This window comes from Vanellus vanellus, assembly GCF_965231255.1.
Source record: "Vanellus vanellus genome assembly, chromosome: 1".
Classification (NCBI taxonomy): Eukaryota; Metazoa; Chordata; class Aves; order Charadriiformes; family Charadriidae; genus Vanellus; species Vanellus vanellus.
In genome coordinates, this window is record NC_138905.1 from 24485181 (window position 1) to 24629359 (window position 144179).

The following is a 144179-nucleotide window of genomic DNA, read 5'->3' on the forward strand; positions in this document are numbered from 1 at the left end:
TGATGTGACAACAGCTCCTGTGGCTTCCTATGTACATTACAGTCACAAGCATTATGTCTACTCTCTAGAGACAGGTTCATACTGATTCAGTTTTACATCACGTCCTTACATTGGGGTAATCTAATGCTACATTTACTTATTTACTGTTGATCTCACACGTTGCTGCCCCAAGTTACAGCTAACAGTTCCCTGGTGAGGGAACCCGCCGCATTTTCAGTGAAACAACCTACAGAACACAGCATGGAAGCGAGACACGAGACGTCTGAAGTGCACGCGTTCCATTTGTCACGTATTTTCTGACACTGTTTATAGCTCTGCCGTTCTTCCAGAAAAATCCTCTAACTCATTTTGTCACGGTTACAGAGCATTCTCAAGCTGGTTCAGCTGACCCTTCCACCGTTCAGTAAAACAGCACCTTACATGGATGAGGCTGGAGTATACGGAGATGATGACCAGTAGCTATTAACAGGTTCCACAATAAGTATAAGCTACAATAACAGACAGCAACAGGGAATTCCTCCTGTCTGGAAAAACTCTGTTGGTGTAAAGTTAGGAAAAAAAATAATGTATGCAAAGAGCACAGCTGGACTAGAGAAATAAAATGGATCCCATGCAGCTCCAACCAAACCCAAACTGCCTTGAACTATGCAGCCGCAGAGGCTACTTGCAGATGACCTCTTCTATCATGCTCAGCCTCTGGAAGGTGTTTTGAGTGTGCAGATCATGACCTCAAGCTGAGGAACCTTATTACAGGAGAATAACAAACACTCCTTCTGGGTAACGAAAATAGAGAGGAGAACACTATGGCTCTTGTTGGCCAAAACCAGCTATGACCACCTCCTGTAGATTTTTTTCATGTGATTAACGGAGTGAACACTGTCTCAAAGTACGAGAAATTTTTGAAGGCTTTGTGAACAAACTGCTTCACAAATTGCAGGCCGGAACAAGTGTCTTGGACCCAAAGAAAGTCAAAAACCATGCTCATATTTTGAAGCATTTTTCACCTCAGGGACAGAACATCAGCTTTGGGGAATTTACAAACCTGCTAGGTGAAACAGTCAAATTCATTTCCAGAAAAGTGTTTTGTGCAAGAGTGGTTCGATTTGTCAGATTTGGTAGTTCTCTCTGCTGACAGAGAAAATGTCAGGTGCGGTAGCACAAATCAAACTACCTTAAGTAATGTTTGCATGCATGTAGCGAGAACAAAAGGGTTTTGTTATCACCCCGGGCTGTCTGACATACAACTGCCACAGCAGAGCCGAGCACGCTGGTTAGTGCTGAGAGCGTGAGGCAGAAGCAGTTGTATAAAAGACTGAAAGTCACATTTCCAGTCCTGTTTGTGCCATAAATCCTCCAAGGACTTTTGCGATTTTGTGAATATCAATTACCCATCTCTGCCCACGCATTCAAGTAATTTCGAGCTCGTACTTCTGCCAACAGCTGAAAGAGCCCTGCTGCTTTGGCCAGCACTGAAAGACCACTTCTTGTCCTCTGAAGACACGCCATATACGTTGCTCCGCTAAGCAACAAATCTGCTTTGCCTTTGTTCAGAGCCTGCTATTGTTATTCTGAAAAAGCCAAGGCAGTTTTCTAAAAGCTGAACTAATCTCTCCACTTCGTGCAAGAGATTAAATCAGTACAGAAAACAGTAAAAAAACCTGAATCCCTCAAAATTTCTACATCACATCGTGCAATGCTACTGTGAATAGGCTGTATCATTTGATGAAGTACAATGACGTGAATGGAACTTAATTCCAGCTTAAAACTCCATACAGACAGAATTGTTTTATAAGTTTGCGTTTTTATTTTTCTTCTTCACTCTTTTTCCCCCTAGTAATTTAAATAGTTGTGCTTCTTTTAACTTGCGGCATCTGTTAAAACATGGCAAAAATCAATTTTGCTAAAATAATACAAATCACATGTGAAAAGGAAGCAGGAGAAAGAACTATTAAGATCTAACCTCCCTTTTCTTGTTTTACTGCCATATGCATTGTAGCAGCTTAATACCCCGCTCTTCTCTGCAACAGGGAGACAAAAATAGCAAAAACTATGAAGTGGAAAACTCTGCAAACAAAACTTCAAAAGGATAACAATACTTGAGGAATGCAGGACTCAAGTTGTTTATCCAGCCAGCAAAATAAATGGGTTTTTTTGCTCGTCCAAGTGCTTTAAGGTTGTATCCTCATCATTTTTCGAACACAGAGTCTAAGAACTTACAAATATGGACAAAATACTTCCGCAAGGGAAGCAGTGAGTTTTCCTAGACCAGTGAGATTTTTCTGAACTAAATCTTTGCTGCACAGCAAACTCTGAGATGTTGTTAGATGATTTTTAAGGAAGCCCTCCCGCTACCTTCCAAGCTCCTTTCTTTTGTTGAGATTTAAAAATATCTTACACTATTTCTAAATTAGTCACACTTGAAGCAATCACCAGGGGTTTCCTTGCAGGTCTCTCTGAATTGGTTCCTTGACGGAAATGTTGACTTTATGCACTGTGAAAAGATTGGAGAAACTGACAAATTTGTCAAGCCTGAACTGGAATGTGAAGACAGATGGTTTGACGCAGTAAATCATGTAAAAGCTATTTCCAAGGAGCCTTTGACAAGCTGTCAGGACATTGGTTGGACAAGCACCGGGTAGCGCTACTCAGGAGTGAAACAGTGACAATGGTGAGGAAACCTATGTCATTTCAGCTCTGTATGCCACTTCTGGAGAACTAGTTGTCATATGATAGAAAACATCCTTCTTGTCAGATTGATTTTATGTGCTGGGGCTCTGCAAGCTGGCCGCTTAAAAGGTGCACTTTCACAAAATGTAACTTCAGGCACAGAAGCCTAAACTACACAGGTTCCTCCTTTCATAGCCGGTGGTGAGAGACAGGCTCTTCCACAGACTCCTTCAGAGATCCCAGGTGATCGCAGGCAGGTAGCACAACTGTCAGCCGCTCCTCCCAGTTTTGCATCATATTCAAACTCACTGAGGGTGCGCTCTGTCCCGTTGTCCGGGCGATTAACAAAGAGGTACTGCCCCCAGTATCTACTCCTGGGGCACACCACTAGCAACTGTCCTCCATCAGGACTTTGTCCTGATGACTGCAACCCTTTGAGCTCAGCTCTTCAGCCAGTCTTTAGTCTACTTCACTACACACTTATCTAGCCTGTACTTAATTAGCTTGTCTTTGGAGAAAAGCTGTTATAAGAAACAGAGTGAATAGCCTTACTAAGTTGAGATAAACTTTTCTCCCCTCATGCCCCAAGCCAGTCACCTGTCACAACTTAAAGGGTTATCCAGTCTGAGGGTATGTAGAGATTGCGACCGTGGGTTCTTAGGATTCCAGAACAGACAAGGACATGGAGGCTTTGTCTTCTAAATTTTTCTACTTTATTACAGATTACCACAAGTACCACAAAAATAACCACTAGCCAGTATACCTGTGATTAATAAAGAAAAAAAAAAAGATATCAAGCTATTAAAAATTATTATCAGCAATCGGTAATACAGTATCAATCAATGGTATGGCACCAATCAATAGGAGTAACAATTGATAATAGCAGCAGTCAATAGTATAGCAACAATTAATTGTATAGCAACAATCAATATAGTAGCAACAGCCAATAACAGCAACAACCAAGTAGGTATATACTATTACTGGGTACCAGAAACAAAATTAGTGAAGTAAACATCAACCATATAACATTCATGATCATATGCTTATGAAAGATTACTTATATGGATATATAATAGGACAAGGGGTAATGGATTCAAGCTGGAACACAAGAGGTTCCACTTAAATTTGAGAAGAAACTTCTCCTCAGTGAGGGTGACAGAGCACTGGCACAGGCTGCCCAGGGAGGTTGTGGAGTCTCCTTCTCTGGAGACATTCAAAACTCGCCTGGACGCCTTCCTGTGCAACCTCATCTAGGTGTTCCTGCTCCGACAGGGGGATTGGACTAGATGATCTTTTGAGGTCCCTTCCAATCCCTAGCATACTGTGATACTGTGATACTGTGTGATAATACCTGTATCAAACAAATTAGACAGATTTCAGAAGGGTGCAAACCACCCCAGAGGGGGAACCAACCAACCCAGAGGGGGAAGAAAAAACTGAACTGACCCCAGAAGTGTGGGCCTAGAGGGGGACCAACAGAATGACAGATGGAGTCTCACTGCAAAGATGATCCACATCACAGAGCCTGCAGTCAGCCAGGCAGCCCCAGTGAGAGTCCAAGATCTTGCAGAAAGTTCGTGTGGAAAATTCAACCTGTTTAGGAAAGGAAAACTATGTGCAGCATGGGAAGTTTGCAAAGAGAGGCTCCATTTTGGGTAAACATTAACTCATTTTTATATCACGGAGACCATAAGAGGGCATTGGACAACACCACTTTGAGCAGCCAATAGGTGCAATTAATTTTTATTTTTCACTGGGAACAGCCAACAGATAATTATGTTTTCTATTCAGATCACTTTTTATTTTTCCAGACTGTTTTCCTGTTCCTACCATTAGAACAGCCATTGGCAGTTACTGATTCTTACTTTCTGAGGATATTTCCCCTTTTTGTGGAAAATTTTGAACAATTTTCAGTAGTACTTAAAAAGAGTATCATTATTACTACATTGATTTAAAGGAAAAGCATTATGTCAGCCTCACAGCCCCACCTGATGAGCTCTGATGTTTCACAAGACCTACCGATAGCTGACATCCTTCGGCTTTTATAATAGCCTTATAAAATTTTAAGGTCTGCTGTAGGAATACTTCTCCTTAGTTGTCAATAAACCTAAGACCTAATTGTTAGTCTCCCCTTTGTTGGAACTCTTAATCATCCTAGTTTATGCCCTAAAGGAGATGGTATAGATTTACAGTAAGTTATAGATTTCTGGACAGATATTAATATGTTAAAATGCATCTTTTACTGGTTTTACAGCCTTCTTTTTTCTTGTCCTGTTCCTTTTCTATCTTGTTTTCCATTTCAGTTCTTCATATTGCCTTTCTCTGTTTTTGGTGGGTTTTTTTATGTATACATGCCTATGAAAAATAATTCATATAAGGATTGTTCATGACTTTCCATAAATATCCAATAATTTCTGGAATGTCACTTTATATAGAGTCCACACCAACTCTCAGATGGTTACATGCAACACCTGTTGATATCAGCGGAAGCTATGCTCTGTCATATGTTATCATTTGAGGCGCGACTAGTAAAAATTCCACCTGATAAAAATTTCCAGAAAATCTGATTCCTGACATCTGTATTAGATAGGAAGAATTTTAATATTCTGAACAGTGCGTGATACTTTGTTTTGCAAGCCCATCATGTAGGAATCTCTCTATATTTCAGTGATCATTAAGTTTAGAGTGAGATTATGGTAATAAACAGACAACCAATTAATCAATGTCTTACTATTATCTTGCCTACAAACTTCATGATTGTCATCTCTGCATCTTCCCACTTGTGAGATGTGCCAAACTGCAGTACCACTGTCCTAAGAAAACTCTGTATAAAGTCCTCTCCATAGAGGCCAGAGGTACTGATCCACAGAATATAGAAACCCTCATCTCCTTGTTTTCTTCTTCTGATCCCAAGGGTTTCACGAAACTGCTGTGAAGAAGGGTAGATGAGAAAAAAGGCAGAGTTAATAGGTAGTGATGGCATTTTCAGAGTTTGAGATGTACAAAGTAATTATCTTTAATCACTACTGCAGCCCTTTTTTGCCTTTTTTTTTTTTTAAATTATCTCTGTTTGTGATTTCTACTATCATTTAGCCAAATACACTAGCTGCGGGATATTTGAATCCACTGGAATGGTTATTGGATATTTCCCCAATGAAAGTAATGACCTACACTGTTCATTATGATCCCTTTTTTTTTTTTTTTTTAAATCGTGTCCACCACAGTTGATGCCTTCTGGCTTTTTCTCACACATGGAGACCGGCTTCTATCAGACCAACGGGAAAATGGACAGATGAGTCACTAAGAAATTGGACTGCTGACCTTGGCAACACTTAATTTGCTGCTGTGCTAAAACTACCTCTCATCAGGCTGACCTTATTACCTCGCTGGCCTTCTCTTGTCTTCTACTGGTTTAAAGCACTTACTGTCAGCTGCTGTTGTTCTCTCCAGAACAATGTGGAATTAGTTCCTGGTAAAGCTCCTACTTGCTGCAGTAATAAACCTAATAAATAAGAATAAAATTTGCCCACCCTGAGAGATATTTAGAGCTGGATGTCAATATAAATGATAAATTATCTTTGTAAATGCGTAGCAATATCTGTCGAATATCACATAAGTCAGACTAAGCTATAAAATACACATTTTGTATATTATTTGTTTAAATTAAAAGCTGTGAGGCAGGCTGAGAGTAACAGAATGATGAAAGCTGACAAATGCGTGCAGAACTTCAAATTTCTGATGATTCTATTCAGTTCTTAAAGAGTGTTGATGGGATATGGATTCTCTGAAAAAGCAATGTGGATAAAGGTTTCTGTGTTGGTGTGGCAAGGTTTTGACAGCAGGGAGTTGCAGCCCGTGGTCAGGGGCTGTCCTCTGCTGGACACAGTCAGTTCCTGATGGCTCTGGAGCCATCGCAGGCCAAAGCTGAGCCCATCAGTGAAGCTGGTGTTGCCTCTGTGAAATTGTATTTAAGAAAGGGCAGAAAACTCCAGGGACAAGAGGAAGGAACATGGAGAGAATGAGGGAACAGAGATAAGAGGAGGAAATCAGAGGGAAACAGCAAGAGAACATTGAGGTCAGAAGGGCAGGAGGTGCTCCATGGCAGAGCAGACATTCCCAAAGGGACACAGCCCGTGCAAGAGCCGTGCCACCGTGGAGTAAAAAAGCAAAGAAGGAGCAACAAAAAGAAACCACTATGTCCTGACTGCACACGCCACCACTCCTCTGCCATTGCCATTCCCTGCTGCGCCAAAGGCACGCAGCATAACCTGCGGCCATAACGAGGTGGGAAGAGAGGTGTCTGATGTGAAGTCAAGCCTGGTGAAAGGAATGGTGTGTTTTTCCTGAATGTTTTAATGCTTTTTTCTTGTTGTTTTTTTTTTGTTGTTGTTGTTTGTTTGTTTGTTTGTTTGTTTCTTAATATCTGGAAGAGTAATTAAATATTTATATTGATTTGCAATAAGTTAATTTCCCCAAGTTGAGTCTATTGTGCCTGCCACACTAATTGGTACGTGACCTCCTTGTCTTTCGCTCCACCCGTGAGCTGTCTCGCTCCTGTTCTGTTTTCTCCCATCATGCTGGGAATGGGGAGAGCAAGAAAGCTACTGGGTGGGTGCTTGGCTGCCAGCCATGACAAACCCACCACAGACTGTTTTGGTAATTATCTTTTTGATAATTTTTGGTAATTATCTTTTTGCTGACCCCTTCAGTAGTCCCTACTCTTAAAAAAGAAACAAACCTTGTTTAGAAGAATCCACGTGTCTAAGCCACTGAGAAGCTAAAACTCCTGCAATCCTCACTGTTGTAAATACTTCAGAGACAGCTTCACGTTTGAGAAGACATATTCAGATACGTAGTGTTTGATCAATTGTAATGTTGTCTTGTGAACAGAATCACACAAAAGATTCACATGAAACTACCAAAGAAATACTCATATTCACCAAGGTTGAGACAAATGTGATCTGCATGACTCTTCCTAAAGTGTCTTCTTGGAAAAACGTCCTGTTTTCTTAGTGTGGCACAAGGATTTTGAGGCAATTCGGCAAGAGAAGGGTTAAAGAACAAAACCCCAAGCTCTACACATCTGATAAGCAGAGACCTGCTGGAGCTTGTGGGCCATAGACCTTGGTAAAAGGTTAAGAGGTTGCAGGAAGGCGCCACCTGATGAATAGGTCTTAAGTGGGACACTCACCTACGGAGGTGATAGCAATGGGCTGTGAAAAGTGCCAGGAAACCCCCTAACAACGGCCTTCTGATGTTATCTTTAGCCAATTAGAAGTAGTGGGGTTAGTTGTACATGTTTGAAAGAACCAACCAGATTGTGATGCGATCTCCATATAACCCCTGAAAGTTTTAGAATAAACGACTTTCTGCTTGCATCAAGCTGCGTCCCGTCTCTCAATCGCGGCATCTTAGGAAATGCCATCTTGGACATCCTCTCTACAGCTATAAATAATATCAACATTAATAATCGTATGACAATAAACTGACCTTCTCCTCTAAGAAAAGACTATTTGTATTAGCAAGAGTTGCAAGCTCCAAATTTGGTGTACTATTATGCTCCTTCATGCTTGACTGCTTTCTTAAAGATGCAGAAATCAGTATCAGGAACCCTTGTCTATATTCAGTGCAAATGCAGCATCCAACTGCAATTTTTCAAAATAATTAGATGCTTGGTTGAGCACCTAGTTTTAGTCAATTCGGTTGGACGCACATGTAATTATGATATATCAGAAAACACTGTTTACAATGTTTATTCCTTTTTGCTACTAATCAAATTATGAAATAATTTTTAAAATTTATTTTTGAAACTAGTTAGCTATTCTTCTTAGATTTTTATGAGTTATCTAAAAGACAACAATTAAAACAATAACATTAAAACACACAAACCACAAAACAGAACAACACTGTCAACATACAAAAAAAGAACAAAGAACTAATGCGGCATGAAAATGTGGCAATGAACAATCATGCAAGATTGTGTAAAATAAAACTAAATGATAGCTTTTAAGCACATATTAACCACATCCAATCAAATACAATGAACAAATACTAAGCCACAAAAAAGCAACAAATTGTAAATATTCATTTCCCTGTCTGCACATGAACAGACTTCCACCAGTGGCTAGTGATTGCTTTGGGTTCATGCAAACAGCTTAGAATAACGCTGTTTAACTGAGAAAAATAGAGCTTTAAGAAGTTTCATACCAAATCTTACAGAACAGAGTTAAAATGACCTTTAGAACGTATCTTATCTATTCATCTACTCTGAGACAGATCAGCTACTTAAACTAAATATTTTATTAACCTGGTCCAAAAAAATCCATTCAGTAATACAGATTTCAGGAAAATTATTCCATGCCTCAACATTTTATTTTTTTTTTGTCAGAAAGTCTGTCCTATTGTCTAACATGAATAATTCATTTCAGAATTTAAGGTTATTACTACTTCTCCTATCTACCATGGACACACAGAAACAATTATTTGTTCACTGTTTCTATTTTTTATACCCCACATGACTCCACATGAGAAAAACATACCCTTGACTTTAGGCTAGATAACCCCAGGTCTTCCCATCCATCTTTGGAAGTCATGTTTCCTAAGACTTTCACCATTCTTGCTGATGTCCTTCAGCACCTCTCCAACTGACCTATGTTTTTCTTCAATTTTTATGACAGAAACTGAACACGTTACTTCAGCTTATCAGAGCTCTGGAACAGAAAGGTTATTTTATGTATCTTACAGGTTATTTATGTCATTTGTTCTTCTTCAGAACAGAATGACATGGCTGACTCATAATCAGCTTGAGATTCATTCCTTTCATCTCTAAAGAACTGCCATGTAGTCCATTGTTTACCCTTATGTATTTATGCAGTTGATGATTTTTGCTTCAGTGCAGTATCTTTTGCTTGTCCTTGTTGACTGCATCTTATTTTTTTAAATTATTTTCTTCAATTTGACAAAATGCTTTTTTAGTACAGCAAAGAATTGACATCTTCAGTATCTGATATTATTTAAGAGTCTTTCTTCAGATTACCATGCTTCCCAGGTGTGCTACATTTTAGAGACTGAGTTAACAACTCCGTTGTCAAGGTTGTCAGCATATTTTCATAATTCTGGAGGTCCTGAATATCCGTTCTGACACTTTTATGGAAATTGAGCTCATGTAGTACCTCTCAAGCTCAGCAGTCTGTTAAATAAGGTGTTAACACAGCTGAAGAATCCTTATTTCTGCAAAATTCTATGTGGCTTTAAGTCCCATTGAAATCCACAAGAACGTAAGACATCGAGTACCACACAGGTGCACTCAAAATAATGTGGCCAGTAATGAATGAAATCACAAGCACTCTTGAGTTGAGCAAACTCTAGAAGTAAAGATGAGTGCAAAAACATTAAACTGTTAAATCAGATGCTATCACAGAGGTCAGAAGTTTTTCCTGCACTTCCCCCTTATTCAGTTGCTGAGGGACACTTTTTCATTTCAGTCATGGTCAAAAAAAACAAATCATAGAATCATAGAATGGTTTAGGTTGGAAGGGACCTTAAAGAATATCGAGTTCCAACCCCCCTGTTGTGGGCAGGGACACTTTCCACTAGACCAGGCTGCTCAAAGCCCCATCCAGCCTGGCCTTGAACACTTACAGTGCCTCACCGCCCTCATATTTTGCCTCATTTTGAATATTTTGGCTGTTTCCAAATGTAAAAAAAAAAAAAAAAAGTTTGTTCACCATGTTTTGGAAAATTCTGTTTCTGTTTTTCTGTAATACTGAAGCTTCAAAAAATAATCATTCAGCCTAAGAAAATAAACAGATGAAAACGTTTGGAAGATTAAAGTCAAACATCTTCAAAGTCCTAAAAGTTTTAAAATAAGGTGGTCTGTCATTCAAGGTAGAACAACTTCTGCTCAGTTTTTCACAGAACACTGAAACTAAAGAGGTTAAGAGCACTGGATGCCCAACGCTTTAGCTTCAGGGTACCCAAAGACACTTAAGGCCCTTTGAATTAAAACCTGAATTAAGGATCTCTTAGAAAACATTTGGGATATCTCAGGATAGGAGGTGAATAGTGATAAAGTCATTCCATTTAAGCCACAGGTCTTCGCCTTCCTTTATTTACCTAGTTTTGATTTTCATTTAATTTTCCTTCTACTTTCATCTTACTGAAAGACAAAAGAAATATATAATTTAAAAAAAAATACATTGATGCAAAGCCAAAGTGAGAAATAAATGTAAAAAAGCAGGAGAAAAACAGAGAGAGATGTAGTTTGAATAATCCCACTACAGTCCGTGAAGATAGAATTATCAGAATTGAGACCTAAGAGCCAAAGATTTTTCAAGAAAATGAACAAACATTTTTTGTACTTTTAGGGCATTTGATATATACCAAAAAGTCTGGGGTTTCTTAAATTCTAATTCATTTTATGTGTTGACGTTTCCTCCAGGCTGGAGAATGCAATGATGTCTAGCAAACTGTGACCATTATCACACTAGTGAAAGCAAAGTAACTTAATAGGAATAGACTTCCCAGTAACATCTCTTCCCAAGTCTCCTCTTACTTCCTGGTGTATTTTTTGATTTCACAGTAAGTATCTCACTACATTATAAATTAACTCCAGTTCTAATTGTCTCAGTGTATTTTGACTGTAAACTTAGCAGAGTGGAGACCAGCTTTTTTGTTCATCATCGGATTGTTAAACACAAAAGGATTCCAGTTCACTATGGCATCTATAGATTTCCACAGGGAGGACAATGATGCCTGTGATAATAACCATAGTTAGACTTTCATTCCTGAAACTGAAGAACTTGAATTTTCCAAATAAACTGGGTCATAAAGAATTCTATTAAAAAATTAAAAAAAAAACCAAACCACTCAGGTTTTAGTGTATATCATAGAGAAGCAATTGCTTCAGTTAATGAAAATAACAGAGCAAGAAACACTACTATTTTACAAGTAATACTTAAATAGCTCTTATAGAAATAGTTCTATTTATTTGTGTTCACACAATTGCACCCTTTAATAAGCTCTTTTAATGACTTCCTTGAGAATATATGCCTAGGTTCCTGTCTGCTGTTGTCTACAACAGAAGCACACTTACCAAAATTCACATGCAACGAACTGGCATACAAACAAATGCTTCGACATTAAGTATGAGCACTTAAAAGATTAAACACTTCCTTGATGCCATTTTGTTTTTAATTACCTTGTACCTCTGAATGTAGTACTTTTCTTGCAGAAATATCTTAAGATATTCCTGGTTTTCTTCCTGTGTTTGCAACAAAAGAAAAGATCCAGTGCTTCTGAAGCATTGGGGTTTCTTTTCGTTATCTTACTCCCAGGATATGTGTTGCACTAACACATCAACTCCTTGGGAAATGATATAAATTAGATTTATTTTTGCAGTAGCCTTTGTAGCCAGTATAAGCTTATAAGCATCAGTGCAGGAAGCACAAACTTCTATAGCTAGTCAGACAGCTGAGGAACAATATTTCAACATTTTTAGGGCTAAGTAGTATTTCATTGAAAATATAGAAAAAATACTATGCAAAGAGATAATAAATATCCATTGTTGTTCATTTCCACAGAAGGCTTTTGAGTAGAAAATAAAACACTATTGCTAGGCAAATTAGCTAAGAACACAATCACAGAGCAAGCATATTAATGAGTATATTAAATTTAGAAAAGAAAAATATCTCATTTTAAACAAAGAAGCAGACTTAATACTGGCAAACACAAATCTAATCTACAGCATCTGTGATGACTCAATGAAAGGGAAACCCTTGAAACCAATGGAAGGACTAACATTGACTTCAAACAGCTTTGGGTCAGGTTCCAAAATTTACACTGATTGTAGTAACTCTTTATATTCTACTATTAATGCTCAAAACCACAGTAAGTTTTGAAGTAGCCAGTAGGCACAAGAGCTATTCCTTTGTGAGAGACTCCACGTATCATACACCACCTTCTTTTACAAGCAAACTAGGAGATTTTCAGACGCATTTTAGAGTTGCTGAACCACAGAATTGCCACTAGCAGAGATGTCTCCAGAATCACAATAGTGGAGACCTTCTTCACGCTTCTGCCTACATTCAGTCTCTTGCTTTTCCCTGGATCCTCTCCCATTTCTTTTCCTTACCCCCTAACTATAGCAGAAAATTGTCTCCTGCCCAGAATGACTCTTTCTTCACCCACTATTCCATTAGTGAGTTATTTAAAGCTGGCTGCTTCTGGTCAGGGAGCCAGTCAAGAATCTGCTCCGTGAGTGAGCTACTGAAATACCAGCAACAGTCTCTGAAAGTGTTCCACTGCTATCACGTAACTTGTACAACTATAATCTATACACCTCGGTCTAATAAAAGGTTTATCCACCTCTGAAAATCTTGCTTGTGGTTTATCCACCTCTGAAAAACTTGCTTCTTAAATTATCATAGTGTACCCATTAAATACCTATTAAATGTATGTTCTATCTATTTTTACATTCACATATCCATGTAAGTGAGCTTTAATTACATAGAACACTAATACAATACAAATAACTAAGAATTACTCGTTTCAGTACTTCATATATATTTATTTCAAAAGACTCTAATTCTGGCCTCTGCATTTCAGGTTTGCCAGCAGTGGTAACAAAACCCCATGGATGTGACTCTCCTTTACAGAAGGTAAATCATTTAGGGCACAGCAGTTTTTAGTGAGAAGCACGCTAAATTCATATGATTTCTTATTGACTCATTGCATATGAACTATGTTTATAAAGATGCAATTAGTCAAAATGCATTCTTGGAAATCATCTAGAAATTATTAAACATTTATAGTGTAATCATTTCAGTAATTTTAATTAATCTGGATTTTTAACTTCTATTAGCCTATCAACTCTAACATGCAACACATCATTTCAGATGTACTGCAAATCATCTCTGCCCCACAACTGATTGAATTTGGCCCCTATCCATAGGACTATTAAAAAATCAAGTGCTGTCATCAAAGCAAAGTTAAGGGAGTAGAAAAGGGCTGCCTTCAGCTGTGGAGGTATTTGGAAATCATTTTACAATAGCTCTCAAATGAAATGAAAGCTGATCCTTTTTGAGAGCTGCATTATTTACAATCTGAGTATACACTTCACATTTAACATTGGACCTGCAGCCTATGAAATGTCTCATGCTGAACTTAGACATACCAAGACAGCTGCTAATGGAAAAAGCTATTATTCCTATAGGACAATTCTCTTGCTATTGTTTACTAAGATATTGGAGGAAAACAAGGTCGAACAGATAGAATTTTCAGTACTGCTTATAGACTTGACTGCCATTACAATGTGTGTTTTTCGGCACACGTTTGAAAATTTTCCCCAGTATTTTCAAATGACTCCAAAATTTAAAAAACACATGAGCTTGAGGCTTGTTTCCCAAATACATATTTAGCTTCCTGCCTCATTAAGAGAAGGAGCTCCTGTGACTAGGTATGGATTTAATGTATACAGCTTCTATTTCTGAAAGCTTTGATTTAATGTCTTACGTTACATATATTTTTGATGCACAGAGGGAAGTTTAGGTCTTGCTGAAGTGAATGGAAAGTTTTCATTATGTTCAGTGAGATCAGAATTCCGGTTGTATTTGGAGCTTTCAAGAATTCCTAAACTGGTTAGGAGCACGGGCATCAATTACCCGTGGACCCTCTTTGCAACCTCCCATTACAAAACACAAATTCAAGAAATAAGGCTACCACGTTGTTATTTATTTATGAGCTTTCATTTAGTAGTGAAAGCTTTAAATGTGGTTTATTGAAAGTCATGCAGCACACCAATGTCAAGATCAGAATTCTGGTTTGGGGGGATTTTGTGGTGTTTTTTTTTTTTCCTCTCTGCAGAGGTATTATTTTATACTATGATACTGTCATGGTTTCAGCTGGGATAGAGTTGACTTTCTCACTAGCGGCTGGTGTAGTGCTGTGTTTTGGATTTGGGATGAGAATGGTGTTGGCAGCACTCTGGTGGCTTTGATTGTTGCTCAAGGCCTTTTCTGCTCCTCACACCGCCCCACCAGCGAGTAGGCCGTGGGTGTACAAAAAGTTGGGAGGGGACACAGCCAGGACAGCTGACCCCAACTCACCAAAGGAATATTCCATACCATATGACGTCATGCTCAATGTATAAAGCACGGGGAAGAAGAAGGAAGGGGAAGACATTCAGAGTGATGGTGTTTGTCTTCCCAAGTGCGTGATGGAGCCCTGCTTTCCTGGAGATGGCTGAACACTTGCCTGCCGATGGGAAGTGGTGAATTGATTCCTTTTTTGCTTTGCTTGTGTGTGCAGCTTTTTTTCTACCTATAAAACTGTCTTTATCTCAATCCACAAGTTTTCCTTATTTTTCCAATTCTTTTCCCCCTCCCCAGTGGGATGGGCCAAGCAGCTGCACGGTCTGGGGCTGAACCACAACAGATACATGTAAATTGCAGCACGTTTCAAGATTACGGGAAGTAGCATGAGAATATAAAGTAAATATTTACTGGAACATTAAAAATCACCTTCTCATGTAATGTAATTCAATATATTGTTCATCTAATTTCTCCTATTGACTGTAATATTCTATTGGCAGAAACTGGATAATTTCTTGAAGAAAAATAAATAACTCAAGAGAAGGCTGACTATTATTAAAAAAAAAATGTATTAGAAATTAAAGAAAACCAGATTTCAGGCTAAATTTATGACAGACCCAACAACTGTTCTGTCAACACATAAAACTGGGATCTAGCTTCTTTTATCAAAATTCTGCTTATATACAGCTTCGCCTTCATTTTTCTTTTCATTTTATACAGGACAGCACATAAAAACCACAAATTTCTCTAGGTTTGTGTTGACTTCATAAAATAATTTAATAGTGAATTTAGAAAAGGTAGCTGGGAACAGAAGCAGCAAAAGATGAGAGAAGTAAGATGAGAAGATCAAGTAACCATTTAAATTACTCAGGAGTGCAACTTGCTGTTTCCAAATGATTTCAATTTAATTCATCTATAATGTATAAGTTTTCCACGATTTTTGTAATTGCTAAGCAGATCTTTTACAGACATGAAAAAAAAGAAACAGAACAGAAAAGAGAAACCCATCAGTGGGTTAAAGCAGAATTCCCCACTTTGCACTCTTTCCACATTTTCCAGAGTGTTTTTGACACTCTGTTAAGAGACTCTAAAAATGTTTCATTCCTGATTATACCATTCACCACTTCATCAACTTTTTTTTGCTAATAAATTTTTAATTGTGATCAAAACTGCTGTTTTCAAAGTGTAGATTTAAAAATAGAGGTTCTAAGAGAGGACTTACTATATTCCACCAGAAATGCTCACTAGACAGAACTTTAGTCTAAAAATACAGTTGATTTCTCCAAACCTTTTGATAGAAACAAAGGACGTGGGCAAGTGACACTAAGTTACGCCTATCTACTCTGCTGTAGCTGGCCCTTCAGATGGCCAGATCATTAGTCCTCCAGGTAACAATTCCCAGCTCCATCTTAGCTCAGACTGTGGACTGTTTTTATTGTGCCTGTATAACAAGGTCTTAGTCATGTTTTTGCTTATAAATAAGCATGCTACATTAATGCCCAATAGATGGTATAGGATTAAAATTTATTGAAAACAGTGATGATCCGACAAACATGTTACAGAAAAGGCTGTCAACAATGAAAATGACTACAAAACGTAAATGTCAGTGAATCCCCCTCCAGAGGCTTCCTGGACACAGATGGGGTTAAGTTCCTGGTTTTTAATTTAATTTGAATTCAAAGTGTAACTAAAACACTTCAGAGACTTAACTATAACAGTTCCAAAATAGAGGGAGGGTTGTGAAAGAAAAGATATAAAGGTAAAGAAAGGAAAAAATTATTTCCAGTGGGACTTTTTTAAAGTCAACAAGTGATGAGAAACAAGAAAAAGAAAGCTGTCCCAGATATCCAGGATGGCAGAGATAAGAAATGGGAAAGAGTGAATGCCGGCTGGCAGAATACCTATCTCGGAGGCACTGGAGAGAGAAAGCTGAAATCTCCAAAGGAAGAAGCCTTGCTGTTGTGATGTTGAGCCATGTATACCACAATTTTGAATTGGCAAGCAACGCAAAGAGGATCTTGGCATGTGTCAACTTGCAGCATCCAAACATCAGCAAGCCTGAGTGACCCTGGGCCTCTGACAATGAGGCTTTTCAAAGCCTGGCCCCATGCCTTCTGCCATTTGAACACCACCACCAGCAAGCAGCCAGGCTTTTTTCCCCTGTATTTTTTAACCCTCTGCAGGTGACAGCTTCTAAGTGTGCATGAACTGGGTTGCAGCATGCACATTTTAGAATGATAGAATCATCTACGCTAGAACAGGCCTTTTACGATCATCGAGTCCAACCATCAACTTAACACTGACACCACCACTAAACCACATCCCTAAGCACCACGTCTACCCGTCCAGGGATGGTGATTCCCCCACTTCCCTGGGCAGCCTGTTCCAGTGCTTGACAACCCTTTCATTGGAGAAGTGTTTCCTAATACCCAATCCAAACCTTTTACCGGCCACCCAACATCAGCCCGGTCCCCGAGGGCACTGGGAACCCCCTGCCCTGAGGGCTGGGACACTGGCGCCGCCTCGGACCTTCCGTAACCCGCCGGCAGCCCGAGCGGAGGCGGGGGAAGGCCGGCAGGAGGCCGCCCTCAGGGCCGGCACAGCGAGCCTGCACCGACATGGCCGCTACTGGGCCTCGCCGCCCCACCGCGGGGCATAGGACAGGGCCGATGGGCCCCAGCCGATGGGCCACTTATTTTTCCTCCGCCCTCCCTCTGCTGCTACCGTCGTCCCCCCCCCCCCGGTCAGCTCCCGCCCCGGTCGGCCCCCCGCCCAGCCTCTGCCCGCCCAGCCGCTGAGGGCAGCGCCTTCCCGCCCCCGCACAGCGCACGCTCGCACCCTCCCCGGGCGGGCCAACGCCCCCGCGGACGGGAGGGGTGGCTGCCGCCGCTGGTACGCATGCGCGGTCCGCCCGGGCATGCTCAGTGGGCGGCGGGCGCGCGGTGCGGGCGGAAGTGAGGGTCGGCGGTTGCCGCGGCGGGTGTTCTCCGCCCGGAACAGGTACCGGCGGGCCTGTGGGGCGTCCTCCGCTACCTGTGCTGGAGCAAGGCGTGGCGGGGTGCTCTGCCACCTCGGCAGGGCTGAGGGGAGCGGGCGGGCAGGGCGGTCCGGCTGTGGAAGAAGGGTCTCTCGTAGCCCGGAGGCTCCGCCGCCTCGACTGGCCGCGGGGCCGAGCCCGTGCCGTTGCCTTGTGCCGCTCTGGCGCTTTGCGAGGCTTTGCTTTCCACTGTGAGACCTGCAGTTACCTTTCCTCCCTGAGCTGCCCTGCACACTCACTGTCTCTGCTGTGTCCCCGCTTTCACAAGCACAGTGCTTTACGGGTTAGAACTCCTTCCCTCTCCCCTTCCCTCTCCCCTTCCCTCTCCCCTTCCCTCTCCCCTTCCCTCTCCCCTTCCCTCTCCCCTTCCCTCTCCCCTTCCCTCTCCCCTTCCCTCTCCCCTTCCCTCTCCCCTTCCCTCTCCCCTTCCCTCTCCCCTTCCCTCTCCCCTTCCCTCTCCCCTTCCCTCTCCCCTTCCCTCTCCCCTTCCCTCTCCCCTTCCCTCTCCCCTTCCCTCTCCCCTTCCCTCTCCCCTTCCCTCTCCCCTTCCCTCTCCCCTTCCCTCTCCCCTTCCCTCTCCCCTTCCCTCTCCCCTTCCCTCTCCCCTTCCCTCTCCCCTTCCCTCTCCCCTTCCCTCTCCCCTTCCCTCTCCCCTTCCCTCTCCCCTTCCCTCTCCCCTTCCCTCTCCCCTTCCCTCTCCCCTTCCCTCTCCCCTTCCCTCTCCCCTTCCCTCTCCCCTTCCCTCTCCCCTTCCCTCTCCCCTTCCCTCTCCCCTTCCCTCTCCCCTTCCCTCTCCCCTTCCCTCTCCCCTTCCCTCTCCCCTTCCCTCTCCCCTTCCCTCTCCCCTTCCCTCTCCCCTTCCCTCTCCCCTTCCCTCTCCCCTTCCCTCTCCCCTTCCCTCTCCCCTTCCCTCTCCCCTTCCCTCTCCCCTTCCCTCTCCCCTTCCCTCTCCCCTTCCCTCTCCCCTTCCCTCTCCCCTTCCCTCTCCCCTTCCCCATAGACACTGACTGTACTGAAAAGAAATTTTTGCTGTTAATGCACCTAAGCTCTTGGTTTTAAAGAATTTATCTGCAACTGCTGGATGTGGCTCTTTGAAAGGATTGGAGTTCACATCCTGAAAAGATCTGCTTTCTAGCCCTGTCTTCCTGTGGTCTGTTTTGCAGCGGGTGGCTGCTTTCTAGAGCTGAAATGTTGTTGAGATAAATGGTATTGTTAAGAATCCATTTTCCTCAGGTAACATTTGATTGGAGCCTCTTTTGCACAATACCAGATTAGTAAATTTTAATCTGAAATTAATAAAGGAGATTTTGTTGGTTTGTTTTTTTTTTTTTTTCTGAGAATTCTAGTTGTATTTTAGTGAAAGTAAGTACCAGACATCTTATTAAGAGGCTAGGACTTACTTTCAGAAGATAAGTGCCTGAAGACCTGTAGCAGCAGCAAGCTGAAGCCTTGCAACTAAGGGAAAAATATGTGCACACTGCTGACTTGGTTTTTCCTTCTGTTTTAGTTAGGTGACACGGTGTTTTCTCCTCCTGAGAATTCTCAAGGAAATCACAATTTACAAGATTAGATTTACAAAAATTCCAGACTACAGACCTTGTTCTTCATGAATGGTTCTCTTGATTTCATGAAGACTGCTGCATAACAAAAGATTTCTCTCGTGACTCATTGCAGATTGAGTTTATGGTAATTCTGCACAGTCGTCTTTGTTTGGTGGTGTAAACATTCATTTTTATGAGAAAATTTCACAGCGAGTATATAGTATATGGCTATGTCTGCGTGTGTGCACATTTGAAGTGAAGCATTACTTATTTAATAGTTGCTTTAACTTTTGCACGATTAGCTCAAATGTTGCACTGACTAGTATTTGTGTTTACAGGGGCTTCAGAAATCTACCGTTTTGACTGACCACCTCAATAAGATGCTGATGCTCTTAGCTATTCCTTCATTCTTCATGAAACTTTGGTGAGGTTTCCTCCAGAGGTCCACACAATCATGTGTTTTATTCTCTGATTTGGAGAATGAGTTTATGTATCTCTCTGCAAGTATTGTCTGTGTTGATAGATAAGGAATCTTCTCATGCCTCTGACAGCTATGGCTTCCTTTTCCCAAAATGACTTTAATCCCCTTTATGTGATTTTCATATATCCCTAAAGTTGTAGAGAAGGGAGTCATCTTTACAATTTACCTCTCACTTCTTGTGTTTTCTTTGCTTTTCTGCTCCAAATCTAATCTCTCATTAGTTAATGAAGAAAAGTTGTGTTCTAGAGGAGGCTCCAGAGGGATAGTCCATTTGTTGTAGCGATGGCTATAATCAAAATCTTTGGCTTAAGCAAAGGCTCAAATGTTGGGTGGATCTAAGTAATCCAGGCAAAGAGGTGTTGATTACTTTCTATCCTGTGCACTGGACTGATGTACTATGATGATAAACCATAACAGAAGAACAGATCCAACTTTGAGTTCCTTCTCTGTGAAGTTAATTCTGGAGTCAAGATGGAGAATATTAATATGCTTATTTTTCAGTCTTGGCTTTTTTAGGATTAAGGGCTTGCAGTTTTTACAATGGAGTTGTGTTGTCTATAACATTTCATTTATATTCTGAATTTTTGGGGTTATGAACTAAAAGTGGTAAAGCTTGTCTTACCTCTTATAATTCAGGGTGCTCAGTTTGTTGTTTGTTTCTTTTTTTTTTTTCTTCTTCTTTTAAATATGTCTTGATGAATTTTTACTGAAGGAAATAGCACAATTGTAGTATTTCAGAGAACTAGCCATGGAAGACAAATATGATGGATTTATTAATCAAATAAAGGTAATGGGAAAAAGTCTTGTGTTATGATCTCTGTCCTCTTCCAGAAAATGCTCATTTCTCTTGATCTGGGAGGAAAAAACCCAAGACATTAACTCTGACTGTCATTATCCTATTTTCCTTATATTACTTGTTCCTCATGTCCTCAAATATATGAGGTCTGTGGGACGTCATTCTGTTAGTAGTGAAATCATTCTGATTTCTTCTGATTTGTTGTCATTTATGAAAGTTCAGTTGATCTTCACTGAATCCTAGAGATTCTCCTTGCTCAAAAGAATTCAGGAAGTTGTATGTTCAGTATGTACACGGAACGATTCTTGGTTCTATCAGGAGATTGACTTGATCCATCTGTTGTGGCTAATAAGACGTTTTGCACTGCTAGAATGTTCCCTGGGGCTTTAGACTATTATAATGCATGTTGGTACCTTTAGTTTAACATTGACAGTGTATGAGAACATTTTTGTATTCAGAGCTTACTACCTACAGCTTTTTGTACTGAAATCTTTTAGAAACTTTGTACTGCTTTACTGCGTTAATTGCCATACAAAATTTGGCTATTTCATGTTGCTGGGAGAAGAGAAACAGTGATGAATTGTCTTGATGATAAGAACAAATTTGCCTTGCTTTTCCTATGTGGCTTATTTTTCTTTTGTTCCTGTCTTTCAGTCATGTTACGCTGGTGTTCACGTCAACAGTTCTGTATTTTTTGTGGCTGTGTGGTGTTAACTTCACTTGCAATTGCAGCTTGTGTTTTCTTAATGATTTTCAGTGTATACTGAAAGGTGATAGAACTAATCTGAGTGTTTAAATTCTGGTGTTTTTTCAAACATCATTAAAGATTTATTTTTTAATTGTAATGAAAGTTTAGAAAGCCTACAGAAAGAAGGTGTAAGGCTTTCACAAAAAGACTTAAATGGTCAGGTTCTTCCTACCCCCCTATTTTGCAGTGCAAAGCTCAAAAATTACAGTCTTTAAACCTCTTGTAGAGCCCCTGTCTGATCCTATAAGTTCATAACCCTTTGGGTGTATACTTTGTCTTAAACACTAAAGTTACCAGGCTCTCAGAGCTTATATCTGGGGTCAGCTGCACCTAAAAGGAAATGTTAATTATTTTGCTTTCTGTATGAAGTGATGAAAAGTCTGTGAGCCTGAAAGCTTTTTTTGTTTCTTGTGCGTGCACCCCAGACTATACCTAGCTGCCTAATTCGGGTCTATGGGTGTTAAAACTCTCAAGCTGCTAGTGAGCAGGATGAGGTAAAGTTCTTCAGATATATTATAGGAATTTTTCTCTTGCTTCTGGACCTAGAAATAGAGACATTCTGTGACTGCAGTGTTTTGATGGAATGATGTCCTCATTCCAGGAAAAAAATAATTCTAAAATTACTGCTTATTTCTGTTGAAGGTTAACCCTTAGTCAAAGCCATTTCTACTAGGCAATTGTTTTCTGGTGCACTGTGCTTTAAGATGGTTTTTATGCTTTTGGAATACATATTAATATTCCGTATGCAATTAAGACAGAACTAGTGGTTTGAAGTAGATTGTTCCACTGCGAGAAATTTAAGGTCTAGGAAATTAGCCGGTAGAAAACAGGATAGGGCAGAGCAGCACATAAAAGTTCAGCCCATAGTTATCCTCAGTGTTATATTTCACTTGCTTAAGCAAGTGTTATATATCGCTTCAGGGTGTTACTTCTGGGTTCTTGTACAGTGTACATCCTTTCATATAATTCTTTGCTTCTTAAAATTACTAAGTTTTTTTGGTCACTCTCTCTCCATATTTTTGTCACTTTCACCTTATTGGAAGGCAAAACGTGTTTGTAATTCACTGCCTCCTTCCTTCTACTGTGTGTGTGTTGTGCATCCCTCCTGTTCCAGGACCTCCTATGATGCTGTCTGCTTTTCTTGCAGCTGTTTTTTTTTTTTTTTTTAATCACCCATCTTTATGAATAGCTCTGTTTACACCATTTACAGGCTTCTTGAGCAGCAGACTCAAGTTGGAATGATTCTTGTTAATGTTATGCAGTCAACCTTTGAGAACACAAAGATACTTGACAGACTTATTTTCACTTGGTTGCTATTCAGGAGAGCTGTGAGCACCAAGGGCAGCACTAAAGATATCTTCATGTAGATTTGGGAAGCTAGTGCTGTATCAGTTTGGTTTTGAAAATTTACTTTTATAGCTCTTAGAGCTGGATACTCACGTGTCTGTTTTTTACTTGCAGAGAACAACTATCTGGGAACTTTAGTGGTTTAGCAATTAAAATACCCAACCTTAGTTTTATATGTACAGAAATTTAGGATCTGAAAAGAAAAAAACAACCAACAACTTGTTTTCTATTTGAATGTTATTTACATAAATGTCCTAAATTGTAGGAGTATACAATAAGAAAATAATATGGACAGGTCCCATTGCATCAGCTTATGCATGGCTCCGTTTTAGAAATTTTCCTTTATAACCTTGAAGGCACATGTGGAATGTTTGTCCCACTGAAATAAATGGCAAAGGCTCTTTTTAAATGAAAGCAAGGGAGTTGCAGAACTTGAGGGTAATCACCAGAGAGAGATGAGTTTTTAAAGCTCAGTTCCTTTCTTTCTTTTGTTTTAACAATGATGTTTGAATTGTAACAATGCATCTTGCTGTTAGACATCTTTGGGGGGGGGGAACAGAAAAGTCTATTTAATTGCTCAAGTATCGTAACAGAGAGAAACATAAAAGAAAAAAAGTTTTAATCCATTATGTTGTACATCTCCCTAGCTCATTATAGCGTTGCTGGATGAAGATCAATATTGCTGATTAACTTTGAAGTTGACAGTTTCTGGGTGGAATAGATCAGCTTCTCAGCCTGATAGAATATAGGGTGAAGTCAATACTTTCAACTGAAAAGCTTTGTAAGACTTCTAGTTGCTCTTTTCACAAGAGGCTTGAAATCATAGTATGCTAATGAGAATGCCGTTCTGGTTCATGTTGAAAACATACAGATAAAGATGTAATTTTTAGCATCAGTTAGTGATATTTTATAGAAACTCTTAACTCCTAATATTTCACTAGTTAAAGCAGTCAACAGAGACAGAAGAGCATCCACATCTCTGCACCAGGTTTTTGCCTCGCCTTCAGCTCAAGCAGAAATTTAAACCTGTCTGTTGTTATACCTCCCAGTTCTGTGCTGCGGTGCATTGACCTCGGCTGGCCCCCGAGTGCCCCTCAAGCTGCTCTATCACTCCCTCTCCTTAACAGGACAGGGAGGGAAAATACAATGAAAAGCTCGTGGGTTGAGATAGGGACAGGGAGATCACTCATCAGTTACCATCATGGGCAAAAGAGACTCAAACTTGGGGAAATTAATTGAATTTATTGCTAATCAAGTCAGAGTAGGATCATGACTGATGAGGTGGAGGTTGTTAATTTGTAACTATAACTAATTCTTGTCCAGTTAGCTGTCCCTATATAATTTCTGCTTGTGTCCTATGTAATAAACTTTGAGTTGTCTCTTCTTAGTAGTCAAGTTCTTAAATTTATTCATCAGTATTTGGTAAGTGATGTCTGTTGTTCAAACTGTACGGCATTTTGAGTAATGATGCCTCCTGGAGCCTCTGTGACTTCTGAATGTTATAAGGCCTCCTTATTTTATGCACACTGGGGAGGAAGTTAGAGAAGCAAGTTGCTTGTTGACTTATGTTGTAAAGCAGGGGAATATATATTGTAAGCGGGGAAGATGCATGGCAGTGTGGCCTTGTTATGCTCTCCTGTTACTGAGTCTCCTGAGTTCTTGGGGCTGCTTAGTATTTTGGAGTGCCTTAGGACTGGTTTTCAAATTCTAAGCTACAAATTGAAGTAAGACCTTCAAGTCAGGCGCTAATATTTTTCTTATTTGAGATATGGTATTTGTCAGACTCACTAGAATGTATTTTGCTTTTAAATGCATGTTTTATTGCCTAGATATAATAGCTTGAGAAACCAGAGGTTATTTTGCTATTATGGCTTTTTTAACTCTTAAATGTTAAGAAAAAATGCTGATACTGCTAGTGAAAGGTTAACTAGTCTTCTAAGAACTGCAGATTTAAAATTAATGTATATTATGGACAACTTTTCACTTCTGTACATGACAACGTAAAAGCTGCAGTCTGGGACAAACGACAAGAGAGAAGCGTGAAAATTGGAAGTTAGGAGCAAAAAAAATCCATTGATCCTGCTTATAGTCATTTTGGCTGAGGTACACTTGAAAAGTATTTTATTTTATAAAATTCTCCTTAGTGAATGTGAATTCTTTTATCGGTTATTCAAGAATACCTGTACTGGGGAGTTTCTGGGAAAATGGGGAAGGAGGAAGGATGGAGTTATTCAGAACTAGAGAAATAGTCATGAGCAGTAAGTGAAATCGGGTATCTTTGGATACTGGAGCGACATTAAAGTGAAATTTTGATTTTTCTGAAGAACCTGGTATTTTTTTTAAAGAATGTCTTTAATATTGCTGGGTGTCTGCACCTATATGAATTGACGTAGTTTTTAATTTATGATTCAGTGGTGTTTCCGTTTGGCAATGGCTTCCCATTTCCATTTAATTGTAAATGAACGTTTTCTAAGATTTCAGTCTGTCTAGCGCTCAAAAAGCACTTCCTAACTGAAATGAAAGTGTACTTCAAGTTTTATTTAGTAGAATACCAAGTTTTTGTGTCCATCTTAAAGTATAGGAAATACATTATTTATTTTTGTTCTTCACTGCCATATAAAGATTGCTAAAACTGTCTGAAATTAAGACTGTGGCTATAATACTGCCAGCTAGGTTTTCAGAAAATAGAAAGCATTTTATGCTTAGCTTATTAAAATTTACTGAAACCAGAAGATTGATAATGCTGTGACTTTTCTGTAGATACCAGCTTTAACTAAATATTGTACAGCAAAAACCCAGATACCCCAAGAAGAACGAGATGACAATGTAATGAGAAAATATAGCAATAACTACTTATTGCTACATCACTTTCTTATATTTCTCATATGTGTAACTTCACTATAATAAACTAATCTTCTTCTCCCCCATTCTCATTATAACAGTGATGTCACCAAGAATTTATTTCATTGACTTTTAGCACAGTGAGAATAAACAATAGAGAAATCATACATTTCTTAGCCTTTTTCCAGTGCTTAGCATTTGTAGATGCCCACTTTATTATTTTATTATTATTTCTTTACTTGATACATCAATCAAAATTTTTTAATATGTAAGTATTTTTTGTTCATTTTAAGTTAAAATGACAGACATTTTCATTTGCTGTCAAATTGTCTTAGAGGGAAACAGGCGAATATAGAGACTGTTTATCTGTGACCTATGTTGGGGAAAGTAATTCAAAGTCTCTGCTTGGTTTTTAATGTGCATTTTTGTACATAAAATATTCACATTGTTTGCATTACCCTTTGCATTCATATATAAGATAGTGTTAGTCTGTATTTGAACAAGATGAGTAGCTTCAGGTCTCTGTTTATCGTTTTTGTTTAGATAAAGCAGCTATGCCTGTTCAATTGCTGAAGATCATTAAAGGAAAATCTGAGACTCCACTACCAAGCCATTTGCAGAAGGAGGATTTGAAACATTTGCAAGAAGGCTTTGATCATACCAACAAATATTTTCAGGTAACTTTTTAATAAAAGAATTTTGGCTTACTTTGAAATAGCTCCTGGTATATTTATAGGGACCTCCATATTCCAGCTCAGTTGGTGACTTGCTGCAGATCTGTTTCTTTGTGTGCCTCTGTTGTATATCTTTAAGCAATGCAAAATTGTGACCCTGTTGAACTTTGTTGCATGTTGCTGTTGGCTTCATTGATCCACAGGTCTGCCCCTTCCTCTTAACACTGTCAAATTTATGTGAGGTTTTCTTAGTTTCTAAATTGTGGGCACATTTAAAAACAAATTAATATGCTAAAGACTGTGCCGAAAATAAAGGGATTGAGGGAGGTTAAGTAGTATTTTGTTTTCTAAAAAATAGTAGTAAGTACCACCATCCTATTAAAGACCAGATTTCAGAGTAATGACTTCTAAAGCAGTTTTCCTGTCTGAAGCAATGCAGTTTTATGAATCCAGTTTTATGAAAAGAGGACTCTGTAGCAACTACCTGCATCAAGATACAGTTAGATTTTTTATCATTACCAAGTGTACATTTACATTTTACAGCAGTCCCAAATATATTTCAGGTCGCAAGTACAATCCTAGTGTACTAGTGAAATGTTGAAATATTTTTTTCATCCCTAAAACAATTATATTCTGTAAAATGCAAAATGCAGTGTCAATTCTTGAGGATTTTCTTTTTTAACCTGTTAAACTTTTTTTGTGAATGGTTCTGAAAATCCTTTTAATAATCCCTGACACTTAGGTGGCAGGAAGTCAACATCATCCCAGGCTTGCCTTCAGTCTGTAACCAAAAAAAAAAAAAAGTAAGCTAATTCTGTAGAAGATCTTAGGTGGCTTGAATCCATAAAAATGGCACAAAAATTTAAAAAATATGAGCTGAACTGGCCTAATGATTTTTCCATATCCAAAAATCATTTTTGCTTCCCCAGCTGTATAATCCCAGTTCCAGCTGTAGTGCTTATCTGATCCTGTGATTGAGTCCATTCATGAGAAATAAACTGGCAGAAAACTATCCATATTGATGGAGAGAGGGTGGTTTTCTGCTGCTCTCGCTCTCTGGATTGGTTCATTATGGTGTCAAAGAGATGCCAGGAGTAGTGCAATTAGGTAAAGTGAAGGAGCAAAACTGCCCTTTTTGGAAGCAGGCAACAGTAGAGTGTGACAGAAAGTGATTTGATTGAGAATGATCCAACCTCCCTTAGGTCTTGTAAAGGAACAAATGGAAACATCAATAACCAATGCTGCTATTAAACAGGATTTTTATTCCTCAGGGTGTAGTTTTCTGTCCCCATTCACCAGCAGGGGCATACAGGCTTTCCTGCTTTTTAGAGCTATGTCTGCTCGCACCCCTGACGTGGAAGAACAGGGATTCTTGTTCACAATAGAAATGTTGAAGCAGATAAAAACAAATTATAGATTAGAAAATGTTTCTGCCCAAATAAATGTTTCCATTAGAAAAGCAGAGCAATTATTAGCAGACTATGATTTAAAGCATACGTGCAGTGTTATAGCTGGTTGCTGAAAGAGAACGTGTATAGACTCTGTTTCTCACACTTCATGCTGTTGCTGACATAGATTGGTAGGTGACTAAAACAGCTTGGCTTAAAAACAGTGCAACTGGAGAGCTGATAAAGCCGGTGCTAAAGTACCATTAAACACGTAGGAAAATCCAGTTCTGCAGGCTGAGCTTGAAGCAAACCTTAGAATGCGCTGATGTTAGGTTATCTTAGTGGTGGCACAACGTAGGGATCAGGTCCTGTTTGAGGAGGGAGGAAAGGGAGAGGGGGATTTTTATGAATTGTATTCTGGGGAAAAGCAACAAACATCCAGAATGCTTCTGTCGGTTTGCGTGCCTCAGTCCTTTAATTCTTCAGAAACTTTTTTGCTTTCTGATAGCCCTCTGAACAATACAAATTTTAATTTAAATTTGTGGGAACACAGCACAAGCAACGTCCATACATCCTCAGTCATGATGTCCATTAACTGAATCTGATGCCTTCTCCTGTTAATTCAGTATCCTCTGGATTTTGCTGTGGCAAAGCTGAACCAAACCTGAAAATTAGCTGCCAAATCAGCTGTTGAACCAGACTGAGGAACGAGGCTGTGGCCTCTTCTGAAAAGAAGGAGACAGATTTACTAGAGGAACGGCACCTAGTCAGTTTGAGAGTGAGTCTAGTGGCCTGTGGAATGGGGGTTTGGAAGAAATTTGTCTATGGGCTCAATAAGCAGCACAGGATTTGTGGGGGAAGCGTGAATTTTGCTAAAGTAGGTTTTTTTGAAGTTCGGAGCCCAAGAGTTTCAGGCTTGTTGAGAAAGCAGTGGGTATATTTCTGCTGAGGAAGACAACTAGAGCGTAGGTGTTTGGGATAAAAATGACAGTGGTGGGGCCAGACTATTATAGCGAAGGATGTAGTCCCAGAATTTGAAAAGTCATTGGAAGATACCAGGATGTAAAAAGTAAAAATGGTTAGAAGGCAGTCCCTACCTCATCAATGTATTCTGCTTTTAAGTAGCATACTTGTGTGGATTGAAATTTCTTTAGTAAGAAAAAAAAATACATGTAAATACAGAGTGCTCCTGAGGTGACTTTGTTTCATTAAAAAGAATTTATTACAAGAAAACAAGAACAATTATATATAATACTTGAAATTTTAAATAAAGTTGCAATTTTGAAAACAAGTGGGAAACCTTTCTGTAAGCATTCATAGACAAATCTCAGAAAATTATTGTGCAGATGCTGATTGTTAAAATAAGTATTTGATACTTAAGTCTCCTTACAAAACTCAGTCTTCTGTGAAAAGTAGGAACTTACCTCTTCATACAGTCATAGATTTTTGACCTTCATTTTGGTCTTAAATGAAGCATTACTACTGTCTCAAAAGTAATAAAGCAATATGGTACATCTATTCAACGTGGCTGGTTTTTTAGTGTAATAAAATTATAATATAGTCTGGGTTGGAAAAGGATGATTTGTGGAGTCTTAGTATTTCTTTATAAAATAGATAATAAAATAAATTTTTTATTTTTATTTGGATTCCTCCTCAGTTAACATGTAGGATTGATTTTACTCTGCAAAGCTTCTATAGTAACAATTCACTGCTGTGTATTTTATACTAACTTGGTTTAAGAAGTGTTTACTAACTTTTAAGTCAAGCTTCTCACTGAATATGTTTACTGTAAAATCATTATGATTTACCTAACTATCCTCCTAATGTTGCGTTTGTGCATTTGTGAACAGATTGCCCCTGTTGTCCCTTTACAAGACACCTTTATTTCCTGTGCTACTTGTGTAGTTCTCTTAAACACTTTATAGAGTCTGTTTTCAAATTTTTCTATTTTTCTTTATTGAACCAATTTCTGTGTTTTTATCGTTGAGAAGGATTCAGTGCTTTACCTGCCATACTGTGGAAGAATACATTTGACTGACATTTTTGCTACTGTTGAAGGAGAACCTTTTTGATGAGATACCATTTTTCTAACAAAACACATTTGTTCCAAAGATATGTTAACATCATTGAAGTTGCTGGTCCATGATTCTTCATTGTAACTTCAACGTCACTATAAAGAGACTATTTCTAGATAATTAATGGAACCTTTGCATCTTTTAGAGCATTTGTGTTATCAACAAATTAGTACGTCACTACAGGTTCGAAACTTTGTAATGCTGTTCTCCCAGCTGTACAGGTTTTTTTTATTTTTCACAGAAGATTATTTATCTTCATATACATCTGTTATCTCTCTGTGATTTTGTTTTGATATTTATGTTGTAATCCTTTGCCAATGTTTTTGAGAAATTCCTGTATCTTTTAAGATTTTTATCACCCTACCTTTTTAGCTGCCTTTCAGGTTTTGTGCTAAAACTGTAGCCTTTGTGCTATTATTGTAAATAGTAAAAGGTACTTCCATAGCTACTATTTCATTATTTAGTCTAAGCTTATCATCTAGTCAGTAGTATCTAATTACTACTGACTTGTAATATTTCCTTTGTTATATCCCAAGAATATTGCTCTTCAATGCTGTCTTTAGCAATTTTTATTTTGTTTTTGTTTTAAGAATTCAGATGGTAATTTGCGCTCATCAATTCTACAATTTTTTAGTTTACAGATGTTTCTGCCATTTTCAGTGTTTCTGTAACTTAGAGGCATATGGTCTTAGTTCCCAATATAATTTTTCTTTTTTATTTTTTAGGGAACAATTATTCTTTCCTACCCATTAACAAAACTTGGAGATGGGACAGACTTTTTCAAGGTTGTTCTTCAAGGTACTACATTTAAACATATATTTTAAATTTATTTTGTTGAACTTCTTGACACTTTTTTTAACATTATGCTATTACATCACTAGTACGTGCTTTTTTAGTGTTCAGTAAAATGTTATATTTAAAGTACTTTCTAAAAGCATTCATTCTCTACAAAAATACATTATTTTAAACTTATGCCAGGTAAGTTAATGGAAACAATATAGTCTTTATATTTCAGTAGACTTCTTATTGCAGAATCTTTTAAATTACTGTCCTGGAAATGCATTAGCTATTTGTGCAGGTATTAGTGTATTTTTAAACTGCTTATCATAAAGGAGGACTAAGAAAAACACACACTAATAATATACATAGTATATACTATGTAAGTGCACATTTGGTATAGGTCAGTATGTTTAAGAGCAAAGTATTTGTATTTCATTCTGGTTTAATCTAAGCAGTTGAAAAATGGAATTTCACCCTACTACCCAGGTATTTGGATATCAGTAGACACAATAACACATTGAAAGATTTAAGTTGTACATCATGTAATAAATGATACTAAAAAATATGTCCCTTTTAAGTCCAAAGCTCATCACCCCCTCCAGCCAGGAAGGAGGAGGATGTCATTTGTCAGGAGTCTGTGTTGTATTCAAGGAACTGCCCATTTCTTTCCATTCCCTTCTCAGCTCCTTCCTTGCACTGGTTAGAGAATCATTACTTGCTCTCTCTAGCCTTCCTCTTTCTACAAATTCTGTGACTGTGACCGAACAGCAAGCTGGGGTTGCAGATCCTCCCTGGTGATACTGCTTGTGACTGGTGTTAGCAGAGGTGAATGAAGCTGATGGGACCTGAGTCAGTTTCCCTGCTGGCTTTACGGTCCATAAAGAGGGATGCAAAACTTCCTTGAGTCTTGCTAAGTTCATGTGGCTGTTCAGGATGGCTGAGAGTTTCTACACATTCTTCACAGCCTCAATAAATTGCACATGTAATTATTAGCATTCATTCTGAAACAGTAAAAGTTTGGGTTTTTTTTGAAAAATGTAATTTCTGCTTCAGTCCTCCTGAAAGGCTACTTATTGGTAGGTCTATGTCTTAGAATATCTCAGTTTATATAATTCTACCATATGATCTGCGTTAATATAAAAAATCAAATGTGACTGGGTATTTCCTCTCTAATTCTGTACACTAAATTGTCCCAGTGGCAATCTTTGTCATTTCTGTTTAATGTATACCGATGTACAACATGTGCAATCTTTAAATGGTCCTCTTAAGAAGAATATTCTGCTTGATATACCTATAGTTAGCACATAAAAGCAGTTGTATAGCTATTTGAAAGGATTTTCTGTTTGTAGATTAATTGGAATAAAACATGTTAGACTCTGTAGATTAACTTATTTTATAAATGTCTTCCCATTGCTGTTTTGTTTTGGAAAAGGTATGGTGATTGGAATCGCTTATACTTTTTTTTTCTTCTAGATTTGGATAACTCATGTTCACGGATCAACAGCATCAATATTTTAATATATGGAAAAATGGCAGAGGATTGTGCAAAAGTTATACGTCATGGGGTAAAATATATGTATATATATTTTCTTATTTTAGGAATTTTTTCCACAGGTGTACGTTGACTTCTTGTCATTGTATAGCTGTCACCAAAATTAGAAATAGTCTATGCAGTCAGTTCAAATCTATAAATATAACTAGGAAAAAAAAAAGTATTTGCTTATGTAAATTTTTTCTAACAATAATATTGAAATAAAGCAATTCTTTTTGTCAGTGCTGTTTACCTAAAGGATCATGAATATGGATGATAGAGAAGTCATCCATTCATGTTCATAATTTGGATGTCTATTGCCTTTTGATAGAAAAGAAGGCTCAGGGGAGACCTTATCATCATGTTCCAGTATTTAAAGGGTGGCAACAAAGAAGATGGGCACTCCCTTTTTACAAGCAGTCACATGAAAAAGATGGGTTAATGGGTACAAGTTACTCCTGGGGAGATTCCAATTGGACAAAAGAGGAAAATTTTTCACAATGAGAACAATCTGCCATTGGAATAATCTCTGCAGGGAAGTGGTGGATTCCCCAACATCTCCTATGAGAAGAGGCTGAAAGAGTCGGGGCTGTTCAGCCTGGAGAAGAGAAGGCTCCGAGGAGATCTTATTGCGGCCTTCCAGTACCTAAAGGGGGCCTACAGGAGAGCTGGGGAAGGACTTTTTACTAGGGCACGTATTGACAGGACAAGGGGGAATGGCTTTAAACTGGAAGAGGGTGGGTTTAAATTGAACATTAGGAAGAAGTTTTTCACTTTGAGGGTGGTAAGGCACTGGAACAGGTTGCCCAGGGAAGTTGTGAAGGCCCCATCCCTGGAGGTGTTCAAGGCCAGGCTGGATGGGACCTTGGGCAACCTGGTCTAGTGGGAGGTGTCCCTGCCCATGTCAGGGTGGTTGGAACTGGATGATCTTCAAGGTCCTTTCCAACCTAAACCATTCTATGATTCTATGATTAGACACTTGAAGATTCAGCTGGACAGGGTGCTCTGCCATCTTGTCTAGAGTATGCTTCTGCTCAGAAAGGTTGGACCGAATGATCCTGTGTTGCAACTTTGCAACTAAAGAAGGAAAACAAGCTGAAAACAATTACTTCAACTTACTATTTATTAGATTGGATATCAGTTTGCTGATATTTCAATATTTTGTTGTTGTTGTTTTGGGGTTTTGGTTTGGTGTTTTTTGTTTTTTTTTTTTTGTTGTTTTTTGTTTTTTCTTAGAGAGAAAGATCGCTTCGAGAGTGATCTTGCTGTTTCTGGGTAGTAGCTTGCACCCTGAATTGTATCAGCTTCAGAGCTGCACGCATCACTCCATGAGATACATGGGACCAAAGCTGCTAATCTCAAGAATTACACATATTATTACAGCTGAGGTGTTTATATAATGTGTAGTGACCTATATTATAGTTTTTATATAATTATGTGCTTATAAATATTCAGACACTAAAAAGTTGAATCTCTGTTTTCAACATTTTTAATCTGACTAAATTAATACAGATTTGATGAATATGTGTAGATTAGAGAGAAGGAACTGGGTGTTTAATTATTGCTTTTATCATGTAGACAATCCTCAAACAGCAGGTGACATGCACTGGATGCCTCTTCAAATAAGTAAAAAAAAAAAAATCTTGCCCAAGAAAAAGTTTAGTGTTTCTCTTTTTTCAACAAAGATGTAATTGTTTTGGGGATTTTTATCACTTTTCAAATTTTATTTGAAGTTAGTAAAGAGGTTTGGAATTTACTGAACATGTAAGACAGACTGACGTGACAGTGAAATTTATCTCTGTAAAAAGCAAGACTTAAAAAAAATACATTAATGAAATACTATTAAAAAATACTATTAATGAATAGTTGAAGAAATTCATTTGATGTTATAGTTGTGACCTAGTGCAAACCTCCCATGGGAATGAAAGATGCTGGCACATATCTTTATAGACCCTCCTCTCGCTTTGTCACTTGCCTTATTTTCAGTCACATAATTTGTTTTATTTAATATTAAATATTAATAATAAATAATCCTAATAATGAATATAAAAAAAATACTAAAATGCTTATTTTTAATGAATCTGTAAAATACTTCAGAAGTCTTGCTTAGCGATTTGATTCCTTGTACTTTGAGGATTTTTTTCTGGCATCACTTACCATATGGCTTTCATCAGCCAGCGGTCAAGCTTGTGTCATGAACTGAATGGGTTCTCTATTTACATCTACTGTCTTTTCCAACCAGCATAGGTTATTGTGAAGGAAAAGTCTGTAACACCTTGAGATTGTGAATGAAGGACTTCACAGATAAAATTCTTTCAAATGAATTTAGCCATGAGGAATAAAAAATACCTAGAACCTTTTAGTAGAACCTATTGAGAGATTGTGCTATTAATTTGAGCTTGAAATTGGTGCATGGCACTTTTCAACCCTTTGATATGTGTGAGCTTGAGGGAACAACACGGAGCTTGGGCTGGGTGGTAAGGTGTACAGGTCAGAGTATTCAATTTTACATTGTATTCTGCAGTGAATCAAGGCCTTGTTTTAATGTTTTTCATATGCCATGCTAAAGAGAGAAACATGCCTTGAAGATCAGCAAAATCACTTCAGTCTGTTTAGGGCAGAAAAATCTTTTACAACTGTCAGATATATACAAAATAAGAAGTGACAGTCTTTGTATAAATTTCACAATTCCACAGAATTTTGACGGTAAATCCAGGGTGGGAAGTTCCTGAACTAATTTGTTAAATATACAAGCTGAGAATAATTTTAAACTTAAAGAACAAGTCAGTTTTATTGTCGTGATAAAAATACAAATCTTGAACAAGGCCCTGAGCAGCAATTAGAAGATAGAAAGATCAGTACTAAAGAGCTGAGTTGGAAACCACAAACCACAAGCAACAATCCTTAGACAGCCAGAGTGCACTAAAACCAGTGTTTGGTCTTCCCCAGTGAACGGAACCTTCATGGTACTTTCCATGTGTCTCAAGTGAGATTTTAATTTTGGAAGAATCTGAATCTGAGGGAACTGAATAATTTCTGAAAGTATTTACAATTCAGCAGTTATGAAATAGATTTAATTTTTTAAAAAACAAAGTTTTAGCCATTGAAGAATTACTTAAATAAGGGCCAATACTTTTTGTTTGCTGGTACAATTTCAAACTTCACAGTTTTGTAAATTTCTATATCATACTTCCCATACTGTAACAGCTTTAGCTAATTAGCCTGGGGGGAGGAGCAGGCTATTCTCAAAAACACGAATAACCATGTTGTTCTTGTCTCCTGAGAGTCTTCTGGTTCTGTACCAGAATAACCATCAGGGAAAATACTGTCTTTTATTTCTCACTTCTTTTGAATGAGGGGAGTAGGATTTCTTTTTGCTGTTTAAAAATGTTGGTTGAATCTTATTGTTTGTATATACATGCTATATAATACTCTTCTCTTGACATGAAAATCCACCAATTTGTGTAAATGGCTTTGATTCCCAAACCAATTATAAGAGAACTTCTAATAATTACTTTTAGCTGAAGGTGAAATAGAAACGAATTTATTTTGAAAACTAATATAGCATTAAATTTCAAAGCACTGTGCAAACCTTATGTAAATTTTTTGTGCTTATAGAGACTGCAAGTCACAACCTGTCAAGGTTGACCATGAATTTGTAACAAATCTGAAAGTATGCCTGTTCTTTCTACCTGTAAAACTAGATTTTGAGGTTAGTGGTGTCTTTTTTCCTCATTGAAATTGCACAGTTCTTCCACAGGTGTTTTTTGAATGTCATCTTACACATTGTATATTACATGAGAGTAATCATCAGTGATCTAATATTGTTCACAAAAAAGTTTCTATTTATTATCCACCTGTGTAAAGGCTTGAGTCTGTGTAATTCTAAAGTTACAAGATAAGCCAAGTCAGCTGTACAGAGCTCCAATCCTGACTCAGCAAGCAGGTCCCAGAATCTTGTGCAGCCTGCAATCTAATAAAATGCTGAAATGGGAATAACGTGTAGCAAGGCATAGCTTTTTAGCTGAAGGTGGATTCCGCTGTTGAAGGAACACCATGAGTAGTGTCAGCAACAGCGAAAGGAAAGACACATGCTAACACCTGGCTTCTGCAAAATAGCTCAGTTTCCTGAAGCTTGTGTTTCTCTGTGTTTGGAAAGAATGAAACTACTTTAATACCAAGATGATTAGGCTTACCAAGATGATTAGGGGACTGGAACACCTCTCTTATGAAGAAAGACTGAGGGAATTGGGTCTCTTTAGTCTGGAAAAAAGACGGTTGAGGGGGGACCTGATCAATGTTTACAAATACTTAAAGGGTGGGTGCCAGGAGGATGGGGCCAGGCTCTTTTCGGTGGTGCCCAGTGACAGGACAAGAGGTAATGGGCACAAACTTGAGTATAGGAAGTTCCACCTAAACATGAGGAGGAACTTCTTTACCTTGAGGGTGGTAGAGCATTGGAACCGGCTGCCCAGGGAGGTGGTGGGGTCTCCATCTCTGGAGACATTCAAAACCTGCCTGGACGCATTCCTGTGCAACCTGCTCTAAGGTGGCCCTGCTCTGGCAGGGGGGTTGGACTAGATGATCTCCAGAGGTCCCTTCCAACCCTATGATTCTATGAATATATGTTAGTAGGGTGGTGTGTTCCAGGTGCAAGGAATATTGAGTTGTCTAATTGTTTTGACCCCTTTTAACTTAGCTCTGAGTATGGCTTACACTTAGGTGACTTAAGCATTTACTTTTAGTAAAAATATACGTTATATTCCCATTTATGACACTATCTGAAAATCACCATGCCCTGAGTAATTTCATTGTGTATTAAACTGTCTGATTAAACTTATGTTTTCTGCAGTATTTTTTCTTTTTTTTTTTTGCAAATCCTTTAATAACTATCTATCATTGTCACTTAAGCTAGCAGACTTTCTTTTTTTTGGACAAAACTTTAAGGTTTTGGATTTTAAATCATTTAGAGTAGCATTGTCAGTTTGCTGAAAGAGCAAAAAAGAGCCATCATAGTGCAATATTTGGCTAAAACTGTCAACTTTAATCAGAAAACTCTTTTATTTGTTGTAATCAAATAAACACATCAACAAAAGTCATTCGGTAAAGCTTATTGAAGTGCTTTCGGTAGAAGGTCAAATAGAAATAGGGTTCAGAGTCTAATATGTTTATTGGAATGGATCACACTGGTAAAGCCTTGCTATACAGTTCTGGTACCAAAGGAGCTGACTACAAAGGAGCTTTACATTGTATCAAAGTTCCCAGCACTACCTTTGTTTTGTCAGATACCTTTCTTTTCATCTCTGTCTCCTAAATGTGTTTTCTGTCTTGTCTCTTTTTTTCCCTTGTTTCTTTTTTTTGTAAGGTTGCTACTAAAAAGGTGAGCTGCTGCAGGGACTTAAATGATTTTTAAATCATTTACCCCTTAAATCATCCTTTTCTTGTTCACTTTGTGGTGTCTGAGGAACTTTATACCAAAGTGAAAATGCAGTTGCAAATGCAATTGTTTCGTGTGCCAGAATCTCAGGAGTGATGCCAGAGAAGTTTGTAATGTCTCTTTTGCTACCAGAAAGCTACCTATTGTTTGACCTACCTATTGGACCCATAAGGAAGAAATTGAAAAATGTTGATCCAACCAAACCAGAAAATATCCACAAGGAGAGTCTCTTCAAAGTGCAGCTGTAACTGAGTAATAAATAAACTCTGAGTAAAGTGTTTTGTCACTGCTGATCCGATGTGTGATTCCTTTTCTAGCTTAGTTAAGCGTACCCAGAAAGGAGTCAGTCTTCAGTATATTTGAAGGGGAATGATTCTTTTGCTTTATTCAGTGTGACGCTTCCCCTCTAGCCCTTGTCAAAATTAACACTCGGTCACAGTAGCATCAAGAGTGCGAAAATTTTAGCAGAATTTGAAAAAAAATGCTTGCTGGCATTGGTTGGAAGTATGAATTCTATGGGTAGAAGAACTAAATAGAGAAACTTAAAGGCAGTGTTTAGAATTTGTTCAGGATTTTTCTTTCTTGAATATCTTGAGGCTTTAGGGTGAAATTTCGCATCACATGCTCTTGAAATAGAGTACATGGTACAGCCTGTGTAATCATCTGTTTATCACCCTGTCCCCATAGGACACCTTTGTAGTTGCAGGATTTAAGTTGGCAAAATCGCCTACAGCAAGAGAGGATGGTAGACACGGTTGCCACCTGGAGGTGTCTGAAGAAGCTGGATCAGCCATTTATGTACGTAGGTACCCAACTTTTTTTTTTACCTTTTATTTTTCTCCAAATACCAACAGTATCGTTTTGCTGTACAGTCAAAAAAATAAAATGTATTAGAATCTGAAATACTGCAAATTATTTTAGCATGCCCATCAGGAAGCGATCAAAACACATCTGTGTGCGTGTGTGTGTGCATACAATTTTATAATACCTCTATCCATGCGAGACCCAAATTATCTCAGGCCTCCCAGGTAAATTTCCCCTTGCTGAATGCAGAAATTTGACCTTAGTTGGCTTTAGATAAATCCCTGGAGCTCTTCAAGCCATTCTTGTGCGTAACCCAATGCAGTAATGCAGACAAGGTAGAGGGTGCAAGAGTGGTCTTGGGTTTATCCTTTTTAGTTTTCTCTGGGTTACAAATTTGTACTGCTTTAACTCACATCATTACACTTTGCCTTTAAAATACATGGATTCCTAGATTCTTAATTTTTAAGAAAGAATTCCACCCCTTTTTTCTGAGGAAAGTACTTTTTCTTTTGTACTGTTCTCACATCAATACCGTTTGTAAATGCTCCCACCTGTTGAGAGATGGGAGTGGAGATATGGGAGGGTTCTGCTGCTGCTTCTGTTTGTTTGTAGTAATACGTCAGTAGTGCATGTCTGTTGTGGCCACTGTCTCTTTGCTTCAAGAAACATTTGCCACCGTTTTTAAGCCTAAGCCCGTAGTTGGGGAGGGACTGGGTGTGGAATGAAACGAAGGTTTCAAAAAATTTGTTGGATGCGTCAGTGAGATATTTCTTATGAAAGTTATCCCAACAGTTATGGGCTTCTGGTGACAAAGTGTGGCACGTTTTTGATGACTGTAATTGTCTACTGCTGTTAAAAAGAAGGACGATAGCATTGTACTAAACTCTCAGTGACAGTGCTGCAAACTCTGTTCTGTAGTCAGTGAAAAGGAAAAGGCATGTTCGCTGGAGAAAAATATAGCATTACACTATATGGTGATTCCTTTGAGCCTATCCCTCAAATTTTGAAATAAACTTTGAAATAATTATAAAAACTTAAACACAAAATCACTTATAAAAGGGACTCACTAAATTAAATTGTTTGCCAATGTCAAGGTTCGAACTTTTTTCTATGTAATTGTGATCTGACAATAATTTAAGATTTAATATATTTTTTTTATTTCAGAAAGGTATTTTTTTCCAGAATTGACCTCTATGATTATTGAAGCTTGGCATGCAGCTCAATGTGAAACAAAGTAATGAAAATTATAGTGCAGACTGTTTCATGTTGATATCTGTTGATAATGATGGTATATAGGTAGAAAAAGTATGTTTCACTGAAGATAATAGCAAAACTGTGTTCTGAGTCGGGGCGAACGTGTCTAAACTAAAAGTACCTATATTTTAGGCAGTACCTGAGGCACGCAGTTGAGTATTGGCAGGGCCTCACGACGTGCGATCTAAACCCAAGGAAGATGTGCAGCTCACTGAACATGTAGGTTGTGCTGAAGAGGCATCTATCTCATCGTTGACCACAGAATGGAGCTTGTGGCACTTAATTTACTCTCACGCTCATTGAATGCTTAAAATTAATACAAATGACGTGAATTTTTTTGTCTGCTTCACTTTCTCGGTGATAACTGTTCACCCATCTATTGAAAATAAATAAATGGAAGTAAAGTTAGCTTCAAGAATGTGGTTGAGGGTGGAGAGCAAAACCAGATCCTTGGCAGGAACCTGCACTGCGGGGGCGATGGGCAGCTGTGACGTGGGACGCTGTGTCCGGCAGCCAGGCCGTGGCGTGCCCGGCTGGCAGTGGAGCCCTGCCTCTCTCATCACAGCGTGGCGACGTCTTGGCATTGCCTCAAATCGTCACCGTGAGTTCTTTAAAAGACCTGCTGCTGAAGATAAATCCAGCTTATAAGCATGTCTCAAAGCTTAGGAACCACCTTCGTACAGAATTTATCCCGTTCTGATGAATTTTCCTTGACCATTTATTTATTTATGATTTTTCCCCAAAGGAGAGTAACGAGTCACTGAGAGTTGACCTGCTCTAAGCATTGACGTGTACACAACCTAAATCCATTTAAGTTCTCTGTTAAGCAATTCACTATTATAAAGTACAGTTTTAAATTTTCAGCCTCCAACTTTCAAATGCCGACGCTACTAATGTGACCTGACTCATATTCAACTAAGTGCATTTCTGTTTCAGAAAATGTATGTTATTTAAAATAGCTTTGTCTGAGTGCAATTGGAGTAAATATTATTTTATGTTTTTCTGTAGGGTAAAATTTTACTAGTTTTAGAGGTGGTTCACATACCAAAAGTCTCTCTACTGCTGTTTTGTATTTGCTTATAGAGTTATATTTGCTTTAGCATAATCAAATCTTGTTAAATTTGCAATGCCTTCAATTTTGTAATCAGAGTACACTATTTTTTCTCTCCTCAGATTTATACTATATCAAGAACAACTGCGGCTTCAGAAACTGCATCTGTGGTGAGTTTATATTTGGGATGTTTTTAAACCACGTGCGACTAACTGCATGTAAATAGAAATGTGTGGAATTTTTTTTTTTTTCTTTTCTGTTTGTTTTAACTCCTTACTCTCATCCCAGCAGTCATTTGTTTAGCTTTTAATTTTGCAAATAATATGCCTGGAAAACAGAATAATATATGAAAAAGTAGTACTTTTTCTGTAGTTGCAGTATAGTTCCCATCTCAATCCCAAAATAGGCTGTATGTTGACTTAGGAAATATGAACTAGAAAGGTAACTTGCACTCTAAAGAAGATGCTTTAAAAAACTGGAAGTATAAATCTTCCTTTGATTTAGAATCGACTTCACGTATTGGTCTTAACATTTCTTTTGCTTACTATTTGGAACAAGCCTTTATGTGTCTAAATAAAAATTCTTGAGGAAATAGTATATTAAAGGCATAGAAATTGGTGTATGAAATTTTATTGTTCTTTATCATAAAGTTAAAGATTTAGTCCCGAAGATGATACAGTTTGTGTTAATTTTATGAAGAGTTTCATTTTTTTCCCCCGATATAGTAATTGAAAACAAGTTTGCAGTCAGTTTGGCAGAACTTGTATTCTTGAAGAGCAACTAATCAGCATATAATGTAACCTTAAGATGAGAGGAGAGTATTCCTTAGATAGTAGGAGGTAGACCTTAATTTCTTTAATCCTCCAACAAGTGTGCTGTTTTAATAGCAAGACTTACACAATGGCTGTGAGAGGTAAACCCATCCCCCCAAGACAGTGATTCTGTACAGTGACACAGCCAATTAGAATTACAAAATTGCTTTCCATCGTTCTTTATTATAATGACTATTATTCACGTATTTCACATATTGAAACTTACTTTAACTGCCTGGTTAGTGTATTGTAATGAAGATACAATCACAAGACGAAATGGAAGCAAGTCTTGTGTGCTTTATTGCCTGTGAATATATATATTTATCTTTAGAGTTTCTAAGGTGAGTAAGATAGAAATAGATAACCATTTTTCTTGGTTTTTTTTTAAGATGAAATAAAGCATATTGGAGGGTGGATGGTGTTAAAAGAAAAGGGTCTGGGTGGATGTCTGAATAATTTTTTCTTGTTCCCTAATTTTATCATGCCTTTCCAGTCTGTTGCACCAAAATATGTGTATACTCCTCTGAATCATCTTAAAGATGGAACGATAGTGAATTTGTATGGCGTTGTGAAGTTCTTCAAGCCTCCATATGTAAGCAAAGGAACTGGTATGTAGTATATTCACGAGATTTTAAATTTCCTCCTCCAAACAGAACTATTCTTACTATGTTTGTTAAAAATCAGCCAGAACAACAAATTCAGGTGATCCTTTGACCATGGTGCTCAGCTCACAGAAAGAGAACAACAAATAAGTAAGGGATATCTGAGTTGGTTTGGGCAGACTGGTGGGGATAGCAAATGAAGAAAGTATTTATCAAGTTAATACTGTCAGTACAAAAGAGGGAAAAGGACCTGTATGAAAAAAAAATTACAAAAGCCCTGCACCTCTTCTTCCTTGAGATTTTGACAAGCAGCGTACTGATACACTATAAATGTGGTGCCAGCATATTTGTTACTTTTGTGGAACTACTGAATAATTTTTTCTGTCTGTGAGGCGAACACTTACTGATTATGCAAGTTTTTGTAGAAGATTGTACCATTTCACTAGGTGCCCAGTAAGTACTCAGCTAGGGGATATCCCTGCTGAATTCAGTTACGCAGTAGAATTTCTTATTTGATTCAGAATTAATCAAAGTATTTTCTGCTTATTATAAATTTACTGTGCATTTTAAAGTTGTTTTTTTTTTTTCCTTCTAAATGTATTTCTAATTGAACAAAAAAGAATAGATTATGATGTCGACTGTTGATTTTTATGGTCTTAATTACACATGCAAGTTTCTTGAAGAATGTCAATAGCCATACATTTGGCTTCTAAATACAGAAATTTAAGCAGCGAGCATTAAACCGGAACCAAGAGTTAGTGGCTTGTCTGCAACAGGTTTTGCAACCTTTTGCAAACAGATCTGTTATCTTACTTGCTCAAAAACTGCCAGCAGCTGGCTGAAGGTGATGCACCCAAGATAAGGCAGTCAGTGCCTTTGTGCGAGCGCAGTGCTATACCTGCAGTACTGTTCCTTCCACAATGAGGTTTGCTTACCGTTCGGTAGCCTGAAACAGCTGAAAGCTGTGCAAATGTAGTGACACACCCCAAAAAAATTCCAAGTCCGACTAAGGTTCAACTTAGATGGCTTCACTTCTTGAAACCCAAGCGATCTTTGTTTGAATCAGTTTAGAGTCTATGAGTGGGAGGAATGTCTCTGAGGTGGGTGCGAGCGTGCGTATGCCAGTTTCAGTAAGTTCAACCAAACTATACTGATATAATTGGTATTGTGGGCATGCTTAATTACTTCCATTTGGGGCATGTAGTATTCTGCTAGATAAACAGGTACAGTGGTGTGAAAGATCCTACGGACAGGAAATTTTTGCTGTCACTTGCAGCTAAAGTGTGGCTTCACTGTGCTTGTGGCTCAAGTGTGGTCTGACGCTTGCCCACAGAAACGACGAGGCGCGCGTGTGCGGCCCTCTGGGCTGTCATACGCTAAGTGTCAGCTGTACCAAAGGCGGCCGCCGGCCCACTCAGTAGTCATAGTGAAGTTATGCAGAGCAATGTAGGATTTTTCAAGAATATATCCCATTAACTGGGTGCACAAGCTAATGAATAGCTTTCAGGAATTGGGCAGCATTTTTAAGTACTGTTGACCGTGTCAACAGAAGCAGCAGCATATCTGTAGCACTGGGGCCCAGTGCCCCAAGTGGCTGCAGGAGAGCCATTCGCTGCCTCCCGTACACTTGGTTGTCAAAATGTATTCCCATCAGTGTTTGTTGTAGACGGTGACAAGGCTTACTCCCAGAAAACCTTTCCCTTCTACGTTCTTACTCAATGTTGAGAACGCAGTAGTGTTTCACAAAACAACTCTGAAACATAAACAAAAAACAAGGCTGAAGAATATAGGGTAATCTAATTTAAATGTTAACATTTAAAAATATATGTAGTCATTAAGTTGGGAACTGAGCCAGTAACGGTCCATCTGTTTTTATAGTAAATAAAGTGCATGTTGGGTTTTTTCCTCTTGAGAGTAAATTAGAACGAATATTGTCATATTCTACGTAGTCATTGATACACTAAAGTTATTTTGCTAAACAATAAATTGCAAATCTTTAAGATGAAACGTTGTTTTGATTGCTTTGTGTAGGAATGAGCAAATGTTGTTGGAGAAAGCTGTGGAAAAGTTGAATGTCACTTTTTTCAGGAAAAGAAATGTGGTTTTTTGGTAATACTGTACCCCAGTAAAAGTGAAGAAGTACAAATTCCAATTGCTTTACATTATGTATATTACATCACAACAGATATTCCTAGATGTAAATGAGGAATAACGGTAAGTGAAAGTATCTGCAGGAACTCAGTGCATTTAGACTGGAAACCGAAAAGTGTTCTGCCTTCTAATAAGAAATGCAAACATTCATAAAATACTAAATTAAGTGTGTGTGTGTTTGCTTTCTGTATAGCAAATCAAGTTATACTGCTAGCTTAGAAGTAATAGTAATAAAAATTATTCTGCCCCTAAAGCTGAATACTCCTTATGGAACTGTGGTGTGATTTAGCTACAAATGCTAAATGTTCAAATGTTATCAGTCTTACAATATCTGTGTAGTATATAGATATATAGAATGCATACATATATATATTTTTTTCAAAAGCTGGGTGCTCACTGATATTCTCAGGCTGCAATTGTAATAGATTTCTTAGGTATATAGTACATACAATAGTTTCTTAGGTATAAGGAAGTGAAAAGGTTAGCTTTATCCGTAGTAATTCAGGGTATTGACAGTGGTGAAAGGAGGTACTTTTCTCTTGAAAAATATTATAGTTTTAAAACTCAGTCTTAAAAGCAAAGAAACAAAACAAACCCCACAACTCTTTTAAAGGTTTTGTTTCCTTTGCTCATATTGCTGGCAACAAAAATGGTAAGAAGGAAATTATTCAAATGTAGAAAGGACTATTTTTACTCTTTGACTAAATTATGGAAGGGCAGTTCTTGAAGGATCACATATGGTGTAGATTTGTCATTTGTTCAGCTGCTTTAACAATACTTTGGAAACCTAGGGACTTTGAATATCTTACTTAGACAAGCACTGATTGCTGGAAATTATTAAGACAGCCATTCTTTCCAGATATGTAACCATAATAAAGCTAGGTGCACTGATTATCAACGTAATGTGTCTCTGAAACAACTAGTACAGATGTTTGCAACTGAGCTCTTGATGGGTTAATCACTTCAGTTTCATCAGTAGTAGAATTTAATAGGGAAAACGTTGATTTACTTAAGAACTAGTCCTTGCCTAGATGTCATTAATAACTTCCTGATATATCTTCCCTGTATAGTTTCAGTTGGTAATATAAAAAACCAAAACAAAACAACAACAAAAAAAAAAAAAAAAAAAAAAAAAACAAAAAACCAAACACAGCAATGTCAGTGGAGATCAGGGACACAATTTGAAAAGTTTCTTATTACTGAAGATGGTTGTAATTCACAGAATCACACAGAATCACAGAATTTTCAGAGTTGGAAGGGACCTCTAGAGATCATCTAGTCCAACTCCCCTGCCAAAGCAGGATTGCCCAGAGCACATTACTCAGGACTGCATCCAGGCGGGGCTTGAAAATCTCCAGAGAAGGGGACTCCACAACCTCCCTGGGCAGCCTGTGCCAGTGCTCTGTCACCCTCACCGTAAAGAAGTTTTTCCGTGTATTTGAACGGAACTTCCTGTGTTCTAACTTGTGCCCATTGCCCCTCGTCCTGTCACTGGGAACCATTGAAAAGAGCCTGGCTCCATCCTCCTTCAAGCCACCCTTTAGATACTTGTACGCCATAATAAGGTCTCCCCTCTTCTCCAGGCTAAAGAGTCCCAACTCTCTCAGCCTTTCCTCATAAGGGAGATGCATCACTCTCTTAATCATCTTAGTTGCCCTTCACTGGACTCGCTCCAGCAGTTCCCTGTCCCTCTTGAACTGGGGAGCCCAAACCTGGACACAGTATTCCAGTTGTGGCGTCACCAGTGCAGAGTAGAGGGGGAGAATGACTTCCCTCGACCTACTGGCCACACTCTTCCCTATGCAGCCCAGGATTCCATTGGCCTTTTTGGCAACAAGGGCACATTGCTGGGTCATGGATAATTTACTGTCTACCAGGACCCCCAGATCCTTCTCCTCCAAGCTACTTCCCAGCAGGTCCGCCCCTAACCTATACTGGTGCCTAGCATTCTTCCTCCCCAGGTGCAGGACCTTGCACTTGCTTTTGTTGAACCTCATTAGGTTCTTCTCTGCCCAGCTCTCCAGCCTGTCCAGGTCACGCTGGATGGCAGCACGGCCCTCTGGGGTGTCAGCCACCCCACCCAGCTTGGTATCATCAGCAAACTTGCTGAGGATACACTCTGTCCCCTCATCCAGGTCATTAATGAATATATTAAACAAAATTGGACCAAGTATTGACCCCTGGGGGACACCACTGGTTACAGGCCTCCAACTAGACTCTGTGCCGCTGATCACAACCCTCTGAGTTCTGTCCCGCAGCCAACTCTCAATCCACCTTACTGTCACCTCATCTAGCCCATACTTCCTCAGCTTCCTAATGAGGATGCCATGGGAGACAGTGTCAAAAGCCTTGCTAAAGTCAAGGTAGATGACATCCACGACTTTCCCCTCATCCAGCCAACCAGTTATAACGTCATAGAAAGCTATCAGATTGGTCAAGCACGATTTACCCTTGGTAAATCCATGTTGACCACTTCCAATAACTTCCTGTTCCTCAACGTGTTTGGAGATGACATCCAGAATGAGTCACTCCATTACCTTCCCAGGGACAGGGGTGAGACTAACTGGTCTGTAGTTCCCTGGATCCTCCTTCTTGCCTTTTTTGAAGATCGGATTCTAAACTAATTGCTAAACTAGCAATTCACTTGCTAGTTTATCATGAAAATCTCTAAAGCAGTTTTAATTTATTTGGGCTTTAGTGTAAAAAATATTCACTACTCAGTTAAATATGTCAATGTTGGGGTTTGTTGGTTTTTTGGTTTGTTTGTTTTTTTTTTTTTTTTTTTTCTCAATCCAGGGATAAATCTGCCTGAGGGTGCAAAATGCTCAATGATTGCTCTGAATTGCCAGGGCACGAAATGGCTCTTGTCAGAAAATTTTGTAGTTGCATTAGATCTGGTACAGTCCTGCACTAACACATTCTTTTTTTGACACTGTGTTAATAGAATCATACAGCTTTAAGCTGGTACCTGCTGGAAGCTGGGCAGCGGAGCCACTGTACTTCATCCATATGAGTCTTTATTCACAATATAGATGTGCCCCTAGGTATGAGATATTGCTCCTTCTTGCATGTATTAAAGCTTAAGGCTGAAGCTTTGTTTCCACTCTGTTCCCACTGAAAGCAAGTGGTCCCTAATTTAGCCTTGTCAGTTTATAGAATCTATAATTAAGCGTTCATCATATTGATTGCCATTATTGTATTAGATGAATGTTAAAACACCGATGCATAAAATGAGTTTCGGGTATGATTATAAGTTATTATTTATTCCATAGGAAGTGGTTTTAACTGAGCATGCTTCAGCTCAGGTTGTGCAGACAGGAATATCTATACATGGTATTTTATTTGTTTTGAAAACTGAGTACTTCCAAGAAAGTACTCCAGGTCCTGTTTGGCGCAACAGGCAGATGGGTTTCTGTCCGCTGGAAGGTCTGTTGGAATTGTTCAAAATGACATTCTAGCTTTCCTTCCCCAACAGTTCAAAAGTCTTAGATATTTTAGATTTTTTAACAAAAGTGATTCTCTCCTCCCTCCCCTGTCTTAAGCCCACAGACATCTCAAGTATTTAGCCTGAGTAAAAACAGGAAATACAGAAAAACAAGTTCCTCTGTCTTAGTGGTGTCCAATGACAGAGATGGCATGCTTGACCATGAAAACTTTCGGGACATTACAATGCAACACTACTACTTCCCCAGCTTTTTCGCCTTCTTTCTGCAGATATTACTCGGTGTTTTCCATAACGCAGGGAAGAATTATGGCAAAAAGAATCCTTGCTGCTGGTAAACAATAAGTCATAAGAGTAATGCCCCATTTTTCTGGGGAAACCTCCACCTAGCTTGTTCTCTTAGTATATTCATATGTCACATGTTGAAATAAAATCTCATTAGGTAACTAGATGTGCATGTGGATGGTAACTATTTTCTTTTTACAAATTATTTCTTAGAGTTAAAATTAATAAAAGGTAGCATTTTCAGAAAGTACACTTCTAAAAACCTTGAACAGTTCCAGGTCAGCAGTTCTACATGCCCAAAGTACAGCTTAAGAACCATAAATCAGATTCTTATTTTCAATTTTTTGCTCTTGAGCCAAGTTCATCAAAATTCTTAGCCCAGAATTTGTTTAAAACTATGTAGGTGAAAAAAACCAACATTACATGTGGGCAACTTCAATGAAACCAGTAAATTCTTAATAAATAATAGCAAACTAATTTTAGAGTACAAAGCAAACTAGTCACAGACTGTTGTGGTATCTGATGCTCTGTTTGTGAGGAAGCAGAGTTAAATCTGCAATAGTTTTGTTCTTTAAAAAATTGTGTTTTGGTTTGTTTTTTCCAAATCAGAATATTGAGCATGTATTTAAATTTTGCAGAACAGAATAAAAACTGTTGCAGAGGTAAATATAGTGATTTCATTTCTGGAGCCTGAAGATAACAATAATATTCTTTTACCTTCTGTTCACAGTGGTTTGTATGTGTTTCTTTTGAAAATAATTGCTGTTTCCTATCATCTAATATTGAAGATAAATAAAAGTTAAAAAAATTTTAAAAAAGAAATGAAAAATTAAACAGTTGAATAAATAGTTAATAGAAAGAAATCTCAAGACAGTTACTTTGATCTACAATTTACAAATGATGTCATTGAAGCATCTGTTTAGCCAGATGTTTCTGGTAGTTCCTGAATATTTGTATCTCTTAAGTGCATTTCCATGTTACAAATAACAAGGTGTAGTAAAACATCTTCAGCTTCATTCTTTAGAGGTTTTGTTTTGGGCTTCTGGAATATCTGTGTGTTTATGTACACACACAGAGATATGGGGGGCTGTACATTTGTATTATTTTTCTTCTTGTGTTTTGCTGAGCATATCGGTCAGTTAGCTGGTTCGGCTGCTTGGCTTTAGTCCAAAGACACTGTGTATTGAATGGCCTCAGTAATTCTTGAAAACAGCATTAATGTGTGGTGTAGTTTTGAAAAGACAATAATTTGCTACAACGATCTCACTCTTTTTTTCTGTCTATTGAAATATAAGAAACAGAAGGCAATTAATAATTAGAGTCCTTCATTGCCAACAACATTGTCAATGACCTTTTTATCTCTTTGCAGGGGGAAGTTATTGATCCAGGATAGTGAGTTTTCCACTTAAGTATTAGTCAGCAATACATATGTGATTGCCCAAAAGGGGATTCATAATTCGATCAGTGATTTCTACCTTAAAAATTGTTTATACAAGCATATTTGTTAGGAACTGCTGAAGTCCTCAGTAAAACCAAAGTAAGCATATTTAATCAGTAAGTACTGAATGCCTTCCTACAACATCAGTAACTACTAACCTGCAAAGCTTTTGTAGCAATTCTGGTTTTCTTACAATGGCAGAAAAATAAATTTGTAAGTGAAGCTGTGGGGTTTGGGGGTTTTGTTGAGTTTTTTATGTGTCTCTACACTGTGGAGAGATGCTGACCTTCTCTAGCATACTAATGACTGATGTAACAGTCCATAAAAGAACGGAGATGCTAAGGCATTCGTAAAAAGAAAGCTATAATGTGAAGAATGAACCTAAAGCGTCATTACAGTGAAGGAAACTTTAGCTTTTCAATGACTGTTACAATTGTACAGGGCTACAAGACATTCATATTCCAAATTATTTGAAGTCAGGACGTAGAAGCTTTGAGATCAGCGTTCTCCATGTAGTTAATGTAACCATCTACTGATCTTGACTTGGAATATTGTTGATTTTAAGATAGTCCTTGCAATAGTAATGAATTCCTTTGCCTAAATTTCTTTTCTGAAAAGCTGCATCACCAAATAGTTGTGTTTCTTTATGAGATGAAATAAAAAAAAACAAACAAAGAAAAAAAAAACAAATAAGGGGTTAAAGTAATTGTATTTTTAAAGAACAGTAAGGACTGGTCTGAGAGGGTATAAGAAGCATGCAAGGCAGATGCATCCCTCTGTATTTCCTATTTAACCAAACATTGTTTTTATCTCCTTGTTATTTGGATAAACAGCAATTTTGAGCTGTTACAAGCATCCTTACAGATAGCTATCCATTGCTGGTTGTCCCTTACATGATGTTAAGCCTGAGTGGGAATACCTGTTCGTAATAACTAAGTATATTAAAAAAAAAAAATAGGTGCATTTTGGAGTTCTGTGTAGTATCAGCCTAAAACCTGAGTCAATCTAGTGTAAAAGTAAAACCTTTCTTTTACAGTATATAAATTTGCTGAGCTGTGCATCCATTGTGTCATACTTTTAAAACAGATTATTACAAGTAAAAATTACCAGTGGTAAAATTTCCCTTCTTTAAGAGAAGTTATCAGTCGAGTAAATTTGTCTAGTAAAGGAAAATTGACTCCAACTGAGGGATTTTGCTTCATTGGAAAGTATATTGTGAAAAATCACAAGTTTGAACAATGACATTTATTATATTGTCTCCTGTAACACTGGGACTTTATTTAAATTCAGCAATTCTGTTTAGGGTTTGACTCTCATTATTTGTGCAGAAAAGTGAATTCAATCACTGAACTATAATGCTGCTCTGGAAAGCATAAAGCAACGTTCACGTTCCAGATGGAGAATGAAAGACAGGTGATTTTTTATTTTTACCCTTCAAACAGGACTTGCTGCATGAGGATTTCTTTAAAAAAAAACCCAGTCTTTATGCTTTGTTCTTGAAGAGCTTTATTTTAATTAGGTTTGCTGTAGAAGTGATGTTTTGAGGTCATAGTTAAGAATAAAAGTCTAAAACTACAGAGACCAAGAACCTATATTATGTATAAGGTGCTCTCTGACAATATAAAGAAAGTATAGTATTTTCTGCAACTTCAAGTAGGATGATTATTAGTCTTTTGGGTATGCTAATTGCACAGAAAATGGAGGGAGCGTGTTAACTTTTTTCCCCTTAAATAGGCAGCTGCGCATCTGTGAAGCTGACTCGGTTATACAACCACAGCATCAAACAGTAACCACAGTTTTAATGTGGAATGTTTCTGTTATTTCACTCTCGATTCCTATGTTGGATTATATCAATGCACTGTAATGTGTTATCCTGTGTCCTCAAAGGATTTTAAATCTATGAACCATATGGGTTTTTTCTTCTTAATTGCTCATTTTGCTCATATCGCTTTTCAGCTGACCTGTTAAGTTAACCTCTAGAATTCATACCCAAAGAAATACAGTAGTAAATAATTGCAATTTTGTCAGCTCTCGGCTGTACTTTATTTGTGCCTGTTTATGCTAGCAGAGAACGTCAGGTTAGGTGATACATGACGCTTGGCCTTGTGCCTTTGGTGGGAGTGTGCAAAAGAATGCTGCTTAGCAAATTTGGAGTGCAATAGATTGGCATTTATCATTACTGAGTTTGTGTACAAACCATGGGGAGGAAGAAGAGTATCTATTTTATGGAAATACTAGATTTCTGTATCTGTAGGAAAATTAGTTTTTCCGAGTAAGCCTCCAGTGGATTTGTTGTTTCAACACTTCAGTCACTCAAATCATGAGAGATTTTAAACTTCTAACTTTAAATCATAGTAAGATTGAAGGGTATATTTGCTGGAAACAGCAGAATATTTCTTTTATAAGCATAAGCAGCGCAGATACAAGCATGTATTTTAATCCAGTGTAATCTATCTGTCTTCGTGTTTGGGGAATCTCTTCACTGAGTTTACATACGGTAATTTTCTTCTTTTGACTGCCTTCCTATAGTTTTTATGTGATGCAAGTCTGACAGTTTTAGTAGACTGGTAGTATTGTTGTTTTCAAAGCTGTCTAGCAACAATTTATTTTTGTGTCAATCTCCTTGTCAAAATGCATGATGGAGATTTTATCGACTTTGTTTTAGCGTTATAACGTGTTTGCTCAGTTCCCAGATATGTAAACTGGTTTAGTGTCAATATCACTAACTGCCTTGTAGATTTGTAGCTAAGGGAAGTTGGGGTTTTTTGTTTGTTTGGATTTTTTGTTTGCGGGGGTTTTTTTGAGACTTAAAAAGATATGTCACGAGCAAAACAGATTTGACTTGGGGAATTTAATTCATTGCCAGTTAACATAAACATTTAATAGCTGATTCATATCTTGAGAAACAAAAAAGAGAAACATTTAAATGCTTAGGGGAAACAGCTTTTCCCCACCTTTTCCAGGCTCGGCTTCATTCCCGGCACCTCTCCTTCTCCCTATTAGTCTCCACTCCCCTGGTTATTGCTGCAGGTCACTGTGTCTCTGAGGGGGGCAAATGGTGGCACAGGAGGTTGGGGTCATTACGTAGCAGTTTCTTTCTGCTGCTACATGTTGCTTACTCTTTTTTTTTTTTCCACCGTACCTTCCTTCTTAGTGGTGTCCTCTGCTCCAGTGTGGGTTCCTCCATGGACCGCAGCCCCTTTGGGGCAGTACAGCTCTGGTGTGGGTTATCCATGAGCGCTGTCCTTTCATGAGTGTGCCCGCTCTGGCGGGGGCTTATCCACAGACCACCATCCCTAACTCTTTCTAAAAGCCAAAATTTTGCATACATAAATGTATCAAGGTTGTCAACAAGGTAAAAATAACGGGTTCTGATGTCATTACTCTACTGATCTGCTGAAAAAAAAAGCTGTAATTCAGCCCTGGACTGTAGGTTTTAGTAAGTGCTGGCAGAGTAAGTATCCAAGACAAAAGCACTCTGTCTTCTTGATTAAAAGCAACTAGGACGAGATGTGTGGATGTTTGAGGTTCTAAACATACAGCCGAGTTGATATTGGGTTGAAAAGTATTGAAAAGTTCTCAGGCAAGTTAACCAGCTACCATGCTGTGAAAGAGCAAGTGTGTTCTCACTCCGTTTTATGTTTGTAAGATATCTGAGGGCACGTGCTTCTGTAAGCTGAAATGGAAAATACAGGTTTCATTTATGTCATCTGCAAATGTTGCCCTCTTCTGGGCTGGCTTCCTCTGTCATATTTCTCTTGTTTTGAATTTACTTTTTAGGTCATTAATAGAAGTGAAATTCTGTTACTGAATTTTAACTTCAAAAGGGCACATTTCAGTTTCTTATTATACTTTCTGACTCCCACTGTGTGACTGTATCCTCGCAGTATATATCTTGCGTATTTTGCTGAAGTGATAGATAAGTAATTTATGCTTTAATTTGCTTTTAGAATTTGTAGAACTCATTACTGCTTCAGAATACAGTGCAAAAATAAATCTTAGAAAAGGATTGTACAAGATTGTACATATCCTCCCCATTTTATAGAGGAAGTAATTGAAACCTGAAAACGTAGTGTGCCTGTTGCAGACAGAAGAAAAAGGTTTGTGTTTTCCTGGCTCACAGACCTGCGCTTAATCACCCATTTCATTTTCAGTTATTTGGGCTAATTATCGGCAAGATGGGCCACACTTCAGTTGTTATGGTAGTGTAACTAAATTGACTTTGGAAGAGTTACACAGATCATAGCAGGAAAAGATTGGCCATATGGTTGTTCATCCCTAGTTGAATATCTGTATATTAATAACTCCATAATGCCTATTACTCATTCAAACGCTTTTATATTTTACAGATTATTGCTCAGTTGTAACACTGGTGGACCCATCAAATGTCAAGTTAACATGCACTCTTTTTAATGGAAATCTAGATTCCCTACCAAAAATTTACAAAGTTGGAGATATTGTTCGATTTCATAGAATAAAGGTATGTACTAGGATGGGGGGGGGTGGTGGTTTATGTGCTTGCTTTTTTGCAGTGAGAGGACTGTAGGAATAATTTAATTCTTCATGTACTGAAATTAACACATGGAGACATTGGATAAAGCAATTGGATAAAAGCTATGGTTATGGTATAGACCAAAACTGGAAATAAACTTTTAAATTTTTTAAACGATGTCAGAGCACTAAGCTGATATCTCTCTTTAAAAAACTGTTAGATGTCATCATGACAACTCCAGAACAGCGTGGGTTTTTTTTTTTGAATATTTGTTAAACTAGTTGGCAAAAATCATGTAGTAATACTTCTAGGTGAACAGAATTGAACTGACAGATATGCACAATTTATTCCACTTCAAACTAATAGAATTGAAGGATTACTTTAGAGCTTCTGTTGTGGAGCAGTTTAGATCAGCTGGAGAGTTACCCAAATGCAATCTATCTGGGGTTGTTAGTGCGCAATACGCTCTAGCTGTGTCTTTGATGGTTATCCTGGCTTACCCCATATTTATCTGTATCAAAGGCCATGAAGGAAACAGTGTTTATAGCTTTGGTATTGCGACTGCTGGATGTTTTTCTTATGCCTGCTGCTGTGGAGGAACCACACTACAGAGACTAAACGGAAGTCTTGTAATGCTGGACTGTACTTAAATAGGTGCATAATAGTACTAAAGACATGTTTTTACTGTGTTATATATTAATGTGCAAGATAATCATACATAATTATATAATTTATTTTTTCCTTAAGATAATTATAGCAGAAATGGGTAAATGTCCTGAAAGAGGCCAGTTAAAAAAACAGTAAGTGCATATTAGAACATTTTTTGAGAGATCTAGGAAATTTAGGATTGTACAAAAGGGTAATGAAGGGGACAAAGATCAGTAGTACTAAACATGTACATTTTGATATGCTGTAGCAGGAGAACAAAGGGGAAAAAAAAACCCACCACATGACAGTAAATGTAAAAAGGGGTAAGATTTATCCAGTAGTTGAGATTTATACCACTGAGATTATTGAGGAAGAACTTCTTAAGACTCAGAAACAAATTCAGTTATTCATGTATATTGTACATAGATTATAAACATTCAAAGTTGAGAGCGAAATTAGCTAACTGTCATGGTTTGGACAACAAGAGCTTCTCTGCATACCACTCCATGGCATCCACTATAAACATGGGTCTTATCACTCTGGGAGTGAACAGTTTGTTGCAGAGAATGAAATATGCTGTTAATTTCAGAGAGTTCAGTTAGTTAGAAGAGGCTTAACTGAAAAGTAAAGTTACTGAACAGAAACTTGGTTCTATTTTACCTCAAACCAGGACACTAACCTATTCTGGGTTAGTATAAAGCTTCCTTAAGGTCATCTTTATGTATAATTAGAATTAGGAATGGAATTACATTTAGATTTTGAAGCTTGTCTTGCTAATCAGTACCTGAGATGTGTTGTTAGTCTTGGATGTTCGTTGATTTGACTTCAAATGGGAAAGTCTTATGCTAAATTTTAAATACTCTCTGAATCCAGTAGGGTGAGTCTTCCACAGATATACTTGTTGCTGAAATTCAGAGGAGATAGAAACATGTTTATTGCTTCTGAAATCAAAATGCATATTCTATAATAGATGTGTGAAAAAGGAGAAGGTAGAAAGGAGCCTGATTAAAATAAAAGAATTGAAAAGTTGCATGTCTGTGGCAGGTTAATAGTGAATTTTTTTGAGACATGGGAAGTACAAGTTAAAAAACCAAACACGACCACTTTCAGAGAAGTTATGTATGCACCCTCCTTTATGCAAACCTAATAGTATCTCAGCTCCACTATTTACCTTTAATATAAACTTATTAAGGAAACCTATTGATATAGTACATATAAGGAACCTCACCGTTCTCCTGATTGGGCAACAAATTTTTGAGGAGATCATTCTAAAATCCTTATCAACTAGTACTTTATAATTCTCCAAGATGATGTTTCAGTGTTTAAAGTTAGGGTCTGTTAATTTCACCCCCATCCTGGTTTGAGATAGAACAGAACCAATTTTGTTTTCAGTCATTTCACTTTTCAGTTCAGTTTCTTCTAAATAATGGCACTCTCTGAAATTAATGGCATGTTTTTCAGACGCTGTCTGCTTGCAGAGTGATAAGGTCTGATGTCTATAGTTAATACCAAGGGATGGTATGTAGAGAGGCTCCTGCTTATACTTATTGTTATAACAACCAAGGTCAGCTAACTTTGTTATGTACCAAGTTGGAGGTTGGAAGCGGAGGAGTGTAAAGGGGTCTCACCTTCAGGGAGGAGCGGACAGGACAGGTGACCCAAAACTGACCAACGGGGTATTCCATCCCATCTGCATCATGCTCAGTATAAAGCTGAGGGATCAAAGGGGTTAATTCTTCTTCAGTGGCGGGCATTCAAGGAGGATTCTGCCTGTTTGTCTGCCTTTGATCCCAATCTGTGTGTTCCTGAATCTAGATCTGGAATCCAGTTCGCATCAGTCACTGACTCCAGTCGGGACTTTCCCAGTGCCTGTCAGTGACACGATTGTCATCCTGGGAGCTCGATACTGGTTTTGTATATATTGTATATATTTCATTAATTTCTTATCGATATTGTTATCTTTTATTCATATTATTAATATTTCATTAAAGTACTTTTAGTTTTCTTTTCAACCCATAAGTCTCTCTCCCTTCTCTTCTGGGAAGGGAGAGGTTAAAGAGAGCATCTGTCCTTCTGTTAGTGGCCAGCCCAGCCTGAACCAGGACACCCCACACATACACTTTTTTTTCATCACAGCTGAGCTGTTTTAAGTGTTTTCCAGCCCTAACTGACCTCCAGCTGCTCTCAATCCACATGTCCTCAGATGCATAAGCTGACAGCTTGTTTAATTGCTTTCTAACTTAGAATGATTTGGAGTCACTTAGTTGTCTTTTTCTGGATGGGGATGTTTTGACTACCCCAGGCTAACAAACAGTTACTTTGGAAATTTTCTTACCTGATCTGAGCAGGTAAAAATCTGAAAGAGAAGGCTGGTGCCAGCTGCTGGGAGTGAAGCGGGAGGGGTGTGCGACGCCATCCTCTCTTTCACGTACAACCAGTGTAGTAAGCGTGATTGCTGTGCAAGGGCTTTCAAGTCAAAAAAAGAAATCAGCTCTAATTAGAGTTCTCATTACACTGCAGTTCCTCCTTCACTCTCCTTTTGTCTTCAGGCCTTATCACCTTCTCTTAGCTTGCTGCATGCAAAGCAAGAGGGTAGCAGAGCCCATAGTCTGTCAGAGCTGCGCTTACCAATGAAGACGGATATACATAGTCCTTACAGTGCGTATTCACATTTCCGTGTCCCAGATATACTTTAGAGAGACTTTCAAGAAGTTGACATTGATAGCAAACACATTTTAAAAATGACCGTTCCCTGCTACACTCTCAGCTGCTAATGAGTAACTTCTCTTCATAGTAACACAGGTGTCAGCAAGGTCTGATGGTTCAGAGCTAATAAAAACTTAATGGAGAGGATTCTGTTGGGATTATTGTGGGTAGAGAATCATTTTATTTGCTCAGTGTTTGTTGCAGAGAATGAAAATTTTAAGTGTCTTAGTAACAGGTTTGAAAGATTATCCAGTTTTAAATACATTTTTGTTAATATTTCTTGAAATGCATTTTTATGACTTCTGATGCTGATTTCTCATGAATTATAGTACTTAGTGAATTGCAATACTGTATTTGGGCCTTCAGCCACAGACAGTGCTCTGCAGAGATGACTGTATGGGGGATCCCCCCACTCTCCAACATAAAAGTTAGGCCTGTGATCTGATTGTCGAGGCTCCCTCTGTCTTCACAGCAAAGGAGGAGTTGTCTCAAGGGGAGTTTTCTTGGAACATTTTTTTATGGTTCACTGTGGATTCTCTTAATATCTTAGACTTAATGCCTAATCTTTAAGCTGTTAAAGAGAAGGAAGAGGCAGCCTGCTGGTACTGACCTAATCTCCGATATTTTATCCTCACTTGACTGCGGAGTTTTGGCATGTACTCTGCCTTTCTTGTATTACTCAGACCCTACCATGACCATAGAATTGTTAATTTCCTCGTTAGCTTTTCTCTAGTATTCCTTATTACCTCTTGAGTGATTCACGAACAAGAATTTGTTTCCTCACTCCTAGTAAGTGATTGATATTGGATTTCCATTTAATGTTTGGGAATTGGAGAAAAGTGAAGCACATTCTTATTTACGTGTTCATTTTGTTCAGCATACTCTAGTTGTCTGATACAATCACTGTCTAGGATGTGTTTTGGTGGGTCTTTTTCCAGAATACACAGCCTTATAGAGCTGTGTCACTTGTGGAAAACTTGGAGGATGAAGACCAAAGGAGCGACCTCATTCTAAACTCTACTTATCTTACTTCCTCTGCGTAACTCAATCCCTGCAGCAATTACAAAGATCTAATACTTAATTCTCTAGCTTTTTGTCATAGCAACCTTGATACTGTTATCCTCTCTTACTTTCATGCCTTGACTTCTTCCATACATAGGCTCCAGTTGCTGGGGTGTTTCCATGGTTTAAAAGCTCTGCAGTTCAGTTCAGACAGGTCTGAAACCTGTGCTGTCTTGGGCCATTGGCTCTTAGATGCCGTTCCATTCTGTGTTGGGTACCAGTGAAGTCAAAAATAGAAAAGAAAACCCAAGGAAATAACCTGTCTAAGTGAACTAATTTTTTGTCTTGACACAATGGAAAATGTATATTTTATTTGTTTGTATTTTTGCATCAAGTCTCTGCTCCAGCTTTTCTAGACCATTTTTCAAGTTAAAGTGTGGTGATCTGTCTCTAAAGCTTTGTGTAAAGTGGTGAGCGAATGGGGAGAATTGAAAAGCATCCCTTTGTGACTTGGAACCCCCATCCCCTAGCATAAGGTAAATTTTTTTATCCATCTTCTAGAAAGAAATCCTTTTTCATATCCATCATTTATAAGAACAAATCAGAAGAGTTTGTGATACCTAGTATATTGCTTTCTTTTTTTTTGCACATATCCCAAGTTTTCTGTCTTGGTTTTTGGATGGAGTTTCACTTTAAATATAATCCACATGCAGGCATTTTTCCCAAATTCCTACAAATCTTTTTAAACATTCAGTACAATCAAAATATGTAATAATCTGTGCTGAGGAACTTTATGGATATAGCGATGGTAGGTCTTAGTATGGCAAAGGGAGTGTTCAAAGGTGGTTGTTGACTAAGAGAAGTACATTATTGAAAGGTTACTTGGGGAGGTTCTAGAATCTCCATGCCTGGAATTTTTCAAGGCTCAACTAGCCAAAGCCTGGTGTGACACAGTGCTGACAACAGCCCTGACCTGAGGATGAGGTGGGACTTCATGATCTCCCCAGGTCCCTGCCAACCAAAATTCCTGTGGTTCTGTGACTGGGCCATACCATTCTAGTACTTGGACAGTATCCCTTTTCAGTATAGCCACCTGTAACCCCATCTCTACCTTCATAACGTTCAGATCAGATTCTGTGTTTGAGAAGGAAGGGATTTTTTTTTGTCACTGCTTATATGCATAAGGTATATTGTTTCTGTGTCAACTGAACCTAGTCTGTGTCCCACAGAGTGGCACGTGCTTATATCGTTTAACTGAGGGGAATGCATTGCTTACCACAGTAACAATAATTCTTGCAGATACATTGCCTGTAGACAATTTTGCACTCTTTTCTTTCCTTTTCACTAGCATCTCGCATATACTGCATTTCTGCAGTTAAGGGAAGACTGGGTAGCAGCATGTGAACATCGGTCTTCTATTATTTTGTTGCCAACCATGAATCACAGGGATCATAAGTTTTTCACTTCTGCTTTGGTAAAAGATACATTACAATGAGGTCTTGAGCTGAATGTATACTCAGATTGAAATAAAAGTTTGGACAGTGCATTGTAGAAAGTGCAATAATTCAAGTAAAAAAAAAAAAACATTGACAAACCACAACACAACTTGATGTCTTGAAATAATTTTATCTGTTTAAATAATAATCAAGTTTTAAGCTTAATGTACTCATGTTTCAAAATATTATCTTGAATTCCTGATATTTCCACAAATCAATAGTTAAGCTTATTTTAGGAAATCTTGCTGCTTAGTGTAAGAATGCGTACATTAGCTTAGTATATGTTGTTTTACGAGGCATTTTTTTGATATTCTAAGATGATCTGTGACTGCAGTGGCTTTGTAATAGTCCTTTGCTTCTGCAATTCAGCAATCAGTTCTGATGGAAAACTACCTTGGAGACGCTGTTATTTCAGCTTTATATCCTACTTACTATCACACTTTTCTCTTCGATTGAGTGGAAGAGAGTGGCTTCCATTACCAGCTTCAGTAAAAAAAAAATAATAATTCAGGTGGTTTAGGTTGCTGTAAATCTCTTGTAAATATTTAAAGATTAGCTTCTTTTCACTGAGCATATTCAGGATAGAGTTGTACCCCATAGAATCACGGAGTTTTCAGAGTTGGAAGGGACCTCTAGAGATCATTTAGCCCAACTCCCCTGCCAAAGCAGGATTGCCCAGAGAACATTACTCAGGACTGCATCCAGGCGGGTCTTGAAAACCTCCAGAGAAGGGGACTCCACCACCTCCCTGGGCAGCCTGTGCCAGTGCTCTGTCACCCTCACCGTAAAGAAGTTTTTCCGTGTATTTGAACGGAACTTCCTGTGTTCTAACTTGTGCCTATTACCCCTCGTCCTGTCACTGGGAACCATTGAAAAGAGCCTGGCTCCATCCTCCTTCAACCCACCCTTTAGATACTTGTACGCCATAATAAGGTCTCCCCTCAGCCTTCTCTTCTCCAGGCTAAAGAGTCCCAGCGCCCTCAGCCTTTCCTCATAAGGGAGATGCATCACTCCCTTAATCATCTTAGTTGCCCTTCACTGGACTCGCTCCAGCAGTTCCCTGTCCCTCTTGAACTGGGGAGCCCAAACCTGGACACAGTATTCCAGTTGTGGCGTCACCAGTGCAGAGTAGAGGGGGAGAATTACCTCCTTCGACCTACTGGCCACACTCTTCCCTATGCAGCCCAGGATTCCATTGGAATTCACTAGAATTTATTGTCCATGCAGTTTGTTGAGGTGACATTTCACATTTTGTTCTTAGGTTTATAAAAAGTATGCCAAAGACTCCTGCAGTATGTAATGGAATTTACTTGCCTGCTCAGAACAAGCCAAATACATGCTATCTGCTCCATTTTTTTGTTTAGCAATCATTATTTATGGAATTTATTTTTCTCAGGGAATTTTTTAAGTGATAGCCATCTGCCCCTCTTACCTCTTCTTTCCCCCCACCAATTTTTTTAAAAATCCCAAAGACCTCTAGAAATGACACAAAAATCTACTGAGGGGGAATTGTCATGTATACAAAAATCTCAGATTAGCTCTTTTCCCTAAATTTCATTCAATTTCAAAATCGCTTGTGTGTGGAAAATATAACTAGTTTACAGTATCACTGTTTAAACTGAGATCTACTTAGAGTGCCATAATGAAACAACATTTGCCCATGGATTTTGTTCATTTTACACTCCAGTGATTCCTCATCACTTTAGCAATGATTTGTTTTTAAAGGACAAGCCCGGAGAATTTCTGTTGACCATCATCTGTTCTGTGGGTCTGAATTAAGTAATTTTACAGCTATGAAACATTTTGTTCTGTAACCTATTCTACATTTACTTTTCCTGTTTGTTCAGTTGTTCACTACATAATGTTGTTGAATGTTGTTTACCTTTGAGACCACTCAATGGCTTCTCCACATACCTGTGCCTAAGGACATTTGGTTTTGCTTCAAGATCACTGGTAATTTTCTCATCGTGACACTTGAGGTTTACCTTCTTACAGATATTATTTATTTTGTTATTTTATAGCTGCCTTTCCCTACATTAAAGCTGATTTCAAATCCACTAAATAAGGGTACTAGGAGATGTCAGAAGTACAGTATGTTCAAGCATAGCCTCGTGAATGCTCAAAACATGACATAAAGGATTTGGGAAATGGGGAAAATAGTCTATGGTGAAATATTAGTGGAAGCCCAGGGACACAAAGTAGTTTCTTGAACTGGTTTCCTGGGAGGTTTGGAGCCTTCATAAATAAGCTAGAGCTCTAGGACAGAATTTTTAGTGAGAAAGAAGTCAAGGCACTTTGATGATGATTTAAAAGAATTAGTGGAGAAATAAATAAGTAAGTAAATTGGAAATTAAAACATTGAGAAGCATTTGACATGTCAGAGAAAATACTTAAAAATATGCTTGAAGTATCTTTTGATAGCGGATGAATGAGTAAAAGTGATGAAAGAGAGTTTTCCTCCCCTCTGGACGTTACCTATTTTGAGAAGATATGGAATATAATGCCAGTGGCAGAAACTGAAGTACATTTGTGTATTAGATAATGTCTTGCTGTTATCGTGGAACATTTTTTTCCAGATGATGGGTAACGGGCACAAATTAAGTATGAAACTATGTATTTTCCAGGTTTGTCCATTGGCTTTCCATGTGTATTCAATATTTAAACCTAAAGGTTAAAAGACTAAAGGTTTTCAGGGTTACAGTGAAGAAAAACTACATCATGAATTGATGTGCTCCATTGGTCAGCTCTGGAGAATCCTTAAGTAAATGAAAGCTTATCTTAGAGGTGATCCTTAATGCATTTGTACATTATGACAAAGTTGTAGGGATTAAAGGAGTTTCTGTCACCAAGATTGAACTGCTTTGTTTATGAATTTCCAAGGAATACTTGGATTTGTGTGCTTTTTAAATTTCAGTGTGTTAATAAAATTTAGGCCTAAATCGTTGGCAGTGTCTCGGTAAAAAATGTTGCTGTTTAGAACTTCTGTCACATCTTTCAGAGTCTGCAATTTTAAATCAGTAGGATTTTCAGCCATTTGAAAATTGAGCACTGGGAATCCTAAACTAGATTGTCTACAAATGCTATATTCAGAAGTCTGGCTTTTTTGCTAGGCAAATTTTTAATTAAAAACGGATGGATCAAAACAGCCAGTTTGAGATTTCTGGATAATGAGTCATACAGTGCTTTGATATATATATATATATATATATATATATACGTATATATATATATATATATGTATGTATATATATATATATATATATATAAAGTGCAGGGAACAATAAGACTAGACTAGATCCTTGAGGGAATGCTTCAGACTTTGAACACTGTGTTTTATGTGGTAGCAGATACACAGCTAAATCAGCAGGATACAGGGGACCTGCCATTTGCAGGGCAGTAGCCATAAGAGTAATTGTGAAAGCGGTATTCATAATTCAAGGGATGAAAGCCCAGTCACTGTTTGCTTTATAGAAAAAAAAGCAGCTCCTAGAACCGATGTTTTCTTTTTCAATTCCTTATTGTCAGGAAATGGGGCTATTGTGAGAGGCAGAAAACAGGAATCCATCCTACCTTTGCTCCACCATCGCTCTGCTGTGTGACCCCTAACAATTAATTTCTCTTGCGCCTCAGTTTCCCCATCTGTAAAAGTAATCCTGATGTGTTCCCCACACAAACATTTTCTGATATGTGAATAAAATACTTTGCACTGATGCTCTATATTTACGGGTTGCTATTAGTCTGCTTCTTTAATATTTTTTTGTGTTAGATTGTCTTTTCTCCATATTCACTTTGTTTTCTTGTTAATTTCCTTATTTTGTCTTTATTTTGACTCCTTTGTTCTAACAGCACCAGGAACAAAAGTAATGAATGGTCCTTTCTTCTTGCACACAATAAAACAGAAATGTATGTATACTTCGATGCCGTGCAACCATTATTTTTTTGTCGTCTTATTTTGTTACAGATCAGGGAATACAATGGACAGATGCAGGGAATTACCAGTGTGGGATTTGCATCCTTGACGTTTGATGGAACTGTAGGAGCGCCAGTAGTTCCTCGAACCTCTAGCAAAGTGTACACTTTCATGGATGAAGAGCAGAAAACAATAGAAGAATTACGTGTTTGGGCAGCCAGTAATCTTTCCATCTCTGGACCAGCAGCAAAATTGTCTGCTGTTCAGCCAATGCTGTTCTTTGATCTCACTTGCCAGCTGGTAGGAAAAGCAAAAGTGGATGGATCTTCTTTTCTTCTAAAGGTAGATTTACTTTTTTTTAAAATAATTTGTTTTATTTATTTATTAAGACATTGTGATTCAGTTTTGATAAAACAGGCATATTCATTGATTTAAATAATGTTAAGTAGATAAATATTTTGAGATTAAGAAAATTTATGATCCTTGACCATTTTATTTGTATTTAAAAAAAAATCAAACAACAACAAAAAACAACAACAACAACAAAAAAAACAGAAATCCCACTTCTCTAAAGTTGTTCATCTGATTTATTTCTTGAGAGAACTTTTGTGAGATGACATTGGTATGGATCATTCTTATACAAACATTTGTAGATGAATACGGCCAGATTTCTTAAAGTTGAGAAATGTTAGTTTTCAATTTTAACCTTGTTTTTTAGTTAGAAGCAATCTAGAAAACGAATGAATGGATTGTTATCTATCTTCATGTATTTTAGGTAGCTTCTTTTAGTTATACATAAGCACTTTGGGGATCAGTGCTCACTGAAAGTACAAAATGCGAAGTGTAACATAACAGGAGAGTACTGTCCAAGGGTGATCCTTAACATGAGCTAAATAAAACGAAGGTCTGCATAATTTTCCTGGGTTTGGCTCTAGATGTATCAGTCTGGTGTTATTGTGAAACTCCTCTGTATTTCTTTTTCTTTGTTTTGTAAGTTGGTTATTAAAATGTGAATGATGAACAGCCTGTTGTTTTCCATTTTATGACTTCCTAAAATTATTTATTAGTTCTATTGTATTAAGCTGTATTGTTACAACATTTGTAGAAACAACACAATCAATTATTACTTCATTAAAGCAGCAAAGGTTTTTCTGGTGCAGAACAATGCATGCACTACACAGAAACAAACCTTAAGTGTTATCCTATAATATGCTTTGCAGCTGTTACAAAGACTTCCATTTAATTATCCCTTGTGAAGTAGATGTCAAATGAGACCCAGTAATATCTGAGAACTTTGTGGACTGTAATTAAGTTTTTTATTAAGAAGTATATGTTCAGCATTGAAGGACCCTTTGCAAGGACAGAGTGCTTTCTTAAATTATTAATATTTCTTTACGTTCTTTTCTGTGTTGTAAGATCTGAAGTTGATTTTGTCATTTTTGTATAGCAAAGATAATGACTTGGGGGGAAACTTAGGATAGACTTCAAAAGGTAAAAGTTTGAAATCGAGTAACAGTAGATCAGTTTTTCTGATATTTAATTCCTTTGACGGTGTATTTTTTTTAGTAGTATAAAATATTAAATACTTAAATCTGTATTAAGGTACATCAGACAAGCTTAAAAATGGTAGATTAACACTGGTATGCTGTTGCTAATTTCCTCCAGTTTTCAAGCAGGGCAAAATCCCTTTCTCATATCAAATGTTGGTTGCAATAGAAGAGAAGCCTTTTTAAAAAATTGTAGACAGATCTCTGATTATTTTGTTGATTCGCTAAACAAAAAAAACCCAAACAAATTCAATACTAGCTCAAATTGAGTGATCAATAACTATCATTATTATATTATTGTGGTTAAACGTTTTATAATAGGGATTTAAATTTATCATGTCATTCCAAGTGTATCAGTTATATTCATGGTTGATTATACTATAAATATAAGGATTATGTTTTTAGGCATTGAGCTCATGTAACTAGTGAGGATTGCTTCAAAGACAACTAAAATAAATTTCAGTGATTTTGTGCATCACCCATAACATAACTTTGAATATCACACTTGATAAATGAATTGGGCTATGCACAGCGCCTGAGGCTGACGTGGCATCAGGACTGTATCGCTAACTTGTTAGCGCTTACCTTTTTCTGAGAATTTTGTTATTCAAACTGATGGGCACTAAAAAACACACTAGAAATTATTCTGTCATTTATGCCTTTCATAAAAGTTTTACTATTATTCTTTTATTCTCTTCTGTGTGTCAGTTAAATTGTCTATGTTAAGCTGTGTTATACAATGAGCATACGCTGCTGAAGAGAAACAGGTTTCATTGTGTCTCTCCCATTTCAGTGTTTTGCTGACCACGGTGATCAAAGGTTGTCACTAACTATTCCTTAGCTCCAGTCTGTTCATGGCTAGTGATGGAACCATTTGCTGTTTCTTATCCAGAGTTAATTTAACCAGCGTTGGTTTTTAGACCAGTGTTGGTTTTTGAACCCAGGGCTTCTGTGTTTTCATCCATAATTTGAGTAAAGTGAAGCTGGCAAGCTCCTGAGGTAGAGAGCTTGATTTGGTTTTGTATTTGTGCAATTAAAAAACAAAAATGACTATGTTTCCAAGGATTATTTTTTTTTTTCTTGTAAAGAAAGCATACTGGCTTACAAATTCCTCCAATAGGTCCCATTAGCTCCTCTGGTGAAGGACGTTTTAAAGCTAAGTAGTCATCCTTGTATCTGACAGGGAGCGTTCAGGTTATTTCAATCCATTTGTCAGATCCATCTCATAAGTGTAGAACTATCAAAGTACCCCAGTTAAAGCCAGCTGAAAAATGATGGGAAACTTAACAAACTTAAGGTTCTTTATTTTGTCAAAGTGACTAAATTCATAATATATATGCTCTAAATCTATGTTTCTCAAGTTCAGTTCTGGAAAAGGATTGATAATTCGAGCAACGGGCAACCTCTCTTTCAAAGGTGGTTTTAAGTATTTCGTGATATAGGATCAGAAGGTAATAGACTTTGTGGCAATAATCTGCGGCAGCTCGTACCGCCCCATTATCTGTGTCCTTCAGAATACACCCCTATTTGGGAACATTAATTTGATGTTATGGGTCATTTTCACTGTGAACAGTTTTCCCTTTTATCTCTTGATTTGGGATGATTATTTCAACCATGAGTTATCCTCAGTGTATTTACACATGGCTTTGCTGATTTTTAGATCTTTTCCTGTGGGTCCTTTGATCCACAGCACTTAAGCATAAGGGGTAGAAACCCTTTAAAAATTAAGCTTTGGTGTCTTCTTTTTTTTCCTCCCCCTCTGCAGTGCCCAACTCATGGGACAAAATGCCTTGGTATCACAAACTGTCTGAAAATTAGCTTTTGTTGAACCTATATGCATGAAATCCTATCAAATGCAGCATTTCGGTCTGTTAGTCCAAATTCCTCTAGAATTTTTTCTTTTTCTATGCCAGTATTTCATTTGATTATTTGTTGTCTTTGAGAAGAGTATATCTTCAGGAACTCAGGAAACCATAGTTTACAGAATATATCATAAGCAGCTATCACTGAATGTTAATGTTTGATTTAAGGAGTAAATCAGGTAGAATTTTGGTTCCAAAGTGCTAAGTCTGTTGGTAATCTTACTTTTTCACAATACCTTTGATAGTTCAAAAATATCTCTATTGATATTTCAGTACTTAAGTGTATCAAGAACTCACCTTTAGGCAGAAATTTTTAGAATCCTCGTTTTTAAGTATATGTTAAATACTGATGTTTTTCTAATACTTTCTGGATAACTATCAATGAATACTGATGTAGGAGATCATCGGTAATTAAGGGAATATATGCCACGTACTCAGTCTTCACATTCTGTAGCTGGAGTCGTTAAAAAAACCCTATAGCAGGATTAAAATATTAAATATAGGCAGTTCTGCATATGGTGAATACTAAATGCTGGATAAACAGTTGAGGTTTTACTAGAGCGGATTTTTTTTTTAATATTAACAAATCACAAGTCTTAACACTTGATCATATTCTCTATAGAGATTATCTTATACTCTGTAAGGAGTAATAATAAAAAAGCCCATAAAATCTAGTTTAAGTAATCTAAGGACTTGGAGACTCCAATTAAGATTTCTTATTGTTACCAATTTTTAATCAAACAAAAAATTGTTAAAAAAATCGAAGTTATTTAAAATATCAATCTAAAGTATTCTGAGCATATTGAAGTAGTTAATTTGCATTGCAGGTATGGGATGGCACAAAATGTCCCTACCCAACGTGGAAGGTGCCTGTGGAAACGAGAGACCTGGAAGGAGAAAAAGTTCTTCTTCATCAGCTGCGAAATCTGACGGTGGACATTCTAGTCTATGATAACCATGTACAACTGGCAAAATCACTTAAGGTAATGCACAGTTTGGTATTTCTAATTCTTGTTTCGTGGCCTTTTTTCTGCTTAGAACTCCAGAGAATGTATCAATTCAGTTCTGCTGTTAGTTTCAGATGTTCCTCTCTGTCTTTCACTGTATTTCCCATACCTTTTTATTTGAATGCAGAATTCCTTCAACATGTGTAAACCAGCCTCATTATCCTAAAATTGCCATGAAAAAAATTCTTCCAATTAAGCAGTTCTTTCCAGACACTGGAATCCTGGGAAAATAATGCACTCAGAAAATGTATTCTATGCTTCAGAATTATTTTTTAAATGATATAAAGTGGGGTTAAACTTGTAGTCCCATTAAAGGCCTGTAATTCTAAAGTCAATAAAAGATTTTCTGTGCTATAAACTTCTGCCATTTGTAGTGCAGTCTTCATTTAGTGGGTCAGTAATGTTCATTATGCTTAGACAGAGAAAACAACAACATAATTAAACATTTGATCTTCAGCAATACTGCCATCTTGCTTCTGAATACAGTAAATTAGCAAAGAATACATCTTTCATTTTATGCCTTGCCCTCTATACCCAAGCATCATTTTTAAGAAAGTTTTTACCAGAAAATAAAGATAAGTGATAGTCATTTTTTAGGCTGGGGCTATCAGCAGAGATGAAATCAATTTGATATATTAATGCCCGTTCATAAGTAAATGACAGATAGCAGAATAACTTGCCTTTGGATAAGAATTCATAAGAAAACTTACAGAAGTATTTCATTACTTACAGGTTCTCTTCCAGAATTTCACGCTAGCTAATTAGTGTAATCTATTGATATAAATAACTGCTGGTGTTCCAGTAAAGCAATATGTTTTTAAAATTAAGGGAAAAAATATTTTAACATTGATAAAATGTATTTTCTTGAGAAGCTGATGATACTCCCTTTATTTCTGTCCCATATATATTCAGGAATTCCTGTTGAATGCGTGGTATGTGGGATGTCTTCATCAGCTCTCTCCATTTTTTCTCCTTCTAAGCCCTTTCTTTATCTCCAAAGCATCTGTACCTTTGCTGGATACTGCGCTGCATAACAGAAGCTCTAATATCAAAGGAAACTGTTAAGAAAATCTGGTTTGACCTCCTGAGCAACACAGGCTGTTTTTCTCCTTTTGGTTGTGTCCAAAGTTGCAGTAAGATTGATTAAGTTCAGGTTGCAATGCGTGTAATTGATTTTATTTTACAAAATAATCTGAGGATAATAAAATTTTAGGAGATTATTCCTAAAATGGAAGGTGTGATAAAAGTTTTCTTTTTAAATACTAGTGGAAATCATTTTATATGATAAGTAAGTATTACTCTGTGTTAATCTGTATAATATTTTAGTTCAGAGTCTTATTATGTAAAAATTATTTAAAAAAATCATTTATGTACAAGTATAAAACTGGAGAGTGCTTAATGTGTGCATGTGCAGCTTCCTGAGTGCGAACACGAGAACAGTGTGGACCAAAACTGTACTAGATGTTTTGCCAGTTTACGCTTTCAGGAACAATAAAAGTGCACTGGTTTTCAGCCATCTCCTCTGCATTTAGAATCATAGAATTGTCTAGGTTGGAAGAGACCCTCGGGATCATTGAGTCCAACCATCTACCCTACTCTACAAAGTTCTCCCCTACACCATATCCCCCAACACCACATCTAAAAGTCTCTTAAACACATCCAGGGATGGTGACTCAACCACCTCCCTGGGCAGTCTATTCCAATGCCCGACCACTCTTTCTGTGAAAAATTCTTTCCTAATGTTCAGTCTAAACCTACCCTGTTGGAGCTTGAAGCCATTTCTTCTTGTTCTGTCATTAATTACCTGTGAGAAGAGACCAGCACCAACCTCTCTACAGTGTCCTTTTTGACAGTAGCTTAGAATTGCCTTTTTTAATGTAAATTGTTATAGAATTGTTAGGTTACACTATCCCATGTTGTCATGTACCATTTGCAATGACAGTTGCAGCTTTGAAAGGATATTTTATTTAGGAACACTTTGTTTTATGCAGCTTTGATACCAAGAAGGGCAGATTGAAAAAAACCAAACAAACAAACCAACCACAAAACCCTAAAATATTTGCTCTTATTTTAAAATCGTATCTGTAGGTGCATGTTCAGACAAGGAAGCTCTGAGTAAGCACTACAGTCTAGAGTGGGTAACGTATTACAGTGAAATTTTAGCAAATCTTGGAGCACAGTGTCAGGGATATTCCTGCAAGAGTTTGTTAAAAGCTCCTTGTTTGGATTGTATGTCCAGAGAACACTGAAGATATGAGCATTTTGTCCCATTTTCCAAGACAGTCAAGTAATATTTACAATTTTCAATGAACTTTAGTAATATTGAAGGTACGCTACAGTTGATACTGTAAGTAGACTTTTGTCCCCTGTATTTACTGGCCTCCCTTTCCTGCTGGGTGATTGTGGCTTTTTCAGCATTTGCTGCCATAACAGAACACAAACAGAATTTTCAGAAATCTCATCTCTGAAATTATTTCCTGGGGCATAAAGGCTCAAGCAACAGCTACGACTAAGCAAAGACAATGGTGTTCACTGCTTTTTCTCAAATTTCCCTCTTCCTCCAGCTACCTGGGGTGCATAAGGCTTTCTTGTTACTCCGGGAACTCCAGCCTGCTACTGACTCTCTGGAGTACAGCTGCTCCGCATAGGTTGTAGTTCGTTCTTCAGCCTTTCTTATTCCAGTTTTTCCAGAGGTTCTCGGGATTCGCTCAGACCTTGCCATACAACTCAGGAATAGGTCTGTGCCGTGGGTATCTCCATGTGGGGCATTTTGCTAGATGGTAAGCATCAAGGTGAGCGAGGATCAGTGGTCAGTCAGTGCATGGTAGGGGTCCAGCTGTCTGCAGCTGGTTGGAGATTTCCTTATGAACATTGAATATGTGGTACTTTGCTTAATACCACCAATTTTGTGTTGCCATGTGGTTTCTGGAAAGTACAATTAAAACAATTAACCTTGAGCATGCATACAAGTCCTAATCCGTAGTTTCACAGTATTTGCTTCATGTTATGTCTCTTCAGATGTAGAATTTGAATATTTTCAGCTGTTCCTCCCGCTGGATACAATGTCATGTGTTTTTCGATAGTAGTTTGGACTAAGAAGTCTTACTTGTTTTTCTAGTGTCTGAGTCACATTTCCAACCTGCAACCTTTATGAGTTACCTGGCTGTAGTATCTAGCTTCATCTTTTTCAAGCCTCAGTAGCATTTCTTTGACCTGTCAGTGGTATTTTCCCCACTTCTGTCTTTGCACTCATTAAAAGGGAGGAAAAAAAAAAAAAACAACAAAATCACAGCACCCCTCCATCCCACCCCCGAGTCCTCCAAACCCTTTAATGGATTTAAGTTGGGGTTTTTTTATTGCAAAGGACCACACCCAGATGCTGTGTATATGCTTCCTCTCATTTGCAAAAAGTTGTGTACAATTTACTCAGTAAAACTAGACTGTTGATAGCATAAAATGGTGACAAAGAAATCTTATTTAATATCATCAGCCATAAAATAGGCATAAAAATTAGTACAGATGATTTTGTTAAGTGATTCCTGTAAATAAAGACAGCATCTTGTCCTAAGTGTCGTTCTGGCCAAACATGAACATTTAACTGTCATGATAAATAACCATTCCAAATTCATCAGTGTCTTAAATGTGAACACAAGCCTATATGTTTTGAAATAATTATGAGAATTTGCTATGCTGAAAGTTGGTTTAGTTGGCTAGTTACACGGAGCTGCATATATGACTTCTTCATTTTAATCTTTTTTAGCCTTAATATGTATTTTTAAAATAGTCATATTTGAATTAGACTGCAAACAGGGTATTAGTATATTCTATATTACTGCAAGAAATGTGTTCTTACTGCTTTAATTTCATTTTAAATGAACTTGCTTTAAACGAGGTAGGTAGCTCATAAACTGAACTGCTGTGCAGTCAAGTAAAGGAGTCGGTTTTGTACTAGATTGTAGTGATGGCTCTGTAAATCATGCTGTTTACTTTAATGTAGATTATAATTTCTTCTCAGTCAAGTATAAAGGGTGCGCTCGGTCTGCAGGCGTTCCGTGAACAACAGAAATACCGGAGCGTTTTCAGCCCTGACACCCCCATTCGCTCGCCGCTGCGAAGAGTGAGCAATGCTGCCTCCCAAAGGGATTCAGGGAATTTGCATTCCGGCTCGCACAGGCACATCTGGGGGTCTCTGCTGATGTTCAGAACCTTTTTCAGTATATGACTATAACGCCTCTCTTCCGTATAGTTCTGAGTGATATTAAAATATATATAAAATAATAACATTTTCAGAACAGGGGTCTAATAAAATGCATGTATAGGAAGATACAGTTTTATCGTGATCGTAAATCTCAGGAAGTTGAGTGTTGCACTAAAATGTGTAATTCGGTTAACTTGCATGAATTTCAGCACACAAGTTTAGAAGGCAAAACCAGCATTTTGTATTCTTGGCTTCTGGGCTCTCCTCTCCCATGTTTAATGTTTTATGTTTGTACATACAGTAAATACTTAGTTTTTTCATACATTGTTTTTGGGAAAAAAAATCTTCAATTGTAATAGATTTTTTCATGCTTATAAACAAATCACTCTTGGAAAAAAAAAAAAGGTAGTTTGGCACTATTATATTGACATACGGTTATTTGATAAGCAGAACTTAGCTGAGAACTGCTATAAGAACTTTCTCCAAAAGCATTTGTCATAGTCATTAGGTTAGTTTTATAATATGACTGTCCCTTGCATTTTTAGATATTCAGCATAATTAAGTGAAATTTAGCATCTGGAAAGAAAAAAAAAAAAAAAGGAAGCCTCCAGATAAGCCTCTTAACTGCCCTGTAAATGTGCATGCTGTCCTGTTGATACTCTTTGAATGAACAAAATGAGCAGCCCCCTAATAGTGCAGATCAATTAAAACTCTGGTAAGAGCTCTGTGCCTGAAGCAAAATAGGTTCAGGCTGAAGTGTGCTTTTTATGTCCCTGGTGCCTGCATTTGAAAACATGCTGTCTTTTGCATGTACGATTATTGTTTAAAAGAGCGGTTTGATACCGGGATTATATAGTCATAGTCTCTTCCTTGATACAGAAGAGAATTCCAGAATAAATATGCTGCTCTATCTGCTTTTATGCATATATACATACATGTGTAAGTGTTATCCTAAGACCTGTCCAATCCAGTCTTATAGGGATACTTTTTGGGTTTCTACTGGTTAAAGTTACTCTAAAGCAGGAGCTGAAGCTGAAGACTTAACAGACTGGCTGCTGTAATATTAATGTTAAGTGAAGTAAATTTAAAATATTTTATAATTTATATAAGGCTGTTAAAAAAGATCCAGGTTATTTAAAGTGTATAGCTTGCCAGCTATCAGCTGGATCTTAGGTTATACTTTAAAAAAATATTTGGGTGCTATTTAATTTGGTTCAAAGGCCTTTAAAACACATCAAAGGGAAATTAACTATGTAATATGTTTTTTTTGGGGGGGGGGGAGGAGCAGATAATGGGAGTGGATTTTGAAATAAAAGCAAAGTTATAAACGTGTTCAATGTTCAGCACTCCATAACTTCTTTCTTAATAGGTACTTGTATTAGTTAGCCTGTTTGTGTAACTTGACTGAACTGTTTCAGAGAACACAAAATAATTCTAAGCAAAACAAGAGCCATATTCTCCACGTACCTGAGGAGAAAATCTAACAGAGTTAGGAACAGTGCCAAAATTATTGGATTTCTAACATGTGTTGCCTTTTGTCCTGGTGCTGAAAAATGTTATCTGGAATGTAAGAGTGAGATATGATAAAGAAATCTGGCTTAAACAGACATCCTTGTGTGTATACAGAAACGGGTAATATGCCATGCATGATGATGGACATGAGGTCAGTTGCTGAGTGCAATCACACATAGACAAATCACAGCACGTCAGTCTCGGGAGGGCTGTGTTGTGAATATAGAAGACAAATTGTGCCCTCAGGAAACAAAAATACTGCCTTGTTTGATCTCTGTTCTTAAGTTTGCTTGAGAATCAGATTTTGTAAGAAGGCTTATGCTGGTTCTGCTCAGCTTTTGCTGCCAGTAATGTTGTCTGATAAAGCAAAACAAACAGGTCACCCAGAGAGGTTTTGGAGTCTCCATCTTTGAAAATATTCAAAACCCAGCTGGAGACAGCCCGAAGAAACCTGCTCTAATTGACTCTGCTTTGGGCACAGGCGTTGGACTAGACAGTCTCCAGATTTCCCTGAGAACTTCAGCTATTCTGTGATTCACTGAAAACAGGGAAAAAGCTTTATGAGGCCTGGGATTTTCCAAGTAAATAGCTAAATTCGTGTTAGCAAATATATTATTTTTTTTTCTTTAAGATTGGAAGTTTTCTGAGAATTTACAGTATTCATACAAAACAAGCAAGTGCTGACAACGAAGATGTCTCACGTATAGAATTTCATCTTCACGGTGGAACATGTTACGGTCGAGGAATAGGGCTCTTACCAGAAAGTAACCCGGATGTTAAGGAACTAAAAACGTAAGTTGCGGTGTTGTTTTTTTTTTTCTATATGATTCTGGAAATCTAGGCAAATGTAAGTGCACAGTTTAGAATTGTAAATGCATGTAAAAACCAGGAACTCTGGAACAGAATATGTCTTTCGCACCGCTAAGATGAAGAGTAAGTATTTGGGTGGGGTGGGTAATAAAGGCTAATTTTTCAAATTGAAAATACAGTAGGGATTAAGATTTCTGTTTTATAGTGCTGTAATAATAAGGCCTGGCCACATTAGCATACTTTCTCTGCTTCATAGTGGCATGTAATCTTTTAAAGATAAAAGCCATGGTTAAACAGATACGTTGAGCACATTTTAAGCATGTGCATATGTGTTACTTGGAAATAGTGAGACTTAAAAGATGTTCAAAATGAAGCATATAATATAAATGCTTTACTGACCTGTATTATATACATAAGGAAAAGCTAAGTAACCAAAGTCCATGTTCCTTTATCAGGAATTCTATTTCCAGTAGTACAGACTTCTTTTGGCACTATACTGTGTTTAAACTTCCAGAAGTGATTTGGGAAAGAGTTTCTCATCTGCATCATTAATATACACTTGTGCAACTTCTGGCTCAATTAAGTTTTATGTCTGTCCTGGAAAATTTATGTCTGAACATTATACTTGTCTATTGATAAACAGTAGGTTTCATATAAGTGTATGTATAGTCACATATGTGTGAATATATATGAAAGACTTATAAAATATTTAGCCATTTATTTTTAGATTCTTAGAATCTGTGGATCTGGCAGACAGTCAGAATATGGAAAGCATGTCTTCAGTGGAATTGGATGGTACTTTCAACAACGTTACAGGTAAGAGCAACTGAAAGCTGATTTGCTCTTTATTCTAACATACATATATGGTCAAGATAAGGTCACAGATATTGCTTCTCTAAGTGTATAACGTTACTTTCACAAAGCTTTAGAGAATTCTTTTGGATTATTAGATTGGAAATTGACATTATTCTATCCTCTCTCACAGCAGAAGCCTTTCATGAGCGTGGAAAAATACTTTCATAGGAGGTAGTGAATAAATTATTAAACACAGATGGTGTTCTTAATCATACTATATTAGATCATAAAGCAGAGTGACATCACTCCCTCCTGCTAAAGGGGGATTCCTCAGAGGCAGGCACTGAAAACACTACTAAACAGCTGCTGCTGCAGAGCCCTTCTAAAGCTGTTTGATGGAAAGTTATGTCAGTGGCAGAGTAGCAAGGTGTGGTGCCGTGGAAAATAGTGTCTTATAGACAGTTCTACAGATCCAGTATTATTTTTTTAATGGCATTTTTAGCCCAGAATAAGAATAACTAAAAGGGAATTAAACTCTAAAGCTAGTTGGACATAGTCTGCTTTTAAAATCCTACATTACTTAGCCATTAGTAACATACTGTGACAGAATGTTTCTAAAAGGGTACAAAAGTCAAGAATAAATAAATACTTCATGTATAGAGCAAAGCACTGCAAATTTGGAAAGAAACTTGCACAGATTTACGGCACTGTCTATGTGTAGTGGAGGGTGTTCAGATGAGGGACCAGGCAGTCCATATTTATTTTTTTGAGAATAATGTATTAATGCTCCTGTCCAGAAAGATTACAGAGGGATGAATACAGTTTATGTGAGCATTATCATTCACAGTATACATTTGAAAAGTGTTCATTTTGATGGGCATTGCTGTTTAATATACGCACTAATCTCTCCTCAAATATATTAACTCTTGATATCTGACGTTTCTCTCCTGCTTACTGTGCTTTTTCCTTCTGCTATATTGTTTACATACATTCTTAGTATTTCCATTTTCCTTTGTTTAGCTTTTTGTTTTGTGTATCTATCTGCCTATCTATTTTTGTGTGCCCTCATGATAAAGAAGAAAAGAAGGAAGGAAAATAATTAGGAAATTCTTCTTGATTTTAGATCTTGAATCACACTTACAGAGATGTCAGCAGTTATCTGTTACAGGTAGGAAACATTTTGACCTCAAGGTGAATTTTATTTTTACTGAAGAGCAAAAGTATTTTTAAGACATCAGCTCAAAGGCTGAAATAATATCTTTTATTATAGTAAGAGCTATTCTAAGAGTATACATATATAAATGTTACATTGGTTTTATTCCATTTTTAAATGAATATGGCATATTTATGTATTCTACTGCTATTTTTTTCTACTTGTTGAATTTCTGTACCCTGAAGTACACCAGGCTCCCACAACCTGTTGTGATTTATCTTAAAGACTGTAGTAGCATGTTGTATTGATAAAACTGAGGCTGCAACTGGGGAGGGAACAGAATGTGGGAATTGAAGGAAAATGTATACCTGCAATGGCCATTTCCCATACTGCAAATATGGTGTTTAATAGGTATGCATGGCTTTTTTTTTTTTTTTCATGTTTTATTTTGCAGTATTAACAGATCATCAGGATTTGGATAACACAGAACTGAGAACCATTCTGAACAGCACAGCTCCTCAACAGTATCGCATTAGAGCAAAGCTGAGAACTTATAAACCCCAGAAGCTCTATCAATCTATTAAACTTCATTGTTCCAAATGCAACTCTTTGTAAGTGTTTCACACAATAGAATTCATTTGGAATTGTCCTATATGTTTTGAGATGCCCAGATTTTCAGTGTATTTTTATCCTCTTCTTTGTGTAAAATGAGTTGAATGTAAACGTATTTCGTATTTTGAGCAAAGATTTGAAATGTGCTGAAAATAGGTAGGAAAATTTTAAATCATCAGATGAGTTCTATTTACAGAATCCTTTGAATAGTTTGTAAACAATAGTTTTTCTTAATTTTCAAATTTAGCAGTGCAGTTTTTCCCATACTGAAGTTGTCTTTAAGTACCTGTTTCTGTCTTGCGGTTTTAAAATAGGTTATGCAAAAAAGTATGATAGTCTTCAAGTGAACAAATAAAATATCTTTGACTAAGTATATCTTCCAGAGGAGGCATCTTTTCTTGATCCAAAAATTTCAGGGAAACACCATTCACCTCGGTATTTTTGTCTTTTTTCTGGCATGAGTCAATTCACTGACTGTTTTATCATTGTTATTTCCCCTTTAATGACATTTGTCATTGTATCAAATAGTGCTCAATCAAATAGTCGTATGCCATTTCTGATGTAAATTCACCTTACAATGAAAGAAAGTTTGTTTGAAATGGCCTATTTTCTATTAAAATACTGAGTGACACGTATTACAGTGCTATTGATGATCATCTGAATCCTGTATCACTTTTTTTGCCTGACAGCCTAACATCAGTCCTAAGCAAACAGCTTTATTGTTACTGGTGTAAACTATTGCCTTCTTTAAGTGATGGCACATTAGCGTTCTCCTAGCCTTTTGAAATTTTTTGCGCAATCAAGATTTATTGGATACAAACACGACTGAGACAAGAAAATGCCCCTACTAGCCTTCTCCTACAGCTTTTGCATGCAAAGTAGCCCGCTTGCAGTTTGAACAATATTGGTCCTTATCAGATGTTGTTACAACATTCTCTGGGCTGCTAATGTAAGAGGAAGTGCTTCATCATCTTCGCAGCATAGAAGTACACGGTCTTTATTGCCAAGCATAAAAAGGAGATACATGCCTACTATCTCTGCCACTTTTGTCACCTTTTTGATATATTTGCCAACGCTGTATAATAATAAGCTGATACAATCGATAGAAATTTTTTTGTTCCTTATGAACTTTATCCTTATCCCACAAGTTTCCATGACCACTATAGCCTTTTTATATATTCTTGACTTGTTAGCATCTTCATAGAATCATAGAATTATCTAGGTTGGAAGAGACCCTTGGGATCATCAAGTCCAACCATCTACCCTTCTCTACAAAGTTCTCCCCTACACCATATTCCCCAACACCACATCTAAACGTCTCTTAAACACATCCAGGGATGGTGACTCAACCACCTCCCTGGGCAGTCTATTCCAATGCCCGACCACTCTTTCTGTGAAAAATTCTTTCCTAATGTTCAGTCTAAACCTACCCTGTTGGAGCTTGAAGCCATTTCTTCTTGTTCTGTCATTAATTACCTGTGAGAAGAGACCAGCACCAACCTCTCTACTGTGTCCTTTCAAATAGTTGTAGAGAGTGATGAGGTCTCCCCTCAGCCTCCTCCTCCTCCAACTAAACAGTCCCAGCTCCTTCAACCACTCCTCATATGATTTGTCTGCAACCAGCTTCGTTGCCCTCCTCCGCACTCGCTCCAGCACCTCGATATCTCTCTTGTATTGAGGTGCCCAAAACTGGACACAATACTTGAGGTGTGGCCTCACCAGTAGAGTTTCCTTCTGTTTCACGTATTGCTGCCTCTCTTTGCCACAGAATTAGGGCAGACTTTTAACCAGATAGATTTGTGAGGCCTCAGTTAGTCTATTTCCTACTACTACCACCATCCTGCTGCATTGGTGGGACTGCATTGGTGGGACTACCAATTTAGCCTCTTTCTTTTGGGTGAGCTAAGCAGCCCAGGAAGGAAACATGATTTAGGGGAATCCTTCCCTTCTACGTCTTCTGCTGTTGCAGAAGTTGTTGTTTCATGTTTTAGCGTATACTGAAGAGCCTGACTGAACAAACTTCAGTGCAAGTTTGATCCTTTAACACTTTATGCAGTAAGATGTATATAACGCTTCGGGTATAATATCCTTGCGAGAGATGTATTTTTGGTTTTTAGACTTTGACTGAAAGCTTCTCTCTAAGTAGCAAATTAACGATATACATGGATCTAGTTTTGTTAATGTATCCACATTACAGAAGTTTAACTGCTCATGTTTAGTTTAGTTCAGAACCACTTCATTCCATTCCTGCCTCTGTGGGAAGTCTCCAGGCAGGCTGTAGGGGCTGGAAGAGTTTAATGGGTATATCTGGAAAGGTGACCTGTTATGTTAGGTCCATTGCTTTTGCATTTAAAATAGTAATCCAGGAACACAGGTGGAAAGAGTTCATGTGAACAGCACTGTATTCATGAAATGAAAGTTCAGGTTCGGGAAGACTTGTGTGCCAATTCTACAATCGTAGCAGAAGAATATCAAACTTTGGTTTCATAGGCAGGAATTGTTCTGTTCACTGGTGAAAGCAGATGCTCTTGGGTTTGAAAGTGAAACCGTCAGAAAAATCTGCAGGAGTTGATGGTATTTTTTCTTTAACTCCACTCTGAAGCTTGGTACCTGTTTTCTTTCAGTCTCTTATGGAAGGCCAAGCTTCTGCCTCTTTTTTTTTTTTTTTTTTTTTTTAATTGTTCTTTTTTGTCATGGTTCATATTCCACCTGAAGCCAGCAGGTCTGTCTTGCTTAGGAGAAAACATTCTAATGCATTTTTTCTTTGTCTGCCAACTGCTGGGTTTTTGCCTGCTGTTGGTACTATTGGTAAAACTTGAATGGCCTGCGTCTCTTCTCTGCGGATGACAACTGGAAATGCACAAGTGGTGCACTGTAGCAGGACAGGAAAGAAACTGTGTGGTGCAGAGCTGCAGATTTTCCATTTACAGTACATATGTGAAGCTATTCTGTTCCTGCCCTTTTTTCTTTTTTTTCCCCCTTAAAATAGTCAAAGTAAAATACGCTAGAACATAAAACTTGAAATTATATAATCTTATACCATCTTTTCACTCTACTGAAGTGGTATGCAGTTGTGTGGCCCTTTTAAGGCCGACTGAAATCACACAAAGGTGATTTATTTGTTTTTCCATGGATTTACCTATGTGTGGATGACGCCACTAGGCTGCCTTCACTCCTAGGTAAGATTAGATTAGTTAACATATTTATTAACATGAAAATTAATTATCTTGTCATAATTTCCTATGCAACTCTAAAACTTTACACTGATATAACAACAAAGTTATTTTTCCTGTATGTACTTCAACTCTCATGACTATATTTTAATATTTATTTGGGGTTCTGCCTTCCTTGTTCCCAGATTGCTTAACGAGAAACTGTTAGAATTTACTTATTCATTTTGGAAATGATTTTAGGCGAGAAGTTCCAGATGGAGATGACTTTGACTTAATTTTACAAGGCTCTGCAGTTACTGCCCCAAACCCAGAATTGCACAATACGTCCTGGTATGATTCTGTAATGTGGACCACACAAGACCAGAAACAAAGGAAAATAACTATCCATTTTGTAAAGCACGATGAAATGCTTCAGCAGCCTGAAGATACTTTGCTTATGATAGAAGGTAAGATAAATAGCAAATATGCCACTTGTGGTGCAGTGTCCATTCTGAGTATCTACGAAATTAAGAAACGTTGAAGTTGTATTCAGAGTAAGTAGTGATGATCATAAAGGCATCTTCAAAGAAAAGAAGGACTCAGCTGGAACTTCTTTAATGTTGTACAAACAGGAAAAAGTCATCTGTGAAGGCCTTGTAAGGTGTTTCTCGCTATTTTAAAACTATACCAATAAATTTATTGTTGATTCTGCTAAAATTAACATCTAAATGTGTTTTTTTCTACCCGTGCTTACTGATTTTTTCAGTTCTCATTTGAAAACTCACCGAGTCTTCTAAAAAAACCTATTTTTACTTTTCATGTGGAAAAGTCTTGAAAGGCTTCTGATAATACAAGCCTACAATTAACTTTGTCAGCCTCTGGATGTCAGTGTTGTTTCAGATTAATAAAGCTTCTCACCGCGCGAGGTTTTTTTGGTTTGTTTTTTATCAGATTTTCTCAGGCAAGAGAAATAGCCACTGAACTTAAATAAAGCAATTTAGCAAGAATAATAATAGATAGAATAAAATTAATAAATAATTGCATATAGTACCATTCCAAGTTTAAAACAAAATCTTCAATTGTGCTCAAGTAGTGGTGTGAATAAGTATATGTAACTCAGGTGGTCCTTTCTGTAAGGGTCAATGACAAAACCCCTTCTGTTTTCTGCTTTGTTTTATATTCGGGCAGTTCTGATAGCAGCTTTATTTCTGACATATTTCAAATTGGATTTTTTTTTTTTTTGCAATCTAACCTTTTCTTTGTGAAAACAAAAGAAAAAAGAATCTATTTCTTTTTCCTAAAATAATTGAATTATATGACTTGGTAAATCTTTTTCAGATATTAAAATGCCAGCAGCTAAGTATGTATGTGTATGTATGTATATCTATGTGCTTCATGTTGGAGCACGAGGAAAAGGCATAATCAGTGTTTTAGCACTTCTTTCCCAGAACATTGATCGTGAACCTTGCCAAAGCTACATGCTATTCTAATTTTTATCTCTAAGTTTTTTGAGGTAGAGATTTTGAAGTTTCCCTAGATAATCTTCACAACGCTTTTCCAGATACAGACCGCCCTCAAAGGCCAAACACGTTATGACATTTATTAGACAGACATGGTCTAGATTCTGCTCGTTTGTTAAGCACAAGCAATTTGCTCTTCTACAAAGCACTACTTTGTTCTTCCCCATAACCATTACGCTGAAGCAAGGACTTCTTTTTGAGTGTTTGGCATCTATTGGGCTGGAATTGAGGAAACAGTTGGATAATTGACAGAATTTTACATGACCTCAGAGTGAGGGGAATCCATAACCATTGCTACAAATTAGTTGAACTGAAGAGTGAAATGTTACGGTTAACAAGTAAATTACTACTTCTTGCATATCCTCATTATTTGTACATGAAATCACTTATTCGTATCATTGTCAACTGCTGCTAATTCTCTGTGTTTTATGCCAGTCTCTTAGAAGCCAGAATGCATTTGGTTGATATAACTTAGTGTTACAGCAGAGTTGAAATTCTGGAGACCTTTCAGCAATGTCACTTAAAACTGCCCTAAATTTTGTATGTTAAAATCTTGAATGAGAGTTTAAATGTATACCAGAGTCTTTATCTGTGCCTCCGTTTTCTTTATTTTTTTTACTAGAAGTTAATTTAATTGGGGAGGTTTCATGTTGTGCATTTTTACATCACCAGTAATAATGAAATTTTATTGATTTTATTTACTTCTTTAGTTCCCTCTGCAATACAAGTAACAAATATATGCAAATATTACTTGTTGTAAGGTCTTTGAAACATGTTAATTATAGTTAGTGGTAAAAATACGGTTGTAGAATATATTTATTTTAAAACAATTGCTCGTTTTTTTAATGTTGATCATGAGCTAATTAAATCATATATTTTTATTGAACTATTTCCAAATAACTGTTCTCTGTGTGTTAAATTAATAAATTTTCCACATTTCCATTGAATTGCTGAAATATCAGAAAGATTCCATAATCAGTTCTGCAGTCCATACTACAGAGACTGAAGACAGGTTATCTCATGTTTTATAATAAATTTGAAAGAACATTTTCCTGTCACTGGAATTTGGAAAATCTCAGGGTTCCAGCTTAATATACTAAATTTCTGCTGGGTACCTAGCATGGCCTCAATTTAGTAGCGCTCAAATAGCGTCAAGTTTGGTGGCTCTGCATTATGACATGGTTGAATTAGCTACTTTTTCATAAATCGCTGCTTAAAAATTAATAGATTTTTGCCACTTAAAAGCTGAAAGAACAGTTACTGAGGAGCAATTGCAAAAAGTCAGTTTATTCTCTTTTTTTCCCCAAGAAAATTGCTAGTAAAATCATAGTAGAAATTATATGGAATTTATGCTAATTAAATATACCTTCATGATTACAGTGATAACCATGAGGAAGATATTAAGGCATCTGCTCTGATAAATGTCCATATTTGATTCTTTATTGAGTCTGTTGTTGAGTAAGAATGATCATTGTGGATCATTTTTTCAGTTTTCCATAGTGGGTCTCAATCTTTATTGAAGGTCCTGAAATCAACATCTAATCAGCCACGAAATGCAAGTTGTTCAACTTATTCTTGATTACAGTTCAAAAAACAGTGTTTTTCTGTTTTTCAACAGGTGGAACACTAAAAGAAGTCTGGAAGCTTACAAAAAGATTTAAATGTGTTATTCCTGTGAGATCCACAGAAGATGATCTTCAATTATTAGATCTTTCAGCTCCTTTTCTTTTACAAGGCAACATAAAATATTATGGGTAGGTTAAAAGTATTTGTTGATATTTTAGTAGTTGCAGTAATAGATAGAGATCATTATCTTCAGTAGTTCAAACTACAGTGCTCAAGGGGTAACTTACCCAAAGATTCTTTGATGCAAAATACATAACACGATCAGCAGCACTGAGATCAGGTATGAAATGTGATACTGCTACCTTGTATCAAAGGACTCAACTGCGGTTGGACTTTATATTGCTTTATAAATCTTACACCCTTAATTACACAGCATCCCAGGCTCTGTCTTGCCTGTGATGTGTGGTTTGGGCAGTATAATACAGAGACAGAAATGCGCATAGGAGTCTCTTTAGGCTGCAGAATGCCCAAGTCTTCCTCTTTTAGTCCAGATCTTCCATTTTCTAGTCTTGCTTGTTAGACCAAAGTCAAAACATATGTTGCTTTAAAACTGTATGCTGGGTCTTGGTATTTTTTTCTTTTACAGATAATATTTAAATAAAGACCCAGAAAATAACTTCAGGCTGTCAGTCCACGTCTTATTCTCTCTCTCATTCCCAGTGTTGAGAAAGCATGGGTTTTGGAAGAAATATGGGGGTTTGGACAGCCTTTCCTCACCACGTACCATTTATTGAGATCCACATCGCAGCAAAGTGGCTTACCTGTTTGTAGATGTCAGTCGCTGGAGGGGCAACTTCAACAGGTTTCTGAATTCCACAGTTCCAGGGCTACAGAACACGGTACACGCATCGAGGTGTGATTTCTGTGCTGTGCCATGCAATAGCGTGTTCCTGCTCAATGAGAGCTAGCAGCAGGGTGTTCTCCCAGTACTGCACAGTACCGTGCTGTTGCCGAGCTCAGAAATACCATTCTACTTCATGCAAGCTATTGAGTCCTCCCTCTCAGCGGTCCTAATAAGTTCAAGCAGAGCACTGTGTAGCGCTACTTCGGCCCTGAAGGCAGTAAAAAATTTCTGTGCAGAAATATTGCGTGTTTCACGTGAACCCTAAAGCTTCCCGTAAGCGCCTGATGCAATGAATACAGATAATTATTTCTCTTTGTTAGATATTGTTTTGACTTTTCCAGATATGGCTGTCCATGGCATTTTTAAATAAAGGCAGTATATGGGTATTCCTACTGGGAGTGGATCTTCACCAGTACAAAGTATTTCCCCTTGCGCTTTCATAATCCATATATCTACCCAGCTACACACCCCTCGTCTGCAGACTTAGTTCTCTGTTTAAATGGCTGTATTGTAAAAGCCAACATTCTGTAACTTATTCCGTGAATATTTATAGGATATTTAGGAAGGAACCTCGCAAGGATTTGACATTTCAGAGCTTTGTTCCATGCGCTTTTTTATCAGTAGCATATACTTAGCAAAGGCTAAAAAAGATTCTGTGTAGTAGAATGAAAAGCAAAATTATTTTTGCTGTAGGAATGTATAAACTTGTATAAATATTTATATGTGTGCCTAGGCATGTATATTCATATATATATAAAAATAAACACACACACACTTGCATATGAGAAACAAAATTCACAGCTAAGTTACTTTATTGGAGTTTGGGTGGTTTTTTAAAGGAAAAAAGTAACTTCATTGAGCTTGGCTTTACATCACTTGAGCACAACTAGTGCTATTTATTTTTATGACATATTTTGCATCTAATTCTAAAAGATAAGAAATGTCTATTTTAAGTTCTAACTCCAATATACTAGCACAGAAGCTTAATTCGGAAAAACTAGTTGTTCTGTAATTTTATTTCTTGAGGCAAACTTTGAAAACAGTTCTTCAATATTTTCATCCACTTGCAGTATCTGCTTACTATGTCACGTGTAAGAGATTGTTTTAATAACTCATAGTTAATATTAACATAAGTAAAACTGAATTTCTCATCTAAACCTGTTGTTATTTTAGATCATGCTACAAGTTCAGATTCATTCCTGCTTTTACAAAGTGAGATTTTTTTTGTATTGCTAAACGTCAAAGTAGTGACATATGGATATGTGTTTAGCAATGTAGTGATCTTAGAATCATAGAATGGTTTGAGCTGGAAGGGACCTTCAGAGATCATCTAGTCTAACCCCCCCCTGCCATGGGCGGTTACGTCTTTCACCTAGATCAAGTTGGTCAAAGCCTCATCCAACCTGACCTTGAACCCTTCCAGGGATGGGGCATCCGCTGCTTCTCTGGGCAACCTGTGCCAGTGTCTCACCGCCCTCATAGTAAAGAATTTCTTCCTTATGTACAACCTAAATTGACCCTCTTTCTGTTTAAAACGGTTGCCCCTTGTCCCCTCAGTGTGGACCGTGGTAAAAAGTCTCTCTCCATTTTTCTTATAAGCCCCCTTTGTATATTGAAAGACTGCAATAAGGTCTCCGCTGAGCCTTCTATTCTCCAGGCTGAACAACCCCAGCTCTCTCAGCCTTCATGTACAGTTTTCCTCTTTTCTATTCACTGAGGTGGTCTTTTCCAGACCAAAATGATTTATTTCTTCTTGGGGATAATTCAAAAGCAGCATTAAGAGTTTTGATCTGGTCTAAAGCTTGCGTCTCTGATAAAATAGTTATTTTAAGCAGCAATAGAAATACTTTTGCACTCCCACTGAGTAAGGAAATCAGAATTATTTTTTTTTGTTCTGTGCAGAAAGCTTCTAGTATAAATAAATCAGCGTTTGGTTGATTTCAGTATCTTGGTTTGAATGGTAGGTGCAAGCAGTGTTCAACTCCAAAGCCCATCAAGAGTCTGAGTTCCATTGCAGCAGAACAGCGACCATCATGGGAACCGACTGAAATAGCACAAGGTCAGCTGACATGATATTGTCCTGAAATAGTTTTGTGCCTTGATTTTGAAGTGCTTATATGAAATAGTTTTATTTCTGGGCTGCAGTTTTGTACAGAAAGTGTGTAATTTATGGTTATGCTTGAATATAAAGCTGTAAAATTTATTCACCTTTGACCAGTTGAAAGAACATACTTACTTTTTAAACCATTACAGTATGAATTAAAGGATTTTATATGTTGAATAGTTTCTTTTACCATAGATGTCACGAGTAACACCTATTGTAGTACTGCAGTGATGAATTTGTGGTTGCTGATGTCATTTTTAAACTGTGTACATGCTTCAGTCCTAGAAGTTAGTCTAGCTTTTCCTTTCGAAGGTACAGTTTTTCTGACCTGAACTAAAGAGAGTCTTACGTTACGACTAGTACAAGTTAGACTTTCATCTTCTGTAAGCTTTATCAATGCTAAGCATATTGGCAAGAGTCTACATGAAATAATATTCAAATGAAAGGAATTATACCGTAACATATATGTGTGTGTTCCATGCTTTGTGTGTTCCTTGTGTTACTTTATGTAATCAACACGTTCAAATGCTGGAGGTAAAATGGAGCTTAAAACTTCACAACACATTAAGGAAAAAGAATATTTTCATGTTTGTTTATCAGTTCATATTCTAATATATTAAATTTGGATATGTAGCAATACCTAAGCTTGGTAAAGACTTTATAAAAGAAAAAAAATATTTGAGCAATACAGTGGTTCTCTTAAACTGCCATGATTATATTTTATTAAATAAACGTAAAGTGATATCTAACTGGCAGTGTTACAGCACCTGCAATTGACATTTCATTCTTAGAATTAAAACTATATTCATTAAATGCTTTCTGGCATTTAAAGTACTTTATGTATCTTATTCTTTTATCATCTATATTTTCAGACTAAATGATAACCTACAAATATATCAGATCAGTCGTACGTAAAATGACACACCAGTTTAAGTAAATGTACCCAGAAAAGACTGATGCAGAGTTGCAGTAACTTTGTATGTTTAAGATATAATATATTTGCAGCATAACAGTACTGCTGCCAGTGAGAGAATGACTATAGGCATTTACTTTGCTGGCAGTTCTGAAAATATTCCAGCATAAGTTTTTCTGAATAAGACTTTGCCTGGTGGCTTTTACTACATCATATGAAACATTGGTTTCCTCAGAAGACATGTTTACAGGTGGAATGTGATCTTATTTTCACTGATTTAAGAGCAAGTCTCCTTTAATCTTCCATGGGGAAAAGGAGTAGGAGAATCCTACCAAGGCAGGATCTATTATCTAAGCAAATACCAGCATTTCTTTTACTAGGAGGAGAATAAGTACTTAAAAATCTTTATGCATCTTTATAGACTTATCTACTAAAGTGTTTGTAGGCAAATTGCAATGCTCTCTTAAAATGCAAACTTTTTTATATATTCAATTTATACTTTTAATTACAGTATTCAAAGTCAGTTACTATTAAAGGAGGGATATTGTCAGCCTGAGTTGTTATGGTCTGTCTTGCATATTCATTCTTAAGAAACAGAGCAATATTTTTTTCTTCAGTTTTAGGTATTGAGCCACTCCAGTATGTTTTTATTATGAAGTTTACACTGGTTGATGGAACAGGAGCACTAAATGCATACCTTTTTGATTACGTAAGTAAATCTAGGTAAAGGTAGACTATACAGATTATGTGGGTTTGGATTTTATTTGTTTTTGAAATAGCAAATGTAGGTACAGAAATATTCATTCTATGTTACCTGCAGTGTTTTGCAGGGACAGCTACAAGTGCTGTACTGTTATTAATACGTCCATTAATGAAGATGCACAGAATGTAATTTTTCAATAAAATATCAGAGTATAGAATATCAAAGCATAAAGACAAAACTCAAGTTTGTAGATAGATTATTTGGTATTTCAATAGACTCTTATACATTTCCATGGCTGAATTTCTCTTTTATTGGCAATGTTAAATTATGCGGCCTGAATGCTGTGTGAATGAGAGTGTTTCAGGATTTATCCAGATAACTTATGGATTAGCTCAAAGTCTTGTTACCTGTTTTTTTAACTCTCAGTAGAATCTATGCATTCAGTAATTCTTGATTTCTGTTTCATATGACCATGAGGTAGAAGAGGACTTCCTTCCCCTGAACCTAGGCAGGACTCAGCTATAGCTGTACAGATGTTTGTCTGGGATTCCTGAAGCAGTTTATTCAACTAGTTTGCTAAACTTAGAATTAACCTATCTTCAGTTTTCTCTGAAGCAACTCAAGACCATTCCTGCTACCTGAGACACTGAAGAACAGATGGGTTTCCTGTCGCTACACGCTGTATAATGATTTTACCTTCTGAAGGCTAAAAAAACACCATTCATTCTCCCTTCTTCCATACAAGTCTTTTTTAAGATCAGAGGATTTTTCTTCCATATCAGAGTTCTTTGAAAACTCTGACCATCCTCACTGTTGTTCTTCTGGATTCTTCCCATGTGGCTCACATCTTCCTTGAAGTGCTAAAACAGTATGCTAGAATGACATTGCCAGATAATGCACCTATCTCTATAGACCAGTAAGGTGATCACTTAATTTCTCGCTTACTGATTCATGGTATAATCCCTCATCTCTGAGTAGAACGATGTCTTTAAGAAATTATTCCTCATTCTTTGTTTGAGCAGTTGATTTGGCTTGATTAAAAGCAGTATTTTATACATGTATCTGGTGGCAAGCGTGGGGACGTGGTGGGGTTTTTTTAGCTCTCAAGTCTGACAAAAATTAATTCTAATTCTTTACTCTTGTATATTTGCAGTTCCCCCAGCTTGGTTTTGTCTGTAAACATAGTGGGCCTATTGGCTGTTCCATAAAGCCTGTCACTGTTGAAAATTCTCAAAATCACCAGACTTAGGACAATCCCCTGCAGAACCCACTTTGGACATCTCCCATTTTGACAGTAAACTCCTGATCACTCTTCAGGATTTTTTTTTTATTTCTTTCCTTTTTACTCTAATTCATAAGCTTTATTATTAGATCAGAAGTTTGATGCACAATGATGGTTTGAGTTACAATTTTTTGTGATGCTCAAGGTGGACGATTTTGACTGGCAAGAACTGGTTATTGCTTCCTACATCTCCAGTTTAGAGCTGAAGACTTTTTTGGTTTGTTTTTTACACATACGCGTTTTAGTTATTACCCTAAATGAGAAGAACTTGGTAAAGATGACAATTATAATCTAAAACGGATTAGTATTACATTCTGTAAGTGCATTTGTGTGTTTTCGTATTCCGGCAATTCATAGCTGGGAATATGAGGATCTCACAGTACACATTTGGAGTAATCGATCTACCCAAGCAGAAAAAATTCAGTGTAGTGGCATTTCAGAGTTACAACTTTGTCCGAAATAGGACAGAGAAACAATTTAGTGGGATTTTTTTCCCCCACAGCAATACCATTTAATGTGTATATATCTGCATATTTTCCACCATTGTACTAAATTACTTTGAATGGGACTTTGAAGGGAATACTCCTCCTTGTTTAATTTTAAGACTGTAAGCAAAAATAATATTGGGAAAAAATTGTGTTTTCTTAAAATACACAGTGTATTAGCAGCAAAGGAGGTCAAAGAACGCAATCCCCATTTCAGCTAGTCATCTTTTCCTTCTACTGTCCTTTTTCCTTTTTCTGTCGAGAAACTAAACTGCAAAAAGCAAGGTGGGGGAAAAGATTTTAAAACATCTCGATGCAGAATTCCAAAAATCTCTACTTCAGGCTAGCTCAGATTCTTATCAGATACTACTCAGTACTACAGCTTAGCTGCAGGAAAAAAAGCACACTTTCTTCTGAAGTGCCAGCTGCTAGCGTTCCTGCTGGTGGTACTTCAAAGACAAGCCCATACCTTCCAAGCCTAAACTCGGGTCCTTCAGCACCACCTGAGAAGGGCTACTTTGAAGTGCAACTTTACACTAGCTTCCAGTCGCACTTCTGTAGGAACGCTCTCAGTTCTTTTCTTTCCTCTCTTCTTTATAGGAAAAGTAATTGAAGGAAAAAAAAAAAAAAAAAAAAAACAAACAGAAAAGTTTTATAGTCAGAAGAAGAATTGGAAGAGTGAGAGGAAAAAGTAGTTATCTGTGCTGAATGTTCTGCTGGATTATCCTCTAACTTCTGATCATTTCCGTTAAACGTGTCATACAAAAATTATACAAAGGCAGATTATTCTGTATTTGTATCTTTTAACAAAAAGAAGAAATTGCCATCAGAAACCTTAGCTCACTTTCAGAAGGTAGAAGATGAGCCTTTAGAGATACAAGATCAGGTAACAAACTTGGAAAGAATAAAATGGGAGTTTTGTCAGCCATGCTTACTGTATATGGTTTAAAAATATGCAGAAATATGCAGTTTATTTAACGTTTCAGTGTTCTATTCTTTATTTTACACCTCCATTTAGAAACGTATCCACAGTATAAGCCTTTTTCCATAGTTTCCAAAACTATCAAAAAATGAAACTCAAACTAAGGTAGTTCCACTTGTACGAACCCAGGTTGCAGTGCCCCCTTGTTTTCACGTGACTTTGCTCCTCTCAAAACGTTCTGCTCACTGCAGTGAGGGACTGTTGAGAAGGACTGACCATCCTCTCCGTCCATAACATTATGGAGGTTTATGAGGAATATCTGCTGGTTATATATGCAGGCCTATATGTGTGCTTTCTGGGTGGCTGTAGTCCCTGAATACTCAGGGGTACTGAAATACAGACTACTAATATTTTTAGAATGTTGGGTTTTTTTCTGTATCTGAACAGTTTTAGAAATAAAACTGTTCTTCTATTGTGTTACCTATCTGAATAATTTTAGGTTCCTTAAAAAGAACAGGCGGTCACGGTTCTGGCTAATGATTTCTTACCCCTCTTCCAACACCTCATACCTTTTTGTTCTCTTCCAGGAGAAGTTTTTCCAAATTCCTGCCTCTGAAATCTTAACTAATAATTTTCTTCAGCAAAAGATGCAGATGACCATGAATACGCTCTGTCCTCCAGGAAGAAAATTAGGTCAGCTTGCCATTATTTTAAAAGGGGGATGGGAAGGGAATGGGTATTTCAATCTGCTATTGCATATGCAACGTCTTAGAATTCAACTTATGCATGGGCAAAACTAAAACCAGAGAAATGCAGGAGTCTGTAAGGAGCGTTCCAATTAATTTGTTTTGATATATTTCTTTAATAGTAGAACTCCCTTTTGAGAAAGAAAAGTAATGGTTCGGTAAATTCTCATGTAGCGTGCAGTCATGTGTGAATACAGTCGTGTCTACACAGGCGGTAACGTGTCATTTGTACTCATATGGAAGTTAACCAGAACACCCTTTTACTGAACGTCACAGCACGTTAGGGAAAACTGAAAGGGAATTCAGCATATGGCATGTGCTTTGGGTGAGACTCTCCTTTGGAATGCACGTGCTGATTCAGAGCATCCCTTGCTATAGAAAAACCTTAATCCAAATCCAGTCACAGAGGGGTTTGTGCAGTATTTCTGTTGGGACAGAAAGTAGCTCTGTCCAAATGTCCAATGTAGCTATATATCTCTGCCGCAGCTCCGACCTCTGGAGCGTACTCCCTCAAAGTACACTGCTGTCAGTGACCACCTCAACCACGCTGGAGTCTTTACAAAAAGTGGCCCTATTGTAAAGGGTGTAAAGGATGTTCTCTTTGAGACCAATGAAATTGTCTCGTTGAGACACATGGGGATGAGCTTTTATTATTGGAAAGTCTTTATATGCGCTATACTGTGGTACAGCTACTGGTACCAAGTATTTTGCGGGGTTGCTGGGGCCAGGGGGAGGCTTAGAAGTTTGTCACTGAACACCATTTCAAATGGTATGGGAAATTTTAAGATACAAATTGGAATTTAAATATTAGTAATTCATTTTTCTCCCTATTAACTGTTGTACACGTTTAGATATCCTAGTTAAGATCCTGCTCAAGTTATACTTCTCTCCTATGAAAGTTAGAAATGAGTATTAAACAATAATTTGGGTTTTGTTTGTAGATGACTTGCCATGGCTGGAATGCTTCATCAAGTCCTATAATGTCAGAGATGCGACGAAACATCAAGTTTATTACCAAATTTTTGACACTACAGTTGCTGAAGATGTTGTATAGTGATACGTTGCTAATAGGAAGTAATCCAGTAAGAACCACTTTTGAGGGGTTTGGGGATCAGAGGCTATATAAAAAATTCTTTGCTCCTTTCTTAGGAATTCAACCTGTGTATATGAAGTTTGAGTTTGTATATTAACGTGAATGGGAATTATGCTTTAACGTACTTACTACTTTCCTGGCGTACAGCCTTGTGGTCTGAGTACAAGTAGAAGTGCTCACTGGAGGCTGCTTGGCTCAGGCTGATGGCAGCAATCTAGTATCTGTCTGTCCTCCAAAAAGGCGGCAGTGATGAGGTTGCTTTAAACTGGTGAGTTTTACTTAGAAATCCAGTCAGAATGATGCTGCATTGTTCACTTCTGTATTAAAATAACTGATGTCAGCAGAGATGGGGAAAAGGAGCTCTTCAGTAAACTCTGTCACACTACTTATGTAGCATAGCTTGCTGTTCTCAGTGAGCCAGTTTGACAGAGAGTTGTCCATTTTTAGAGAATTCTTTGATTTTGCACTGATATGTACATGTAGACAGCTCTTCCTGTTATTCCTGCTAAGGTAACTGTTATTTGTACCAGTTGCTATAGATTTTGATGGACTTATGAATCTGACCATGTAACAACTGTCACTGAAATTAAAGTCAAGCCATGAAAGTAAAGTAGTGTAAAATTGTAAAATTAATATTGACATTTGGTAGATCATAATGATTTTTAAGGTGGCCCTATTGGGTACCAAAGTTGTTAGCGTGCTTATTAGCTGGGTCTGTTTTCAAAGGCTTTCACATATCTGGCTAAATTACTGTCAGATTACTCTGCCCTCATCTGCCTTTTCTATCTTACATAATCTGATTGTATGACTAAATTTAGAGATACGGAACTGAGCTAGTGATATCATGGCTTGAAAATACTGCTGGACTGGAAAAATTACTCAGTGGTTTTACTTTCCATTCAGAAGTCCATAGGACAAATTCAGGACATGTTTCTCCAATGATAGTTAATGCAGAAATTCCTGTCAAATCAAATGCTTTCCATCAAAGCAAAATTACTTAATATCTACAACAGCTGGTTTTTAAGGGAGTTCAGAAGCAAGATGGAATACTTGCAAGTAGATTGTTATTTTGATTGTAGATGGCATTTTATTCTTCAATTTTTCAAGGCTGCATAGCACATTATGCAATTTGTCATTTAAAATTTCATCTAAATATCTTCTGATAATTTTCTGGTGCTCTAAAAAATTATACTGGGTTTATATGTCATAAACCAGGAAATTATGTTATGTATTGATTGGTGTATAGGAAGAACCAGTATTAAAAGTGATTTGTGGATATTTCCTTTAAGAAGTAGGAAAAAAAACCAACTTTGGAATTGAACGAGCAGTTTACCAAAGAGCAGTGCTGGCTTATGGAAGCGTGCCTGAATCTGTGCATAAACACATAAGCGAAAAATAGTTATAACAAGTTATTAAGTGGATATTATAAAATTTTAGACAGTGGCCATATCCAAATGATTACAGAAGTTAGGGGTTAAGTTGAAGGCAATCTTTTTCACTTTTCTTGTATATAGTGTATGAAAACAATGGAAGGAAATGTTTTTATTTTTAGATTTTTGTAACAACTCTGATAGATGTTGATTTTTTTCTAATGGGTAAAGTAATAAATAAGAATATGTTTTGAACTTTGGTGTAAACTAAATCAATTTCACCACATCCCTTGTCTGAGATCCCTGCCAGAAAACTCTGCATATACATCACTTGATTATTTTTTTTACTGTTGGATATTGTATTAAAATGTTTAATAAGGTTTTTTCCAAATGTTGAAGTTTTCTTGTACTTGACTTCTCATTCCTTGTTTGCAAGACTCTGAAAACTTTGTCATCGGTAGCCTTCATCTAAGAAAATGCTTCAAATGAATGTTTGTATAGTTCGTTAGATTGAAATATACATGTTTAATTCTCTTTCTAAATATAACTCATAGAAATAATTTTAATTGGTAATGAAAAATTATGTATTTGACAATTCTAAAGATCACTGTATAGAAAGGAATTGGTGCACATACAGCTGAAAATGTTTTTGTCTCATTGGTAGCCTTTATATGGAGCAATGGAAGTCCCTGAGATGGGACTCTGACCTTTAATTACTCATCCTTATCAACGCTGAGGCCCATGAATAGCTGACTGATGGATGGAAATGCTGAGATTGCTGTGTCCTGAACTTACAGCACTGACCGACTCCGGTTTCTGAAAGCTGAGTATCTCAAGCAGCAATGACTGTTAGCCGTTACCAGCAACCTTCTTAAATAGAAACAAAAGTCACCTTTGCCTTGGTCAGTTTCTTAACCAGATATGTGATTTAAATTTCTAAAACATTAATAAAAGGTCAAATGTCTATTTTAATAGTTTACAAAAACTACTGAATTAGATTATAATGTATTTAAAGACATTCAAAAGTTGAATGAGTAGTAGTAGATCAGTGTAACATTGGTACGCTCAAGACCAATGAAAACTCCGGGTATGTCTTCCTGGTGTCTCATCTTCTTCCTCCATCCACATGCGTCCCAGCATACTGGGTAGATGCATCAAAACATCAGCGTGTTATTAGAAATGTGGGCTGAATGGCAAATATGCATGAAATGTGAAGTATATAGCACACAGCAACATCACCACAGGCAAAGGCAAAGAATATGTGATTGTAAAGGAGCTGGGAGGGAAAATGCAAAAAGCTATAAAAGAATAAGGGAACATGAGCCCATCCCCACCTCCAGTTACACAGGTGAGTACAGAAAAGTGGTAAAATTGTAATTAAAAAAGATTAATGCTCATTTTCTGAAAGAATAATGAACAACAGAAAGTAAAATAAATGTGGAATAGTATTTTCAGGAATGCCTATGTGATTGGGCTACTTGAAGCCCTTAAGGGGTTTTAAACACAATTGGAAATCTCTCTAAAGTCAGTTGAATGTAAGCTGTTGGATGCCCCACTCTTGATACTCCAATTGGAAAGACAGAATGTAAATAATGTATATTGCTGAAACATGGAGGCATTCCTGGTAGATGACCTGCTGTTCAGCAGTGATTGAACTTTCTCGTCAGCTTTTGCTGTTACGGGATCCAGAGATTTACAGACAAGACTTTTGAAATGCTTTGCTTAGTGCTAATCCTTTGGCTACTGAGCAGCGGGAAGTGGGATTGCAAAAGACAGTAGAGCCCACAGGCTAACAAGCTCAGGTTTGCAACAGAAGGAAGAGAGTTTATTGTGTTAACGGGGATGAGGGCTTAGCTCTTCAATAGCACAATGTTTTACGTCACAAGAATTTATTCCCGTTGGGTCACTTTTTGGCCAAAACCATTGCATTAATAGGGGAAACTGGCAGGAGTTGGGGCACTGCAATAAGGGGCAAGGCCAAATACTGAAATGGAGTTGTGAAAAAAAATTAAGCCAATATATATGTTCGAGTTCTTCAGATGAAATGGGAGCACTGCAGAAATTTTTTTTCAGTGGAGGAGAGAAAAAATTTCAGATAAGAATTTACTTCAAATAAGCATTATTCCAAGTGTACTGCACAGTGAATATTAGGAATTGGAAACAAGGAAATTCAGCAGAGGATGAGAAGGAAAAAACAGTTTCAGAGGACAGTAGCAAAGGCAAGAAGTGATACTGTCGAGTCTTTATGAGACAGTTTGCTGCAGCTCCTATTCACCGAATTTGCTATACATGGAGTTCCCAGGAAGATCTGTGGTTTGTGGAAGCATCCATCTGATGCAGGATTACCAGATTCAAAGTGCTTGAAAAATGTAAAGCAGAATTATGCTATAATTAATGAGTTCATATTTTTGGTAAATCTATGAATGGACTTCACCCCAGAACAGTGCTACAATGTGTTTTTCCTTCTTCTTTTCTGCTGCAACAGATATATGCATACAGGGGTACCTCCGTAAAACCGTTACCATTTGTCTGCATACACCGAGCAAATCGAAAGTCTAGGAATAAATCTACATTTAGTATATACGCAAAAGCTTTGAGCATAAATTTGTTCTGTACCTTCTCCCGTGTGTGTACAGCCTGCGGACTATCACCATGGTAAAAAAAAAAACAAACAAACAAACAAAAAAACAACAACAAAAAAAAAACAAACAAACCCAACAGTTTTGTGAAGTACAAGCTACAACTTTATAATTGAGTCCATATTTAACTGTAATTTTAAGACTGCCTATCAAGTAGCTTCGAATTATGGAGGTGTTACTTCGCAGAAATGAATTCTCTGAATGATGGTATTTGTCCTGGTTTGAAGTAAAACAGGACCAGTTTAGAAATGCTGCTTGAATTTTGTGAGTAAAAGAGCAGCAAAACGGAACACTGAAGTCTGCTGGTCAAGCAGATTTAAGTATAGACTTTGTTCCTTTCTTCTTCTGTCTACAAATGACCCCTTAAGCAACGCAAAGCCCCTCTGAAGCTATGTTTCAAATGACAAATATGATCAGTCACAGGCAGGGTGTGCATTACCAGAGGGGCTTTATTATTTCTAACAGGGGGGAGGGTAAGGAGCTTGCACCAGACCGCAGCATTTAATGCTATTATTCTGGCATACATTCATATGATGCTCCCTCTTGAAGGATACTCTTTGCCTACCACCATTTACTATGCTAAAGGTGCAAAATCCCATGAAAAACAGGAGCAGTTGCAGTGATTAAGTTTGACATAAACCCACAGTATAAAGAGATGTCATGCTGCCCTCCGGTTTCTCATCATGCATAGGTACCCTGGCACATATGGTGATGTGCGTAAGGTTGTACTGCTCATAAAGCTACAGTTGTCTTAAAGGGAGACAACTACTTTAGGCTTCCACTGTTTGCTGTGTTTTGTCAAGGGTAAACCAACTAGCGTTAAAAGTAAGGAGAAAGGGGAGGAATTGCTTTTCCCCTACAGGTCAGTCAATGCAATTTAGCAAGTGCTGCTGCTTGAGTCCTTCTTGCAAGAAAAAAACAAACAAACAAAAAAAAACAAACCAGCAGAAAAGAAAGCTTGAAAAGCTTCGTTTGAAAGGAGGGGGAAAGTCAGAAGTTATACATGAAAGGACAGGAGTGAATATCTAACAGTGCACTGCTAAAAATCAGATGTTGTAACTTGAAAATCTTGATGTAAATCTGTTGACTATGATGTATATGATTTGATAATTAATAGCCTTTTGAATGTTATTCCAATCTGTACATAAGTGATTAATCAGTCTGCTAATTCATAATTATGTTTCTAAACAAGTTTAATTCCTCTGGATCCAGTTACTGGAAATAATTTCTGTCTGAACTGAGAGAGGTCAGTCTGTTCTTCCTTTAAAAACTGAATGTGTGAAAAACAAAAAAAAACCCCGAACCTTGGCAAAATTACAATATTCATCGTTAGCTAGATGCTTTCTTGCACTTCAAGTGCCAGGGCCTGCTCACATCAGATCGCATTTTCTGGCAAGGACTATCTTACACAATGGTACCTCGTAAGCGTACTTTTTCACAGCAAGCTTACCAAGGCACTGTCAAAACAGCAGGAGTTTTTCAAAGCTCATTTAGGTCTTCTGTAAGGCCTGGAAAAATGTGGATGTCTCTGGCCTACTTTTCAATCTGGGTAAAGAGGTGGCTGATCGGATGTGATGGGGCAGGGAATTCTTCACTCATTTCTTAGTGGCTGTGGCTGTGGCAAAGGTAATCAAGCCTCATTTTAAATATTGAGGTCATTGGCTAATATGTGTCAGGAAAGCATAGAGGTGTACCAAATACTCCTGTCAAGAGCACAGGCAGCAAAGCAAATCAGAATTGGAAATCAATTGCAATTGAAACTGACACAAGGAAAAATGTGACAGTGATACATATATTCCGCTTTTGGTAATTCAGCTTTGGTAGAGAATTCTGGTCTGAAACTTAAACCAATGAATAAATAAAAAAATCTGATGAAAAGTGTAATGAAACTGCTTGCTCAATTAGAGCAGAGACCTCAGAAAAAGGCCTATATTGAAAAGTGCTTTTTTCCTTACCGAAGATCACCTTGTCTTCCTTGAGCATTTCATTCTTTAGGCATTTCTTCTCATAGTCGGTATACGTAGGTTCCCAATGCAGTCCATCCAACCCCGGGATTTTCCATCTTATTTTATTGGAACTGAAGTCTAACCAGCTATGTCAGCATAGAAACACCATCGCTTGGAGACTGTCATTGCTTTGGGATCTAGCAGGCTGTCCTGAACGTATCAGGTAATAAGAAATGTCACTAATATTCATTAACAACTGTTCTACGCAGGCTTTTCTATCTGGAGTGAGGCGTCTGGAAGAGTATTGTACGAGGAGTTGGAGATCTGTGTGCTTGCTGCCGTCTCATGTATACAGGTGCACTCTGAAGAGCCTGGGAGTGCTCACCAACAGTAATCCATGATTACTCACGTGTACGCCTCTTCACCAGGGATATAATGCAACTGCTTTACACAATAGCATAATTAATCAAGGTGCATAAGTAACCAATTTGCATGTATTCAATATATATTCAATCATAAGTATAGTGCCCTTGTGCACTTCAGTTAATATATGCACCTCTTTCGGAACCATACCTTGGTTGAGATAAGAGTATTAGAGCGCACTGTCCAAGGGACTTGTCAAAGCTGAGTCCCAATTCCAGATTTGACAGCTGTCAGTGGCCGGTGAGTCTCCACTGAAGAGTGCCAGTGAACAGAGCTGGCAAACCCCACCATGGACCAGAATGCCATGCAGCATGTCGTGACCCACAAGGAGAGGCTCGTATGATTCTGCAATAGCTGCGCTTCCCAGCTTCAAGAGGGACGTTTGATTGCTGTCACCTTTTCTTTAATTTCCATTCTTAATGAGCCATCTAACCTGCTTCGAGTGTCGGTGCCTTTCGTACTGAGATCCCAAAAGAACTGGCACCTTCCTCAGAGCAAAACGGTATTGCTTCTCCTAGAACATAGCAGTACCCCCCTGTTTTTCTTCAAATTCATTCACAAAGGTTGAATGTCAAAGAATGCAACAGTTGGTCTTGATCAAAAGGAGATCACTGACAAGTTCAAAATAGCAGCAGCAGATTAAATCACAGTTTACAATAGCTGTGTCTGCACCATTGCAAAACAAGTATCGAAGAGCATGCATAATGCCGGGTGGTGCTGTGGTAATACAGCCCCTTAATTCCTCCTTTTCAATTTGTGCTTACTTCTTTTCAACTCTTAAGTCTCACTTTCTCTCCTCTCCTCTGGAGGGAGATGCTCTCTCTTCTCTGAAGAACGAGGTTAAAGGGAGCACCTGTCATTCATTTTAGTGCCCGGCCCAGCACAAACCATGATACCCCTCACTGTTGTTGCAGCATTTTACCCTTTCCCTGAGGCGCCACCATGGTGGCCGAGGGGCTCAGCCGTGCCCTGGGGTGGGTGGGTTGGATCCGTCTGGAACCAGCTGTGTCTGGTACGGGGCAGCCCCGGCCTCTCCTCACAGCGGCCGCCCCGCAGCCCCACTGCCGCTGCCTGGGCACCAACACCCAGTACAACATGTCTGAACTCTGTAGGCCGAGGAGGTGCTCATGGTCTCCAGGACACCTGACGTCTCACCATTGGTGGCTGAAGTGTCCTGATTTTAGTTAAAGAGAACAGCATGAAAATTGACAGCATAATAAATAATGTGGAAAGTTGTCTAATCCAAAAATTCTAGCCTGCTCACAGATGGAGCAGGGCCAGGGTCTTGATGAGATGTGAGGTTTTGGTAAACACAAATAAGTTTGGTTATCATCCATAAATGGCTCAATTTCCCAAATTAAAAGCAGAAATAACGTGGGACAGAAATGTGCAGTGTTCTACCTTTCTTTCCCCAGCTGTCTGAAAAACACATTATGAAACACTTAAGGGTATGTTCTTCCCTGTACTAAATGCACACAACTTAAATGGTGGTTGGCAATAGAGGACTTGAGCATTTTAATCAAGAGAAGAACTTAACACTTAAGACCTAATTGTACAAATAACCCATCTGTCTTGTACAGTGCAGAAACGGAGTGATATTTTTTAAGGCTAAACCAACCCCTTAGAAATTAGACAATCTGCTGCCACTTCTACCCAGCTGTACTTCAGGCAGTGGCACTGTTATCTATTAACTCATCTTGTACTAAGTGACATGCAAGTGGATGGAAAGGGCTTCAAAGCACTGAGCAAATGATTATCACATCTCTACTTTTAATGGTACTGGAACTACTGCAGCCTCAAAGGTGTATGTACCCACTGAAAGAAAATGCTTCATTTATAAATGTGTAAAAGAAATAATTGGAAAATTCTCCACAGATTTCTCTAAACCTGGATTTTATTATTATTTGCATAATTGTATAATAAGTGCTTTTTATGTAAATAAGATCTTCATGACAAACCCTCTAGCATGAGCCTTTTATTCTTCCCTTAATTCTGAAATGGGAATCTCTTTGGTATATATCTGGAGGATGTTTAAGCTTTTCTTGTTTACCGTTATTGTTCTGGTTGCATCAAAGGTTTTCAAAGGGAACCCCACTTTAAAGATACACAAATTGAGGATGATGAATGAAAGTTGGCTCTAGAGAAGAGAAGAGATAAGCATAGATATAGTCCCAGTAAGCCTTCTGTGAGTCCTTCCGAAGTGCTGTCCAACAAGACTATGACATTATTATTTTTTTTTGCGTTTTGCCATAGGGTCATTCATTTGGCTAGTCACTTAAGCAAATTCCAAAGTCAAAGCATATGTGGTATTTTATGAGGCAGTGGCTATCATCTGGACAGTTCAGTCCATTTATTCAGCTATTATCTTTTGCAGCCCCTTGAGATACAAAGAGCATCGTGACACTGAAGGAGTGTCAAGATGTACCAGTAAATTCAGATATTCATTCAGGACAGATGAATGAAACAAGCGGTCAGGTGAAACTGTTCCCCAGTATCTGAAATAATTGCTAACATCTGAAGTAAACAATGACCAGCTCTGAATGAAAAATTTGTACATATAATACTATTTGGGAAGTAAGATTTTTACTTGCTTTTATCACCATAGTGAGAGAGGAGCATTTTAATTCACTGTGGTCATACTTCAAACTTAGCAGAGACCATCAAGTGAGATTCAAACACAGAACAGGAATGAAAATATAAATTCTGACACAACAAGCTGAAATGGAACAAGGATTGGTCAGAAAAATTGCCTTTAGACAATCACAATAGCAATCATATTTCACTGTAATTTACTTAAAAGAGTAAGACCTCAGCCTGAGCAATCACCTTATTAGAAGTGCATCTAATGTGTGTTATCTGGCTAACACACATTATTTTAAGCCAGTCAAGCCAGAGACCACAGCCAGAACTGGGAATCCTGGGAGTCTGTTATGCCCCTCACAGACAGGCATATGCAGACAGTCCTTGTTGTAGATTGTGCATATTTACGATCAGATGCAACTCATAAATGAAACATATGAGTTGAGGGGGGAGGATGTGTGAAAGAAAGGATGTCAAGATAACAGTATAATTAACAAACTTGCGTAGCAGCTACAGGCCAGCTCATAATGCCCATTTTCCTAGAAGGTGTGTCATTCCATTTAAAGAGCACAAGAGATTTAGTTGATTTGCTTTGCTTTGCTACAGGTCAAGGTTTCAAATACTGTTCATCTCCCACTTGAGAAAGTAACTATGGTTTCAAAAGCACTTTTTTGAGAGCTGTTCAGCTTGTCTTTTGAAAAGCTGGCAAGGGTTTTGCCCAGTGATTTTGTTAGAGGCTTTCGTTCAGAGCTCTGGAACACAAGTGAATTATTCCTTTTCCTAAGGAAACAGACTCAAAGCAACAGGGCATCATACACAATGTATGAAATGCATCTTTCCTCTGTGTTAAAACTATAGAGAAAACTAATTGTATATGGAGAAAACCAAGTTTGATTAAAATTCATTACTTAATACTTCTAAAAAAAATAGAAAAAGCTCATACCTTCTGAGATTATACACCAGAGTCTTGATATTGTGCATAATGCTGTGTGAGTACAAAAAGTAGCTAAAAACTGGATCTTTACAACTTCATGATCATTCTTTTTGCATGTCCAAGTGAGGCAGGAATCAGGTTTTGAAAGTTTGCCCAATGTATCCAGTGCTGGTTTTCATTTTCAAGCAAGTTAAACACCTTTTTATGTCAGCACTCTTAGAGTTTGAGTTGACATTGACATAGCCCTTCTTTGGATACTGATGAGTGATCACTCTCTTTAACATTTTATCTTTGGAAATATGGAGATGAGTCCTCTTGCTGCTTTCTTAAACTCAATGAGCCTTATTCATCCCTTGTGTAATTATAGCAATTTCAAAGCAGTTACACTACAGTTAGGTTGGACTACGTCAATCAGATTCCTCAATGTATGACTCTTTCTAGATAATGGAATGAAGATCGAAACATATTGCACTTCATAGCAAAGATTTACTATTTGCTTCAGACTGCTCCAGCAGATTGCTAAATAGACATTTGGCCTTAAAAACAAAACTTCATGTGAACACACAGAAAAGCTTTTATGACATGTTCAATTTTGGTCCCCACTACGCAAAAAAAGACAGGCTGGAGAAGGGCCACAAAGATGATCACAGAACTGGGAAGCCTGACATACAAGGGAAGGCTGAGAGAACTGGGTTTGTTCAGCCTTAAGAAATGATGGCTTAGGAGACCTTATCACCATGGTCCAGTATTTAAAGGGTGGCTACAAAGAAGATGGAGACTCCCTTTTTACAAACAGTCACATGGAAAAGACAAGGGCTAATGGGTACAAGTTACTCCTGGAGAGATTCCAACTGGACCCAAGAGGAAAATTTTTCACACTGAGAACAACCAGCCATTGGAATAATCACCTCCCCTGGGAAGTGGTGCATTCCCCAACATTGGACACCTTTAAGATTCAGCAGGACGGGGTGTTGGGCCATCTTGTCTAGAGTGTGTTTTTGCCAAGAAAGGTTGGACCTCATGGTATCATAACCAGCTAAGGTGTTTCTCCTGACGATGACAGATGTCCACAAGAGATTCAGCACTGAAATTGCTGAATTAATTTCTACAATGTCTTAAGATATATATAATATACCCCAAGAACAGCCTTCTGGATATCATCACCAATATAAAGAGAAAATTTGGTCAATACAAAAAGAGAGTCCTCTTGTAGGCCAAAAGCAAAGCTATGCTAGAGAGTCCCTCAACATCCTGATACTGAATCTCAGAGAAAACAGTTGTATTCAGATGTTGACCTGCAGACAGGAATGCAAATATTTCACAGCTAAGTTCAATAAGAAGTTTAGTACTATGCATGCATCTATATTAAACTATTATTACATAAAACCCAGAAGCAGTCCAGAGAGCAGAGATGAGGACCCTTTTGGTCCTGCACTAGCAGAGCAGCAGGTTACATATAACCTGGTTCTCATTGACTGGCTGCAAGCGCTACACCCCCCATGAGTCATTTCAAGTTGAGATTGAGGGAATGCAAGTGTTTATACTGGGCTAAACTTGAGGGTCTGAAGTTTTTTATTGAGCCCAGTTCTTATCCTCTGACTTCTATATCTTCCTCATATTGAATCTTCTTTTTTTCTACCTTTTACTCTTCTCACCTTTGCACAGTGAAGGACAAAATAGCACTTAGAAGAATTGTACACTTTCCTTCATTGTTAAATAGAAAATGTGACTTTTTTTTCCTCACCTACTCTTATTTAGATAAGGGTGTCCTGACAATATGCAGAGAAAGAAGTTTCATCTTTAATAAGTCTTGGGTTCATTCATCAGCAGAACCTGAGGTATTATTTCTTGTTTCCAGAGGCCATTAAGAACCCGGCAGCTCTTCCTTACTGTTCTGTTCTGCAAATCCTTTCTGAATTTTGAGAATTTCCCCATCAAAACCTGATAAAAGAGAGCTTAACTGAGAGTTTTCAATTTTTAAATTACAATGAATTACTAGTTAGGGGGAAGAAACTTTCTCTCTACACATGCTGCTATTTTATTGGCAGCAAATCCACTTCCAGATTTATATTTGTACCCAGCTGTGGTACATATATTTGTACATCCCCTCTCCAGAAGTTTTTCATCTCCTCTGGATTTGAGCACAGCAGCTCTCCAAACAAGTTTTAAATGTCCTTGTCTAAACCCAAATTTTCTTAAAAAGCAATGTTAGAAAGAGATCACTTTATTCTATGTTATTCCACAAGTGCCACTGTGGAAACAGTCACACAAAAAGTTGGGTTACCACAAATAAGAAGGAGTAGGAATAAATAACAGGAATGTTGGAGGTGACTTCTTAAGCTGGGTTTGCTGATGAGCATAAAGTGACATTTAACCATGGCTGGAAAGACCAAGTAGACACGGCAATCCTTGAGTAGTGTACCACAAATTATTTGTATTTATTTTCTGTTTTGACTCCTGGTTAGTTCTTAAAATCTGTTGTATTGGAGGAATTGTGGAGATCTGTTCAAGTTTCAAAATTGTCTCTGTTAATTTCAGAGTGGTTTTCAAAAATAATACTCTTAGATAATACCAGTCCTTCTCTTCAGACTGAAAAAACAGTGTTTTACAGTCATTCACAGACTATACACCCCCCTTACTCTGAGCTGGGCAAAAGCCACGGGAATATGTTAGTACAGTGAATGATCAGACCAAGCTCAGAACTGTACTAACCATGCCAACACAGATTTCATTCAGCTCAGGGCACTGGCAGGACACGTTTACCTTTTCCTATGAAATACCCCAAGTGAAAGACTGATTCCTGTGCTGAATAATTAGGGCACTTAGTGCAGAGAATATCATCTTTGTTTAAGATGTGGGTAGCCTTGTCCTAGGAAAAGACTCTTGTTACATTGAACTATGAAGTAGGCAGAGTGAGGTTTCACCCAGACGAATCCACATAAGTGAAACTTCACCCAGATGATTACATATAAAGAGAGCGCGACCAAGGAAAGAAAAGCAACTTTCTTAAGGAGCATCTGTGTCCTAGAATAATCCAGTAGTATTATATTGGCTAAACATCAGAGAAGGTCACTGAAGTATTCACTGTACAAAACAGAGAAAACAGAGGAGACAGAGGAAAAGAGAACATTATATTTCATGTGCTTGCGATTCACCTTCCAAAAAAGCTTGTGAATTGCAGCCGATGACCATAGTCACAGAGGTGAGAAGGTGAAGGAAAATGTTACACAGTGAGGAAGTCACTGGATTTGTTGCTTTTGATTTTGTTGCATTTTCTAGCTGTTCAGAAGGGTTTCTAGCAAATCTCTGGTATTAGGTTGTCAAGTGAGTTGGGTTTGGCTATGCCCTTTCTTGTTTCTGAATTTAAAAAAAATCTATATTTCCCTCCAGAGCAACTTAAAACATTTTCCACGTCTCAAGTTTTAGCCATGTCTGAACGGTAAAGTCCTCACATTTGCAAGTTTGCTTTAAGTACAGTGATAGGGAAATAAATGTACCTACTTCCTAACACGGATGGATGACTTCTGGACATGGGAAAGCACAAATGAGGCAATTTCCAGTCCAAACTCTTTACAGCCAGTTAAAATAAGAAATTGCAGTGGCCTCAAAATCCATGTGGCAAAGCCCTTACTCAAAAAGTACCTTTGGCTATTTTCTGAAACACATGGACACATTTAAGAAGTAGAAGATGGAGCAGTGCTTTCCGGGTAGCCCCATATTCCTGCAAGGATAGAGAAACGGGCAGAAGAAGTGCTGCTGTGGGTTGTTGTCCCAGCAAAACGTGGGCTGTGAAGTGGCAAAAGCAGGCTAAAAATTGCTTTGTAAAATAGAAAATGACAACCAAGTCTACACCCAAATATTTTGCAGAAATGCATCCCATTCAAACCCTTCCGCTGGAATGCAGACAATGCCCAGCTGGAGGCTTGCCAGCTGCCTGGCAGCACCAGATGCTGAAGAGCCTTGTTTTTCAGGGTCTATTGCTCTAGGGCTGCATCACCATGTGGATGGCTCTGGGCCTCCAGGGCTCCCAGGTTATCTGCTTCCCACCACGGGGTCTGGAAATCAAAAGAGCCTTGACCTGAGATGAAATTCTGAAGGACAGGCTTCTCGCTCCTTAGCAGGAAGCCATCCGTCCACAGCACCCGCATTAGGGTTTACTTCAGCGTTTCTTTTTGGTTTACATCACTGTTTCGGAATTATCAGCACATCTGAAAAACTTTATTGGCTTATAATAACTTGATACTTGCGTAGGAACCAGTGGAAAATCAGATTTTAAAAGGCCATCTAGTCTTTCTCCCACCCCCAGGCAGGGCTAGCTGTGCCTTGGCCTTTCCTACAAATGTTTGCTTTGACCAGCTGTAATTGACCTTACTGCCCATGGCAAGGTCAAGAAAAGGACTCGGACAGTGACTCCTGTGAGGTTAAGTTGTGCAGCATGGCAACAGTTAGCAAGTACACATTGTTGTGGGAGGCACAGCATTTGTCGAATTTCTTTACGTCTCTGCCACTGCACAGCCAAGGTGACCTACGTCTAATCAACACAACTTCTTACTTCTGTTGGGAAAGACTGGGTGAGCCAGCTCACCGTGCACACGCGGCCATGAAATCTGCAACATGGATTTAAGTTTGTAATGGAGATAATCCACTCTGGATTTATGTGCAAGTAAGAAGTACTAAGCAATAATTAGCTAATTAAAGAAGTCAGCAAGATGAGGGAAACAAGGAAGAGAGAAGCACGTTATAAAAACTGAAGTGCTGAATAACTTTTAAATAATCAGTGAATATTGCATGTCTTTTTCTTAATAATACAGGAGGAACTTATACATAGATTTCATTAACATGTTCTAAAGCTTGGCATATTATAAGAAATTGTTTACAGAGAAAAAGCAGCCTTAATAGCTGTCCCAATCTGTCACTAACAAAAAAAAAGCTAAATCACTAAACAAAGATCTTGGTCGGGGAGCTTTGCTGTCTATCTAACCAACAACATTCATCATTGCCTCACATTTGAATCATTTGACACTTTCTTTGTGAGTCCAAAACGACACATTTGGAAGCGAAAATAAGAAAAATATGTTTGTTAACAATTTGCATAAACCCTGATTTCAGACCAGACAGTGCAAATTTGGCATGTATCACAAGAAAAAAACACAGATTGAAGTGGATATTTTAGGGAAGCAGCAAAAAGCAGAAACATGAGAAGCTAAAATCTTACCATCCATTTGTATTTACTTTAACTGTGTCAAACATTCAGTCAAGTTAGTAATAAACACACAGGTCATTAAACAGCTTAATTGAATTTGAGTGACATCTGCTTTTGAACAATTAGACGGCACAGCATATATTCATAATGAAAGAATTGACTTAATTTCCCTCTTCTCTCACTGAAAGTTTATTAAGTAGTTCAGCCATTAAAGTGCTTATTTAATAGTGAAGCCCAGATGGCAAACCACTATAAGTGTAACGAATAGCTGAGCCATGTCAGACCTTAATTAAGTGATTGTAAATTAGAGGAACATCACTCAAAACATAGAAGCTGAAATTACACTTTTCTACCATTATAATTCCATAATGATTTGTGGAGAGAAAAAAAAATAATCTAAATATGACTTGTTCAGAAACAAAAAGAAAATGTGTGACATCCCTGGTGCTACCGCTGCGTCGAAGCTCCGTCACTGCTTCTGTTGAACTTGCAACCCCTGAATACTCTTTCTTATGTGCGTTTGCAAGGTGCTACCGGTCCTGTACTTCACACACCCTCAATGGGAACTGAGGGTACTCAGGAGCTAAAGGATTAGGTGAGAAGTCTGTCATAGATATTTAGTTATAAATTTGTCTCGTTTCCTCACTCTGAAAGGAAACGAGCATCTAATAGCCACAGACAATTTTTTTCTAAATGTAAGTAGTGGCTAAGGAGTGCAACACAGGGTGAGACAGGTGTCTGTCTTCTCTGATTCAACTGGTTCATTTAACATCTGTCACCTCTCATGCGACTGTTTTCTCGGGTGAACATAGACACCCACAGCCCTCCCAGGCCCCAAGTTAACAGTTTTTCTGTCCCCCCAAAAATTCTTTACAGAGGATGGAGAAAGGAGTTGTGATTTAGACTACAGTGAATTTGCATTTCCTGATGAACCACAGGTACCGCTCAGACCAGTTTTCTGCCTGCTTTGCACAAAGGTGGTGGAAAAGACATCCAAAGACCAAGTTTATTAACAAAGGATCATGGCAAATTTAAGCCCTTTATAAATATAGATGTATGGTTCCCATGAGATGTGATTTTGGCAGCCAGGTTTTGCTGTGGCTCAGCTTCTGTTTTCATTGCTTGTTTCTAAGCTGCGTACTTGGGCAAAACTATCACAGCTTAAATAACAAAAGCAAATGTTATTCAATGTTTGAAGTTCCCCAGTAAGTTAATCTCTCTGAAGTGCAACAAGAGTTTCTGTAACAAAACATAATTCTAAACCAAGATGGGAACCACTGCAACCCAGGCATTAGGTACTGTTATTTAAATAACTGCAAATACTAATTAGACCCACTGCCCAGGCTAGTGCTCAAACACTGAAAATCAATATAAGCTTAATGTTGCACATAACTCTTTTCCTAGTATAAAGACTGTGAAAAATCTATAACACATTTCACTTTTCCTTCAAACATTTAGGAACTTTCTGTATTTTGCCAATCAACAAAACAACCAGAAGACACTAACTTGTAGTTGAAGGCATCATGACACAAACCCATTTATTCCCAGCACAGGGTCCTCAGTCTATGCAGTGTCACAGGCAGTGATTTCTCAGATAATGCACCGGAGGTGATATCATTCTTAAGTTCACCCTGGTCCTTTTGGTTTTAACTTTTTTCAGTTCCAAAGGCCACAAGCAATGAAGATTGCTTCGCAGCCAAGGCTGATGTTACCCACTGCAACCACACCACCTCACTGAAGGAGACACTAGAAGAATTTAGCCATGGTTTTAGGCCATCAGTTGAAACGCTCAACGTTTTTCTCTTGTGACTTGAAAAAGCCACTGATCACGCCACCTTTCTGGCTTGAAATGGGAGGTGAATTTCACACTGGATGCATTAAGGATGAGAAAAGCAAATAGATCGAGGACAAAATGGCTGATGAACTGGTAAATGATGCAGTCAATACATTGCTTGATGCTGCTGAAATCAATAGGTGTGTTTTGCTTTCAGTTTCAGGAAGGGCTGTATTTCACCAAGAGCTTGTCTGTGCTTAACTCCTGATCAGATTTATGCCCACTGTTAATTGCTCAGTAGTTCCTACTTCCAGGCTATTCTTGACTAATTAGAAATATGAACTCTCTGGCACAGCACATCCCTAAACCACTAAGGCACATCAAAGGACATTATTCATCAGCGCTGTTTCTTATATTCTTCCTCAGCTTTTGTCAGATGGGAGAGATAGGGCTGTATCTTACCAGATTTCTACAGTTAATTGACTTGAAATTGTCTTGCAATTACATCTGGAGAAAACCTGAAAAAGTTTGAAAGCTATCATTTCCCCTTGTAACTTTGTGATGAGTGTACCGACTGTTCCTTTAGCTCACATTGCTTACAATCATAGAATCGTAGATATCTTGGGTTGCAAGGGACCCGTTGAGTCCAACTCTCTGCTCCTCACAGGACTACCTGAAACTAAACTATATGACTAAGAGCATCGTCCAGACACTCGAATTCTGACTAGCCTGGTTCCATGACCGCTTCCCTGTTCCAGTGACCGACCACCCTCTCAGTGAAGATCCTTTTCCTTATGTCCAATCTTATTTTCCCCGATGCAGTTTCATTCCATTTCCTCGTGTCCTGTTGCTGGTCACCAGGGAGAGCACCTCCCCCCCTACTGTCCTCCTTGAGAAAGTTGTAGACTGGGACGAGGTCACCCCTCAGCCTTCTCTTCTCCAAGCTGAACAAACCAAGTGACCTCAGCTGCTCCTTGTAACTCAGCATATTGCATTATAGTTTACCATTGGGTCTTATAATGCAAAAGAAGATAATATTCTTAATGAAATATTACCGTCTTTTTTTTTTTACAGGACTATAGTGTATTTATTCAACAGTTAATAAACCAAATAGCCATCCATCTATTCAATCTTAAAAAAGCCTTCCTTTGTATTATATGTGTTTGGCTTCTTGTATCAGTAACTATTCTCACTATTTTGTCTTTGCTAAAGGGATATTTTTGAAAGATCAGACATGCAGCACTGCAAGCTATATCTATATTTATATATTTACCTACTATCCTCAGCTATGGTCCAATGTGTCATTTGAATGAAACTGGGACAGCATAATCAATCTCAGTAAGGTTATGCCCTTTATTGGGGCTGACAAACCAGGCTCCAGAAATACGTTGTGCAACCCAGCAAAATGTACCACCAACACCAAAAGGTAATTGTGGGATTTAAAATATTTCCTGGAAGAAAATACAAAAGGAAACAAAGAAAAATGCATCAATAACTCCATGTTGCTAATTCTGCCAGGTTTACTTCTCTTATTCCAGTAATAATTTGGTAATGACTGCGATCCGATCTTAATGCCTCTTGCATCTTTGTCATCTGGGAAGATTCATCAGAAAGGAAAGAAAAGTCAGAGAATGCTACATGTCAGCAGTGACAGGTGGAGACCTAAAGTGCTTTATAACCTGCACCCTGCCTAGAAGCCACTTCTCATGGAAATGAGAATGAGAACAGAGATAAAACCTGTTTGCTCATCACCATCTTCTTATTGTTCTTAAAATACTCGGTTTCCTTCTGTCATAAATTTGTATGTTTTACCAATCCTTCTGCCATAAATTTGTATGTTTTACCAATTGTGAGAGTGAGGATTTGAGAAGGACTCGTGTGCCATATGTCATGGTCATAAGCAAGAAGCTTATCAGTTTGCTTTTACTGTAAACATGCCCTGATATTTTGCAGATCAAATGTTGGAAAATGATTGACATTCATATTTGACAGACAGTTTTAATGGCTTCTATTTAAAATACAGTATGTCTGGATCTATTTTTTGAGTACTAGCAGGTTGCACTTCTTTATTAAGCATATGTTGAGAATGATGTGTACAAATACTGTGAAGATTCTCTTAAGAAAATCAAGCAAAAGGGTCTGAAATTGCCATTTATTAACTGTTTTCAATAAAGCAGACTCAATTCCCACTTGTGTAACTGTCGTGATTTAGACCAAATCGGCTACTGGGGACCTGGGGGACCTCAGATGGGACTGACAGATGCTCCCTTCTACCCCTCTTCAAAGAGAGGCAGAGGAGGAAAGAGAGACTTATGAGTTTAGAAGGAACTAAACTACTTTAATTAAATATTAATAATAAAATAAAAAGAAATAATGAAAAATATATACAAAACCGTATCAAGCTCCCGAGATGACAATCACGTCACTGGCTGGCACTGGGGCAGTCCCAGGCTGGACTCAGTGACGGACGGGAACTGGATTCCGGATCTGGATTCCGGATTGGGATCACAGGCAGACGAACAGAGTCCTCCTCAAATGTCGGCCATTGAAGGAAGAGAGCTGACCCTTTGATCCCTCAGCTTTTATACTGAGCATGAGGCAGATGGAATGGAATACCCCGTTGGTCAGTTTTGGGTCACCTGTCCCGTCCGCTCCTCCCTGCAGGTGGGACCCCACTATGCTTTTCCGCTTCCGACCCTCCAACGGGGCAAATAACAAAGTTGGTTGGCCTTGGGGGTTATGGCAATAAGTATAAGCAGGAGCCTCTCTGCATCCCATGCCTGGGCATCAGCTCTAAACATTGGTCTTATCACTCTGAGAGAGTGAACACTGTCTGCACAATATGCAGTTAATTTCAGTAGTTAGAAGAGGCCCAGCTAAGAAGTGAAGTTACTGAACAAAATTGGTTCTGTTTTACCTCAAACCAGGTCTGAAATTTCCATTTATTGTTTTCAATAAAGCAGAATCAATTCCCACTTGTGTAACTCTGAGGAGGATGCTTTGAGAACCAATGTTTAAATTTCTAAAGGTAAAGAAATGCTTCTTTACAATCATACTTTCAGAATCAGAAGAAACTTGTTAGTGGGAGTAAAAATAATGTACTCTTCAGTCAGTGCTATATAGCAAGGTTAATTGTTCTACAACTGTGGGCCTGCAAAATAAATAGGATCTCGCAAACTTACAATATCATAACTTCGTTATTCTGTTTTAAAATCCGAATGTCTCACTCCTTCTGCCCACTCTACACCAGAAGGGGACCATTTTGATTCTGGGGTGAGCAGACTTTCATGCTACGCAGCCAGACCTGTCCATTTACACCAGGGCTTTGGCTGTTTAGGATGTTAATCCTGGTGTTATTTGAAGTTAATGTCAAAACTTCCCTAGATATCAGTGAAGTAGGCTCAAGATTACAGTCTTCTCATTTAGTTTCATAATTCTGGGTATGAGGGAGTAAGCCTGGATCAAGAACACAACTAAACTAGAATAGCTTTAGGTAAGCGGTTGGCTAGTACCTATAAATTCTTTCTTGGCCACCCCAGACCACATGTTGGGGACCTGAATTTAGCTGTTGGCTACCTACAGTGTAATTGATGCATGTGGGAGGAGAAATGGACTCTTAAGTCTAAGTTTATTAACATCCGCAGCAGTCCAAGAGCCGATGTACGTTAAAAAAAAAACAGATGAGGAAATATGTTGTGACCTAAGGGACAGATAGAAAAAGAATGGCCAGATTCTGACTGGCAAACCTCTGGAAACAGCCTCCTCTCAGCTGCTGGTCTGAATCTGCCTTGGCGCCTTTTGCTGAGCATTAAAATACCTTTACAGATTTTCTGGATAACAACATAGAAGTTTATTATTGTAGATATTATTTCAATTTTTTGAAATCCATTCTAGTGTTTCTTGTAATTTCATACTTCTGATCTTAGCACTAGGGAAAGACAGGGACTTTGATCAATGCTCACATTATATTTATTATTTGTATTGCTGTTGCACCCAGGGGTCCCAATTAGTATGGATGTTTCCAAACACCAGTTAAGCAAATGCAAGCAGAAAATATTATCTAAACCACTTCTCATCTTTGGTAACCCCATTCAGTTAGTTCTTAATCCATATCTCTTACGTAGGATGCAGAATCTGTTAAACTACTTCATTTTCTTGCAAACACATGACATGTTAGAATTTATGCAAATGAACTCTAAAGCATCAAGCCCTCATCTTGCAGGGAAGTGGGGCTGTTTTGGGCTTTGGGGTTTATTTTAGGAAAAAATTACTCTCTGTATATGCTAGTCTTACACTAGAACTGTCCGGACGGTTGCACTCAAAGAGTTGTGGTCAACGGCTCGATGTCCAAGTGGAGAGCAGTGACGAGTGGCGTTCCTCAGGGGTCAGTACTGGGACCTGTACCATTCAACATCTTTGTCGGCAACATGGACAGTGGGGTCAAGTGCACCCTCAGCAAGTTTTCTGATGATACTAAGTTGTTTGGTGAGGTAGACACGCTGGAGGGGACGGATGCCATCCAGAAGGACCTGGACAGGCTGGAGAGGTGGGCCCGAGCCAACCTCATGCGGTTCAACAAGGCCAAGTGCAAGGTCTTACATCTGGGTCGGGGCAATCCCAAGCACAAATACAGGCTCGGCAGGGAATGGAAGGACCTGGGGGTGCTGATTGATGAGAAGCTCAACATGAGCCAGCAATGTGTGATCACAGCCCAGAAGGCCAACCGTATCCTGGGCTGCATCAAAAGAAGTGTGGCCAGCAGGTCAAAGGAAGTGATTCTGCCCCTCTACTCCACTCTCGTGAGACCCCACCTGGAGTACTCCATCCAGCTCTGGAGGCCCCAACATAAGAAGGACATGGACCTGCTGGAGCGTGTCCAGAGGAGAGCCATGAGGATGATCCAAGGGCTGGAGCACCTCTCCTATGAGGAGAAGCTGAAAGAGTTGGGGCTGTTCAGCCTGGAGAAGAGAAGGGTCTGGGGAGATCTTATTGCGGCCTTCCCGTACCTACAGGGGGCCTAAAGGAGAGCTGGGGAAGGACATTTTACTAGGGCATGTAGTGATAGGACAACGGGGAATGGCTTTAAACTGGAAGAGGGCAGGTTTAGATTAAACATTAGGAAGAAGTTTTTCACTTTGAGGGTGGTAAGGCACTGGCACAGGTTGCCCAGAGAGGTTGTTGAGGCCCCATCCCTGGAGGTGTTCAAGGCCAGGCTGGTCGTGGTCTTGGGCAACCTGGTGTAGTGGGAGGTGCCCCTGCATATGGCATGGGGGTTGGAATTGGATGATCTTCAAGGTCCTTTCCAACCTAAACCATTCTATGATTCTATACACTGTTCTCGAAGCACTGGGCATCAAATACATTTCGAGACAAGATATTGTGATAGATGGACTGACTCATCATCTGCAGTTCTTGTAGTATTTGTATTCTTGCACTATGATGCTGTCTACATGCTGAGTATGAAACAGATGCTTCTTTTATCTTCTTTTTATTGGTAGAATGTGTAAGCCCTCCAATCAGAGAAGAGATGTCTTACAGATGCAAAGTTTGTTTATTCTTAGGGAAGAATTTCCTTAATGAGCTGTTTTTATTGTGTTTCTTTAAGACTCTTATTATATTTGTAAATGAATTTACAACCTAGATGTCTGACTATAATTCACAAATTACACACTATAGGAAATGCTGTACAAATGGATCGGCAAATGCAAGTTACCACTGCAATCCAATTAAGCTGGCCGATTTTCCCTTTAACACTTAAGGAATAGGTACAAGATTGGTCCTCTCTGGCTTGCAGCAATACCTTCTCTTTTGCAGGGGAGGGAGCTGTTCCCTACATATTTTAGGATGTGGATGTTTAAAAGCATTCAGTGTGCTAAAGAGATACACGCAGCAAGCGCAGCTATGCAGGATAGGCTAGGGATGCCTGTGAAAAATATATTGTTTTGTTCCGTCTCCAAGAATAAAACATGTAAACAGAGATTTTAAGAACAGAGGAAATGCTCTTTCCAGCAGACCTTCAGCCTAACAGCGTGTTCCAGCCATTTGCTTTGCCTCTACATCCCCACCTCATCATCCAGGGAGGAAGGGAATATTTAGCTGAACCTTCTGGTCTCTCTAGGGAAATGTGTCTGCACACATCTCACGGTGTCAATGCCACAATCTATTTTTGCCAACATAAATGAAATATAAATTTAAAATAAATATAATTTTTCTACCAAGTCCTGGCTATTTGTTGGCACCTGGTAAAGGATTCCCACCCCAACTTTGTGCCCCCTCAGCTGATCTGTCAGCACAGGGAGGCTGCACTACGGGCCCTTAAACTGCGAGCTGGAAAGTCACAAAGCGCTGAAGGAGAAGCTATTTGGATATTGGTAATGTCTTTATCTGTAGTATCAGTAGCCCACGACTCGTTGGGCAAATTACAGGCGTTTCTTGCAGGGTAAGCAGCAAGTGCCTTCTGTGAAGTGAGAATGGGGGCAATGCTCTGTGCTCTGTGTGTGTGTGTGTACAGCAGTTCGTCCACCTGTGTGGTAACCGGGGGAGTAAAATAAGAGTCAAAAATGGTTTGTTGTTTTATCCATACGCAGTCCCAAACTAGTATTTAAAATGGGAGAAGTAGGCACTAATAAAAAATAATTTGGAGATACTGATAGTGACAGCTGGAATTATCTCTGCCTCCTTTCATTTAGTTCCCGATTCAAATTTCTGTGAAAGCCCTATTTATGCTGCGTAGCAGTTAACACTGCAAATTGATGCGATTTCAACACAGCCTAAAACACACAGATGAAACATATCCAGCAACAAATTCGCTACATTAACTAGCAACGTCAGTTAATCACTTGCACTGTAAACTGAAAATCACAATAGGATAGATTGTATTGGCTAAACACTTTCTGAAAAGCACTGAACACCCTCTGGATGGGCAGACAGGGAATGGAAAATAACTTATTAGGGTTTATAGCATCCCCGCCACTCCCGCCTTCCTTTCTCAAGATTGTGTTCATTAGTATACCATGTTCATAGGGGACTGGATATTCCCTCACACCTGCCTCTTCGTACAAAAGGTCAAGCAAAAAATCAAACATCACTCAAGTGCATAGAACCAGTGCAATTTCAAATTAGGGAGACCCCGTTGAAACAGGTAGGGCTGAAAGGTAACTTCCCCTGTTCTCATTTTTGCTCTGTGATGTTAACGTAAATTTAATTTTATTTTTTTTTAATTAATCTGTGTTCTTTTTTCTCTTTAGCTTCCAAAGGGGAAATGTGAGTGCCAGAAGCGTACCAGTTTATCTCAGCAAGCCAACTTGGACCCAAACTGGAGGAAAAAAATTGTAATAAAGAACATATCCACTTTCATACTGACAGTTGTTATGGAATATAGAGAAAGAACAATTTTTACAGTGATTATCATAATTTTGAGTGGCGTCCTCCTCTATCCTTTTTCTGTCTTGGGCAATTGTACTTACAGATGTTAATAGACTTTTCTGTGCAAATTCTCCTCCTGCAAAAACAGCTACAAACACTTGTATAAATTGCCTACAAGACCCTCTTCAAAGCTCAATTTGTGTCTATATTCAATATTGATGTTGAAGAAAAACATGAGAATTGTGCTCATTATTACACAGAGAGATTCTTCAGGCTGGAGAAATAGCTGTCCCTTGCTTCTGCCTTGGAACATAATACCTAATACTATTTCACCACCTAATGCTATTTATTACTTATATACAAATAATTTTGATATAGCCTTACATTTTAAGACCTAAGAGTAAAAAAAAAAAAAAAAAAAGTGTTATATTCTTATAAGACAGATTCATGATCAATATTTACATTTTAAAAGTCATATTTATGTGCCATTCTTGGTACAGTATTTTTTGCAAGTATAACAGTAATTCACTGACTTTTATGATAAATATACTGTAACAAACTCCTCTGCATTTCACTTTTGTATTGTAATTTTTCTTGGCTTACAAAAAGGATCTTCAAAGCCATCTAATACATATGTCTGGACCCTTTTTGTTTGATCTTGGCATGAAGCTCTATTTATTTCCTCCTGTCAATCAAAGCAGTAACATTAATATAATAAATAATCATACGCATACATCAGTTTTGGAGTTCCACAAGATGGACAAATATGATTGGAAAACCCCATCCTTTTGGCTAAACTTGAACAGCTTGACTGATTTCACTCATGGTTATTTGCCTGAGTAAAACCAGGAAAAATAGCCTGGAGGCGGTGAAAAATAATATCAACAACAAACAAGTGTCAGATCAAGTGTCTGATCAGTCAAATCCTTTTCTTTTTCTGTGTGTGTTTTTCTGGCTCTGGGAAATGCCCATTTAGAGTGAAGAGGTACTGGCCTGACTCGACACCAGAAAAAAAACCCTGGATCTCTGAATGGAGCCTTCAGGTCCTCAGGTGAACACCAGGAGCTCAGCAGAGCCCCATCATTCCTAGGGTTTCTGGACCGCCAGGATCGCAGCTCCCCATTTTGGAGTGCAGCTCACAAAATCTCCTACACACTCCATCCCAAATAATTTTCCTTTTCTGTTCACATTAAGATTTCTGTTGCTAATAGTGCTCCAGAATGCTGAATCCTCCTGCCAGTGGATGGATAGGCAGAACACTGCTCGACTACTGCTCGGTCACCAGCAGGCTTCTACACACAGGTTTTCACCCGGCTGCCCGGGATTACTTCTCAGCAAGTAGGCAGATGGAAGGTGCAGAAATGCCCCAGGGAGCAGAGGTGGGGGCCGTGTTGGCTTGCTTGCCAGGAAAGTCCTAGCCCTAGGAGGCGAGGCAGGCAGGAGACGGGCGTTTGAATGGCTCCAAGGAGGGAACCGAACATGGGTTGTTATTTGCCCGTGGAAGGTACTAGTCGTTAAACTGTTACGCAAAAGATGAGTGTCTAAGCCCTCATTTGTGGAGCCAGTCTTTCTTCTTGCTTTTTTGTTCCTGTAACTCCTACATTTCTGACTACACAAAGGAAATAAAAAGCTGCACTGGTCTGAAAGCAGTCATCTTCCTGGCCAAGCATCTTAACCATTAGAATATAACAGAAAAATTAGCTGCTACTACTACAGTATCATCAACTTCAATTGTTTTGGATCAGACATTTAATGCTTTACTACCTGTTGACTTCAGAGCTACTAAAATCTCTTGTCCCTTCAGTAATTATCTGTCTTTGCTGCTTCGTTTCTTCTGCCATCCATTATGCCCTCCCCAGCATTCACACTGCATGCTTCTCACTAATCTCTCTAATACTTGTTGTTGCATTCTCCGTTAGTTACAGCTATGAATTGCTAAGCTGCAGCATATTTGAATAGTTCGCTTGATATCTTATTGTTAAATACTTAAGTTTCAGCTCATCGGTTTAATTTTTATGCTGCTACAGCAGGATTGCTGAGTTCTCAATGGTAATAACAGCAGCATCCTTAGAGGATAGTCAGAGATAGTTCTTGCTAATGGTACCCAAACTTCATCAGTCTTGCAATGAGGTGAGTGTATTTTTTTAGAACTTCCAAAGTATCCCATGAAACATCATTTGTCTTTTTAAAGCACATCTCAGCAGAAATGGCTAAAAATTCTCGCTCTCAGTCTGCCTAAGCTGCTGTGGGATTTAAAAAACCCTTGTGAATTAATTGCTGTGATCCCAGGGAAAGAGAAGAACGTGTTGCTCCCCCTTTCACACTTTAATAGAAATTGTATGTCAGACTTATTTTCTTTACTTCTTTTTTCAATCATGCCAAATCATGTCAGGTGAAAAATTCAACAGCATGATCCGCAAGTAGGAGCATCTTCCCAGTAGCCCTTGAACATCCCTGATTGCTTGTTAGGAGAGAGGACATCTCTTTTCAACTTATTGTAGCCTCGGAAAAAAAAATGCATGTAGGGTGGAAAGAGTTTTCTGCAGGTGTATTATTTTCCCTCAGGACGGCTCTCCTTCCTCGGTCTTTAGTTTTAAGCCATACAACACAAGTTTATTTGACATCTCAATGTAAAGCGAAAACCCCGTGTTTTCTGAGGCTGTTCCCACAGAGGCTGGGTGATCTTTGCTAGAGAATTTTAGAAACGAGCTACATAAATATCTGGTGGAGACAGTCACTATTTTACTCACCTCATTGCTGGAGAACGAGGCTTTTTTGAAGGTCTTTCTCCAGACCGCACATTTAGAGAAGAGGATGCTATACTGGTATCCCACCATGGCAGCTTAGGACAAGATTGCTTTTCTAGTCTTCCCTTACAACATCTAGATATTCAGATGCCAGAAATAGCAACACTCTGGTAATAGGAGAGAAAAAAAAGCTGCTTCTACACTTCTTGTGATTATATATGGCAGGGGAAACCCGCAAGAAAAACTAGGAAGTTGGGGTGTCAGTTGTACAGAGCCATGTACCAGCACCCATGAGTGACAGAAAATGTCACAGTTAGCAGAAATATGATAGACACATTTCTACAGGGGCAATGCAGCACTCATAACTCCGTGTGTGTGTGTGTATTTGTGTGTGGTCAGCAGTGTCCCTAAAAAGTAAAGCACCAGGGCACATATTAATGAAATGACATTACCATTCCTAAAAGTCCCGCCACACTGAGCTGTGCTGTCCAACTTGACAATGACTCTCTAGGATAACAGATTACTGCAGACCCTGCACAGTTGCTACCAGGATGCATCACCAAATATATTTTTAGAAATTTGCTGTCACGCACAAAAGTAGCACAAAAGCACAAGTGTTCTGAAAAGTATGAATTCAAATGTAATCAGTAATAATATCAGCTGAAACACTTTGTTATGTGAAGGTACAATATATTTGCCCTCTGGCTCTTTTGTGAATACACAATTAGCATAATAGTTAGCATTCTCATATTAATAGGCAGTAATAATTTTCTCAATTGTTGTCTGCTTGCTCTGATAACCTGCCAAGCTATTAGTCCATGTCAGTCTGATACGAAAGGCACTCTAGAACGTGTGGATAGAAATATATCAAAAAGTGGTACTCAGACACAATAACGTATGAGATTGATAGGGTGGTCACTCATTTAACTGTCCGGTCTGTAAAATACTAGCAGGGCTCCCATTATTTTGTTCAGCGGATTGTTTTAGGGAAGTGCTGTAGGAGGTGTTAGCATTCAGATTTTTAAACACCTCTCATTGCAGCCAACGTCCTGCTGCTTCTCCTCCATGCTGACAGCCAGGACCACTCCCCTCTCTTTCACTCTGTCAATACCAATCACAGCGCCTCAAGAAAAAGATTTTTAGCAGCACGTATGGCTGAGATGGAGATGGAGAGGCATTTTGCTCAGAAGGGGCAAGACCTTATATTTTGCATGACTTACAAGCCATTTCAGTGTGTATTCACTGCATGCAGCAGGTATGGGGTTAGAGGAGCTGCTAGTCCTTTGGGGGCAGCTGCTAATTGAGCCTTCACAGTTCCAGCAGGGTGCACAGAACAGCCCGCGCGTTACCAGCGCTGCAGTTCTCACTGGCATCACCTCTTCGGATTTCACCTGCATCCCTTCCTCCCCCCGTCTTTGGTGACTGATACTTTTGCTATCATTCCCAGCAGACACACAGAGTAATTTCCTGAGAGGGTACCCAAGGCAGCATGTGTCCCTGTGCGTGTGTGCTTGTGTGCGCGCGGGGAGGACTCCAAATGCAGCCCCGCCATGAGCCTACCGTGCCTCGAGGTCCTGCCCTTACACCAGCAAGAGAGAAGAGCCCAGGCTGCCTCGGCAATGCGTGCACAGCTCTACTGCCAGCAGACCCTCAGCACTGATGAGGCTCTCTAGGGACAGCGGGTGCTCTGAGACAGCTGCCACTCGCCCGGGGGTGTCTCTCGCTGCCCGCTTGCAGCAGGTATTCACGACCCACAAGGTCTCGGGGCAAGAACTCTTCTTGGTCCTCTCTTCCCTCTTGTGCAGTAGAAGCCCAGACCAGGCTCTTGCCACTGACACACGGATATAATAATCCAAAACAAGAGATTCACCTCTGGAGTACTTCTGTATCTGTGGAGGGCTGCAACCAATATTTTTAGCTGGAACCATTTACCAGTGCAGCATTTTCTGGTAAACCTTTTTAACATAAATACTTGGGTCTTTCTTGTGCGATTCTGAGACCTGAATAGAGAGTGAGGATGCCACAGAGGCACGGGGTGGGTTAAGACTTAGGAGGTCGTATTTGTCCCCTGTAGTTTGGTATAAGTTTTGCACAAGACTGCAGCAGACTTTTTTTGTCTTCTTACTTTCCCTCTACATCTGGCATCCCAGCTCCCTTTTCCTGTGTTGGTGACAGACAAGTAATGCCCTGGCCCCACTTTGCCATCTTCTGATGATTTCCCTGTCTGTGAGTGGCAAGGGATGAACTACACTGCCATAGCTTCTTCCTGAACGTATTCCATTCAGCATAGGTGTGTTTGCCCCTCCACTACACTTTGCATTTGTGTTACACCATCCCATGTATGTTGTAACAGTTCTTCTTGTTTACTATGACCCGTGGCTTTCTTTCAAGCTCGTCTCCTGTATTTCTCAGGGCTTTCTTCAAGCTCCCTTGGCACTTCAAATCCACATGGTCTGTCTTCATGAGAAAGTCTGGAAAGCTGAGGCGAAACCAGTTAAATAAGTTTGATTCAAGCAAGCCTGAAATCTTACAATCCCATCATTTCCTGATTAGAAGTTTTGCCTTTGCCTGACCGAAATGTGGCCAAAGCTGGGAATGTTAAACTTGGCTCCATCTTGCTCATGCTTAAAAGACAAGTTCACTTCAAATGTTACTTCAGAAGTCTGAAATATATGAACACGTGTGGCTGCTGCCAAAGTTTTATAAGTTTTAGGAAGACTATGTGAGTGCTGTAAACTAGCCTCATGTCCAAAGTAAGTCTCTTTTAGAAAGTCGGGAATCTTCTTCTGGGCTCCAGAAGCGGCCTACCCTAAGAAATGGAATGTTGGAACATACAGCCAGGTACACACATGGATGAGCAGTCACCATATAGGTTGTTTGCTCTTTCTGGAAGTGCACATTTAAGTGTGCACCCAATTTGAAAAAAGCCTTTTCAAATCTCTAGTTGGCGAGTTTGAGAAATGTGGAAAGCTGCTGGCAAAATAAGCCAGGTTAGTTTTGCTCCCCATTCTGTAAATACATTAAGCACCCCAATAACACACAGGCAGCAGGTGGTTAAGAGTGGTGAAATAGTCTTCCTTCAAATATTTTCGGAGCATGTGACTTTTAAATTCTCTGAATACAGAGTATTTTTAAGACACTAAAATGCTCAGAGTAGGGAGGGCGGATTCCCCTGACAGAGCCTTGACTGGAGATAACTACGCTCCTGGCACAGTTCTCTGGCCTTGGATGGCAATAATAGAAGACGGTCATCCTCCATAAACCTTTCCCATTACAAGGGGTTTTAAGAGCAACATTTTGGACAGCAAATTGCTCAGGATTACTGAGCTCAGCTCCAGATTCCAGAGGTTTTCGCCCAGCCTCTTCCCACCCCATCCAGGCCCTCTCCATCTCCTCTTTCATCTGTCAGCTCCCAGTCTCCTGCCCCATTTCCCCCTCCTCCAGACTCATGTGTTTTCACTCCCTCAACCTCATCCTCTCCCCTGTCCCCTTCCACTCAGTTCCCCCCTCACTAGGTGCCTCCCCTGAAAAACTCCTGTCTTCCTTCCTTTCTTTTCTGATGCTGAGATTCTTTTCTGATTCTTTTCTGATTCTTTTCTGGTCTCTGGTTAGAGCAGGGAGATTAGTAACAACATGACTGGTAGAAGAAGGAATTTCCTTCCTTTAGCTCACTGTGTCTGCAGCCAGATATACCTTCATGGCACCAGCAATTGGGGTGAGCAATTTCAGAGAAAGTCCTGATTTGGTGCTGTTCCCTTGGGATGGCGAATGTTGAGTGTGCAAGCACTGGTGCTGGCATGCGTGTGGCTTGGTCGGAGTGCTGGAGCATCTGCAGGGAAACCAGGATGCGCACTAGGCATCTTGCAGAGAGAAAAAAAAAAGCTCGGGTGGAGTAACATTTCAGGGAAACAATGAAAGGGAACCGCCTCTTTCTCTGCCCTTTTGCAATACATTTCAAGCTTCTGCTTGAAAGCTTCCAAAGGAAACAGGTGTCAGCATTTCACAGTGATCAAAGAATAGATTGTTGCCTCAGTACTCTACCCAGAAACTTTCCAAGAAAATGGCCTAAAATTTTAGCCTGAAGCAAATAATCCCACTCAGTTTTACCAATTTCTAGGAAAATGGAAACACTATGGTATTAAATTTAAGGGCAGCATTACTTATAGTTGTCATTACTGTTACGCCCCTAAAAACGTTTGGTATTGTTTAGATTTTCCTGGAATCTTTAAATACATAGTATTTCTAATCCATAATATTTAATTTTAGCAACCAGAGGAAATGGCTGGTGTTTCTAAAGCTGTTCTCCAGTAGTCTTATTCACTGTCCATTATTTGCAGCTTGGTAGTACACACGGGTCCAAATAGCATGGGAACGTTGTGTGTCTGACATTTTATAGGTGTTTTGCTGCAACCCAGTCACATCCCCAAGGGCCTAGAAATATCAAGGCAATTAGAAGACCAGAAATAGTGGTCGTCTTGTAAATAAGGGGTACAAAATAGCGGCCAGTTGAAGCACTTGCTCAAGGGCACACTAAAAGAGCTCTCTCAGAGCCAGCTACTGAGCTTGTATCTCCCAAGGTCTTACCCATAAGAGCATCCTTCCTTTTCCAGCTGTCTAAAAAATGGGAGATAACTGTCTCTGATGGGTAATTATGTGTCAGAGTAAAGGAATTTGAAATGTGGCACCCTTCAAGGCTCTTTTCCTTTCCCATTTCCCATGCTGTAAATATGAAGTCTCTTGGTGAGACCATTACTGAACACAGGACAGAGTACTACCATTATGCTGATGATGCAAGATATATTTTTCTCGCCTTGTAGCTGCAGGGCCTGCTCCATGGGAAATTTTGAAAGATACTGTTGACGGAATGCATCACGAGTTATTCATCCCCAAACCTGAGAAGATCCATGCTCTTGGCAGAGGTCACACACCTCAAGAGGGTACTCAGAAGTCCCCAGCCTATCACCACACTGTATATGCTAACAGAGCCTTTTTTTATTATTTTTATTCAGTTACATTAATCCAAGACCCCATCACAGGCCTCTTGATGTGGCAGTTGACGTCATCACAGCTGTACATTATCTCAATGTGATGGGCTATTGTGACATATTATGTCCACCCAGCAAATTTTTTGCATCAGCTGCTGCTTATTATTTCTAAATCTTTCACCAGGATTTACTCTGGCTATATTTAAGAACTACTCGCTGAGCTCTAAACTGGTGGGCCTCTGTGCACATACACCACCCACTGTTGAAAGTTTCTACCATTGAATATGAAGTCAGCTGGATAGCTTAATTCTGTTACGACAGCCCTCCAGAATAAAATTCCTTCTACATCACATCTGTTCGCATTTATCCATTCCCAGTGTTACAAATTTAGACTGAAAATACGCCTCTGCTTTCTTGGTTTTAATGTTAACATACAACACAAAATAGAATACTAGTAAGTGTATGACAGAGCATGTGTTAGTGTGGAACAGTACGTGTGCATATGTGTATTTACAACATACATTATAAAAATGTAATTAATATTAAATTGGACTATGTAATCTGTACAAAACATCTATTACGTAGATTTCAGGATATCAGTGTTACGCATTTTTATATTCCCATAATAATCTTATAAGCACTCTATTAAATACTCTGTAACTTTTCTGTTTGCTCTTCTATGTGCACAATTGCATTCTAAATGCTATTCAAGATTATAGTCTCTTGTACTATACAGATGTCACGTAATATGTAAATATTTTATTGTAAAATGCTCATACAGTGACTTGTGCCCCAGAGGGTATCCTCTAATTTATAAGTGCTTGATGAAGACGTTTAGATTTTATTTTATATTATTTATTTTTGATAGCATAGCAGGAAAGCTAGTGTGCAGGGGATAATCTTGATGGATTTGCTATGACAGATCTGGTGTTTTATAAAATCTTCTACCCCAACGAAATCTGTTCTCCTGCAGTGATGGCTCATGGGAAACTCAGATCTCTTCCATTAGCAACGATGCATTGGTAACATTGCTGTATTTGGATGTTGGGAATTCATTTTAGCTAAAGATTTATACAGTGAACACAAAGAAAGCACGGGGGTTTCTTGGATGGACTCAGAGTAGCTGCTGTGTATTACTTCCCAGCAGAAAAATCCCTGCAATATTTATATTTTTTTCCTTCCATTTTGCCAGCCTTCCTTCACAGTTGCTCCGTCACCACCCTGTATTTTTCAGGGAATAAAGCTACTCTCGCTACCAAGAACACTCCAGGGCCCTCTGACGAGAAAACCCTTCCCCCACACATGGCCTCAGAGTCTCACATCTGTCTGTCTGAAGTCATTAATCCAAAGACTTCAATGAAGGCAGGATTCTCATGCTAACAAGCTGGCAGCTTGGGTTGTGCTCTTGCTCCCAGCTCCGGCTAAAGCCTTCCCTGCAAGTGGTTAGAAAGAGCAGCCCCTCATTTTAAGCAATGCTCAAGTGGGTGACTCGAGCCGAACTATGAGTGCTTTTCAGAGAGGTTCCGTCTCAAAAACAGAATGAAGGATCTTCACAAACATACAAGCACAGCCCTTTCCTATTTAAAATACTATTCAGATATATCTTTTTAAATTCTTCCCATAAATCACTCCTGCTGTCCCTTACCTTCGTAATGTTGGAGGGGACGTGACAGAAGCCTTAGCTCGCAGCGAGGTACAATTCAGCCAGGCTCGGGCTATACGAAGCATGGGCATTTCACATGAAATGTGTGTGTGTTTCACTCTACAGTAAGCTAACATTTTGCCAGCACCTGAATGAAATACAATTTGACAGTGGCTGCTAAGAGCAAAAAAATAAGCAGATCAAAACAGATAACATTCATTTCATGATTAGACTATAATAATTCTTAACTCGCAGCCTGTAAGTAAAAATAGGCAGAAAAATAAATGCCATTAGCTTTCTTTCAAAACATAGTTATTTAAAAGGGGATTCTAGATTATTTGGTGGATACTGAATTATTATTTTTTAAAACAATTTTAATCGTCTCTTCCATCCAATAATATGTTTTCTTTCTGGAAAACATATAGATTTCTATGTTGTTCAGGCTCCCACAGAATTAAGTTCTTTGGGAGGTCAATAAAACATTTCTAAAGCTCTTTACAGCAACCAAACCAGATCTTTGACCTTTTATTTTCTGATCCCTTTATGCTTATGAAGTACGCATATTAAAGAGCAGCTAAAATAAGGCAAGTGAGATTTTCCTGATTTAAGAAAATTGCCGATTGCCAAATGCCATCTAGGATGGCTCTATGACACCTCTCTGGAGGACAGAGGGCTGCAGGTAACAGTCCAGAGCACTCTTTCTGTGAGCATCCCTGAACCCCAAAGCAGTATTTTCAGAAGCTTTAGAGTCAATGTAGCTAAAAGGCAATTTACTTTAACTCTGTCCCTCTATCTTTGCTGGTCTGCTTAGCAAAGAACAACCACAGCCAAGAATTTGTCCCACTGTACCAGGCATTCACCCACCACTCAAGTGAAGACGTTTCTGGTATGGGAAATGATTGCACTCTTAGTGTCAAGATATCCTCGGTCTTGTGAAAAGCATCCCGGAATTTATTAATGGGCATGGCTAACAAGTGCCTCCTTGTGATATTTCATTTGACAGAGACATTCTGGTAACAATGGTGCTTGCTTAAATTAGGGTAATCACTAATGATTTTAATGGAATCATACTAACTTATGCAGCAAGCTGAGGTTTCCACCTAAACAGACATGAGTGCTGATGCCATTTAGGTAGAAAAAGCACAGCCTGATATAACATGACCACGAGCAGCTTTTACGAACGCCGTCAGAAGCCTTGTGTGGTCCAGGACATCTGTGATTCGTAAGACCAGTGACAGAAGAGCTGGCATCCCTGACTGCCTCTTCTCCTCAATGACCTGCTGACATTACTGGTGACTTTATACTATGTCCTCATTAAGAGATGCTGGCAAATTGGAACAGTGCTATAGAAGGCAAGGATTTCAGTCTTTAAAACAAATACGGAAAATTATGCTAATACAGAAAATCAAGCCACATCTAAAAGAGGTAACAGATATGTCCCTCACAAGGGCATAACATGAAAATGCACGAAAAATAACCCTCCGGCTGCTGAGATGCAGCTAGTAGATCTCCCTGTTCATTGGTAACCTTCAGAAGTTATCAATTTATCATGGGATATAGAAGTGGGAGAGTGGAACAAAAATAAAAGAGAAGGAAAAAACAAAACAAAACAAGAAAATAGAAAAGAGGAGCCCAAACTAAAACGAAGGATAAGATTTGGCAACTAAGGATGTGATCCAAATTCGTTGCAGTGAATTGGAATATTCTCACCAACTCTATCACACTGGATCTGTGCTTAACTGAGAACGAAGATGACATGAAAGGGAGAATGTGTATGAAATATATCATACAGTTTTAAATAACTCTTCTCCCCAGAGTGATGTATTTACTTACGAAGAAGAAAGCAAACAAAATATACAGAGTGGGCTAGTATTCAGGGAAAAGATGAACCATCGAAGATGACTTGTATGAGCAACAGCAAAGCATAAAATATTGCGCTTAACCTGAATGTATGACCATTCCCCAAAAAAGCCGCATGGTGACTTCAGCGGTGAAAAGTAAATATATTCTTACAATTTCATTAGACCATGGTCGAAGAGTTCAATGGCTTTCAGGATAAAGCCAAGAACAAGTTAATGACACCAAAGGGGATTGTTAAAAGCTACAAAATAAATGCAAACATAGTCAAAAAGTAGGGCTGCTTCAGTAGAAGAAAGGTGGGCAAAACTCATGATTCCCAGATACATGTATTTATTATTTGTCCTTATTGAAAGCAGGTTTGGCAGAAAACAGGAAATAAAAAACTGCTATTGATAGCACACAGGTAAGAAAAACAGTTGTATCCAGCCAATTAGCCCAGGTTAAAGGCATCCCTGAGTATACACTGAAAATACTAAGCCCTCAAAAATTATTTCTGAAAAGTCATATAGCATAGCAAGTATAGCCTCAAACATCAATAAAGGGAAGAAGAATGGTTTATTAAACAAGGAGTCTAATTTCAAGCATATTCTGTAATGTGAAAGATCAGAACCACTGCTGAGGGGAAAAAGAAAATACATGGCAAAAAAAAACAACCCCAAAACACTCCTCTGAACACTCAAAGGATAATGGAACGATAAGCAATAAGCAGCATGGGTTCATAAAGAACATGTCGTGCCAAGAAAACGTGATTGCTTTTTTGATAGAACTGCAAAAATCCTGGATGAAAGATACACAGCATGATTTTAATAAAGGATTTAATACAGTGTCTCACTAAATCTCCCAAAATGAATTCAAATTGCTTTGGACGTAAGCACTGTCATGTAAATTGAAAACAGGTTGAAGGATCACAAAAACACTGGCTGATGAGAAATGGCAGCGGATTGCACTAAGTTGTGGGGAAGTACGCAGTGGGTCTACTGCAAGGTATAAAGTTGTTTCTTGTTTTAATAACTTCATTAATAAGCTGGAAGAAAAGGTAAACAGCATGTAAATGAGCTCTGCAGATGAAACTACAGCTGGAGTAACATTACAGTGGTAGAAAATAACAAAAAAAGACAGCAGCAAGCTACTGCGTTGGAGAAGGGACAGTCCACAGCAGAAACCCAAATATCTTGTACAGGCAAAGCAATGGCCTACACTTACCCTTAGGAATGAAGGGCAGCATACGTATGAGGGTTTGGAGTGCACCTCATTGGACACAAAAACTAACATATGTTTGGGCTGCGTATTTAGTAGTTTAATGTGGCACAGGATGGGAGAAAACCCTCTGGGCATGGAGGAAATGTGAGGTTTTAAATGTTTACAATCAAATACATTTTAGCATTCCAAACTAGAGAAAAGTCTTGAGATGCACACAGGAGGGAGAGATGGAGACCACAACAATGGGAGATAACAAGAGGTGCCAGGGACAAATAATCTAACGTTGTCTGCTCCATGCTTTCAAGGGATGGGGCAGCCTCTACACCATAGGCTCTCCCTCTCCACTCCATTCCTTGAGCTGTTCTTCTTTTCCTCATGTTCTCTCAAGAAAATCTGTTCTTCGTCACTCAGGACATTTTTTTTTCTGTCAGCGTTCTTGACTTCCCTCCCTCTTTGTCCTTCACAGAGTCTTCCTCAGCTCTCTTTCCCCTCATTTTCTTCATTTCTCTTTATAGCTGCCCTGGCGGCTTAAAAGCAACAACTGAGATGTCATTCGACTGCTTTTGCCACTCGGATTTATGTTACTGCCCATCTGGGCTGGATGGCAGGCGGGGTTGGAGGAGGTGCTGCTATGCTGGGCTATCTGGGGCATCCCAAGGACAGCAGTGCTTCCAAAACCTTTTGGATCTATGAAGTATTGCCAGCTCTTTGGAATTTCTCAGCACAGTTTCAACCAGAAATGGTGGAGCCTTCATTCTTCCATCAGGTTCTCCATACCAGCTGTGAAACCTCTCCTGTGACCTCACAGATGTTTCCTTAGTTCATGGACCACAACTTAGAAGTCACCACAGTTCAGGCCTTAAATTCCCTTGAACTTCAGTTTTTCCATTAAATAACAAACTAGGGCAAATAGTGACTCACTGGAGCACTGTTCCTGATGATTACCTGCATCACAAGGGTAGACTGACTTGAAGCTCTAGACGCTAGTTTGTGCTTTTTAGGGTTTATAGCTCCAATACAAATGAGTTGAAATAGCCAAACTGAGAGATCAAGAAAGCGAGAAGGACCATGGCCTTTCTTCTGCATGGGGAAAGTAAAGGACTCTGGTAAATACAGGAAAAAATATTTTGTATAAAGCAGTTAGTGAAAAACAAACAAACAAACAAACAAACAAAACCCCCAAACAAACAAACAAATATCTAAGAAATCTCTGAAATGCAATGACCAAAAGAATTCCACCATGGTGGACACTTTCGAAAAATCAGTGTTAGGTTGAAAGCTGAAACCAGCTACCATTTAAAAAGTTTGTAAATGTTTAACCTGTGTCCATAAGACTCTTATTGCCCTTCTACATTTCTTACTGACTACAAAGTGAAAATCTTGGATAAATTTTTAAAAAGGAAAGGTTTTATTGTTTTTTCCCTGATCTGAATTTCATAGCCAGGCAAAAAAAAAAAAAAAAAATCTTTGCATGTCACCTCTAGTATTGCAGATTATTGAGACCTTTTATGTTTGAGTACTTTCTGCACAGAAACTCGTGAAGATGATCACAGGTAAAAGGGATGATGCTAACATGAGAGACTGAAATAGAATGATTTTATGAGGATAGACATGACTCACATGGCTTCACTCTCGTTGTCTTAGTCTGCGGTCTATCAAGGATACCCACTAATAACAGATACTCTTTCCCACAGCTCCACACTATATGAATATTCCCCAAGTAATTCACCTTGAAAAAAAGTATTGATGATTTCTCTCTCCAACAATCAATGTTGTTGGATATTCTATATATCGTTCTCCCTTTTGGATAAAATAGGACAGAAAACCAGTAATGCAAGTATCAACCACATTTTAGTTTTCCATGTAATATAGATCACTTGGGTTTTCATTACTAATAGTAATAGAAGGGTTGCTGGTACTTATCTTCCAAAACAAGGGTAACTTAAACAGTAAATCTATTTGGACCGTGTGATATGAGCACTGATGCTTACCCTTTAAAACAGAACTCAAACTTCAGCAAAAGAGAAAGGTTAAAAGTAAAAATATTATAATTTAAAATGGGAAACTAGACAGGAATAGCAATCTACACTCAGAAGCCATCATAAGCTTTCCTAATGGACATCAATAAATGCAGAATCAGAACAGTAATTACAAGAAATTCCCAATATTATCATTAAATTTTGAATTCCTTTTTGAATTTCAATTTCAAACTTTTCAACATTTATTTCTTATTACAGAATCTGACCCAGCCATATAAGCAACCCAATTCAACAACAAAAGTCCTTCTGTTGATTAGGGGATTTTGATCTGTCTGAAATAAAAATTCCAATGATACCACATCAAAGAAATTATGTTCTCTCTGAACGCAGATTTTTATGACAAGGTAGTACACATCAAAACCCAGTGAGATTAAGAAGGCAGTGTAAGGAAATCAGTCCTTTCTCTATAGGAAAAAAGTTGTCTTATTACCTTTCCCTAAATGAGGAAGGAGAATGGAGTCTAAGGTGGCTTAGCACACCATAGTTTAAAACCAAAAAAGAACATAAGTTATTTGGGGAAATTTACTCTTTTTCTTCTTTGTTGATGACCTGTTGAATATGAACCCTGAGGAGAGCTGAAAAGGACAGCAATAGTGCCTTCTTGCTGCAACACAGAAACATGTTCAGGCTAAGAGCATTGCTTACTCAGGTAATGAATATTGGAGATGTCAAAACCCCAACATTGCAGGCATTGAATCCCTATTTATTTCTTTATCATAGCTGAAATGTCATAGAACACCAACAAAAAAGAGTGAATGTATTTGGAAACCTTTCAAATTCCATTGTGTTATGTTTTTTTTCATGTAGGAATATGTTTATGGGTTTTCCTTTTATAGATTTTGGCTGCGAAAACATCTTGGAATTTTAGTTCCCTCATCTAACAGAGAAAAATGCTTTATTTTTTTAATGTGTTATAAATATAAATGTCTGTTTGTGGTTTGTGAGCCTATTTCTAGGCTGATGCATGAATTTGTAGAAAAACTGTCAAAACATGTACAACTCCTTTAGAAGAGAAGCACACTATGAGTTGTGAAAGCCTGACTGAACTGGAGGCTGTATCAGAATATGACAGAGTTGGAGCTTTATCCTAAAGGAAGATCTTATCAAAAGGAGTACCAACGTTATTTGAAAGACACAAGACATATGGGCTACCTCCCCAAAAAGAACCCATCAACCCACTCCGCCCCCCCCCCCCAAAACAAAATCAACTCAGAAATTATATGCACTGCAGCAAAATTTCAATTAAATATTTGAGACCAGAGAAACTGGGAAAACGCAACCTTCAGGCACTAACTTTCAGCATCTATCAGGGCAGCAATAGTAAACAGGGGACTACCATAATGGCAAATTAACTGGTTTTACAGCCAGCAAAACAGGACCTTTTTAGACTGGCAGAATTAGGTAATTATCGTGATGTGCAGATACACCTAACTCTACACAAAACTACGTCTCAATGAGGTAAGAAACTTCTAGGAAATATCATTCCTCTGATTCCTTTTGATGCAAATATTTTAGCAAGACAAAAGCCCAGAAGAACTCTTCCATCATGTCTATATAAATACATGAAGCTCTTCCATTCCAGGCAGGGTGGTTACATGACTACAAGCTACAAAATCCAATTTTTTTTTGCATGTGCTGTTCTTTGTAACAAGCCAAATACTTAACGAAGTAAGAGAAATCTGACAAAATGTAAGCAGAGAATAATAATTTACGAGACTGTTTTGTGTTTAGAAATCTATTTTCTCTATTGCAAAGCAGGTGGAATGCTGACACTGGAAAACCTATGCACGATCCAGTTCTTATCTGACCATTAAAGGATCAGTGACGTAAACCAAACACTGCTTAACCTTCTTTTTCATGATCCATATTTCTTGTAGAAGTATGCAGAAGGGCAGTATGTCTGCTGACTGCTGACTGCTCCTTCCATATAAAAGCCAGAAGCAATATTCCTCAGTATCTTTTAAGAACAAGCAGTGAATTTATCATATCTGTTTGTAATGCCCTTTGGGACTCTTCAGGAAGAAAGGCACAGTAAATGTAAGCTCATTATCATCATTAACTCCTTTTATACACCAGCTGAGCTCAGAAGAAACAAATGGGAGAAAAATATAAGAAAAAAAAAGGTAAAATATGTTTACCATTGTCCTGTTTTCCTGGTAGGTTTTGATGTGTTTTGTTTGTTGGTTTGTTTTTTTTTTTTTCATTCCTACCTTTATTAGAGAAAACTTATTATTTATTAGGAAGTCTTAAAATTAGCTTGATCATTTAGCTCCATGAGATGACACTTACATTGCTGAAGAAGAAGGACAATAAAATGGCTTGACTTATATTAAGGGACGCTCAACACAGCAGTGCCTAACTTATTACACTTGTTCTCGTAAGCTTAGAAACACCTTAACCTTCCCACGATCACACCTCACCTACATGTGGGAGAGAACAGTTTCAGGGAAAGGAAAAGCTTTCTGTTTGTCCTGTTTGTGTGTTTTCTGGGTAATCGTCGTGGCCAGGGGAATGGCACTACACCTAGGTGGGAATGGGAAAGGACTCGCTAATTTTAGCCAGTGAAAGGTCACATTTTTCATCCAAAATAATTTTCTAATCTCCTTCTAGGGTAGATGGTGTGCGAGCGGCACCTCCAGACAGCAATTTATACCACACACGTTGGACATTAATACCAGATAAATGACCTCAGGGAGGCCCTTTTTTCTCTTGGTCAATGACAAGGTCAGCCCAGGGAGAACCTTCCTCTAAAGCCTTTCTGTAAATCCTTTCTGTCACCTACTGAATCCATGCAACTGTGTTTTCACAAATAAACAATAATTAACAATTCATACGAAAGGGTCCTTTCGACACAAGTTGATTCAACCCCATCGAGAAAAAGTGGTAGTAATCTTGTCTCTGTTATTGCATCTGATTTTTTTTTTCTTTGCATGGATGCAATGTGTATTTTCTATTACTGTAGATATACATGGGTTTCTTTATTGATCATTAATAAAAAAAAAAGACAGGGCCCCAACCTGCAAGCACATCCTACGTACTTGGTATCTCAAGAATTTAGAAACTGGCCCACAAGACAAGAGTTTACAGAACTATTAGATCCATAATCCTGATTTCAGTCCCTGAAACGAGGAGCTCTGGTAGCTTTGACTAAATTTCTGATCTTTATTTCAAATGGGTTAAGTTGGGGGTGTGCGGGGGGTGAAGAACGCTTCTCAAATTGCTTTATGGGAAAAGTTTAAAACTTTGAAAACTGTTGGGAATAAGCTACGCTAAAGCTCTTAAAAATGGGAACAAGGGCAATAGAGGATCCTTAAGGCTATTTACAGTGAAATATTTATTGTATCCAACGTTGGTGAGCTAAGAAGTTACCTGAATTAAATAAAAATCAGAGAAACAAGGAGAAAGAGCTGTGAAGTTTATCTGAGTGCGCACAGGCAAGAAACAAAGCCACACACATATGTTCGAAAGAGGAAAGAAATGTAGACCTGCCTCTCCAGGCACTGAAAACGTCTGGAGACGCTTCTGAAGCTGCGAGAGAGATGCTTTGAACACCGTCTCCTTCAAGGGCACCCTTGTGCTTCATTTTGCGCCCTCATATAGGAACACCCCTTTCTCCCCCCAGCTGTGCCCCCTCCTCCCCCCCACCCCCCGCAAGGTGCCCTCACGGGCTGCTAAAAACTCTCTTCACCTTCCACCCAGACGCCGGCAGCTTCCCCCCATCCCCTCTCATCCTCCGTTCCCATCGCCCGGGATTCCCGCCGGGGTGCGAGATCTCCCCGCACCGGGGCAAGGCGCTTCCCTCGCCTGTCGCTCCCCCGGGGCCCCGCTGCCACCTGCCAGCCGAGGCAGGCGGCCAGATCCCGACACCGGGGCGCTGCCACCAGCCTGGGGACACCCGGCGGGCTGCAGAGACGCCCGGGGCGGGGTGGGGGGAGCGGCGGGCCCCGGAGCTGCGAGGGCGCCGGCAGCGGGGAAGCGGTTTCTTCCAGCGCATCCCCGCATGGACAAGCTGCGGGAGGGCGGGCAGGACTCGCTGGGCCCCCGCTCCCTCCTCCCTCCCTCCCTCTCCCCGCCGTCCGGCTCCCCCGGCGGGCGGGCGGCGCCTGGGCATCGGCCTCGGCCGGGCGGTGGATCGGCGGATCGGCCTCCGGGCGGCGCTTGCGCACTGCGGTCCGCCGCGCTCCTCGCCCGCCTCCCCGGCGCGCCCCCGGCAGCCGCGGCGGAGCACAGCACAGCCGCACCGGGCCGGAGCCGCGGGCAACCGGGAGCGGGAGCGAAGCCCGCCGCAGAACCAGCCCCTGCCGCCCCGCCACAGCCGCCCCGCTGCCCGCGCGGCTCGGGGAGGCAGGAGCAGCCCCGGAGGGGTCGGTCCCGGGGCCGCGCTCGCCCGGCGCCGGGAGCAACTTTGCCGCCCCGGCCGGTTCTCGGCGCTCTCCGCCGCGGTGCGAGTCCGTAGGCGGAGCGGTGATTAATCCCGGCAAGAGTTTTGCCAAGCTCTTAAACACCCTGAGCTGCGCGCAGCAACCTGTTTTCCCCGAGGTTGCCGGAGAGGAGGAATTAGCGCTCGCGATTATCCGGAGAGGGGGAGGCGTTTTCCGCAGGGGACCTCTCCTCACCACTAAAGCCACCAACTGCCCGCAGCGGCGGGAGGATGTGAATGGGCAGCACGGGGCCGGTGCTGCTGCTGGCGAGGAGGCAGCGGTCCCGGGAAAGGGCGGAGCGCCGGAGGGGGGTCCTCCCGGCACTGCACTTGCTACATTAACTCGGCGCGTCGGAGACGGCGACACAACTTTCCGGCTCTGCCCCGGGAGGCGACAAGAAGAGCTTCCCCGCCGCTCCGCTCGCCGCCACCCCCCCTTCCCCTCCCCTTCCCGCGACGGACCCCGGCGGCAGCGGCGTGGCGGCTGCCCCCGCCCCGGCGAGGCAGGCTGTCCCCGGGAGCCGGGCGGGCATGTCTCCCGCTCCGAGCCCCGCCGAGCGGGGGGGCCGCCGCTTCTGAAGGGGTGCGGGCGAGCCCCGCCGCCTCCCGGCCATGCAGCCCCTCCGCGCTCCCCTCGCCCTGCTCTGCCAGGTGCTGGGCGCTTGGGCTGTCTGCGCTCTGGCCCCCGCCGCGGCCGCCGGGCTACCGGCTCCCCCGCAGCGCGCCCGCTCGCCGCCAGCCCCGACGCCCCTCGCCCCGAGCCGGCGGGCGGCCGCGGCTCTGCCCGGGCGCGGAGCCCTCCCCCGCGGAGCCGACACCGCGGCCGGCGGAGCGGCGGGGCCGGGCGGCAGCTGCGCGCCCCGCGGGGCGGCGGGGGCCGGGCGGCGGCGGGCGCGGAGCAGCGAGCGCGGAACCGGCGCGGCGGCGGCGGGGAGGGGCGCGGCGGGCGGCCCGCGGTGGCTGCCGCTGAACGGCTCGGCCGGCGGCGAGGGCAGCGCCGGGGGCCGCGGGAACGCCACGGGGCGCCGCGCCCGCCTCCGCAACCCCTTCTACCCGCTGACCGAGGAGTCGTACGGCGCCTACGCCGTCATGTGCCTCTCCGTGGTGATCTTCGGCATCGGCATCATGGGCAACATGGCAGTGATGTGCATCGTCTGCCACAACTACTACATGCGGAGCATCTCCAACTCCCTGCTGGCCAACCTGGCCTTCTGGGACTTCCTCATCGTCTTCTTCTGCCTGCCGCTGGTCATCTTCCAGGAGCTCACCAAGAAGTGGCTCCTAGAAGACTTCTCCTGCAAAATCGTCCCGTACATCGAGGTAATGGCGGGGGGGTGGGGATGCGCGGGCCCCCGGCGGTCCACCCGCCCCGCAGCCCCCCGAGCAGCCCTCCCGTCCCTTCTCCGCTCAGCCGCCGGCTCCCGGTGCGGCGCGGTGTGGGTTTCCCGGTCGCTCCTGAGGCAGGGGCTGGAGGAGGCTGTGGCCGCATCGGGTCCGGCGGCACCGGGGTCTCTGCAGCCTCAGGCTGAGCGCGTCCCGCTCTGCCTTCCGCTCGCGCCGGCTCTGCCAAACTTTCCTCGCTCCTTGTGATCCTAAAAGGCGAAGAATCCCCTCAGAATTCCGTTTCAAGTTTTTTGGGCTTGTGGGTTTTTTTTGTCTTCCCCAAAGTGGAGTGATTGAGGAAAGTGGAAAGAGGGGTGACAGGGGATAGGGTGTAAAGAGGTGATTGTAAAAAGGGGCCATCAATGTGATTTATGAGCTCTTAATTTCTACTCCAGCGTTCGAATCTCACGCTTATTTATTTGGCTTATCTTTATTTAATAATAATAATAATAATAATAATAATAAATGACCCCAACTCCATTTAAATCGCAGCTTCTTGGCAGCTGTTGAGAGGCTGTGTGAAAGGAGCTGCGAGCCAGCTGGCCGCAGCCCGGCCGGCAGCGTTCAGGTTGTCCGCTTTATTCATTCACTGGAACTGAACGCTGAGGCTTGTCGGTAGGGTGGTAGCCTGTAATTCTGGCTGGCTCTGCTGTATTCCCAAAACCTTATGTTCAACATTGCTCTCTAACTGAAAGCTGAGGAAATAACTGTTGATTCTCTTGTCCTAAGAGTGAGATATTAGGGGGAACAAAAAAAAACCCCACAACCGCAAAACCTTCCCCAAAAACACCCCTCCCAAAACCAAACCCAACTTGCTACTAACAGAGAGAATATCAGTTTCAACAGCATGTTAGTATACAGTAATACATAATTAACTGACAGCTGATATTTTTAAGTGTTTAGAAAGATGTGTGACGTGTAGCGGCTAAATTGCCATTACTTCCTTCATATGTGATATACTTCATTACTGATGGCATTGGACAAAGGGTGGAGCTGTGCGACACTTAGCTGAATTCAAGGCCGGTATTATACCACTACGTTTGAAAAACTCACAGTACACTTAATCGATTTGCATTTAAGAAGTCACGAAGGAGTAAATATGTATTTGTTGAGAAACTGATAGTACTACGAGCTTTTAAAATTTCTGAATGGGGTTATGGTGCTAGTGTGTTAACCAATTAAATAAGTAGTACTGTGTCAGTTAAAGCGTAACCATTTCAATTAAAGTGTTTTCAGGACTTTCCTATACTAACATTTCATGCTTCCTAACCTTTTTTTGGTGCATCCACATACAAAATAGAAATGATTCTTTGTAATGCTGATTCTAATTAAAGATCAGTAGTTGAAATTACTTTGCATGGCCACGCTGTTCTTCAAAATTAGTTGCTTATGCTGTGCAGCTTTAGGCACTAAAGAGTTTGTCAAACTGAAAGTAGCTTATCTGAAATGTAGTTGCCAAAATTCAAAACTGTGGTCCTGAAAAACATTTGGCTGCTGCTATCCCCCCTTTATACTTTAATGACACCTTATTTTTTCACTTCAAAGTTCTGCAGATGTCTAGAGTTGAAGTCTTATTTAAGAACTGGCACCAATCCAGTCACGAGGGACCAGTAGCATGGTGCCTGTCTTAGGCTTAATTATTACTGGGGTCTAAAAGTGAAACATTCTCCTCGTCCCTGAGGAAACTTAATTAATTCATATCTAAGGTACAGATCTAAAAAGATATAGCCTCGGGGTTCTGTGTTGCTCCCAGAATTGTATATTTTTCATTCAGTAGTCGTTAAATATAATACCCATGTACAGAAAGTATATTTATCACTCCAGGAGCACTAAGTAAAAGGCTGGATTTCCCCCTCCTTTGTAAACTGCAGCCATGAGTGGTGGATATTGAACACCACTAGTGGATTGTGCTTCTCCATAGCTTGTCTCAAGCTTGGCGAGGAGGACTCTCTCTTGGAAGTCAGGATTTAACCCCTCTGAGATGGAGGAGAGAGTTGGAGCAAAGTTTTGCCACTTTCCAAATGTTGTTCTAACCTCACGGGTGTTATACAGAGGTGCTGACGCCACCGGGGGCAATGCAGATGTGGAGCATGTAATGAAATCTGCCCCGTCAGCAGCTGCTGCTCCATGCTCTGTCAAGGACTGTTCACAGCAGTGCGCTCATCTGATGGCTGAGGAACACTGTCTTCTCCCTTGTTGTAACTCACCTGGGCAGGCTCATCCCCTTCTCACACAATGGGAGAAGGATGAAGTCTTCTTAGCATCTTGAGCGGAAAGCTGTAGGCAGCTATCTTCAGGAGAGGTTTCCCGACCTTCTTGGAATACAAATAGAAGCATCTTCCTGAAGATGGACAAATTTTAAGCTGTTGTCTGTGTTTTCCTGTAAGTTTGTCTAGCGTTTTATTCTTCTAAGTGCCTCTTCGTTCCATGCTCAACTTCTCTCTTTTTGCATGCCAGTTCTCCTCATACACTGCTTAGGGAGCCACATGTCTCACCCAGAGTTGTAGATCCCGAAATATCTCACTTTCTAGCATCGAAGACCCTTATTGGACTGAGCCCTCTGTCATACCAGCTTGTACTTTCAGAACTAGGGAACAGGGGATGTCTCATTATCCCGAGCAAGTGATGTGGTGATTACAGCATTTTAACATAACTCAAGCATGCTTTTTATTGTGTTTGGAGGTTTCAAGTGATCCCAGTGAGGAACCTTGAGTTTTCTTAGCTTTGCCTCTTGTGGCCAATTGTTTTTTATTTGTGCTGTTTAATGGGTATTGTGCAGAATTTCAACAAAGCATCTGTTGCCAGTGATAACACATATGCACACAGTCTGGGGAGAATGTTTTATGGTATCTTCAAGCACATTTGTACAGGTAAATGCTGAGCTTCGAGCAGTAGAAGGTCTCCACTGTATTTAATTTAAAAGGCAGTTTTCCCATACCTAATAAAGATCTGCTGCGACCAAGTACATTAAGTAGTCATTTCAGCCATATATTGTATCACAGTCTGGTCACTTCTAAGTACCTTCTAAAACTATGTCGTGGCTGTGCTTGCAAAAGCAATGCAGTGCACATGACTGAGGCAGAAACTGAGTAAATGAATTCTTCTGTGCTTCTCACGAGGTCTTTAGGTGATGACATTATAACTGCTAAGGAACAAAGCTGGAAAGACAGATGGTTAGTAGAAGTGGATGAAATTATCGCCGTCAAGAACTTCACTTGACCCCGATGATGGCACTGTCCTGGAGGAGCAGTTTTGAATGCACCGAGAGGGAATTAAGATGGGAATTAGAACAACTGGGGCAGCTACCCTGCCCATAAGGGTGTGAGGAGATGTGCTTCCCCTGTGCAGTTTTAATCGTCTACACAGCAGTTCTTAAAATTTTGCCACTTTTCTGCAGACGGTTGAGAAGTCTAGCTTTAGGTGTGCATGTCTAAGTGTTCACTTGCACAACATGTTTATGTTGTCTTCCATATACTTTTCTCAGTATTGCTCAGAATCAGGAGATACAGGGTAAACGACAATACAAAGACAGTGGGTTCAACTAATTGCTGTTGCTCAAACCCTGCCAACGTGGAACCCTTTTCGTTTTGTTTAAGCACACCCAGGCTTTTCAGCAAGAGGACTAGGGTAAAAAAAAAAAAAAAAAACAAACCAAAAAAGGGAGTACAGAACAATATATTTCCAGTTCCCCTACTTATAGATTTATGCTAGGCCTTAATAGAAAGAAATGTGGGTGTAGACAAAATCAGTAGTTTTACTGTGCTTCTAAATATTTCACAGCTGTTAAATATAACAGTCCCGTGAAGCAGCATTTTTATTTTTTTATTTTAATGCTGGAAGCCAATAGTGAAAAGGTGAAGTTGTTTAAGGCCCAGAGCAGCTTGCTCAAGATGACAAGTGGATTGTGTCAACTAGGACAAGAAACTATCTTTCGGGCTCTAAAAGGAATCTTGCTTGAGTTGCGTGCGTTCTGCTCTCGGAGGTTACTCTGGAAGCTTGATGAGTTTGGGGGGGGTCGTTGGAAGTAGGCATCGCTTTCTATGCCGGCAGATTGAGACAAGCTACTTATAGCGGAGTAAGGATTTAGAACCGGGGAAGGGTCTGGAACGAGGGTTTGCAGAGGCTGAATTAGCGTCTCGCGCAGCCCGGCGCAGAGCGAGAAGTCGCTGAGGCCAGTGATGGAACTCAGCCCCGTGCCCAGTGCTAATAAAAGTGAGCCCCTCTGCCTTTCTCATACCCCCCACAAAGAAGAGAAAGACAAAGTTTGCGATGTCCTCATCTGGACCAGATGATGCATACGAGACTGGCGTGTGTCTGGAGCAGGCTGACAGTGAAAGCCTCTGAAATCCGATGCCCGGTTTCTGCCTGTGCTTTTGGCAATCCATCTGTGGCATCACTCCTGCTTCTGGTGGGTAACTTCCAGCTCAGGAAAGCTATCGCAATCAGTATTCTTAGTGGAAAGCATAAGGATTGATTTGGCCTGGAATACAAATTACTCTCTTTCCCTGGAGCTGACCCTCCAGGGCAATTTGAGGTGAGTTTTTTTCCCCTTTCTCTCTTTGACTTGGTAGATGCAAGTGAGAGATGCAGAGAAAGCGGCCGTTCTCTGCCTGTTCCAAAGCTGTCAGAAAAGATCCTTATTTTCAGTTTCACTTCAGGGAAGCAAATACATTTTTTATGGGAGTTTATAAAAGCTGTGTATTATCTGTCTTCTCTGCATCTTTTGTTGTGTGGCATCTCCTTTCTGTCTCTTCTTTGGCTCCAGTCAGAGCTACGCTCCCCAACCTCCAGGAAGTCCTCTGGGTCGTAGACAGAGACCCTCAGAGGGCTTTGTCATTTCAGAGCATCACACCGAGAGTTTTCTGGGGCGATGGCTACACGTGTCTTTTACTGAGCAGACTATCTTCAGCACTTATCACACAATAAATAATTACTTAAACCAGAAGTGTTAATATATCTCTAGCCTTTAGGTGTTAATGGCATGATGATAGTGGCCACCATGTTGGCTGTCCTGTCAGTCTTTCCCTCCTCTGCAAACCCTGTCCTTAGCGGCTTATAAGTTGTCCATAAAAATTTGCTTTTGGCTTAAACTTTGCATGTGGCATTTCGGCATGGAAACGAATTTGTGTCAGACTAGGTTTAAAATTGGGTCAGTAATATTTAAGTTGCATACGCGTGGAGAGAAAAAGGCAGCATCTGGTATCCCAGCACCATTGCCTCTGCTCTGAGCGCTGAGATGTCATTTCTCCATATGACAGGATTTTTCCTGCAAAGGAGGAAGAGGCAGATTTTTAGCAGCAGTTCCATGTTGTTAATATTAAGAATTAGTGCAGGAGTCCCTTGTATAGCGTGATGAGAATTTGATCCTCAGTGCAGAATGACATTCATTTATTTATTTAAAGAAAAAAAAAACAGTAAATTTAATTTACTTATATGGTAGCATGGTAGACTTCAAACAGGAAAACGAACAAAAATTAAATCCTTTTGTGTTTTGCAATTTTTCCGTCCCTCTGGATAAGCATGTGGTGTACTAATGAGTATTTCCAGTGCCCTGGTGGTCTGGTTGGCTTTCACTTCCAACAGAATTCAAGAGCAGCTCTTGGAAGTAGATTCTGATTCTGAGCACTATTACTCTTAGGTTATACAGAAGGATAAGAAACACACAAAGCATATGTGCTCTACGTCTCCCTGATACGAATATTGATAGTACTACAAAAGAAACGACTGTATTGTACCCGTTGTTGGGACACGTGTGTGGGACATCTCTACGACAGTAGTTTCCAGAATTACCATCCTGTCTTTTAGGTAATTAAGGTGATGTAGATTTTCATCCAGGAGGCTTTGCTAAATGTCAGAGGGGTACCCTGGCCCCAGTACCCCTTAGCTACTTCTGCTGCACCACAGTTGTGTTTCAACTGAGTGACCCTTACCTATTTTAAAGCATAAAGCCGTTAATGTTTAATAGCACTTCATGTAAGAAATATAGATATATTCTATTTTTATATATATATTATATTTCTGTTCTTTTATAGTAATGACTGTCATTCTTGGGGGTTGGGTGTTTTGGTTTTGTTTTGGTTTTTTTTTTTTTAATTGATAGAACAGAAAGCAGAATCTAGATAAACAATTACATATTTTTTTTCCAATGGGATGACCTTTTATTTTGTGGTAGTCCAGTCTTATTACTGGACTCTGTACTGTAAGTGCAGAGTAGCACAAAACAAGTATTGCATACTAACTTTGTTTATTTATCTTAGGCAAAACTGACAAGTCTGCAAAAGGCACCATGGTATGTTGCATTAACATGCTCTAAAGCTATGAAGTTTGATGTGGATATAGAACAGCCATAACAAGATGATAGACTGTAACGGCTTGGGGGAAAAAAATTAGTCATTTATATGATATAATAGGAATGGATATAAAGAGTCTACAGAGCGTCACGGAGAGCTCAGAGATGGCTTGGCTAGTAGTCATCGACCTTTTCTGTAGCTCAGGTTTCCTGTTGCAATGGGTAAAGGTTTTGAATACCCCTCCTGCTTTGTAACAAAGGAAGGAAGAGTGCCATGTAGTTTAAGAAACTCTGTGTTATCAACATAAAATACATTCTGTCTTAGAAAATCCGGCTTCAGCTGGTAGAAGCAGCCGCTTCTTGTAACTCCTTTCTTTTATCTTGTTCCGTATAAACTCAGTCTACGTTGTATCCCCACACTTCTCCATCAGAAGGCGTGCTCGATGCCTGAGATGATTAATGGTCCCTCTCACTTCCATCCTCGAGTTGCTCATGGCTGGTTGATTCCCATTCTGTTATAGTCACTGTCCTTCGGCTTAAGTAACTTTTGTATCTCAAGATAGACCTATTTGTAGATAGCAGCAGTATCACTTCTTGGTCTTCATCTTACTGGATCGAGTAACCCAACCTCCCTTTTGTATCCACTCACAGATTTTGGTCTTCATTGACTGTTTTACCCAAGTCACCTTTTCTGATCTTGTTTCTGGTTTTGTTTTCATTGCCGTTCTCTAGTCAAGCAAGAGAGAGGATTATTCCATATTTCCACTGGCATTGCTCACCATACTACATCTGCACCGCTTCCCTGGTCAGCCAGAGGCTCTGCTCCTAGAGGCCAGGGCCAAGAGCTGTGGGACCTCAGCCAGAAGAAGAAGTAGGACAGGCCGGGGAAGGCCTGGGAACATTTTGGTACTCGTTAAAGTTTGTGAAAGGGGAACGGCTATGTTGGAGGAACGGAGAGGAGAACTGATG

General features: G+C 39.2%; 2 protein-coding genes across 2 annotated transcripts in view; both read left to right on the forward strand.

The window, feature by feature from the left end:
• Positions 1-24731: 24731 nt before the first annotated feature.
• POT1 (protection of telomeres 1) lies at positions 24732-94739 on the forward strand. The gene is given in 23 exon segments (XM_082497116.1): positions 24732-24809; positions 26091-26224; positions 30410-30482; positions 31938-32029; positions 38120-38230; positions 40664-40711; positions 41847-41961; positions 53621-53751; positions 63577-63867; positions 66838-66890; positions 66892-66964; positions 66967-66984; positions 67762-67917; positions 74283-74443; positions 75189-75277; positions 76380-76424; positions 76864-77020; positions 80435-80640; positions 83312-83447; positions 86128-86222; positions 87798-87889; positions 91160-91265; positions 92260-94739. Coding segments are annotated over 22 exon segments (2484 nt in total). The 5' UTR covers positions 24732-24809; positions 26091-26101; the 3' UTR covers positions 92373-94739.
• A 41411-nt stretch (positions 94740-136150) lies between these two features.
• The window catches only part of GPR37 (G protein-coupled receptor 37), a gene marked incomplete at its 5' end in the record, with an annotated part of 12767 nt that continues 4738 nt past the window's right edge, over positions 136151-144179 (forward strand). The window contains one exon of the mRNA XM_082498265.1: positions 136151-136858. Within this exon, the coding sequence (XP_082354391.1) occupies positions 136151-136858 (708 nt within the window). The remainder of the gene's footprint in view (positions 136859-144179) is intronic.